At 46.3% G+C, this 134,719-nt stretch overlaps 1 protein-coding gene, 1 long non-coding RNA gene and 1 pseudogene across 11 annotated transcripts; 1 reads left to right on the top strand and 2 right to left on the bottom strand.

The window, feature by feature from the left end:
* Window positions 1-21,924: 21,924 nt before the first annotated feature.
* Window positions 21,925-28,494, bottom strand: LOC112662952 (E3 ubiquitin-protein ligase RNF152-like; annotated as a pseudogene).
* Window positions 28,104-118,918, bottom strand: SLC41A3 (solute carrier family 41 member 3). 10 transcript variants are annotated; one of them, XM_025447663.2, is made up of 12 exons: window positions 101,330-101,457; window positions 94,195-94,349; window positions 94,063-94,106; window positions 72,942-73,049; window positions 57,860-57,931; window positions 49,260-49,404; window positions 46,195-46,341; window positions 44,620-44,764; window positions 43,398-43,477; window positions 41,248-41,382; window positions 30,217-30,365; window positions 28,104-28,998 (listed from the first exon to the last, which is right to left on the bottom strand). In XM_025447663.2, exons 1-12 carry the CDS (start codon window positions 101,440-101,442, stop codon window positions 28,789-28,791), a joined length of 1,503 nt encoding a protein of 500 aa, XP_025303448.2. In that variant the 5' UTR covers window positions 101,443-101,457; the 3' UTR covers window positions 28,104-28,788. The 10 variants fall into 10 exon arrangements, with proteins under 10 accessions (XP_025303448.2, XP_025303364.1, XP_025303374.1 ...); XM_025447579.3 differs by lacking the exon at window positions 101,330-101,457 and adding an exon at window positions 118,826-118,918 and having other exon boundaries at window positions 94,063-94,349; XM_025447589.3 differs by lacking the exon at window positions 101,330-101,457 and adding an exon at window positions 118,772-118,898 and having other exon boundaries at window positions 94,063-94,349.
* Window positions 101,573-120,952, top strand: LOC125753159 (uncharacterized). The gene is made up of 3 exons (XR_007404288.1): window positions 101,573-102,012; window positions 108,759-108,972; window positions 120,301-120,952. It is a non-coding gene; the product is annotated as an uncharacterized LOC125753159 (long non-coding RNA).
* The last annotated feature ends 13,767 nt before the right edge of the window (window positions 120,953-134,719 follow it).

Here is a 134,719-nt window from a genome sequence, read left to right on the forward strand (position 1 = left end):
TAATCAAACATTCATACAATTGAATTCACAACATGCTACAACATGAATCGACCTTGAGAAATAAGATATTTTGGAGCTGCCAGCTGAGAAAATCCTATATTTTATGATTCCCCTGAAAGAACTCCACACAGCAGGCAATTTCTAGAGAAAGAAAGGGGAGGTTACAAGGGTTAAAGGCAGCGGGGTGGGGGCGAGAGGGCGGAGTTAGTTCTTCAAGGGTACAGAGGTATTTTTCGACTTGGTGAGAGTTTTGTGTGTAAATGGTAGTAATGGACACAAAGAACTCTGAATGTCATTATTACCACCGAGCGTGTACTTACACACGATGAGAAGCATAGACATTAGGTCAGTTACATCCCCCAAAACACAAGGAGTAATCCTATAGACTAGATGATGAATAGAGAAGCTGCCTTTGTGAACGCATAGAAGCCAGAGTAGTCCTATATTATGTGGAGAAGTGGAAATTTACCCTGGGCAGGGTGCTTCCCACGACCCTGTCACTGCAACAAGGTATGCACTTAGTGTTTGCCCTTCTTCACGTTGACTATTTCACACTGATTATGTCTCCTTAGCTAAAAAAGACATAGATTCTGTTTCCCACTTCTTTGCTGCTCCTCTCCTTTGCCTTCCGTCATCCACTAAGTAGGTGGGCCCAGGAGCAGCTCAGTCCTTCCTTGTTCACCAGTGAGTAACAAGCGCTGTAGCCCTGTGTCCACCTCAAGCAAAGCTCCTTGAGTAATTCCTGAGCAACACCAGCAATGCGCTGACAGGTATCTGTGCCTTCCCTGTCTTGCAGAGGGCCCACTGGAGGTTTCTCCTGATGGCGGGGCAGAGGAAGGGGCCCCATATCTCCCCAAGGTAAGATCAGCTTTCTTTTCCTGATGTAGAAATCTCTCTGTCTCTCTCTCTGTCCCTGTCTCTGTCTCTGTCTATCTCTCTCCTCTCTCTTCTCGGGTAGTTTTCAAATCAATGCAGATTGTAGGACATCACAATGTACACAAGCAATGCTATGTGCAATTCCCTGTTTGGGGCCATGTCGAGTGAAAGTCTATAATCACCTGACAGCTGAAACAAGAGGCAAGAGAAATGACAGCATCAGTTACAACATGTAGAGTAGAGAGCATTCTCATCCACAGAACCTTTTCTTCCTTGAAAAGGAATTTTGTACTTGCTGATCAGAATGGACTGGACAGGTCTGCCAGGCAATGGTCAAGCCTCTTCCCTTGGGTGTCCTCTTTAAATTGGGGGAGCCATCGACTCAAACACTATATATGATCTGGTTTCCTGGACTCATCTTCAAAGCAGTGTATAGAAGGATATGACCCTCCTAATGTCTTCTTTTCTCTCAATCACAGGTGGATGCAGGAGGAAAGGAGAGCTGTACGTATCCTAGACTCAGGGCATTTTCACACAGAATCTAGGTGATGAAGAAGGTGGGGCTGCCCTGGCTGCTTTGGAGAACCACCAGTTTCCGGGTTTCCACTGGGAGGGGGATAGGAGAATCACGAGAGCAACGGCCTCTCCTGGGAAGAACTAGAACCATGTTCTATAGACTCCAGAGGAAGTAGTTTTTTCAATGAGGTTTATGTGTATGAGGTTTGGAGGGAGTTATGCATGAGTCTCTGTAACATGACTGTGAGAGGTGTCTGTGTGTGCGTGTGGTTGTGTGTGTGCATATTCCTTCTGGAGCTCTTTCTCACTTAAACAACAAACTGCAAGTGTTGAAGTTGTAAAGAAGGAAAAAAAAAAACCCTCCAAGGCACACTTTGCCTACATTGGCCCATTCCTCCTTCACAGCATTTGTGTCTGGAGGATTCTTCAAAATTACTTCACCTCACTAGATATAGAGCAGAGATGAATGGCCCAAGCCATTCCCTTCCTATGTGGAAAGGTCACCATGTGAACCAACGCCTATGTCCCAATGTTGGTGCCCTGGGCTACTGACCTGCCCTTATCTCTCAGCCCCTGGGTCATCAGAGAGCAAGGGAGTTCCAGCATCAGAGTCCATGACTGACAGTACCGGAGGCTACAGAGGTCCCACAGAGTGCCCAAAAGTCAAACGAGGCCTCAGTGGCCCCAGAAAGCAGGGGAGTTAGAGGGTACTTCACAGCTGCTTGGGCATAACATTGGTGTGTACTGCACCTAGAAGGCCCGCAGACTTCTGGTCAGCCCACAGATTCTCAGAGGGGAGAGGTCCCATGCAAGACAGTGCAGGAAACAGCAATCATTGCTGGAGTCCTTGATCAGACACGGCTGAAGCAGAGAAGCAGCAGACAGATATTTCAGTGTGTTTGATGACATTTTCATTAGGCATACAAGCGCTCAACTCCTGCAATCACACACCCAGGGGACAGTGGAAAAGAGGAACTCAACGGAAAACTTGGTCCTTAGCTTGGTGCTTAACACCCTTGTTTCAGTCTCCTGCACAGTCAGGCCAGAGACTGCAAGCACTCGCTGTGTGGTTCTTCTCGGCAATGACCCTCCCACTGGCTCCATGGCCCATGCCAGTATAATTACACCCAGACTCCATGGACCCCCACAGACACACACACACACACAGACACACACACACACACACACACACACACACACACACACACTGCATAGGAAAGGAAGACTGGAGGGAAAATTCCACTTGACAGATAATTACTACATTCTATTCCTGATACCAAAACTACATGTTACGGTAACTAACTTGAATATAAAGAAAAGGAAAATGGCTATTTTTAAATGTTAGGATGTCCATATTTCAAATCTTCTGTATGTGATTTTCTTTAGGATGATTGATCAGTGAACAACTACAATGGGATATTAGCCCAGGGTTGCTTTCAGCCTCCGAAAATGTTACAGAAGACATAATCAGTACAGTAGCAGACTGTGGGCATCCTGGGGGAAGAACTGGTTTGCAAAGAAGAGAGTGGCAATTTAGCTGAACCTCAAAGATACAGGAGGCATCAGGGACTCTGTCGTTACAACATAGCATATATGTTAGGGTATATGCTCTTTTAGACTGACTTCTTCCCACCGAATAGGATTCCTCTCACAAGGAAGTGAAAGGTCCCATTTCTCCTTTCTTTGCTCCTGCCCTCTCTGCCTCCCTTTGTCCACCAAGGAGGAGGGCCCCGCAGCAGCTCAATGCGTACTGATCACCACCCATGTGCGCACTCCCACAATGTAACCACATCCAGCAAAGCTCCCAGACTACTTTCTGAGCACCATCTCTGCGGCCCTAACAGTGCCTATGTATCCCCCTAGTTCCCACTGAGGACCTGATAGCCGATCTTCCTCCTGCCACCGAAGAGGAAGAAGCCCCAAAAGTCTCTGAGGTAAACTCTTTTGTCTAAGACAGACATTTTTTACTTTTTCAATAGAATGAAGCTGTGATTCTGAGCCAGGACATCTCAGATGATGTATCTAATTCTCTCAGTGTGGAGAGTTTCAAGGGAGAGTGTGTTACCAACTGATACCTGGTACAATAGGGTATTTGATGGATGACAAGATCACGGACAAACGGTATGGTAGGGAGCATTTTCCTCAGCAGAAATGTCCGTCCTTGAAAGTGAGTTATTGGTTTCCTGATCAAAATGGACCCACCAGATCTTGTATGAAATGCCTAAGCTTCTTCAATGTCCTCTGTGTGTTACTCTGGGGTCAAAGACTCCGCCACTGTTTCATTTACTTTCCAAAAGAGAGCAAAAGACCTGCGTAAATGCTGTATAGAGCGCTCCTACATTTCTCTCTAATTGCAGGTGAATGCAGGCAGGAAGGAAAATGATCCTTTCTTTATCAAGATCCATTTTCCGTGTCAGAATATAAGGATGGAAGAAGGTGAGGACTTCTTGTATGCACAGCCACCTTAACACTAGGCTCAAGCTGAGTATGCATTTTGTGATGTATTGAGAGAAACAGTCCCCTAAGGAACATGTCCATGTTCTACACTTTCTGAGGTACTAGGTCTTTTAGGTGGTGTGGGTTGTGTGTGTGAGGGTTGGGGGTGGCTGTGTTTATCTCTGTGCTTTAACTTCCAATGCATGTGTGTGTGTGTGCATGTGTCTTTGTGGGTCTGTTTCCTCAGGACATATTTTCCAATAGCACAAGTCAAACTTCCCCCCCAAAAATGTCACCTTCACCACATTTACACTTCATATACCAGTGTTGCGTGCAATACCACATGCCTCCCTCTACACAGCGGTACCTTCAGTTTTGCTTAAAATTCTCTTTCCTCAGAAGGAGATCCTGCTGAGAGAATACCTCCAGCTCTTGCCTTCTATATGGAAACATAAAAGTAGCATTCCATACCCGCATCCCACTCCTGTGACTCTGGGCCTGGATCTGCAGTTGTCCCTCAGTTATGGGAGCATCAGTCATGTAACAAGTCCCTCATCCATTACATACCTGGAAATGCTTATCTATAAGGCCACACCGTGCCCCATATTTTAAGTGGCTTCAGTGGAAAAATAACCCAGGATACATAATATGCATTTAAGAACTCATTTTGGCATAGTCATTTGTGTGGAACACACACAGGAAGCACACATGCTCGTGGTCAGCCCACAGATCGTGAAAGGTATGGATGTAGGTTCCACCCTCCACCATGCAGGTCGACATCTGTCAGAGTTGGGGCAAATTCTCATGCATGATTGAAGCCTATGACAGCACCTCCCATTCCCTTCTCCCGACAGTGCTTGGCTATTAATCCTCTACTCTCTACTTCCATGACTGGACTACTAACATACTTTGTCGTCACCAAACACATGGTATTTGTGTTTCTGTGATTGGCTTATTACACTTACAATAATGCTCTCTAGCTTCGAGTCAGTAAGGATCTGAGAATCCACTAGAAAGATCCAGGAGATAGTTGATGACTGACCACACCCTCAATGAAGTAGGAGGAGTGGCTGGTCCCCTACTAACAACAATATTGCTAACGCTGTTTTTCCCTAGATTTGTGTGTGGAGAACCTTGAGGATTGAAGGAATGAGATGGGAAAATCTCCAGGTAGGAAACAATGCTGAGTAAACCAAATGGGAGAGATTCCCTGGGAGGAGTTGTGTTGGAACTGCTCATTTGGAGACTGAACAAGTTGCATATGAATCAGGAAAGAAAATGAGTTATGTGTAAGAATCAGATTCGTCTACTTTATAACATAAATAGTAGTGACATAATAGTGACATAATAGTAGAAAACATGAGTTCAGTGTGCGGGGTTTGTGAACATCTGTTCTCACTTTCTAAAAAGTACCTTTCCCTACACTTTCCCCTCTTTGCCAAAATCAAATGTCCAATCTCGGTTCTGTCTCGTTGAGATCACTTTGGAATCATGCATGAAAGAGTTAGGATCTTTCTTCTCATTGACCTATGGGGCACATAATCTGCAGGGACACAGGAACTCGCTCCCAGATACATGAGCCTGGAGACCTGTAGGCTGTGCCAGGTGATGGGTAAGAAGTAAACTCTATTAACTGACAGGACATGTCACATCACCTTCATGTCTCTGTCCTCACCCTGGCTCCTCCATCAAGAGCACTCACACAGCTGGATTCGTTAAAGACTGTTTGCTGTGGGGCTCTGCACGTGCTCCATTCTACTTTGGGCCTTGCCACCCTCAACACATGCTGTCATTTCCTCAAGCTTCTCCAGAACATCCATCCTCATCCTCTCTTTCCAATGTCCAGGGTAAACACTGGCACATAGTAGCATGTGTTCATGTGGCCATACTCTTCACATCTCCAAGGACCTCACTTAAAGACTAAGGTGTATTGGACAAGTTACTGTCCCGTAGTTTTCTCTCATTCTCTCTAAATCTTCACAAGATAATGGGATGGAAGTGTAGGTTGGAGGACAGAGGTCAAGTTCCTCAATACATAGGAGAAAGACCCAGGATGGGAAGGACTTGAGGAAGGGATAGATCATCTGGAATTCAGGGCACCTTAACTCTGGAGAAGTGGGGTCTAGGATATCACTGCCTATTGCTTTGCACTTTCCTTTCCCCCATTCACCCTGAAATCATTGCTGTGCTGTCCACCTGAACAAGTCTGTGCATTCAAAGGTTCCAAGGAATGAAGAAGTATGGTGCCTCTAATGTATTTGCTCCTTCATCCTTTTTCACTTCCTCTCTTTGTCCCCATAGATCCTCTGTATACCGCTTATCCATTTTCTCTTTCTAGGACTCTGGCCCTGTAGATCCTGGTATCATCCAGGCACTGGAAGCCTTGCCTCATCAGGGTCTAGGAAATCTCTGCAGCCACTCTCATCCCCTTCCTTAGCACTGCCCAGCACCTGACCCTGGGCCTGCACCACTGATTCATGGTGAGTGATCTGTCCTGAATGGCCCAGCAGGGAGCCAGGCTGTGAGTCAAAAAGCCAGCCTTTGGCTTTTTGTCTGGCTCTGCCCTAGACTCCCTGCACACGGTCTAGTTCTACCCTAGGTGACTCTGGTCATACTTGAAATCTTCCCTTCCTTTCAGCTGTCAAACCTTCTCCATTACAGGACCCAGGAGAAAGAGCAGAGGATGCAGTTTCTCAGCAGGAACACAAAGCCGTGTAAATGCGCAGTGCCTGCCACGAAAAGGGTAAGGGAAAGAAGTACACGTGTTGCTCATCACTCCCTCAACTTTCTTGGTGGGTCTGCAGCTTGATCAGCCAAAATGCCTAGGTAGCTGCTCTTGCCTAGGTTCAAAAAATAAGAGGATGGCCGACATCTATGCAGGCCACTGGAGGATGCCCTGAGCACATCCCCCAGGGACCCAGTAGCTACTCCCAGCATGCAGCAGAGCATGAAGTGAAATGTCCGCCAGCAGGCAGGGCTCTGGGTGCCTGAAGGTCACCATGGGCAGGCCTGGAGGAGGTGTTGTGCATTCTTTGCTCTCTGAAGAGCGCCCTTGATTCTGTTCTTCATCTCCCTCTGCAGGACACAGCCCTGCCTTTGTAACAGGCTCCAAGTCAGCAGAGAGCTTGCTCTGTTAATCACTAGTTGTGAAGAGGCATTTGGGGGTGGCACTGTGCTCCCCCTATTCGGGCATCTATTAAATGAGAGAAGGCACAGGGCATTCCAGTGCTCATGCAAGCACGACTGCTCACCTCTCGCAGATGTGCATCCCTCTGGCACATGGTAGGCCCTGGTATCAAGGTGGGGTAACGATGCAATCCCCATCTGGCTGGCAGCTTCCCATTTCCTTGGGTTTCTTGACCCTAATGGACCCTTCTGGGACATAGGGGCAAGCTTCATGGCAATAGTTTTCCACGTGACCTTGGAGCTTCCATAGATTCTGTCCCAGTTGGCAGACAAAGCCATCAGGGAAAGCAGAGCCCTGTGCTCCCACTCAGACATGTCTTGCAGCTCAGTGTGTATATTCTGCAAACTCATTCCCTATGTGCTACAGCAGCCTGGCGTACTGCTATGCCATGCACCACAGGCAGATGTGCCCAAGGTTCATCCAGAAAGAAACTCACTTGAGTGAGTTTGAGTGAGTTCACTTGAGTGCTCTCAGAGAGATTGGGCAAGTGACTGGCAAGCAACAGAAGCACCCTGCACCGACAGGGAGGCGGGCTCTTAGGGAAGGGCCCCGATGGCATCGCTAATATAGCCTTCATTCAGGCCCCAGGGGATGGATGCAGTTTCTCTTCCTTCGTGTCAGGCTTGGGTTCTGCAAAGAAACTTCCATCCCAAGAGTTCAGAAAACCAACCTAAGAGAAATCCTAGAACTCCTATAAAAGCTGTAGCAAACAAAGTGCCATAATCTTGTACAACAGCATGTCCTGTTTCTCACAGGTGCAGAGGAGGAACTTCTTGCCATCTCCCAGACCTCAGGGCTCCAGAGGCCCTCATCGTAATGGACTGATGGGCCTTTGGTCTCCCGCTGCAGCACTGCTGGTTTCCCGTTTCCCAGGGGTCTTCCCATGAGGCAGAAACACACCTGCAGGTACTGCTCAGGTGCACTTGACACTTGCAGGCCTCAGGAACTGAAGACTTTTGCACTTCCAACCAGCAGACAAGACTCAGGAGCCCTGGAGACAAGACAGAGGGATCCTCTGAGATTGCCACACCCTTTGAGTTGGGTTAAGAGTCAGTACTAATGAACTAGCAACTGAGGAGGAAGCAGAACCCCAGGTCTCACCCAGTGCATTTCGGGGAGTCTGGAGGCCGGTGAGTGTCACATCTCTAACTACAGCACTATACAGCCTTCCAGTTCTTTCCCCCTGCCTACTGCAAGGTCTGCTCCTCCTCCAGCTATCTCTCCAATCCCAGAAGGAATGCACAGTGTGAGAGGTGCAAGAAGATGCAGGACTACCACGGCTCCATGACCACCCTAGAGTCCAATTGAGGGGCAGCATCTGTGCATCCTCTGTTTCAGAGGGCACACAGCTCACCTGGCCTCCTCTCCTCTCTGTCAGAACCCCTTTCAGTCACCTGTTCACCATCACTGTCCCCAGCCCTGTCCATCTGGCTGACTGAGCCCTGCTCACTGCCACATGTCACTTTGGTCAGCCTGACCTACTGGGTCCTCAAAGCACTGCCCCTGGCCCCTCCACCTCACCAGGCAGGGAGTCTGCATGAGACTCCCAACTCCTGACCGGCCAGCTCCAGAAGCAGCTGCAGTCCCTGTCCCCCTCCATATAGGACTCCGGCCCATCCTGGATTACCCTCTACTGGGTTTAGTGGGCAGGCCCTCTGTAACACAAGGCCTCAGTTATAGCTGAAGCAGATGCCAGTTGTACCTCCCTGCTGCTCCCAGCACCTCTGAAATAGAGCCCCCACCTGGGATGTATAGATTTTCCTGTCTTCACTTGTCAGGGCTCCCTTCCCACTGGGGTCCTAGTGACCCTCCCCACCACAGCCTCCCCATCACTGCTGCTGCCATGTCCAGCCCCTCCTTGAGCATACCTGAAGGACTGTCGGTCCCCAGCCAGCCCCTCACCCTGAGGTTAACGCCATAGACACCACTCTGTGGAGATGCACTACTGCCCTTCAACTCACATCTCCTGGGCCCTGCCCTCTCAGAGCTCCTGACTTATAGCAGAGGGCCCAGGACAACTGTCTGCCAGTATGCCTTTACTGGTGGGTGTTACCAGGTGTCTACTCCTAGAGCCCTATCTCTGTGATGAACACAGCAAGAGCATCCTTGTAAAGAGGATGGCAATCTCAACTCAAGGATACATATGCTTGTGTAGAGGAAACAAGGTCAGAGGAATTTTAAAAATTTTAAATTTGATGTAGTTAACATATAATGTATTATTAGTTTCAGGGGCAGAATTCAGTGATCAATAGGTTGAATGGAAAGGCCAGTGCTCATCAAGTCACAATCCCTCTTTAATGCCCATCCCTCAATTACCCCATTCCCCACCTACTTCCTGTCCATCAACTTGTTTCCTAGAATTAAAAGTCTCCTATATTTGCTTTTGTCTCTGTTCTTTTTCATTCTGTCTTCCCTTCCCCTGTGTTCATATGGTTTTCTTCTTAAATGTCACATATAACACAGACCATATGGTAGTTGAGTTTTGCTAAGGGTATATTCTATGAGTTTAGTAGACTTCCAATGTGTCATCTGATATGTGTGGAGTGTAGACATCATTAATCCTGTCATTGCAACAAAAGAAATGCCGAAGAAGCTGAAAATCAACAAATCCTCCCAAAATCCATCAGAGAACTGAGATCTCAGGCCAAACTGTCCCCAGAAAAACTGGAGAGACAAGTGAACACAGAAAAATATCCACACATAGAGCCCTCCAGGCTTCTCTGTGGACCAGGGGACCCAACTCCAGCTCCCTCTGCTATTCTCTTACCTAATGGGAACAAAGTCTTGGAAGCACTTAAAGCCACTTCCCAGGGACACATGTTCGCTAAACCATGAGAGCTACTCATACCACTACACAAGGCTTCCCGTTCCAAACACATTTCTGCTGCATGAAAGGGCACCTGATAACTGGGTGATGGTCACTACAGAGGGTGCTTGATGGAAAGAACACTGGGTGTGATAATGTATTTTGGCAAATGGAATTTAAATAAAACATTCTCTTTTTTTCGTTCTATGAACTGGAATCATAGCAATTTGTTTTAACAGATGTCATAAAATCAGCATTACCATATATACAAAGGACAAGCCACCAGTTTGGCATACAAAAATGCCATATATTGAAATCGGGTTCATTGGAAAAATTCGGGACTTGCTAAGACACCATGTACAACAGAGAGAGCAAGCAAGAATGCTTTTTAGACATCCAGCTTTATAAACAGCAGCTTAATACCCCCCTTACAAAGTCAATTATTTGGCAACATTTGAACAATATTTTCTACACAGCCCAGCAGGTCATTTATCTGTAGGGCTATGTGGCCCTTTCAAAGAAAGGCTCCTAAAATAAAGCATCCACATAATTGTAAATGAAGCATGTTGAGGACTTGAGTTAGCCTGTAGAGCAGCATTAATCTAGCCATCGGACTGTAGTATTAGCTATCCAGAGGGCCGGGGAACCCACCAGTGGGGCTGGAAGAAATGGCAGGAACCCTGTTCAGCAGCTGCATGGCTTGTGTTGGGGAGGTTGCACCCACCCCAAGCTGAAACCAGCCTCCCCACCTGCAACTGTCAAGTGAGGCAAACAGGAATAAAGAGAATAGAAGAAATGACAACAACCAGGATGGAAAAACGAAATGTTCTGGAATGAGTCTTCCAATAGTATCGACCTACTCAGTCAGGAAACATCCACAGGCAGGGGCACTGCTCTCACCGCTAAGAGGGTGGTATTAGTTTGTAACCACTCAGCAACCAACTCTAGAGCGTCTAGTGTGCAGACAACGCCGGGGGCCCTCTTTGCATCCTCTCATCAGCTGAGCCCATTCCCTATGTCTTCAACGGAAACATCTGGAATGGAATTTTCCCCTTTGTAACTAGAAGACCACCCTTTCTCTATTTTGTCTACCTCCATCCTCGTCTCCTCTGGCAGTCACCAGATTGTTCTCTGTATCTATGAATCTGCTTCTGTTTTGTTTTTTAAATCCTACATGTACTGAAATCAATCATATGGTATTTATCTTTCTCTCAAGTATTACACTTAGCCTAATACCCTCTAGATACACCTATTTGTCACAACTGGCAAGGTTTCATTCTTTATAAATGTAATTTTCAAATGAATATATACAATATATATTTTACATCTTTTTATCCATTCAGCTATGATGGAAAACTGGATTGCCTCCATAATTGGCTGCTGTATTTATAGCTCCAATAATATTGAGTCTGCATATATCTTTTTGAATTAGTGCTTCTGTTTTTTTTTTATTTAAACTCAATTTGAGGGGATCCCTAGGTGGCTCAGAGGTTTAGCGCCTGCCTTTGGGCACAGGGTGCGATCCTGGAGTCCCGGGATCGAGTCCCGCGTTGGGCTCCCAGCATGGAGCTTGCTTCTCCCTCTGCCTATGTCTCTGCCTCTTTCTCTCTCTCTCTGTGTCTATCATGAATTAATAAATAAACAAAAATAAATAAAAATAAATTCCATTTGATTAATATATAATGTATTATTACTTTCAGAGGCAGGATTTAGTGATTCACCAGATGCACATAACACCCAGTGCTCATGACATCAAGTGCCCTCCTTAACGCCCATCACCCAGTTACCTCATCCACCCACCCATCTCCCCTCAAGTAATCCTCAGTTTGTTTCCTATAGAGTCTCTTACTGTTTGTCTCCCTCTCCATTTTCATCTGATTTTTTCTTCCCTTCCCCAATGTTCATGTGTTTTGTTTCTTAAATTCCACATATAAGTGGAAGAAAATAATTTGTCTTTCTCTGACTGACTTATTTCACTCATAATAATACCCTCCACTTTCATGCATGTAGTTACAAATGCCAAAATTTCATTTTCTGATGACTAATATTTATATATCTATAAATATAAATAATAATTTGTATATAATATGTATATCACATCTTTATCCTTTCATCTGTTGATGGACATCTAGGCTCTTTCCATATTTTTCCTGTTGTTGATAATGCTGCTATAACCCTTGGTGTGCATGTGCCCCTTCAAATTACTATGTTTATCCTTTGGATAAATACCTAGTACTGCGACCCATCAATTGCCCTGCTGGGGATTTACCCCAATGATACAGATGCAGTGAAACGCCAGGACACCTGCACCCCGATGTTTCTAGCAGCAATGTCCACAATAGCCAAACTGTGGAAGGAGCCTCGGTGTCCATCGAAAGATGAATGGATAAAGAAGATGTGGTTTATGTATACAATGGAATATTCCTCAGCCATTAGAGACGACAATTACCCACCATTTGCTTCAACATGGATGGAACTGGAGGGTATTATGCTGAGTGAAGTAAGTCAATCGGAGAAGGACAAACATATGTTCTCATTCATTTGGGGAATATAAATAATAATGAAAGGGAATAGAAGGGAAGGGAGAAGAAATAGGTAGGAAATATCTGAAAGGGAGACAGAACATAAAGACTCCTGACTCTGGCAAACGAACTAGGGGTGGCAAGTGATGCAGAGCATTTTCTCATGTGCATGTTGGCCATGTCTATGTCTTCCTCTGTGAGATTTCTCTTCATGTCTTTTGCCCATTTCATGATTGGATTGCTTGTTTCTCGGTGTTGAGTTTAATAAGTTCTTTATAGATCTTGGAAACTACCCCTTTATCTGATACGTCATTTGCAAATATCTTCTCCCATTCTGCAGGTTGTCTTTGAGTTTTGTTGACTGTATCCTTTGCTGTGCAAAAGCTTCTTATCTTGAAGAAGTCCTAATAGTTCATTTTTGCTTTTGTTTCTTTTGCCTTCATGTATGTATCTTGCAAGAAGTTGCTGTGGCCAAGTTCAAAATGGGTGTTGCCTGTGTTCTCCTCTAGGATTTTGATGGAATCTTGTCTCACATTTAGATCTTTCATCCAGTTTGAGTTTATCTTTGTGTATGGTGAAAGAGAGTGGTCTAGTTTCATTCTTCTGCATGTGGATGTCCAATTTTCCCAGCACCATTTATTGAAGAGACTGTCTTTCTTTCAGTGGATAGTCTTTCCTCCTTTATCAAATATTAGTTGACCATAAAGTTGAGGGTCCACTTCTGGATTCTCTATTCTGTTCCATTGATCTATGTGTCTGTTTTTGTGCCAGTACCACACTGTCTTGATGACCACAGCTTTGTAGTACAACCTGAAATCTGGCATTGTGATGCCCCCAGCTATGGTTTTCTTTTTTAAAATTTCCCTGGGAATTCGGGGTCTTTTCTGATTCCACACAAATCTTAAAATAATTTGTTCTAACTCTCTGAAGAAAGTCCATGGTATTTTGATAGGGATTGCATTAAACGTGTAAATTGCCCTGGGTAACATCGACATTTTCACAATATTAATTCTGCCAATCCATGAGCATGGAATAGTTTTCCATCTCTTTGTGTCTTCCTCAATTTCTTTAAGAAGTGTCTATAGTTTTTAGGGTATAGATCCTTTACCTCTTTCGTTAGGTTCATTCCTAGGTATCTTATGCTTTTGGGTGCAATTGTAAATGGGATTGACTCCTTAATTTCTCTCTCTTCACATAGAAAAAAAATTTCTCTTTCTTCAGTCTCATTGTTAGTGTATAGAAATGCCACTGATTTCTGGGCATTGATTTTGTATCCTGCCACACTACCAAATTGCTGTATGAGTTCTAGCAATCTTGGGGTGGAGGCTTTTGGGTTTTCTAGGTACAGTATCATGTCATTGACGAAGAGAGAGTGTTTGACTTCTTCTTTGCCAATTTGAATGCCTTTAATGTCTTTTTGTTGTCTGATTGCTGAGGCTAGGACTTCCAGTACTATGTTGAATAGCAGTGGTGAGAGTGGACATCCCTGTCTTGTTCCTGATCTTAGGGGAAAGGCTCCCAGTGCTTCCCCATTGAGAATATTTGCTGTGGGCTTTTCGTAGATGGCTTTTAAGATGTAGAGGAATGTTTCCTCTATCCCTACACTCTGAAGAGTCTTGATCAGGAATGGATGCTGTATTTTGTCAAATGCTTTCTCTGCATCTAATGAGAGGATCATATGGTTCTTGGTTTTTCTCTTGCTGATATGATGAATCACATTGATTGTTTTACAAGTGTTGAACCAGCCTTGTGTCCCGGGGATGAATCCTACTTGGTCATGGTGAGTAATTTTCTTAATGTACTGTTGGATCCTATTGGCTAGTATCTTGTTGAGAATTTTTGCATCCATGTTCATCAGGGATATTAGTCTGTAATTCTCCTTTTTGCTGGGGTCTTTGTCTGGTTTTGGAATTAAGGTGATGCTGGCCTCATAGAACGAATTTGGAAGTACTCCATCTCTTTCTGTTTTTCCAAACAGCTTTAGTAGAATAGGTATGGTTTCTTCTCTAAACGTTTGATAGAATTCCCCAGGGAAGCCATATGGCCCTGGACTTTTGTGTCTTGGGAGGTTTTTGATGACTGCTTCAATCTCCTCCCTGGTTTTTGGCCTGTTCAGGTTTTCTATGTCTTCCTGTTCCAGTTTTGGTAGTTTGTGGCTTTCCAGGAATGCGTCCATTTCTTCTAGATTGCCTAATTTATTGGCGTATAGGTGTTGATAATATGTTTTTAAAATCGTTTGTATTTCCTTGGTGTTGGTAGTGATCTCTCCTTTCTCATTCATGATTTTATTAATTTGAGTCTTCTCTCTCTCCTTTTTAATAAGGCTGGCTAATGGCTTATCTATCTTATTGACTCTTTCAAAGAACGAACTCCTGGTTTTGTTGATCTGTTCCATAGTTCTTCTGGTCTCAATGTCGTTGAGTTCTGCTCGAATCTTTATGAACTCTCTTCTTCTGCTGAATGTAGGATCTATTTGCTGTTTTTTCTCTAGCTCCTTTAGGTGTAAGGTTACCCTTTGTATTTGAGTTCTTTCCAGTTTTAGAATGGATGCTTGTATTGTGATGCATTTCTCCCTCAGGACTGCTTTTGCGGCAACGGTTATATCTTCATTCTCATTAGTTTCCATGAATCTTTTTAATTCTTCCTTAATTTCCTGGTTGACCCTTTCATCTTTTAGCAGTTGGGTCCTTAACCTCCACGTGTTTGAAGTCCTTCCAAACATCTTGTTGTGATTTAGTTCTAATTTCAAGGCATTATGGTCTGAGAATATGCAGGGGACGATCCCAATCTTTTGGTATCGGTTCAGACCCGATTTGTGACCCAGTATGTGGTCTATTCTGGAGAAAGTTCCATGTGCACTTGAGAAGAATGTGTATTCAGTTGAGTTTGGATGTAAAGTTCTGTAGATATCTGTGAAATCCATCTGGTCCACTGTATCATTTAAAGCTCTCCTTTCTTTGGAGATGTTGTGTTTAGAAGACCTATTGAGTATAGAAAGCGCTAGATTGAAGTCACCAAGTATAAGTGTATTATTATCTAAGTATGTCTTAATTTTGGTTATTAATTGATTGATATATTTGGCAGCTCCCACATTCGGGGCATATATACTGAGGATTGTTAAGTCCACTTGTTGGATAGATCCTTTATCCAGTCTGACACCCTGTGCCTTTTGATGGGGTCATTAAGCCCGTTCACCTTCAGAGTTACTATCAAAAGATATGAGTATAGTTTCATCATGATACCTATTCAGTCCTTGTTTTTGTGGATTGTTCCACTGAACTTCTTCTTAAAGGGGAATTTTAAGAGTCCCCCTTACTGTTTCTTGCAGAGCTGGTTTAGAGGTCACATATTCTTTCAGTTCCTGCCTGTCTTGGAAGCTCTGTATCTCTCCTTCCATTCTGAATGAGAGCCTTGCTGGATAAAGTATTCTTGGTTGCATGTTCTTCTCATTGAGGACCCCGAATATATCTTGCCAGCCCTTTCTGGCCTGCCAGGTCTCTGTGGGAGGTCTGCTCTTACCCCAATACTCCTCCCCATAAAAGTCAGGGATTTCTTGTCTCTTGCTGCTTTAAGGATCTTCTCTTTATGTTTGGAATTTGCAAGCTTAACTATTAAATGTCAAGTAGTTGAACGGTTTTTATTGATTTTAGGGGGGTATCTCTCTATTTCCTGGATCTGAATGCCTGTTTCCCTTCCCAGATTAGGAAAGTTTTCAGCTATGATTTGTTCAAATACATATTCTGGCCCTCTGTCCCTTTCGGCGTCCTTGGGAACCCCAATTAAATGTAGGTTTTTCTTCCTCAGGCTGTCGTTTATTTCCCTTAATCTATCCCCATAGTCTTTTAATTGTTTGTCTCTTTTTTCATCAGTTTCCCTCTTTGCCATCACCTTGTCTTCTATGTCACTCCCTCGTTCTTATACCTCGTTAACCCTCGTCATTAGGACTTCTAGTTTGGATTGCATCTCATTCAATTGATTTTTAATTTCTGCCTGATTGGATCTAAGTTCTGCAGTCATGAAGTCTCTTGAGTCCTTTATGCTTTTTTCTAGAGCCACCAGTAGCTATGTAAATAGTGCTTCTGAATTGGCTTTCTGACATTGAATTGTAATCCAGATGTAACTGTGTGGGAGAGAGGACTGTTCCTAATTCTTTTGAGGTGAGGTTTTCCTTCTAGTCATTTTGCTCAGTGCAGAGTGGCCCAAAACAAGTTGCATTGGGAAAAGGAGAAAAAGAGAGGAGAGAAAGAAGGAAAGAAAAGAAAAAAAAAGAAAAAAGAAAAAAGGAAGAAAATGAGAAAAAAAGAGAAGAAAAAAGAGTGGGGGAAGTGAACAGAAATAAAAAAAAAAACAAAAAACCCACGGGGAACAGAATTTTCTGATTCTGTATACTTTAAGTCCCTTGACTTCCCCTGGAACTTGTCCGTCTAGCTGGTCTTCTGGGGTGGTGCCTGTTGTGCTGATTTTCAGGTGTTAGCACTTGGGGGAGCTTCCCAGCCCCCTGCCTGGTGCAGGGCTCAGGGGGGGTTGTTTGCCCCGTGAGGCCCCAGGAGGAACAACCCCAGCGGCGGGGCCAGCTCTGGAGCCCTGGATCAGCTCCCTCAGTAACTCCCAAACTCTCTGTCTGCAGGGCCTGGAGGCTCCGGGGCGGGGCCACTGATCTGCTCAGCTTGGGCAGGAGCTTCCTCGCTGTCCTGGGCCCTCCCGGCCTCTGCCTGTCCCGGGGGGAGGCCGGATCCTGGGCTGTGTCCCCGCGCCCTGTGCTCCGGGGCCTGCGCTGTTGGATTCGCACTCCCTGCAGCGCAGCCCCCTCTGCGGAGCCGCCCCCGAGCCCCCCCGAGCTGCTCCCGCCCCGCAGCCCCCTCCACGGAGCCGCCCCCGACCCCCCCCAGCTGCTCCCGCCCTGCAGCCCCCTCCGCGGAGCCGCCCCCGAGTCCCCCCGAGTCCCCCGAGTCCCCCCGAGCTGCTCCCGCCCCGCAGCCCCCTCCGCGGAGCCGCCCCCGAGCCTCCCGAGCTGCTCCCGGGGCCACGCAGCCCCCTCCGCGGAGCCGCCGCCCGAGCCCCTCCGAGCTGCTCCGGGTCCCGCCGTGCGCGCTGCAGCCCTTAGGGAGCTCGGCGCACTGTCCCGGGGCGCAGGTGTCTGTTAGTGTCCCCGGAGCCCGAGGGCATCCCCGCCCTCCTGGGTCCTGCTCCACCTCCCTGCAGCCCCTTTCCGCCCGGGAAGGTTGGTGCAGCTCCTGCTTCTCCGGGACGGGGCTCTCCTGTCCTGGGGACACTCGCCCCAGCCTCAGCCCGGCTCCTCGTGGGGCCCCTCCCCCTTGGAGGCCTTTTGTTTCTTTATTTCTTTTTCCCCGTCTTCCTACCTTGATAGAAGCGCGAACTCTTCTCACCGTAGCATTCCAGCTGTTCTTCTCTTTAAATCTCAGGCAGAATTCGTAGATTTTCAGGATGGTTTGAAGGTTATCTAGGTAATTTGGTGGGGACAGGTGACTTGGGGACCCTACTCTTCCGCCATCTTGCCCCTCCTCCCCCAGGAATATATATATATGTATATATATATATTTTTTTTAAAGACACATTTATTCAGCGTCATGATCAGACTATTACATTTAGCAATCAACAGCATGGGTGCAAAAAAAATCTACATTAAAACCCTTTGTTGGAATGCTTTGCACTTTCCACAGAACAGAACTAAAATTAGAACAGAAATTTAGAACAGAAACTAAAATAACCTGTTATACAATTAGTCACAAATATAGTCCTGGAGTTTTTTGCCAATACATGAGTATTGTCTAAAAGATGTCTTCTTTGTAGCAGCTAGGCCCCGCCACCACTGTGCTTGGCTGAGTTCACAAATCTGTTGTAACCTGTAGCTTCCCTGTCACTTCTGCTAAGCTTTGTTTCCTGGCATTAATTAAAACCTTCTGCCACTGCCATAGGTGCTGCTGCTGCTGCTGCTGCTGCTGGAACCGCCATAGCCACCTTGGTTTCATGGTTTGGCAAAGTATTGGCCTCCAACATCATAGGGGCCAGAGCTTCTGCCTCCAAAACTTCCTCCTTTCATGGGTCCAAAATTTGAGGATTGATTGTTGTAATTGCCAAAATCGTTATAGCTTCCGCCACCTCCAAAGTTGCTTCCATCATTACCAAATCCATTATAGCCATCCCCACTGCCACCGTATCCACCACCATCTCGACCACTGAAGTTTCCTCCACAACCAAAGTTGTCATTCCCACCAAAACCACCTCCACGACCACCACCAACGTTTCCAGAACCACTTCGGCCTCTTTGGCTGGACGAAGCACTAGCCATCTCTTGCTTCGATAGGGCTTTCCTTACTTCACAGTTGTGGCCATTCACAGTATGGGATTTTTGAATGACAATCTTGTCTACAGAGTCGTGGTCGTCAAAGGTCACAAAAGCAAAACCTCTCTTTTTGCCACTGCCTTGGTCAGTCACTCAATCTCAATCACTTCAATTTTCCCATACTGTTCAAAATAATCTCTTAGATGATGTTCTTCAGTGTCTTATTTAATGCCACCAACAAAAATCCTTTTCACAGTTAAGTGGGCACCGGGTCTTTGAGAATCTTCTCGGGAGACAGCCCTCTTTGGTTCCACGACTCTTCCGGCCACCTCGAGCGGCCGGGCCTTCATGGCCCGTCCGCCTCCTCCACGGTGGCGTAGGTGAGAACCCAAAGCCTCTGGAGCACTTGGTGTTGGGCTCTCTCATTACCACACAGTCCATAAGCGTCCCCCATTGCTCAAAATGGGTCCTCAGACTCTCATCGGTTGTTTCGAAGCTCAGACCGCCGATGAAGAGCTTCCACAGCTGCTCGGGCTCTTTGGGAGACTCTGACTTAGACGTGACCACGGTGGGAGGGGAGACTTTAACGATGCTTACTCAGCGGCGTCCAGGGGCAGAAAGGAGTAATCTAACGGATGTATCTAGGAATATATATATATTTAAAGAAACAACCTACAGCAATAGCTGAGTCTGTAAAGAGTATTCATCACCCTCCAAAGGCTCACGGCCCGACAGAGATGTCAACAGGCATAAGAAGGAGCAAGAGAAACTATAATGCGGTTCTCATCTCCCTTTTGCTGCAGAATGTCAAGGGCCCACCTACCTCTGTGGGCCTCCACGGGCTCATGTACAGAATGAAGCCACCAGGGATTGCCTTCGGCTCTGACTCTCGGTGCTTTCAGTTGTGAATGTTTCACTCATGTGCAACTGTGAATTCCGGCGGAGTGTGTCACTGGACTTTTGTCGCAAAGGACAGATGAGTTGTTCGTGTTGTGAGGGAATGCCAGAAGTGGCCAGAGCAATGGGATGCCAGCTAACAGTGAAACAGCCAGTCTACAAAAATTCTATCTGCAGGCTCAGGTGTGACACGCACACACAAACACACGCGCACTTACACGTGTGCACAACAGCGCACCATAAGAGGCAATGTACAAGTAACTGGAGACAGAATCCATTTAAACAATATTTCTTATGTCAGTAAGACTCACACAGGAAATTCTGATCTTGCTATTACTGTTAGCTTAAATTGTAAAGTCAAGAATATCACAGAGCTGATTAATTTTGCACTGCTCAACTGCAGCTCTAGCATGGGATTGTCCTTCAGTTACGTGGACAATTTTACTCTACAGCTTGGCACTAAGAAACGCAGGGCTCTATGGCCACACACATCTGTCTGTAGCCAACCTATTTAACACACTGGACTCTAGGACATACTGCACTACAGGGCCAGTCATTTCATACTGTACATAAACAGATGCAGATATCATTCACAAAATTATCTCTGATATGGCCTGGCTGAAAATCCCAAGGGTAAAGTCTATTTGAAATGTAACATTCTTAATGCAACGTTTTGGTGGATTTTTTTTTCCTCCAAGAGGAATAGAAATGAGGTCAGACAACGCGTCACGGCAGCCTGGCCGATTTTGTGAAGTGGACGCTGACCCAATGGGATAGTAGGTTACGTAATAGAAGATAGTATTCAGTGAATATGACACCTAATTTATTAATACCAAATAAACCCTCGACTATTTGTTGTAGAATGCCCAATAGCTCACACAATGAAATGGCATTTTAACCTAATTTCTACTTTGAGCTTTCAAATACACTTGCTTCATGAATTCCATAAAAGAAATTAGAACTGTAAAAGTTCCCAGCTATTTCTGAATGCACACACATCCAGGCACAAGAATCTCTACCACTTATGCCAGCAGATCTTTCTTCACAACCATCTGTAGGCCACTACACATTTAAGAATATTTGAGAATTGAGGATGAACTGATCCACTTAAGTTGGGAATGTGAGTTGTTAGTTTACCTTGTCACTTTTCTCAGTAGAAACATTTTGAAGTACAAGAGATCTTCTCACTTATCCCAACAAGAGGAAACTAGAGTCCTAGACGGTTTAAGTCTCACAGCACGACATCTTTCACAAAGTAATCATGGACTGTCTATTAAAATGTCAGTCCGGGTTTGTCATGGGAGAACAACACTCATATCTACTAGGACACCTCCAAACCAGGAGAAAAGACAGAGTCTTCTGTTACTTTCCATTTGTGCCTCACAGATAACGGGACTTGAATACACGGAAGAGGAGCAAATGTTGGACGTGACGAGTGGGTGACACTTAACTGAGCGGGTACCGGTGCCCAAGAGGTGGCCACTGTGTCAGACCCTGGACCCATTTGGGCCCATGACGTCTTACTCCTGGGATTCTTCTGAAAAGATTCAAAACCTGAGGTAAGTCAAAGGACACATGCATGCATGCACACACAAATACACAATATTTACATTTAAAATTCTTATCTCATGAGATGGCTTGAGAACAATTGGCCTATAGGGTTCCTGTGGGATTAGGTATTTCTTGTTATTACTCAGTTTACTGCTCCCTCTTTGGGCTTTCAGTTTCATAAAAGGGTAGGAAGCTCTAATTACAAGGGAAGAAAAATGAAGGTACCTAACAAAACACAACACACCAGGAACACTTGTGCAAATGTTTTCTTCCAAAAAATGACCCTCCACTTCACTTACTTTAATTTGGGTGCCATTCAAAAGGTATAAAAAGCCTTAGCAACTAAAGGAGACTGGATTTCCATTAAAAAGGGGAAAGAAACCAGCACTGCATGTCCCTGCTGAATTTTTACCTGGATTCTCAGGACTAATTCTACTTGTATACAAAGCATCTTTGTTTTAAGCTACCACCTTTAGAGAAAATCACATCGTATGCATTTGCACGGTTTGACGTTTAAGTAGAAAACGTTTCTCTCGTAACATGATTTTGAACAATCAGAAATTACGGTGCATTTCCTAAATGCTTATGAGGATGCATGCAATCATCTTCGAAGCTGTTGCCACCAACACTCAGAATGATTTGCCTGGCACCCTGTGGAGACCTCTCCTCTGCCCTCCGGGATTGTCTTCCCTTAATCAAGGGGCAGCCCTGAGGCCAGCGCTGGCACCAAATGCTCAGCGTCGCCCCCCCACCTTCTCGCTGGGATCCCATTACCAACAGCTGCTCAAGTCCTAGTTGGCACCCACGAGAGACTTTGCCGCAGGCCCGCTCAGCCACAGGATACCACAGTGAAGCGCTTAGCAATGCAAGACGGGTTGTGCAGCGCGACGCCCAGGAGGAAGACCAGGACGCAGGCCACAGGATCACAGTGCACACCCGAGACCAGGTGGAGCTTTGCACCCCGCCGCCGCCGCCTCCTGGGGCGGTCCCCCCGACGCCCTTGCTGGGGCTGCTGTTCCCCAGGGATCGTCACCACCCTCCGTGACGGGCTTCTGCTGGCCCCGGGGCAGCAGGCGGCAGCCCACGTCTCTGGGCAGCAGCGCTCGCTCCTTGGAGATGGGCAAGGGCAGCATGTAGCACCCCTTCGCTGGGAAGTCTGATGAAGCCCGGGGTGTGCTGGGTCGCGTGCCGAATGGTGATGACCGCCAGGACCTCGGGGTCGTTGGGGAGCTGTGACACGGAGAAGCCCGGGGGCAGCTTGGTGATGCCCCAGCTCGTCCTCCTCTGCTGGAGGCCCACGGAGCAGCAGGTGTGTTTGCAGTGCAGCAGCTTGGGCCTTCGACTGGGGCTGGAGTCACTGAAGCAGATCTGACACGGCAGCGGACTCCCGGCGGGGGGTGTCCTTCGTGGCCCGGGGGCGGGGAGGCCCAGGCCCAGGCCCAGGCCCAGGCCCAGGCGGAGGAGCTTGCTGTCAGAGGCCGGCGCCCGCGGCCTCCTCCTTGTGGTCTTTCCTAGTGGCCAGGCGGCCCGGGAGCTCACAGGCCCAGGGCACACGCGGGTATGTTAGTTTGTCTCTCCTCGGCGGGCTCCGGCGCTCCCTGCAGAGGCGGCGGCGGCCTGGCCCGGTGGTCCCTGATGGAGGCTTGGCGGCGGCTCGGGAGGCGCCCCACCTGCCCGCCGCCCTGAGCGCTCCCGGTCGGAGCCCGCCGCCAGGAAATCAAGCATTCTTTTAAGATCTTCATCTGGGGATCCCTGGGTGGCGCAGAGGTGTGGCGCCTGCCTTTGGGCCAGGGCCTGGTCCCGGAGTCCCGGGATCCAGTCCCACGTCGGGCTCCTGGCATGGAGCCTACTTCTCCCTCTGCCTGTGTCTCTGCGTCTCTCTCTCTCTCTCTCTCTCTCTCTCTCTCCCTCTTTCTCTCATAAATATAGAAGTAAAAAAATCTTTAAGAAAAAAAGATCTTGATCTGTGAACTTGAGAGACCTGTCCCCTTGAGATGCCATCTATTTCCAGGAGTCACCTCCCTCGTCAATTTTAAGTTTAGATTTCTAGCTGAAGTGCAATTCCAAGAGTCTAAAGTCTCTTTTAACTGGGACATGTGGACCTAAAAGTCAAGTTCCTGAAGTTTGACTACTGTATGGGTAGTGAGGAGGACCGGGTATCGTCTCTACCAAGGGGGTTCAAGGCAGTCTTTCTTCTTAGACCTTCCAAATCAGAAGGATGGGAGAAAAGTGACTTTACTATGGAGAGTTGTAGGAATCCACTGAATCCACTTCAGTTTATATGTATATCACAAAACCTCAAAGACAGTACGTAGGACTAAAATCTGAAACAAGAGAAAAAGAAAAAAATAAAAAAGAAGTGATGGCCACTGTAAGCAGAGAGGTGGACTTTCTGGGGAAGGATCAAATGGCAACTGTAGACATTAAAATCATGCTAACCACACAGGAATTTAGTGAGCTCCTGAGCATGGAGCATTCAGTGAGCTTGCAGGTAGCGCCCCAGGACTTTCACAAACTTAAATATAACCCAAAACAGACCAATGAGAACAGTCAGGAACTGTGGAGAATGAGAAAGGATATAACATCTGTGTAGGGAAATACTACAAGGAGAAGAAAACACGGGACATAGAATTAAAAGAAATAAATACTTGAAGTACTAATGACAGAAAACTTGTCTTTCATGTACCTGAACTACAAACCCATACGTCTCAGAAAAGTCCAAGCAGGATATCTATCATGGGACCAACACTTTGCATGTGATATAACTTTGTGAAACATGAAGATAAGAAGAAAATGTTGACAGAAACTTCCCTGGAGCAAAACGAGAGTCATCAAAATTTCATTGGTTTCTCTTCAGCCAGACAGAGAAGCCAACCCAGAGTTGGAGGGACAGATTTTAAGTATGGAAAGAAAAACGCTGTCCATCTGAAGTTCTGCATTCATCAAATGACCTCTCCAAATTGCCCAGTGTCCAGAACTTCCGTGCTTTTTGTCCTTCTTTCTAATTATTGCTGGCACTTGAAGAGTTCTCTTCTCTCTCAGGCACTGGGGAAATTTCATAAAAATGACATTTTTTTCTTTTGGAGTTTGATTTGCCAACATATAGTATAACCCCCAGTACTCATCCCGTCAGGTACCCCCCACAGTGTGTGACACTCAGACACCCCATCCCCCCACCAACCTCCCCTTCCACTACCCCTTGTTCATTTCCCAGAGTTAGGAGTCTCTCGTGTTCTGTCTCCCTCACTGATATTTCCCCCTCATTTGCTCTCCCTTCCCCTTTATTCATTTTCAGTATTTTTATATTCCCCAAATGAATGCGACCATATAATGTTTGTCCTTCTCCCTCTGACTTACTTCACTCAGCATAATACCCTCCAGTTCCATCCACGTCAAAGCAAATGGTGGGGATTCATCACTTCTGATGGCTGAGTAATATTCCACTGTATACATAGACCACATCGTCTGTATCCATTCATTGCCGATGGACACCGAGGTTCCTTCCACTGTTTGGCTATTGTGGACATTGCTGCTATGAACATTGGGGTGCAGGTGTCCTGGCATATCCTCTACTCTCTACTTCCATGACTTGGACTATTTACATACCTTGTGGTCACACAAACACATGGTATTTGTGTTTCTGTGATTGGCTTATTACACTTACAATAATGCTCTCTAGCTTCGAGTCAGTAAGGGTCTGAGAATCCACTAGAAAGATCCAGGAGACAGTTGATGACTGAACACACCCTCAATGACAGTAGGAGGAGTGGTTGGGCCCCTCCCTAACAACAAGATTGCTAATGCCATGTTTCCCTAGATTTGGGTGTGGAGAACCTTGAGGACTGAAGGAATGAGATGGGAAAATCTCCAGGTAGGAAACAATGCTGAGTAAACCCAATGGGAGATTTTTCCTGGGGAAAGTTGGGTTAGAGCTGCACATTTGGAGACTGAGCAAGTTGCATAGGAAATCAGATAAGAAAATGAGGTATGTGTAGGAATCACATTTGTCCACTTTATAATTTCGTGACAAAATAGTAGAAAACAAGCCTTCAGTGTGCGGGGTTTGTGAACATCTGTTCTCACTTTCTAAAAAGTACCTTTCCCTACACTTTCCCCTCTTTGCCAAAATCAAATGTCCAATCTCGGTTCTGTCTGGTTGACATCACTTGGGAATCATGCATGTAAGAGTTAGGATCTTTCTTGTCATTGACCTCCAGGGCACATAATCTGTGGCGACACAAGAACTCGCTCCCAGATACCTGAGCCTGGAGACCTGTAGGCTGTGCCAGGTGGTGGGTGGGAAGTAAAGTCTGTAACTGACAGGACATGTCACATCATGTTCATGTCTCTGTCCTCACTTTGCCTCCTCCTCCAAGACCTCTCGTGCAGCTGGATTCATTAAAGACTATTTGCTGTGAGGCTCTGCACGTGCTCCATTCTAGTTTGGGCCTTGCCACCCTCCACACCTCACCTGAGTGTGATGTAGAAATGTATTTCCTTCTTAGTGCGACCTCTGCACACATGCTCTGGAAGTTCTCAGTGGATGGTAGGATTTCTTTTTGTTTGTTTGTTTGTTTTGTTAGTCTTTCTTTTAGTCTTTTTTTAATAATAAATTTATTTTTTATTGGTGTTCAATTTGCCAACATACAGAATAACACCCAGTGCTCATCCCGTCAAGTGCCCCCCTTAGTGCCCGTCACCCATTCACGCCCACCCCCTGCCCTCCTCCCCTTCCACCACCCCTAGTTCGTTTCCCAGAGTTAGGAGTCTTTATGTTCTGTCTCCCTTTCTGATATTTCCCACACATTTCTTCTCCCTTCCCTTCTATTCCCTTTCACTATTATTTATATTCCCCAAATGAATGAGAACATACACTGTTTGTCCTTCTCTGATTGACTCATTTCACTCAGCATAATACCCTCCAGTTCGGATGGTAGGATTTCTAGAGGGCTGTGTCAAGGGGCTGGTTGTTGGGGCTCCACCACAGACTTATTCTCATGGACCTGCTCACCTGCCACCTGACATTGATCAGGTCCAGGACAGAGACTCTGGGGAGCAATCCAGGGGTCTCTGCTCCCCTCCAATCCAGTAGCACAGCCACACAACCGTGGCCCTGCCTCCTATCAGGCCCCTGGTATCACCACACTCTGACATTTCCTCAAGCTTCTCCAGAACGTACATCCCCATCCTCTCTTTCCAACGTCTTGGGCAAACTCTGGTGCGTAGCATGTGTTCATGTGGCCCTACTGTTATGGATATTGGAATAGAACTGTAGGTACGAAGTCAGAGATCAACCTCCACAATACACAGGGGAAGAGACCCAGGCTGGGGAGGACCTAAGGAAGGGACAGATCATCTGGAATTCAGGATACCTCAACCCTGGAGAAGTGAGGTCTAGGATATCACCGCCAATAGTTCTGTACTTTACTTTCCCCCACCCACCCTGAAATCATTTCTGCGTTGTCGATTGGAAACGAGTCTGTGGATTCAGGGGGTTCCAAGGAATGAAAAAATATGGTGCCTGTAATGTATTTGCTCCTTCATCCTTTTTCACTTCCTCTCTTTGCTCTCCACAGGTTCCTCTTTACACCACTCATCCATTTTCTCTTTCTAGGACTCTGGCCCTGTAGATCCTGGTATCATCCAGGCACTGGAAGCCTTGCCTCATCAGGGTCTAGGAAATCTCTGCAGCCACTCTCACCCCCTTCCTTAGCACTGCCCAGCACCTGACCCTGGGCCTGCACCACTGATTCATGGTGAGTGATCTGTCCTGAATGGCCCAGCAGGGAGCCAGGCCTTAAGTCAAAAGCCAGCCAATCTGGCTCTGCCCTAGACTCCCTGCACACAGTCTAGTTCTACCCTACCCTGCACATGGTCTAGTTCTACCCTAGGTGACTCTGGTCATACTTGAAATCTTCCCTTCCTTTCAGCTGTCAAACCTTCTCCATTACAGGACCCAGGAGAAAGAGCAGAGGATGCAGTTTCTCAGCAGGAACACAAAGCCGTGTAAATGCGCAGTGCCTGCCACGAAAAGGGTAAGGGAAAGAAGTACACGTGTTGCTCATCACTCCCTCAACTTTCTTGGTGGGTCTGCAGCTTGATCAGCCAAAATGCCTAGGTAGCTGCTCTTGCCTAGGTTCAAAAAATAAGAGGATGGCCGACATCTATGCAGGCCACTGGAGGATGCCCTGAGCACATCCCCCAGGGACCCAGTAGCTACTCCCATCATGCAGCAGAGCATGAAGGGCTATGTCCGCCAGCAGCTGCTTCCCTTGGACGCAGGGCTCTGGGTGCCTGAAGGCCATCATGGGCAGGCCTGGACAAGGTGTTGTGCATTCTTTGCTTTCTGAAGGGCACCCTTGATGCTGTTCTTCATCTCCCTCTGCAGGACACAGCCCTGCCTTTGTAACAGGCTCCAAGTCAGCAGAGAGCTTGCTCTGTTAATCACTAGTTGTGAAGAGGCATTTGGGGGTGGTCCTGTGCTCCCCCTACCAGGCATCTGTTAAATGAGTGAAGACACAGGGCACTCCAGTGCTCCCACAAGCACGACTGCTCCCCTCTCCCAGATTTGCATTCCTCTGGCACATGGTAGGCCCTGGTATCAAGGTGGGAACATGATGGGATCCCCATTTTTGAGCAGAGGTTTTTCTTGGTTGAGTGTTCACTTGGTTTTACAGATATGTAACTGGTCAGTGTGTTGTTTACTTGGTGTTTTCATTGGGGGAAGTTGGGCTGGAGCTTCCTAGTCTCCCATTCTGCTGATATCACTCTCTCTCAGTTTTCTTTTAAATTTATTTTTTGTATTACCTTAGTTGTAGTAATCATTTCAGACTATTAACTCTAAGAAATGAACAAGGGGTAGTGGAAAGGGAGGTCGGCGGGGGGATGGGGTGACTGGTGACAGGCACGGAGGGAGGCACTTGACGGGATGAGCACTGGGGGTTATATGTTGGCAAGTCAAACTCCAGTAAAAAATATACAAAAAAAATAAAAGAGACAAAGGCCAAGTATAATATAATCTATGTTTTATTTTATACTTCCCTGATTGTTAAAATCTAAACAGAAGTTTTGCTTAAACATAAAAAGAAAAAGAGAAAACACATTGATAGGATTAAGTACTAGGAGCAGAAGGAGGGTGTGCAAGGAAGGCTGTCCTGGAAAGGGTTGCACATTTGCAGACACACCAGCAGAATGGCCCACAAAGCTTGGACCCAGTGAAGGCTGTGCTTAAGCCATAGGTCAGTCCTGAGGCTTGAGCATAGAAGGTGTCTCCTTCCTGCTCCTCCCCAATCCAAGCTGCATGGACACAGAACAGGGCCAGCATATCCCTTGAGTGCACTGGACAGGTCTCTTCCTTCAGCATCTTCAGGCCAGAGTCCCCTGCTCTCCACACATACATGTGCACTTATGTGCACTCACCAAGCACAGGGGTACACACTTATGTCCAGGAACATGCAGTCACATCGACACACAAACAAAGCTTCTGATTTCAGACCTCCCTCACCCTCACAGGCTCAGGTTCCAACTCCAGAGTCAAGATGTGCGTCAGTGTCATTAGCAGACTGACAAAGGGCCATTGCAGAGGCAGGATGTCAACCATCCTTCCTGAGGACCCAGCCAGGGAGAAACTGTATTCTGTACCCTTCTGGTGTGAAGGAAAATTCTACTGAGCAACTGGGGCTGCCTGAGTTCATTAGGGAGGTCCAGATGCCGCTTCTGAGATGCCATCCAGCTCTGCTTCACTCCTCAATAACCAGTTGATAAGAAAGCACAGAGTCAGGAGCCCAGTTCCTAGGAGGTCCCCCAGCCCTGTGAGATAGGGGATACAGTGGTTGTCTGGATCCAGGGCCTGGTGCCATGTCAGCCGAACCATCACTTCTGCCAGGTACAGCAGAATCGTCACCTGGCAAGCAAGACACACACAAAAAATGACAACTAAGTCAGAAAGCCAAGTGTCACTAAGAAACACTAGCAGATTTCAAAGGCAGAAACCAAGGTGACCATGTCAACTCCAGGGAGTTTCCTTCCTCCCACTTTTCTTGGGGTCAATGCCCAGCTCTGAGCTCATGCAGAGGCAGAAAGGCCACCTTCATCCATACTTGCCTAGCCTCCCTCTCTGTGGTCAGGCCCTGCTCGTGTCATCCTTAGGTGTTAGACCATCTCTGCCACACCAGCTCCTCTCACTGTCCTTGGAAACTCAAGACACAGACCTTACTGGGACTTTAATTTGGGTTTTCTGGAAGCCCTTGGATGAACAGCTTTGGACAGTAAGCCATTCCTGAAAGTGCTACTGGCTAGTCTGCACAGTCCTAGCATTTCATTTCAGGGCTCCTTGGTCCCCTGACCCAGGCTGACTCCAGCCCCTTCCCTGCTCAAGACAGTTTCTCACTGTACCCCAGCCTATCCTTCAGAGTCAGGGACATGCAGCCACTGCAAGTGTCCTAACTCAAGGAGATTTGAAAATGTCAGTCCCTGGTTCTAGCATTGCCCTCCTAGAATTGCCCATCAGTGCCCAGTTATCTCTGCGGACACCTTGGTCCCAGGAGAGACACTGGCCATCTAGTCTGGGCAGACAGCCTGCAGAGTACTACCCAGAGGCAGGCATCAGCTTGACCTCTTTCATCATGTCCTTATAACCATCCAACCCTGACTAAAGTCCACATATACCTTTTAGCAACACCCCAGCAGGGTCTCTGCCCACCCTATCTGTGATGGGTGATGTGCATGGCCCATTTCATCAGCTAGATCTCCTCAAACAACTTGCTTCATGACAACTGGCTGCAACTTCAGGATCATCCTCTGATCCTCTGGTAAGGTGTGTCCAGCATGCTATATGTAGTACTGAGTGTTCCTTGTCGGGAGTGTACCTTATGAAGTGTGCAGTATAGCATGTGTTGTATGTAATGTGCAGTGTGAAGTGTGCAATGCAGAATGTGGAGTGGCCTCTGTGTCTGGATCATGCCCTTGGGCTTGCATAAGTTGACTTCTTAGAAGATGGGGGCTGTACCCTGCCATGTCCAGGAACCCACCACCCGTACCCCTTCAGCATCTTTCCCAGGACAAGGAGATAAATCTAACTAACCACCGAATGCTGTTCTGATATTGCTATAGTTATCCTTACCTGGATTAGGCTTGCTAGCAGATAGAACACCACAAAGATCTTACTGTTTGGGACCAAATGGCCTTCCACCAAGTAGATGATGTAGAAGAAAATCAGATGGCCTGGAACCACCAGAAAGAGCAGGACTCGGGCTGATATGGAATTAATTTCTGGAAAAGACAAAACCAAGGATGTTGTATGACCTTTTGGACAGCAGAGGCCACCTTGGCATGTGACCGTCTCCCGGGAGGCATCCACATTCATTTATCTACTACATGAGTGTTTACTGAGCACCTACTACATGGCAAGCATGTTCTAGCAGATGGGGATACAATCCTGTCCCTTCCCTCATGGAACTGACATCTTAGGGAAGAAAAAACCCCCAAAAGTGAGTAGCAGAAACAAACAAGAAACATCATTTGAAATTGACCAGTTCTAAGGGGAAAATAAACCAGGGTAAGGTAGTAGAGAACAAAGTGTATATTAGTATGATGAATACTAGAGACTAGAAGCCCCCTAGAGAAGATGACATATAAGCTGACATATGAATCTGGAGGAGAGGACTCTGGGCAGAGGAAAGAGAACATGCAAGGGGCTTAAGGTGGAAGGGAGCTCTGGAATGTGGAAGAACAAAGGCTCAGCATGTGGAATTAGTAATCCATGGAAGGGTGGGACATTCATGGGGGGCCTCAGGCAGCCCCTTCCTCATGCTATACCTCTGGGATCTATTTGACACATTCTCTTTTGGCTTCAGCACTCAAAGAATTTGAGACTCTGCAAAAAGTATGACTTCTCTGCCCCAAACACTCACACTTTAAAAACTGTAACATGTGAATGCAACTGACTTCTCAAACAGAAATAGAGTTTCAATAAAAAGTCTCCACTTGTCTCTGAGTTAATATATTTCATCAAGCTAATAAGAAAGAGGAGGAATGATCATAAGGCTTAGAAGCTAAAAACACTACCATAAAATAATATGTAGAGAAAGGTGAGAATACTCAAGAGCTCCAAAACCTATTCATGATGAAAAAGTAGACAAGCTAAGAAGATTCTTTGGAAAAAAAGTAGAAGCAAAATAAATAACTGCTACTGGCAGCTGACACTAAAACTCAAGAAAATCTATAGAAACACTACGTAAATAAAAATTCAGTAAAAAAAAAAAAATGCTGCTATTACTGGCTGCCCTCCACGACCCAGATCTATGTGTTGTAAGCTAACCCTCAATGTGATTATATTTGGAAATGATTAGGTTATAAGGGCACAACATTCATGAATGCCATTAGTGCTTATAATCTTTTAAGAGAGACCTCAAAAGGCTTCTTCACTCCTTCCACCATGTTAACAACACAACAAAAAGACAACTGTCTAAGAATCAGAAAGCAGGCCATCACCAGACAGAATTTGTTAGTGCCTTGACCTTGAACTTACACCCACCAAGCTATAAAAAATAAGTTTCTTGTGTTTATGATAGACCCATTCTATACCTCCATTATAGCAGCCTGAACTAAGGTACAGAAATAATAGAGAAAAAGAAATAGATTTTCTATATATAAATGACAAATTAGAAAATGTAATAGGAATTTCCACTTTAAGACAAGATGGCTAGATATATTTCTTCCTATTCCTCTCATTAAATACAATTAAAACTCTTGAACATTATATATAAATCAAACATAAGATTTAAAAAGGGGGAGGGGGATGGGGAAAGATGGCAGAAGAGTAGGGCTCAGAAGTCACCTGTCCCCACCAAATTACCTAGATAACCTTCAAATCATCCTGAAAATCTACGAATTCGGCCTGAGATTTAAAGAGAGACCAGCTGGAATGCTACAGTGAGAAGAGTTCAAAAGAAATAAAAACAAAAGGCCTCCCAGGGGGAGGGGCCCCGCGAGGAGCCGGGCTGAGGCCGGGGCGAGTGTCCCCAGGACAGGAGAGCCCCGTCCCGGAGAAGCAGGAGCTGCACCAACATTCCCGGGTGGAAAGGGGCTCGCAGGGAGTTGGAGCAGGACCCAGGAGGGCGGGGATGCCCTCGGGCTCCCGGGGACACTAACAGACACCTGCGCCCCGGGAGAGCCGCCACGCCCCGAGGCCGAGCTCCTTGAAGGGCTGCAGCGCGCGGCTGGACCCGGAGCATCTCGGAAGCGGCTCAGACAGAGGCAGAGGCTCCGCACAGAGGTGGCTGCGGGGCCAGGAGCGCGAATCCAACAGCGCAGGCCCAGGAGCACAGGGCGCCAGGGACACAGCCCAGGATCTGGTGCTCCCTCTGGGATAGGCAGAAGCCAGGAGGGCACAGGACAGCAGGGACACTACTGCCCCAAGCAGAGCAGATCAGCGGCCCCGCCCCCGGAGCATCCAGGCCCTGCAGAGGGAGAGCTCCATAGTTACTGCAGGAGCTGAATCCAGGGCTCCAGAGCGGCTGCCACCACTGTTGTCGTTCCTCCTGGGGCCTCACAGGAAAAACAACCCCCACTGGAAAAACAACCCCCACTGAGCCTCACAGTGGCCTCACCGGATAAACAGGATAAACATCACTCACTGACGCCTGCACCAGGCAGGGGGATGAACATCTCCCCCAAGTGCTAACACCTGTAAATCTGCACAGCAGGCCCCGCCCCCAGAAGACCAGCTAGATGGACAGGGGAAAAACAATTATTGACCAAGCAATACTGGAAAGTTTCAGGGTAAGTCGAGGGATTTACAGTATACAAAATCAGAGGATACTCCCATTGTTTTTTTGTTTTGTTTTCTTTTTGTTTTATTTTTTAATTTGTTTGCTCCCCCCCCCTTTTTTCTCTTCCTTTTTTTTCTTTCCTTCTTTCTCTTCTCTCCTTTTCTCCTTTCCCCAACACAACTTGTTCATGGCCACTATGCACTGAGCAAAATGACTAGAAGGAAAACCTCACCTCAAAAGAAAGAATCAGAAACAGTCCTCTCTCCCCCAGAGTTACAAAACCTGGATCACAATTCAATGTCAGAAAGCCAATTCAGAAGCACTATTATAAAGCTACTGGTGACTCTAGAAAAAAGCATAAAGGACTCAAGATAATTCATGACTGCAGAATTAAGATCTAATCAGGCAGAAATTAAAAATCAATTAAATGAGGTGCAATCCAAACTAGAGGTCCTAAGACGAGGGTTAACGAGGTGGAAGAACAAGTGAGTGACATAGAAGACAAGGTGATGGCAAAGAGGGAAACTGAGGAAAAAAGAGACAATTAAAACATCCTGAGGATAGATTAAGGGAAAAAAGTGACAGCCTAAGGAAGAAAAATCTACATTTAATTGGGGTTCCCGAGGGCGCAGAAAGGGCCAGAGGGCCAGAATATGTATTTGAACAAATCATAGCTGAAAACTTTCCTAATCTGGGAAGGGAAACAGGTATTCGGATCCAGGAAATAGAGAGATTCCCCCCCTAAAATCAATAAAAACTACTCAAAACCTCGACATTTAATAGTGAAGCTTGCAATTCCAAAGATAAAGAGAATATCCTTAAAGCAGCAAGAGACAAGAAATCCCTAACTTATATGGTGAGAAAGATCAGATTAAGAGCAGACCTCTCTACAGAGACCTGGCAGGCCCGAAAGGGAGAAAAACATGCAGCCAAGAATACTTTATCCAGCAAGGCTCTCATTTAGAATAGAAGGAGAGATAAAGAGCTTCCAAGACAGGCAGAAACTGAAAGAATATGTGACCACCAAGCCAGCTCTGCAAGAAATCTTAAGGGGGACTCTTAAAATTCCTCTTTAAGAAGAAGTCCAATGGAACAATCCACAAAAAAAGGGACTGAATAGGTATCATGATGACACTAAATTCATATCTTTCAAAAGTAACTCTGAACAGTGAATGGGCTTAATGACCCCATCAAAAGGTGCAAGGTTTCAGACTGGATAAAAAAGCAGGACCCATCTATTTGCTGTCTACAAGAGACTCATTTTAGACATAAGGACACCTACAGCCTGAAAATAAAAGATTGGAGAAACATATACCATTCAAATAGCCCTCAAAAGAAAGCAGGGGTAGCCATCCTTATATCAGATAAATTAAACTTTATCCCGAAGACTGTAGTGAGAGATGAAGACGGACAATATATCATACTTCAAGGATCTATCCAACAAGAAGGCTTAACAATCATGAATATTTATGCCCCAAATGTGGGAGCTGCCAAGAATATCAATCAATTAATAACAAAAGTTAAGACATACTTAGAATATAATACACTTATACTTGGTGACTTTAATGTAGAGCTTTCTACACTCGATAGGTCTTCTAAGCACAACATCTCCAAAGAAACCAGAGCTTTAAATGAAACACTGGACCAGATGGATTTCACAGATATCTACACAACTTTACGTCCAAACGCAACTGAATACACATTCTTCTCAAGTGCACATGGAACTTTCTCCAGAATAGACCACATACAGGGACACAAATCTGGTCTGAACCAATATCAAAAGATTGGGATCGCCCCCTGCGTATTCTCAGACCATAATGCCTTGGAATTAGAACTAAATCACAACAAGATGTGTGGAAGGACTTCAAACACGTGGAGGTTAAGGACCATCCTGCAAAAAGATGAAAGGGCCAACCAGGAAATGAAGGAATTTTAAAGATTCATGGAAATTAATGAGAATGAAGATACAACCATTCAAAATCTTTGGGATACAGCAAAAGCAGTCCTGAGGGGAAAATACATCTCAATACAAGCATCCATCTGAAAACTGGAAAGAACTCAAATACAAAAGCTAAACTTACACCTAAAGGAGCAAGAGAAAAAACAGCAAATAGATCCTACACCCAGCAGAAGAGAGTTACTAAAGATTCAAGCAGAACTCAATGAAATCGAAACCAGAAGAACTGAGGAACAGATGAACAAAACCAGGAGTTGGTTCTTTGAAAGAATTAATAAGAGAGATAAACCATCAGCCAGCCTTATTAAAAAGAGGAGAGAGAAGACTCAAATTAATAAAATCATGAATGAGAAAGGGGAGATCATTACCAACACCAAGGAAATCAAAACGATTTTAAAAACATATTATGAACAGCTATACACCAATAAATTAGGCAATCTAGAAGAAATGGACGCATTCCTGGAAAGCCACAAACTACCAAAACTGGAACAGGAAGAAATAAAAAACCTGAACAGGCCAATAACTAGGGAGGAGATTGAAGCAGTCATCAAAAACGTCCCAAGACACAAAAGTCCAGGGCCAGATGGCTTCCCTGGGAAATTCTATAAAACGTTAAAGAAGAAACCATACCTATTCTACTAAAGCTGTTCAGAAAGATAGAAAGAGATGGAGTACTTCCAAACTGGTTCTATGAGGCCAGCATCACCTTAATTCCAAAACCAGACAAAAACCCCACCAAAAAGGAGAATTATAGACCAATATCCCTGATGAACATGGATGCAAAAATTCTCAACAAGATACTAGCCATTAGGATCCAACAATACATTAAGAAGATTATTCACCATGACCAAGTGGGATTTATCCCCAGGATGCAAGGCTGGTTCAACACTTGTAAAACAATCAATGTGATTCATCATATCAGCAAGAGAAAAACCAAGAACCATATGATCCTCTCATTAGATGCAGAGAAAGCATTTGACAAAATACAGCATCCATTCCTGATCAAGACTCTTCAGAGTGTAGGGATAGAGGGAACATTCCTCAACATCTTAAAAGCCATCTACAAAAAACCCACAGCAAATATCATTCTCAATGGGGAAGCACTGGGAGCCTTTCCCCTAAGATCAGGAACAAGACAGGGATGTCCACTCTCACCAGTGCTATTCAACATAGTATTGGAAGTCCTAGCCTCAGCAATCAGACAACAAAAAGACATTAAAGGCATTCAAATTGGCAAGGAAGAAGTCAAACTCTCCCTCTTTGCCGATGACAACAGACAACAAAAATCATAATAGGCATTCAAATTGGCAAAGAAGTCAAACTCTCCCTCTTCCCCTATGACTTGATACACTACATAGAAAACTCAAAAGACTCCACCCCAAGATTGCTAGAACTCATACAGGAATTTGGTAGTGTGGCCGGATACAAAATCAATGCCCAGAAGTCAGTGACATTTCTTGTTTTTTTTTTTTTTTTAAGTTTTTATTTTTTTATCTTCTTTCAAATAATACATTTATTTTTTATTGGTGTTCAATTTGCCAACATACAGAATAACACCCAGTGCTCATCCGGTCAAGTGCCCACCTCAGTGCCCGCCACCCACTCACCACCATCCCCCGCCCTCCTCCCCTTCCACCACCCCTAGTTCGTTTCCCAGAGTTAGGAGTCTCTCATGTTCTGTCTCCCTTTCCGATTTTCCCACACATTTCTTCTCCCTTCTCCTCTTTTCCCTTTCACTATTATTTATATTCCCCAAATGAATGAGACCATATAATGTTTTGCCTTCTCTGATTGACTTACTTCACTCAACATAATACCCTCCAGTTCCACCCACGTCGAAAAAAATGTGGGTATTTGTCATTTCTAATGGCTGAGTAATATTCCATTGTATACATAAACCACATCTTCTTTATCCATTCATCATTCAATGGACACCGAGGCTCCTTCCACCATTTGGCTATTGTGGCCATTGCTGCTAGAAACATCGGGGTGCAGGTGTCCCAGCATTTCATTGCATCTGTATCTTTGGGGTAAATCCCCAGCAGTGTAATTGCTAGGTCGTAGGGCAGGTCTATTTTTAACTCTTTGTAGAACCTCCACACACTTTTCAAAGTGGCTGCACCAGTTCACATTCTCCGTGGCATTTGTATACATTAACAATGAGACTGAAGAAAGAGAAATTAAGGAGTCAATCCCATTTACAATGGCACCCAAAAGCATAAGATACCTAGGAATAAACCTAACCACAGAGGTAAAGGATCTATACCCTAAAAACTATGGAACCTTTTTGAAAGAAACTGAGGAAGACACAAAGAGATGGAAAAATATTCCATGCTCATGGATTGGAAGAATTAATATTGTGAAAATGTCAATGTTACCCAGGGCAATTTCCTGGTTAATGCAATACCTATCAAAATACTATGGACTGTTAGAGAATTAGAACAAATTATTTTAAGATTTGTGTGGAATCAGTAAAGACCCCGAAGAGCCAGGGGAATTTAAAAAAAAAAAAACATAGCTGGGGGCATCACAATGCCAGATTTCAGGTTGTACTACAAAGCTGTGATCATCAAGACAGTGTGGTACTGGCACAAAAACAGACACACAGAACAATGGAACAGAATAGAGAATCCAGAAGTGGACCCTCAACTTTATGGTCAACTAATATTTGATAAAGGAGGAAAGACTATCCACTGGAAGAAAGACAGTCTCTTCAATAGATGGTGCTGGGAAAATTGGACATCCACATGCAGAAGAATGAATCTAGACTACTCTCTTTCACCATACACAAAGATAAACTCAAAATGGATGAAAGATCTAAATGTGAGACAAGATGCCACCAAAATGCTAGAGAGAACACAGGCAACACCCTATTTGAACTTGGCCACAGTAACTTCTTACAAGATACATCCATGAAGGCAAAAGAAACAAAAGCAAAAATGAACTATTGGGACTTCATCAAGATAAGAAGCTTTTGCACAGCAAAGGATACAGTCAACAAAACTCAAAGACAACCTACAGAATGGGAGAAGATATTTGCAAATGACGTATCAGATAAAGGGCTAGTTTCCAAGATCTATAAAGAACTTATTAAACTCAACACCAAAGAAACAAACAATCCAATCATGAAATGGGCAAAACACATGAAGAGAAATCTCACAGTGGAAGACATAGACATGGCCTACATGCACATGAGAAAATGCTCTGCACCACTTGACATCAGGGAAATACAAATCAAAACCACAATGAGATACCACCTCACACCAGTGAGAATGGGGAAAATTAACAAGGCAGGAAACCACAAATGTTGGAGAGGATGCGGAGAAAAGGGAACCCTCTTGCTCTGTTGGTGGGAATGTGAAATGGTGCAGCCACTCTGGAAAACTGTGTGGAGGTTCCTCAAAGAGTTAAAAATAGACCTGCCCTATGACCCAGCACTTGCACTGTTGGGAATTTACCCAAAAGATACAGATGCAGTGAAACGCCGGGATACCTGCACCCGATGTTTCTAGCAGCAATGTCCACAATAGCCAAACTGTGGAAGGAGCCTTGGTCCCTATCGAAAGATGAATGGATAAAGACGATGTGGTTTATGTATACAATGGAATATCATTCAGCCATTAGAAACGACAAATACCCACCATTTGCTTCGAGATGGATGGAACTGGAGGGTATTATGCTATGTGGAGTAAGTCAATCGGAGAAGGACAAACATTATATGGTCTCATTCATTTGGGAACTATAAATAGTAGTGAAAGGCAATTAAGGGGAAAGGAGAAAAAATAAGTGGGAAATATCAGTAAGGGAGAGAGAACATGGAAGACTCCTAACTCTGGGAAACAAACTACGGGTTGTTGAAGGCGAGGAGGGCAGGAGGTGGGGGTGACTGCGTGGCGGGCACTGAGGTGGGCACTTGACAGGATGAGCACTGGGTGTTATTCTGTATGTTGGCAAATTGAACACCAGTATAATATAAATTTATTATTAAAAAATAAAATAAAAAGTGGAGAGGAAAGATGATCTGACCAGAGGCCTAGGGACATGACCAACAACACAGAGAGGAGTTCTCTGAGTTGTTTTGGTGTTTGGAGGAAGTTTTGCTTCATATATCCCAGACCAGATGCTGGAGAAGTCAGCAACCCAGAAATTTCAATGGCCACAGACCAAAAAAAAAAAAAAAAAAAAAAAAAAAAAAAAAAAAAAAAAAATCAATAAAAGCCTGCTTCGTCTAACCAAAGAGCCAAAAGAGGGACAGCCAAGCACAACACAAAACTTAGACAACAACTGCTCTATTCCAGTCAAACATCACAGGAAAAATGACAGCCCCACTTCCATCAGCAAAGATCCAAGAGGGAGCCTTGACTTCTAGGTGGAATACGGCACTCATCATTTCCAGTTGAGGTGTGATAGAGAAGGCTTAGTGGAAAGTAAGTGGTACTCTGCTTGGTGGTAATGAGACCCCCACCCCATCTTGTATGTGAAGGCCATGTGGGCAGCAATAACAAGGCATCTCTCTCCTTTTCCGTCAGGGTGGTGTCAGACCACCAGCAATGAGGTGCTTCTCTTCCCTCAGTGTGTGAATGGAGATGGTATGGATGGTGGGGGTGGTAGAAATCTGGGATTCTACCCAAACCACTCCCCAGCAGTAAGGAAGCAATGGATTCCATTTCCTTCAGTGGTGCAGTGTCAGGAGAGGGAACTGAAAAAGACTTCGATGAGACCCAGAGTTTTGTAACCTATACCTTGAATGCCTGGGATTCACTCTGAAATCCCTTTTTATAAAAGAAATAAAATTTCAATGTGATGAGAAAGACAACCAACAGAAACTAAGAATGAGATGGTGCAGATGGAATTATCTAAAAGCATTTTTAATGGATCCATTATAAAAGTGCTTCAACCAGCATTACAAATATACTTGAAACAAATGATGAAAATAGAAAGTTTTGGTAAAAAACAAAACAAAACAAAGTCTCCAGAAAGAAACAAGATTCAAGGAAGACCCATGTGGAAACTTTATAACTGAAAAAGTACAATAGCCAAAAAACCCAAAACAAATCAATGAAAGGATGAATAGCAGAGTTAGAGAGGGAAGAGGAAAGAATCTGTGAACTTCAAGAAAAAACATGGAAATTAGCCAGTCTGAACAAGAGAGAGTAAATTCGTTGGGGTAAAATCGAACAGAGCTTCAGGGGCTTGTGGGACTGTAACAAAAGATCCCCCATTCATGTCATCAGGATATCAGAGGAAAAGAAGAGAGTGGGGCTGAAAGCATATTTGAAAAAAAAAATCATGGCTCTAAATTTCCCAAATTTGCCAAAAGATAAATCCATGTATTCAAGGAGCTGAGTGAACTCCAAATATAGTAAACCCTAAGAAATCCACACCAATGTGCATCATAACTCAAAGAAGCAAGGAAAAGCCTTGAAATAAACAAAAGATAAATGTCACCCTGTGTATACAATAAAAACAATTTGAATGACAGCAATTTCTCATCAGAACCAGAGAAGTCAGAAGAAAGTGGTACATTTTTCAAGTGCTGAAAAGAACCATCAACCCTGAATTTTACATCCAGCAAAAATATCCTTCTAGGATGTGCCAGCAAACTTATCCTAAAAGAATGGCTAGTATTTGAAACAGAAAGGAAATGATAAAAGAAAATGCAATGGGAGAAAAGATCCAATTTTTAAAAGTAATCAAAAGAAAAAAGACCTGTGATGGTTTCCAGTGGTTCTCAGAATAGAATCCAGTCTCCCTTCCTCAAGCTTCACGGCCCTAAAATAATTAACTCCTCTTTCCCTCTCTGGTCTCAGCTTCCTCCATCCTCTCCCCTGCTCATTATGCTCAGGCCTCACTGGCCTTTCACTTCTTCAGACTTACCAAGCTCCTTCCTGCTTCTTCCTGCTTCCTTTGCTCATGCCGTTCCCCTGCCCCCACCCCCACCTCAAGCACTCCTGCATGCATCCCCCCCACCCTCCCCTCACACCATCCCCTGCCCCCTATGGTCTTCAGAGAGGAACTTTCTAAACCCAAATCTCAGTATCTCCTGAAATTCCTTTCAATGCACCCTGTGCTTCTGTATTTTAAAAGATACCACAATTTGTAGTTAAAGGTCCCTTTTGTTGGTGTGTTTATCTGCTCTTCTGGACTATGCATATCCCTGTGGGCAAGAATCATGTTTCTCTGACTCATCACTGCACCTAGGACCTGCCAGACCTTCAGTAAATACTTGAATGAATCAGTAAGTCAACTACAGGCAGGGTGGAGAGTCAAGTCTCTGGGAGGAAGAGCTGCGTCCTTGAAGATGATCTGCGCTGAGGTCGGTACTGGTCTTAGGCATCTGTTATTACAGACCAGAGTCCAGTGACAGCAAATTTTACTTGTTTAAAGAAGTGGCTGTGTGGCCTCTGGAACACACCAGACCCACCTGAGGTACAGAACGTGGAGCATGGGTTAGGCCAAAACTGTTTCATCCAGAGGGGTAGGACACCAGGCGTGCTCCACATGTGCAGGTATGTGGAGATCCGGCTGGTCTGGATGGCCACCAGATTGCCACCAACACCTGGGAGGAGGAAAAGAATGTTGTTTCTCTTCCCTTATTTTAAGTCTATGTCCTCCAGAAAGCCTTCCTTGACTGATTCAGCACTGTATCTCTTCTTCATCCCTACCACTTGGTCACAGATCTTGTTTGGCCCCAAGCAAGGGTAAACTGGACTTTGTGAGTGAGGTATCAAGGTGATAACTGCATCTCCTTGACAGCTACCTCTTATGGTGAAGGAAGTATGACCAGCAAAGTAGGTTTTTAACATGTATATGTTGGGCAAAGGGATGAGTGTGAAGGGGGAGGGAGGATGGAGGACAGTGACGGGAAGGTCTATGGAAGGTATCTTGATATGCCACTCAAGGAACCAGATTACAGACTGGAACATCTGAGATCATGAAGGGATATTTTTTACCCTAAGGTGGGAAGGAGACAGAAAAGAAAGTGGGGGACAGCAGCAAGGAAGAGGAGAAAACGGATGCAACAGGTCTGGGGCTTATTGCTGAGGCCCCTGCTTCCACAGTGAGCAGACTGTGCCCACTCTGACAGGACCACGGGGCCCAGGTGACAGAAGCCATGCCAAGGAACCTCTTTAGGGCCAGGATTTGGGGCTGGCCGAGAATGGGTCCAACCCATAGCTATCTCTTTTAGAGGGTGGGCGGACTGCCCCCATTCTATTTCTTCAGCCCCCTGGGGAACAACCCCTCACTGGGCTAGATATGCCCCAGTGGGCTCCAGAGGGAGAAACCAACTGCCCTGGGTACAAAAAATGGTCTACAGGCAGAGCACAGTTGCAGATCTATCTGCTAGACCCTCATGATTTTCAAAAAAATAAAAAAACTTTTAAGAAGTAACTCACATTAATTGCTAGCTTCTCCTAACAAGTCAGGTCAGGCCACTCCAGACCTCCATTCTTGCCAAGCAGCTACTGGCTGGAGCTGAGCAGGCCCCACTCTGTCCACACCAGGAACACGTGCCGCAGTGTGACCTGTTCCCTGCTACTCCTTACCACCCGGTTACTGTCACACCTGCTGAGCGCATTCAAACTACTCATGTGACCCCAGAGGCATCTCACTTGGTGACATCCATGGAAGTCTTTCCAGGTTTTAAACACTGGGGCCTTATCTGGCTACTGCTGCCCTGTAGGTGGCCAGCCCCTTGTGCTGGGAGAAAACCTGCTGGGTGGCCCACTGACACGCAAGGAATAATCACCAGGGCTCCCACAGAAGTAAAGAGGAGGAGTGCTCAAGGGTCTTTGAAGCCTGTTTCTGCAGTCCCAGAGCACCAGGGCCCGGGACCAAGCAAAGTGTGCAGTAAGTCATCATGTTTGGTTCCTCTCCCAACCAGCTGGTCCCATTTACAGATCCTTATCAGAAGCTGGACATGAACCAAGCTTTGGTTAAAAGAGAGGTCCTCACCACAAATGCCCACAGAGTCTAAGCCTAGAACGTGAATCAGTGAAGGGTCAGGTGAAAGACTATGGGAAATGGAGGTGATTCAGGCAAAGCCATCAGCACAAGTCGTCTCTCAGGGGGAGCGGATTCTCACCTCACCCAGAGCATAAATTCATTATTGTCATAGCCTTACTTTTTAAGGAGAAGACTGAAGTCCACATTTTTATGTACAACTGTCTGAGTTTTGAATATCATCAATGAATCTAAGTTTAAAAACATATAAAGCCAAACCATGTCACCCCAGTTCTGAAGGCACCTGCAGTCCGCAGGAGCCAGTAAACCCTGACTAAGACACTGTGTGCTTTCAAGGTGGGGGATTTAGCTCCATGGGAAGCTCAAGTCTCTGCGGTGACTATGAAGAAAAGGGTGTGGGCTGGCGGACAGTAGGCAGGGCTTTCTCCTCGGGGGTCTCCTTCCACCTGAGACAAGCCAACCCAGCAGCCACTGCCCAGCAGAAGCATGGCCATGGCTGTTTCCAGACTCGGCCTCTGAGGGTGTGGGGCCAGATCTCTGAAGGGGCTGCTGTGCAGGTCCCACCACCCCGGCCCAGGGGCCCCAGGTGATGCTGCTGCCAGGACCTACCACAGATGATGGGAGTAAATATGGCCATGCCCTGGTACTGCTGTTTAGAAATAGTCTTGTTCAAGATGAGACCTCCAAAACTGGGGAGAAGGTAGAGGACAAATGGTTAGTTTACCCTTGTAGGTGACCCGCTTCACCCCTATACAGGATGTTTCATCAGCATTGCCCTCTCAGCTTAGTGAATACTTTCCTGACTCCTCCACAAAATCTGTTATAGTTAAGCTAGTTTCCCCAGGGTCCCCTGCACTATGCACACTTGCTGGTCCACCTCTGTTCTGAGCCTCTGCTGTTCCAGAAGGCCCATCAGATAATGTCAGCCCATTAAAAAAGTATGACAAACTCTGTTCCAAGGCCACCTAGCTGGCTGGGCTCTCCCACGTGACAGCGCCTGAACCGCCACTGAAATGCTTGTTTCCTGAGCAGAAAATGGAATCTGCAGGAGCATCCTCATGCTCCTTGTTCTCAAGGATGCCACAAGACCTCACTCCCACCAGCCCCTGTAGCTTAGCAAAGGCTGCCCTGCCCCTCCAGCCCTGGACTGGTTAAATTGGTCCATAAAAGGATCCCAGGAGCTTTCTGGAAGCAACAACATCTAGACCATAACAGTGTCTCCCTGAGATTTACAGTTAGAGAGCACCTCAGAAAAGACTGGGGTGACCCCCATCCAGGTCTACTAACAGAAAGGGCTCTGGAGGATGGAGTTTGAGGGTGGAAGACCTGAACTCAGCTGAAGGGCTCAGGACCACTCATCCCTCAGCCCCCCAGGTCCCGCCAGCTCTGCTGTACAAATGGTGTCCACAGAGCTGTTGCCTTGGAGCCTGCAGCCTTGCAGGGGTGAGGGACTCCCTGCAACCTAGCAGGGATTGAGGCCAGTGAGAGCTCTGGCATCCCATGAGGGGAGACCCAGGGTTCTGTGGCACCATGAGGGGACCATGGCGGCAGTGCACTCAGCTGATATTCCCAGGTTCAGCTCTTCCTGGCTCTCCGGTGCTCCTGAAATTGTAAATAAGACTGCCTCTCAGAATAAGGAAGGCTTAAGGTTCTTGGTGAGAGGGAAAGAGGTGAAGAACAAAGAGGTATGACTCAACTGGCACCATGATCATGGAGGAAGTGAGTGCCACCCTGGCTCCAGCTCTGCAGCTCTTAGGCTACTCTCCTTGTCCACAGGGCTGGGGGTGGCACGGGAAGGGAGAAGGTGGTGGCAGCCCTCACTCACACTCACCTGCTGATGACCATCGCTAAGATGATTGGGAACCACCCGAACTTCAGGATCTTCATGATGGGTGGGTTCTGCTTGGCAATGAGGACCCACATGGGGATCAGGGCCATGAAGCCAATACAGACCAGCGGTGTTAGATATCGATTTTCTGTGGGGAGAGAGGGGATGTGTGCCAGGGCACATGAGCATGGCCTGCTGGGCCATAGCCTAGGCTGCAAAGATGAGGGGTAGGCTGAGAGCTAAGGGTGCTAGAGGTCTGAGGAGACACTTTTGTCCCTGGCAGCTTAAGGTAGACCACCTAACATCTCTCAAAGAATTTTTTACCATCTTATTAAAGCAACTTGGAGAAGCTCCTCTTTGTCCTCACTTCTCTTTTTTGCTATTTTCTTGACATAAGTACCCTCTTCCATCTCCTCCCACCCCAACCTTATTATTATTATTAATGGTGCATTGGTGGAATTGTGACATGGGTGAGTTGTGTGCTCAGCACTTCCCAAGCACAAACTCATTTCATGTTCTCAGCTACTCCTCAGATGGGCATATGTGAGACTACAGTGCAAAGAGGTGGCCCACCGGGATTCAAGCCAACACACAGAAATCAGGACTGAAGCCAGAGTTAATTAATGATGCCAGTCCTGCTGCTGGCTGAGGCCAGCCCAAGGTGACCTTCTTGGCAACCAAGAGTCTCCTAGGGCCCAGAACATGGCCAGCTTTGCAGCTACTCATGCCCTCTGTCCTTTTTCTCAAGCTGGAGTGAGCCATGAAAATGGACTGATGCCACCTGCCCCCTGGCACTCAGGGTTGTGACCATGTTCAGAATCCACACTTAACTAGATCCAAACAATTATGGGTGGCCAGCTTAGGGGGCAAGTGACCACTGTGATGCTCAGAGGGGAGTAGTCATCAGCTGTGCAAACCTAGCCGGTGAGAACCATCTGGCAAGAGGCATGCTGCCTATCTACACGGCCCAGGGTGTGAGCAAAGCTCGGTGCTCCCAGGGCAGACCTGGGGAGACCCGTGGCAGAATCAGGCCCTTGGCCTCGAGGGCTTGTCATATAAGATGTGTCAGTGCCTCCCTCGGCTGCTGACCAGGACACTGGGCTACCTTTGGAGGAGCCGTGGGCCTCTCCTGCCTCACATGGGTACAGAGAGCACAGGCTGCTGCCGCTGCCCATGGCTGTGACATTCGTCCTTGGGAGTCCCTTCCTGGGCTTTGTATGGGTCCAGTGTGAATTGCCTTCCCATGGAACTCTGTTAACCTATGAGGATGCGCTGAAATGGCCAGGCCAGCCTCCAGCCCTCCCTGGCCTCCTCTGGCACCCTTGACCTAAGGCGGAGACTGATAACCTATGTGCCAACCTGAATGGTTGGGAGAGCTTCAGGTACCTGCTGGAGAACACCTCAAACTTGTTGAATGACCTCAGGCTTTGCCTCTGGAAAAGTAGGATTTCTGATCCTACGGCAGACCCCAGAGTTTCCTTTCTGTGTGACGGCTTCCTGATTTGAATGCTGCAAGCTGGGTGCGGACGTTGGACCCAGCTTTGCCTATGGGCCCCTCCTCTCTGGGGCACTCCTTACCTCTGTGTTTATAGAAGAAGCTGCTAACAAAAGCCAGAATGGACAATGTGATGAGGTCCCCCAGGCTGGCAGCAATAGGTGTGGCAATGTTGTCTGGGTTGACTCCGAACTTCCGAGCGCCAATCACTATACAGACCATCAGCATTCCTGCAGAGAAGAAACACAGGAAACTCAAAGCACAGGATGAGAAGGTGGTCAGGGGGCTGCTCGGTAACTCACGTCTAACCACGCAGATCTGGCCTGGAGCCATGCTGCCCTGACACTCCGCTTGACCGCTACACTGGAGCCTGAGAAGGCTGTGCGGGGGCGGGAAGGGGGGGCGGGTAAGACCCCGTGACTTGTGGCTGTAATGTCAAGGAGCAGCCTGAGAGCTTTGATGATACACTCAAACCCATGGGGGAGATAGCAGGAAGGTGATTCCTGGGCTCCCAAAAAACCTAGAATTAGAGACATGAAGTTCACAGCCCTTCACTACAGGAAAAATGACTTTGAAACTGCTCTGAGCAGTGGAGCCCCGGGGGCAGAGCATCGCCTCCTGTGTCCCTTGGCATCCCTGGAGAAACAGGTGCCTCAGTGGGATTGGCCACAGGAGACGTTTGTTAGGAGCAAAGTCTGTGAGAGGGAGTACTGGCAGGGGCAGAGAGTGCTGAGAGAGCCATGGGGTGGCATGTAGGTGGCCCAGGGTAGGAAGAGAGGGAAGGATGTAGAAGCACATGCAGACTGCAGTGCAGTGCCCACAGTGGGGCCGCATCTCTGGGGAACAGGAGCCCGGCAAGGTGCAGGCAACAGGTGGTCTCTGCCGGGGAAGGTGGCTGGATTTTCAGGTTTCGTGCTGGAGACCCCCAGGGTCTTACTTCCCATCCCAACCCTGTGTCCTGAGGTGAGTGTCATGTACCATCTTCTAGCCCTCAGCCACTGCCTAGGACTTAATCCACTGGGTCTTTAAGAAGGTACTTTGTATCTTGGCTATTGTTGCTTTAACACTTTACCCGGGATTCTGTAACTCTAAATATAATTATCACCTCAATGCCATACTAACGCTGCCACCACTGGCTTCAGTCTGTGCCTTATTTTGTGACCAGGTCATAGCTACTTTATCTCTTTTGAAATGTCAGTTCTAAGTGAAGTTGAGTCTGTGCAGCTGATGGTCTGGTGACAGTCCCATGGGACTACATAGACACCACGAGATTGAGAGCACTTCCCACCACCTGGCTTTACAGCACAGTCATGCTAAGGTCCCACTATGAGCCACCAGCAATGTTTTGGAATGTCTACACATCTCTGGATCATGAGGCTGAGCTGCACTTCGGTTTCCTCATCTATAAAATGGGAGCTAGAAATGGCATTCTCACAGGGTCCCACAGGAACAGGAGTGCCCTCCTGAATCATCTGATTGTGTTGTTTTCAGAGGAGACTTCCTGTCAAAGATCTCCTGGGCTCTAATTCTCCAGAAGGTATGGCGCACTCATCCTGTTCTTTCCTTGGCCAGACTGGTACACGAACCTGACCAGGAGCACACATCCTACCCAGGGAAGCAGAGTTTGTGGATCTCTTCCTGGGTTTCTGCCCTCCTACCCTCCCTCCTGATTATATATATACATTAACAGAGGAAGGAAGAGAGGCCGCCAAATAACCTGCCACATTATCTTACAGAACACTGAGCTCAAAGGTGTTTTGTGAGCAGTCAGCTGGGGGACAGAAGAGCAAATGCAAATCCAATTTACATTTTCACTTATTCTTTCCTGCACTTGCACACGGTTTGCAAGAGATGGTCAGACATGCAGTCCAGAAGAGAACCAGAATTAAGTCTATTCACTCAGCAAACATTTAAGAGCTGGTAATATGCCTATTTTAGGTACTGAAAATAACCATCAGGCTCTGTACTCATACAGTAAATGTTTGTCGGGTGGAAGAACAGACAGTGCCCAATAAATGAATAAGCATTTGAAGTACACAAACAGGACATGAAAAGAAAGCATAACTGTCAATGGGGACAGGGGAGGGAGGCTTCCCTAGATTTCTGATCAGCGAGGGCTCAGAAAGGAGATACTTGGCACTTTGCTGAAATTATCTATGTGCTCATGTACAGATGTCTCACTCTGCATCAGAATATAAACATCGCAACATGGTGCAGTCACTCAACAGAGCATCCCTAGCACTGCAGCGGTGCCTGGCATGCAGTAGACACTCAGTAAGTGCTGAGTAATGAGTGACTAGGTGACATTCTATGGTAACTGCCCAGTCACTGTGGTTGCCACTGACATGCATGAGCTCCCTGAAGACAGGGTTTTATCTGTCAATGCTTGTGTCTTCCTGCCTTCTGCAAACATGTAGGAAGATCTGATGTGTGGCAGGCAGTGTGATCAGGGCAGAATAGGAGAAGCAGGGCCCCTCTCTGAGGAGCTGACATTTTAGCTAGCAGGTGAGACAGCAAATGAATGGAAAAAGTGGATAATTACAGATTTTCACAAGTGCTATAAAGGTAAATAGGTACATGGTGCAGAAGAGCATGGTGGCAACTGGGGGAAGGGTAGAGGGCAGAATTTGTTCAAAGGTAGTCAGAAAAGACATCTCTGCAGAGATGACATTGAAGTTAAAATCTGAGCCTTGCTCCTCACCCTGACTACAGCCTCCAGAGCCTGCCACAGGCCCATATGCAAAGCCATGCTCAAGAAAAGTTTACAGACTGACTGAATGAATGAATAAGTGAATGGATGGAAGGATGGGTGGATGGATGAATGAGGAGATGAATGTGTCTAATGAGTGAAGTCCAGTTTTTTAAACAAGCAGAGGGAAGAGAAGTGGAGTCAGCAGCTCACTCGGCACACACACCCTGCCTAGGAGCGGACTCATCATCCTCCCTGCCCACCTTTAATTTAACAGGGGTCTTAGAAACCCAACAGGCTCTCCTCCTTACCCTGGCAGGACAGGTGAGGCTTCATCATCGGCACTCCCATCTTTCACATCTCAAGGAATTGAAACAAAGAGCTGAGAGCAGAACACTGAGGAATGGGGCAGGGAGAGATCCAGGAGAGGGTGGTCACTGGGGCGGGGGCACAGCTCACCAAGGGCGAACGCGGCGAGGAAGGCAGTGATGACGCTGCTGGCACACAACAACTCCACCTTTGCAAAGTCTAACTCCTCCCTAGACACAGCACCCAGCAGCAGGGCAGCCACAGCAGCCAGGAGCCCCACAACTGTGGCCTGCACCTGTCAGGGCAGAAATCAGAAACATGAAGGAAGGTGCCTCTGACCACCATTGCTTCTCTCTGCCTTTCACTCCGCCTCCTCTCTGACCTGGAGATGTCAGTATGCCACTCATCACTACCTCCCTTCCCTTGCCCTAAAATCTGCCAGTGGCCCCTCCAACCTGGGAAAGACAAAGACTGACACCTTGCTTCAATCCAACTCCCTTGAAAACTACTGTTTTCCTATTCTGCAGCTAGTTCAGTGCTATCTTCCATCAGGAAATCTTAATCCTTTCCTCAGCCCTTGGCCAAGGGCCCCAAGTCTCTTGCTCATGGCTCCTCTCACTGCTCTGGGCAAAAAGTGCTCTGTAATCTCCAGCTACCCAGACAACCAACCTCCCCTACAAGGTGAAAACATTCCACGACCCACAGTTACACCTTGGGAGTCTCTGTGCACACTTTCCATCTCTCTCCCTGACTTTCCTTCCTAGGCACCTGCCCTGTGTGCTAGTATTCCCCTTTCTCTACATTCTCCTCAATCCTAGCTGCAGTTCCCATCTCATCTCATCTCAGTGGAGACACAGCACTGCCACTTACTCAAGCCAGTACTGTGAGGTGCAGGTCGGAATATCAGATACTGGCATCTGTTATCAGTACAGCTGACCCTTGAACAACATAGGCATTAGGGGCACTGACATGCTGTGCAGTTGAAACCTGTGTATAACTTGTGACTCCCCCAAAACTTAACTACTCATAGCCTACTATTGACCAGAAGCCTTACCATAACATAAAGTCAATTAACACATATTTTGTGTGTTATGTGTTTTACATACTGTATTCTTACACTAAAGTAAGCTAGAGAAGAGAAAATTAAGAAAATCATAAGGAATCATACATCTATGGTACTATATTTATTGAAACAAATCTGTACAGAAACAGACCTGCACGGTTCAAACCTGTGTCAACCAAGGGTCAACTGTAATTCAAATGTCTCAATGGAAACATGCTGTGTTATTAAAGAAGGTTGAATAAACAGGGAACTCTACCATATATGTGGATGAAAAATGTTCCCCAAGTTAGCCTATGTAATTCCCATCAAAGTCCCAACAAGACTTTTCATGGCACTTAACAACTCATCTTAAAATTCACAAAGATGAGTAGATGTACAAGAACAGCCAAGACAATTTGAAAAAAAGAAAAATATAAAGAGGAAGTTAGGGCATATTCATTATCAAGACATAGTTTTGGGAGGCGGGGCAAGATGGCGGAAGAGTAGGGTCCCCAAGTCACCTGTCCCCTAGCTAACTTTCAAATGATCCTGAAAACCTATGAATTCAGCCTGAGATTTAAAGAGAGAACAGCTGGAATGTTACAGTGAGAAGAGTTCACGCTTCTATCAAGGTAGGAAGACAGAAAAAACTAAATAAATAAAAAAGCATCCAAGGGGGAGGGGCCCCACGAGGACCCGGGCTAAGGCTGCCCGGCCAGTGCCCCCAGGACAGGAAAGCCCAGGCCCGGAGAAGCAGGAGCTTTACGAACCTTACCGGACAGAAAGGTGCTCACAGGGAGCTGGGGCAGGACCCCAGGAGGGGCAGGGTTGCCCGCAGGCTCCCAGGGGCACGAACAGAGGATCTGCGCCCCGGGGAGAGCGCACAGACCCCACCCCTGAGCTCCCTTACGGGCTGCAGCGCACGCCGCCCCGGGGGTCCCAGCAGCAGCTGGGGGTGGGGCGACTACGGTGGCGGCTCCACGCGGGGGAGCTGCGCGGCCCTGGGAGCGTGATTCTAGCAGCGCAAGCCCCGGAGCCCAGGGCGCCGGGGACACAGCCCAAGATCTGGCGCTCCCCCCGGGATGGGCAGAGGCTGGGAGGGCCCAGGACAGCGAGGACGCTCCTGCCCCCGAGCTGTGCAGATCGGCGCCCCCCTCTCCCCCGAGAGCATCCAGGTCCCTGCGGAGTGAGAGCTCTGGTAGTTACTGCGGGAGCTGACTCCAGGGCAGGAGAGCTGGCCGCCAGCACTGTTGTTGCTCCTCCTGGTGTCACCATTTATACCTGGGACTGAGCAGGGGCCTCACAGGATAAACAACTCCCACTGAGCTGTGCACCTGGCACGGGGCTGGGCAGCTCCCCCAGGTGCCCACACCTGAGAATCAGCAACAGGCCCCTCCCCAGAAGACCAGCTGGAAGGACTGGGGAAAAGCAAGTTATTGACCAAGCAGCACTGGAAAGTTCCAGGGGAAGTTGAGGGATTTACAGTATATAGAATCAGAGGATACTCCCCCTCGTTTTTTGTTTTCTGTTTGCTTCCCCACCCCTTTTTTATTTTTTTTTCTTCTTCTTTTTCTTTTCTTCTTCTTCTTCTCTCTTTTTCTCCTTTTTCCAGTACAACTTGTTTTTGGCTACTCTGCACTGAGCAAAATTACTAGAAGGAAAACCTCACCTCAAAAGAAAGAACCAGAAACAGTCCTCTCTCCCCCAGTGTTACAAAATCTGGATTACAATTCAATATCAGAAAGCCAATTCAGAAGCACAATTATAGAGCTACTGGTGGCTCTAGAAAAAAGCATAAAGGATTCAAGAGACTTCATGATGGCAGAATTTAGATCTAATCAGGCAGAAATTAAAAATCAATTAAATGAGATACAATCCAAACTAGAGGTCCTAAGACGAGGGTTAACGAGTTAGAAGAACGAGTCAGTGACATAGAAGACAATTTGATGGCAAGGAGGGAAACTGAGGGAAAAAGAGAAAAACAATTAAAAGATCATGAGGATAGGTTAAGGGAAATATATGACAGCCTCAGAAAGAAAAATCTACATTTAATTGGGGTTCCCGAGGACACCGAAAGGGACAGAGGTCCAGAATATGTATTTGTATGTATTTCATAGCTGAAAACTTTCCTAATCTGGGAATGGAAACAGGCATTCAGATCCAGGAAATAGAGAGATTCCCCCCTAAAATAAATAAACACCGCTCAACACCTCAACATTTAATAGTGAAGCTTGCAAATTCCAAAGATAAAGAGAAGATCCTTAAAGCAGCAAGAGACAAGAAATCTCTAATATTTATGGGGACAAATATTAGATTAACAGCAGATGTCTCCACAGAGACCTGGCAGGCCAGAAAGGGCTGGCAGGATATATTCAGGGTCCTAAATGAGAAGAACATGCAGCCAAGAATACTTTATCCAGCAAGGCTCTCATTCAGAATAGAAGGAGAGATACGGAGCTTCCAAGATATGCAAAAACTGAAAGAATATGTGACCACCAAGCCAGCTCTGCAAGAAATACTAAGGGGGATGCTGTATTAGAATGAGGAAGTCAAAGGGAACAATCCATAAAAACAGGGACTGAATAGATATCATGATGACCGTAAATTCATATCTTTCAATAGTAACTCTGAACGTGAATGGGCTTAATGACCCCATCAAAAGGTGCAGGGTTTCAGACTGGATAAAAAAGCAGGACCCATCTATTTGCTGTCTACAAGAGTTTAATTTTAGACATAAGGACACCTACAGCCTGAAAATAAAGGGTTGGAGAACCATTTACCATTCAAATGGTCCTCAAAAGAAAGCAGGGGTAGCCATCCTTATATCAGATGAATTAAAGTTTATCCCGAAGATGGTAGTAAGAGATGAAGAAGGACACTATATCATACTTCAAGAATCTATCCAAAAGAGGACCTGAAAATCATGAATATTTATGCCCCGAATGTGGGAGCTGCCAAGTATATCAATTAATAACCAAACTTAAGACACACTTAAGATAATAATACACTTATAGTTGGTGACTTGAATGTAGTGCTTTCTACAATCGACAGATCTTCTACACACAACATCTCCAAAGAAACAAGTTTTTTTTAATAATAAATTTATTTTTTATTGGTGTTCAATTTACCAACATACAGAATAACACCCAGTGCTCATCCCATCAAGTGCCCCCCGCAGTGCCCGTCACCCATTCACAAACCCCCCCCCCCCCGCCCTCTTCCCCTTCCATCAACCCCTAGTTCGTTTTCCAGAGTTAGGAGTCTTTATGTTCTGTCTTAAATGATACACTGGAATAGATGGATTTCAAGATATTTACAGAACTTTACATCTAAATGCAACTGAATACACATTCTTCTCAAGTGCACATGGAACTTGCTCCAGAATAGACCACATACTGGGTCACAAATCAGGTCTTAACCAGTACCAAAAGATTGGGATCATCCACTGAATATTTTTAGATCATAATGCTTTGAAATTAGAACTAAATCACAAGAAGAAGTTTGGAAGGATTTCAAACATGTGGAGGTTAAGGACCATCCTGCTATAAGATGAAAGGGTCAACCAGGAAATCAGGGAAAAATTAAAAGGATTCATGGAAACTAAAGAGAATGAAGATACAACCGTTCAAAATATTTGGGATACAGCAAAAGAGGTCCTGAGGGGGAAATACATCGCAATACAAACATCCGTCCAAAAACTGGAAAGAATTCAAATACAAAAGCTAAACTTGCACCTAAAGGAGCTAGGGAAAAAACAGCAAATAGATCCTACACCTAGCAGAAGAAGAGAGTTCATAAAGATTCGAGCAGAACTCAACGAAATCAAGACCAGAAGAACTGTGGAACAGACCAACAGAACCAGGAGTTGGTTCTTTGAAAGAATTAATAAGATACATAAACCATCAGCCAGCCTTATTAAAAAGAGGAGAGAGAAGACTCAAATTAATAAAATCATGAATGAGAAAGGAGAGATCACCACCAACACTAACGAAATACAAACGATTTTAAAAACATATTATGAACAGCTATACACCAATAAATTAGGCAATCTAGAAGAAATGGACACATTCCTGGAAAGCCACAAACTACCAAAACTGGAACAGGAAGAAATAGAAAACCTGAACAGGCCAATAACCAGGGAGGAGATTGAAGCAGTCATCAAAAACCTCCCAAGACACAAAAGTCCAGGGCCAGATGGCTTCCCTGGGGAATTCTATCAAACGTTTAGAGAAGAAACCATACCTATTCTCCTAAAGCTGTTTGGAAAGATAGAAAGAGATGGAGTACTTCCAAACTGGTTCTATGAGGCCAGCATCACCTTCATTCCAAAACCAGACAAAGACCCCACCAAAAAGGAGAATTCTAGACCAATATCCCTGATGAAAATGGATGCAAAAATTCTCAACAAAATACTAGCGAATAAGATCCAACAATACATTAAGAAGATTATTCACCATGACCAAGTGGGATTTATCCCCGGGATGCAATAAAAAATAAATTTATTATTAAAAAAATTTTTTTAAATGAACATCAATCAAAAATATATGGGAAAATGGTTCTCCTATACATAGATGGTAAAACTGATATAGGAATTTGTGGGGGGGTGGTAAGTCTGGCTACAATTTATCCATATACTTTATGTTCTAGCACCTTCCCAGGAAAACATTCACATATGTGAATAAAGAACCAGGTAATAGTGATAATGATGACTGGAGCTGATATTTACTAAGTGCTTACTATCTGCTAGTCTAAGTGATTTTCCATTCATTAAGTCACTTTAAAAGCACAAGTTATGGAATTATATGTACAGTGCAATACATTATATGTACAGTGCAATACATTTTATGCTTAAAAACACAGAAAGTTGTATCATGTATTGTCTATGGGCACATACTTATATCAGCAAATGCAGAAAGCCGTTCAGAAGAATACTTTTAATGCTGGTGAGGTTATGGAGAAACTAATAATTGAAATATTAATACTGTTGCTATTACTTGCTATTAAGAATTCAAATATTTCATAATCCTTTTTTGAAAAATCCAGAACTTTAAATTGTTCAAACCTTGTGAACTTGTGGGAAGAGCTCTTAAGAAGTACATGCAAAAAGAGAACAATTTCATTGCAGTATAATTTGTCGAGTAGAAGCCTACAAACATTTGCAGGTGCATCCTCATGGTGACAATCAAATGAAGTGGAACAGGGCTGAGTTTGGACAGTTTGCATTGGCCCTTCCAGACCAGCTCTGCGTGGGCCCTACAAGTTGTTAAATATTGTGGGTATATTTGTTTTTTTTAAGAGTTTTTTTAAAATTTATTTATTCATGAGAGACAGAGAGAGAGGCAGGCAGAGACATAGGCAGAGGGAGAAGCAGGCTCCATGCAGGGAGCCAGATGTGAGACTCGATCCTGGTTCTCCAGGATCACATGCTGGGCCGAAGGCAGATGCTCAACTGCTGAGCCACCCAGGAGTCCCTGTGGGTATATTTGTGATAGAATACAGTTATTAAAAGCTCAATTATGAAACTTATTGTACCACTTATGATTCAGTGTTAAGCTTTTCTAAAAATGGAAGAGAAAAAATTATATCCATGCATGATCAGGACAATATCCAAGCCAGTGCCTGGCCCAGAGTGGGACTTAATGAATGCTAAGAATCAATCAGGGGATCCCTGGGTGGCTCAGTGGTTTGGTACCTGCCTTTGGCCCGGGGCGTGATCCTGGGGTCCTGGGATTGAGTCCCGCATTGAGCTCCCAGCATGGAGTCTGTTTCTCCCTCTGCCTGTGTCTCTGCCTCTCTCTCTCCCTCTCTATCATAAATAGATAAATAAATCTTTTTTTTTTAAAAAAAGCATCAATCATGCAGAAATGTGCACACCTATGGACCAGGATTCGATGACTGAGGGGTTTGTTACCTGCCCCTTTCCAGACCCTCTGTTAAGGGTATCAGGAGCATCTCATTTAGTCTCCAAAGTTCTTTAGCCACAGGCCATGGGCCTGGCCCACATGACTCAGCTCAAGTGGAGAAGGCAGACATCTAAACACAGAATTGCAACCAGGGCCACCCCAGCAGCATGTGCAAGGCCCCAAAGAGTACCCAGTGTCGAGCTGGACCTGAGACCCAACTGGAGCTTCACTGCCGGGAGAACAGAAGAGAAAGGACAGTCCAAGGAGAGACAACCACATATGCAAAGGAACATGAGGCTGTAGGACAGGACCAGACCAGGAGCATCTCTGAAAACAACCAGCAACAGAACTTTAGGAGAAGGATTCTTGATGAGGTTTAGGATTTAGAAAAGGTCACTCAGGTGGCCATCCAGAGGAGGACTGGAGAGGAAGAAGCCTGGGACAGAACAGTGAAGAGGTTTTCAGTCAGTGAGGCCAGAGACCAAGAGGCCAAGGTGAGGAGGAAAAGCAAGGCTGATTCAAGCACAACTCAGAGGCAGACTCCTCAGCAAGTGGACATAAGGATGAAGAGCAGAGAGATTCTGAGGGCAACTTGGTCTCTAGCCTGGTTAATGGGCCCAGCAACCATGATTGTGAGACTACCACAAGCTGGCCAGGTGCGACAGCCCTCCACAATTAACATTTCACAATGGCCCATCTTATACATAAGATGAGGTGACTTGCCCAAGGGCCACCAGCTGGTCAACCTCCAAAATGAGCTTTCAACCAACAAACTCTTTAGGGTTGGGAACTTCACTAGAGAGGAGTGTGAGAAGATGAGGTGATGAGGCCAGATCTGGCTAAGCTGTTTCAGGGATGCTTCTGGGACAGGTAGATGGAGATGCCCAGTGGGCAGCTAGAAATAGGGACTCTGGAACTCAGGTGAATGATAGAGACATACAGCTAAGCAAATCTTGTGTGTCCTGCACAAGGCCACCCAGTTGATAAATGACAGCCTTAACTCCAGGCCCATCTGATCTGAGTCTGGGTTGTTTTAGTGGCCAAATAATCCCATAGGATCTGGATGAAGCCACTTATTCTCCTGCCTTGAACCAACCTCTTCTCAGTTTCCCCATGCCCCAGACTTCCTGACTCTGTAATACTCTGAGATTCCGAGGATGAGAATTTAGCCCAATGAGGGTCTGCTAGAAGGAGGTACAAGTCTGACTGAGCATGAAACATTTAAGGGACAAAGGCATAGAGGAAGGGGGGTAAAGTATCCTGCAAAGGCTAAAAGGAACAGGCTGAGAGGCAGGATGGTGACCTAGGAGGACCCTCCAGGCAGGAAGAATCACAGATGCTCTAGAAAAAGTAAGTAGGATCATGTGTATGAGGTGAGCAGAAGGTATGCCAATTAGGATGTCAGTGACCTTGGCAAGCACAACTTGAGTCAAAATAGGGGGAAGAGAGAGCTGTTAGCTCCATCCAGGCTATGAGAAAGAGGAGTGAGCAAGTACAGGTAAATCTTTCAATAAGCCAGTCTTAAAAGACAGGTGGGGGTGGTCGCTAGAGAGACCTTAGGTTCCTAGAAGCAGCATCTACTTTCAGGTAGACATGCTGGTGCCCTGTAGTTGAGCTGAGCCTCCAGGTGCTGTATGAGTGTGGTCTGGTAGGTGCAGGGTGGACAGGTAGCCCATTCCCGAAGTTCAGTCCAGAATGCAGGGATAAGCACTTACTTAGTTGTCACCTTTCCTATCTGGAGCAGGCCTGGCAGATTCAAAAGCAGGGAGGAGGAGATTCATCAATTGGACAAAGGAGAGAGTCACCTGAATAAGGGCGAGGTTACTGCTGATCACTCTGTGCTGCTCCTGGGGATCATCAATTTGTCCAGTGTTGGCCTAAGATGGAGAGAAAATGACAAAGGGTAAGACTGGCCAGGCACAAAGCCAGGCCAAGCCTTCCTGGAAAAGGCAGTCTCTCAGGAGAGAAATCAGCAAATATCATTTCATTGACATTAGAACAAGTTATTCTGGCCAGCTTTCAAAACTGGGGGTGGGAAACATAAGGACAGAAGTCCTTTTAAGAATAAGATGGTGTCACAGACCATCTCTCCCATGCTCAAGTACACATGACATTCCAGGGCCACCTGACTCTCAAGCTCATCCACAGACAGCAAGGAGAAGACTCCTGCTAGGAAGCCAGCTTGTGCCGTCAGCCAGGTCTTTGGCCACGTTCTCCCCAACACCCACAATTCCCTTCTTCCCCCCCTCCAGCAAGTCACATCTCAGATGACCACTAATCACCCCAACATGACCCCTGCAAATCATCCCATTTAAGAAATGCTTAAATATTTCTTCTCTCAGGATAAAAAAACAAGATCAGAAATATGATTTCTTCCTTTGAAAATGGTAGTCAGCTCCTAACTTCATAGCACTTGCCAGCAAAATTTGGGACATAGATAAATATATTTTCCTAGCTCCTTTGTACTGAGTTCATGAAGTTCCTGAACTCCAAGGGAAAAATGGAATTACTTTTCATGAACAAATAAGGGGATACTTTTGTTTTTGGCATGATGGACTCCTCAGATGCACCAAGGAACACCTATGGAGTCCCAGGCGACTCTTCCTTCACAAATAGACAGGTACCCACCTCAGGGGTGCTCACAGGGACAAGGGACCAAGGTGGAGCAGAACACAGCCACAGAGCTGCCCTGTGCCAAACAGCAGGCTTGTTTCCATTCTCTGCTCCCCACTGTACTAGGTGCTTACTGGACTCCGTATGCCTGTTTGTTGTTTCCTATCAGTCAGCCAACTCCAACTCTAGTTCTCTTCAGTTAAGGGGTGCTACTGGCCCATGACCCCTGAGTATGAATCAGAAAGGCATTCCTTCTCAAGATGTGATATTTCCAAGTCGAGGCTAAACAGGAAAGAGAGTGTTACTAAGAGGTGCAGGAGGAGGAGGGGAGGGCTGGGGAGCTAGCAGACCTCATAGAGATGAGGAAGGAAGAGCAGTAGAGGGAAGGAAGCCGTGAGAAGAGGTAGAATGTTAAGTAATAGGATTTTGGAGCATGTGTAAGTATTTCAAGACCAGGCACGGGGCCTGGGCAGCTGAAGTGGAATGGAGGTGAACATCACTGGAGAGGAAGCTGTCCAAAAATTGGGAGGCTTGGGTTTGGGGTGAGTTATCTATGTGGATGCTGAGATAGTCCAGGATGCTGGTGGGATTTGGTGTGAACATCGTTAGATGGTCCATTTTCTAGGACTGTGGAGGAACTTATTAAGCCAGTAAGAGGCAGAGAAGGAAGCAGGGCAAGATAGTGAAGACCAGGCCAGTAGGATAAACCACAGGGAGGAGACCCAGGGGCCAGGTCTCAATCAAGGAGATGGACACAGCTCTACCCTGGAATGGCAGTCCCAGAGATGTTAGGGTAAGAGTTGGAGCAACAAAGCCAGTCTAGGGGCACCTGGGTGGCTCAGCAGTTGAGCATCTGCCTTTGACTCAAGTCATAATCCGGGGGTCCTAGGATTGAGTCCTGCATCAGGCTCCCTGCGGGGAGCCTGCTTCTCCCTCTGCCTGTGTCTGCCTCTGTCTCTCATGAATAAAAAAATAAAATCTTTAAAACAAACAAACAAAAACAAACAAACAAAGCCAGCCTAAGCACAGGCTTGGTAACTTTTTGCTAAGAATGCAAAGAGAAAATCAGTGAAAGTTGGGGCATCTATTAGAGTGACCAACTTAGATTCACCTCAGCAGAAGAGGTTGGGGAGGCCCTTCCCAAATGTGCATTTAGATCACATACACTTGAACATTTTAAAACGCCTTTTAATGTCTAACAGGCATAGGTTTCTATGTGAAATCCTATGGGATCCTATCAAAGTTTTAGGTTTTCTAAAGTTTTCCTTACTGGCTGCATCAAACAGGCTGTTTTCATAGATTCAGACTGTGATGATGAAAGGTACCCTCCAGGTACTTCCCTGGGTCTGGATTGTGCCTGGAAGGCTGACACATAGAGCTGCATATACAAGCTCCCTTGCCTTGCTGTTTCTGGTTGGTTCTGACCAATGGGAGTCATGGAAAGGCCCCAGCAGGACAGCAAAGGTGAGAATGGGGTAGGTGTATCTCTGTGTACTTCCCGCTGCCCCGTGGCTGTGTTCCTTCACACAGACCTTCAGCTCCAGCCAAATGGCCCTCTCCTACAACTGACAGGTTGTAGGTTCAGCTCTCCAGGGTTCTGAGAACCATCCCCACTCCCACCTATCCTCTTGCCCCTTTAGGCCTAGACTAATCATCACTTCCTGTTGTTGCCAGTCCTGGGTGCTTTACTGCACCTTGATGGCTTCCCATAACCCTGTCCAGAACTTGGTCAATAAACTGTTCATTGAACTCTGCCTCAAATCCCATCAGTATGTTCCACCTCTAGTGGTCCTTTTGTTTTATTTTGCTCTATTCTTCTTTTTTCCTTTATTTTCTGGCCTCTGAACTCTTCGGAGTTCTCTAGGGTGTATTTTACATAGGACGTGGTTAATATTTTTGACTCAGCCCGCTCATACAGTCACTCTACACTGGACAAAATGACTAGAAGGAAGAATTCACCACAAAAGAGCAAACCAGAAGCAATACTCTCTGTCACAGAGTTACTGAATGGGGATTCAAATACAATGTCAGAAATTCAATTCAGAAGTACGACTATAAAGTTACTGGTGGCATAAAGGACTCTAGAGACTCTGTTACTGCAGAACTGAAACCTAATCAGGCTTAAAGATAGTTTAACTGAGATTCAATCCAAACTGGATGCTTTAACTGCTAGGGTTAATTAGGTGGAAGAGTGAGTGACATAGAAGACAATTTGATGGCAAGTAAGGAAGCTGAGGAAAAAGATAAAAACAATTAAGAGCCCATGAGGAAAGCCTTAGGGAAATAAATGATAGCTTGAGAAGGAAAACTATACATCTAATTTGGATTCCAGAAGAGGCTGAGAGAGAGAGAGAGAGAGAGAGAGAGAACCACAAAGTATATTTGAATAAGTCATAGCTGAGAACCTCCCTAATATGGGGAAGGAAACAGATATTCAGACCCAACAGATAGAGGACCCCCCAAAAAATCAATTAAAAATGTTCAACACCTCACCTCGACACTTAATAGTGAAACTTGCAAATTTCAAAGATAAAGAGAAAATTCTTAAACTCAACAGCAAAGAAAAAAACAGTCCAATCATGAAATGGGCAAAAGACATGAACAGAAATTTCACCAAAGAAGACATACACGTGGCCAACAAACACATGAGAAAACGCTCTGCATCACTGGCCATCAGGAAATACAAATCAAAACCACAATGAGATACCACCTCACACCAGTGAGAATGGGGAAAATTAACAAGACAGGAAACAACAAATGTTGGAGAGGATGTGGAGAAAGGGGAACCCTCTTGCACTGTTGGTGGGAATGTGAACTGGTGCAGCCACCCTGGAAAACTGTGTGGAGGTTCTTCAAAGAGGTAAAACTAGAACTGCCCTATGACCCAGCAATTGCACTGCTGGGGATTTTCCTGTCCCCTTTTTTGGAGTATCTTTACTCCAAAGATACAGATGCAGTGAAATGCCAGTTCACCTGCTCTCCAATATTCATAGCAGCAATGTCCACAATAGCCAAACTGTGGAAGGAGCCTCGGTGTCCATCGACAGATGAATGGATAAGGAAGATGTGGTCTATATATACAATGGAATATTACTCAGCCATTAGAAATGACAAATACCCACCATTTGCTTCAATGTGGATGGAACTGGAGGGTATTATGCTTGGTGAAGTAAGTGAATCGGAGAAGGACAATCATCATATGGTTTCACTCATACAGGGAATATAAAAAAGTAGTGAAAGGGATTATAGGGGAAAGGAAAGAAAATGAGTGAGAAAAAGCAGAGAGGGTGAAAAAACATGAGAGACTCCTAACTCTGGGAAACGACAAGGGGTAGTGGAAAGGGAGGTGTGTGGCGGTTGGGGTGACTGGTGACGGGCACTGAGGGGGGCACTTGACGGGATGAGCACTGGATGTTATACTATATGTTGGCAAATCGAACTCCAATAAAAAATATAGATAGATAGATAGATAGATAGATAGAAAGAAAGAAAGAGAAAGACACACACAAAAAGAAAGAAAAATACACAAAAAGAAAGAAAGAAAAATATACACAGAAAGAAAAAGAAAGAAAGAGAGAAAGAAAGAAAGAGAAAGAAAGAAAGAAAGAAAGAAAGAAAGAAAAAGAAGAAAGAAAGAAAGAAAGAAAAAAGAAAGAAAGAAAGAAAGAAAGAAAGAAAGAAAGAAAGAAAGGGAATAGAAAAAGGAGAAAATGAAATCAGGATTTGGTTCTTTGGAAAGATCTACAAAATTCACAAATCTTTAACTACACTGACTAGGAAAAAGAAAAGACTCAAAACTAGAAATGAAAGATGGACATTATTATCAATCTCTATCAAAATCACAATGGTATTTTTTTGCAAAAGAGAATAATCCATTTAAAAATGCATATAAGGAGCAGCCCCAGTGGCTTAGTGGTTTAGCGCTGCCTTCAGCCCAGGGTGTGATCCTGGAGACCCAGGATCAAGTCCCACATCGGGCTCGCTGCATGGAGCCTGCTTCTCCCTCTGCCTCTGTCTCTGCCCCCCCTCTTCGTGTGTGTGTGTGTCTCTCATGAATAAATAAATAAAATCTTTTTAAAAAATGCATATGAGGGGCACCTGGGTGGCTCAGTGGTTGAGCATTTCCCTTTGGCTCAGGTCATGATCCGGGGGTACTGGGATCGAGTCCCACATCAGGTTCCCCGCAGGGAGCCTGCTTCTCCCTCTGCCTATGTCTCTGCCTCTTTCTCTGTGTCTCTCATGAATAAAGAAATAAAATCATAAGAAAAAATTCATATGAAATTTCAAGGAACCCCAAATAACCAAAATAATCACAAAAAAAGGAAAGAAAAAGTGGGAGGTTTTACATGCCATGATTTTAAAACGTATTACAAAGTTACAGTAATCAAAACAGTGTGGCACTAACATAAAAACAGACATGTAGATCAATGGAATAGACTAGAGAGCCTAGTAATAAACCTTCACATATATGGTTGAAAGATATTCAACAAGGATGCCACAAGTATTCCATGGGGAAAAGACAAACTTTTCACCAAATCATGCTGGAGAAAATTGCATATCCACATGGAAAAGAATCAAGTGGGACCCCAATATCACACCTAGAAATGAACTCAAAATGGATCAAAGGCCTACACATAAGAGTTGAAACTACAAAAGCCTTCTATGAAAACATAGGAGAAAAGCTTTATGACATTAGATCTGGCAATGACTTCTTGGATATGATAACAAAAGCACAGAAAATAAAAGTAAAAATAAACAAACTGGACTACATCAAAATTAAAAACTTCTCTGCATCAAAGGATACCATCAACAGGGTACAAGGGCAACCTACAGAATGCATGAAAATATCTGCAAATCACAGATCTGATAAGGGATTAATATCCAGAATATATAAAGAACAAACTACAACAACAACCCAATTAAAAATATGCAAAGGACTTGAATAGACATTACTCCAACACAGAATGGCTAAAAAGCACATGAAAAGATGCTCAACATAACTAATTTACCAGGGAAATGTATATCAGAAATACAATAGGTACCACCTCACACCCATTAGGATGATCACTATCAAAGAAACAGAAAGTAACAAGTGCTGGAAATAATGTGGGGAATTTGGAACTCCTGTGCACCATTGTTGGTAGTCTAAAATTGTGCAACCCCTACATAAATTAGTATTGTGGTTCCTCAAAAAATTAAAAATAGAATTACCACATGATCTAGAAATTGTACCTCGAAGGAATTGAATGCAAGGATGTTAAGATATAGCTACATACGCATTTTCATAGCAATATTATTTGCAATACCCAAATGGTGGAAACAACTCTAGTGTGTACTAAAGAATGAATGGATAAACAAACAGTGCTCTATACACACAACGGAATATGAGAGTTAATAAGAAAGTAAATTCTGACATGCTAAAATATCAGTAAACTTGATCACACTCTGCTAAGTGAAATAATACAGTCACAAAAGTACAAAGACTGGAGAGGAGGGGCAAGATGGCTGAAGAGTAGGGTCCCCGAGTCACCTGTCCCCACCAAATTACCTAGATAACCTTCACATCATCCTGAAAATCTACGAATTCGGCCTGAGATTTAAAGAGAGAAGAGCTGAAATGCTACAGTGAGAAGAGTTCGCGCTTCTATCAAGGTAGGAAGACGGGGAAAAAGAAATAAAGAAACAAAAGGCCTCCGGGGGTGGGGGGGCCCCACGAGGAGCCGGGCTGAGGCCGGGGCGAGTGTCCCCAGGACAGGAGAGCCCTGGCCCGGAGAAGCAGGAGCTGCACCGACCTTCCCGGGCGGAAAGGGGCTGCAGGGAGGTGGAGCAGGACCCAGGAGGGCGGGGATGCCCTCGGGCTCCGGGGACACTAACAGACACCTGCGCCCCGGGGGAGTGCACCACACCCCGCAGCCGAGCTCCCTAAAGGGCTGCAGCGCGTGCACCGGGGAACCCGGGAGAAGCTCGGAGGGGCGGGCTGAGGCTCCCCGCATAGGGGGCTGCGCGGCCCCGGGGAGCAGCTCGGGGCGGCTCCGGCAGAGGCTATACTCGGAGAGGGCTGCACGGCCGGGAGCGCGATTCCAACAGCGCAGGCCCCGGAGCATAGGGCGCCGGACACAGCCCAGGATCCGGCCTCCACCAGGGACAGGCAGAGGCCGGGAGGGCCCAGGACTGCAAGGACCCTTCAACCTCCGAGCGGCCCCGAGCTGAGGAGATCAGCAGCTCCGCCCCGGAGCATCCAGGCCCCTGTAGACTGAGAGCTCCATAGTTACTGAGGGAGCTGATCCAGGGCTCCAGAGCTGGCCGCCGCCACTGTTCTTGTTCCTCCTGGGGCCTCACAGGATAAACCCCCACTGAGCCTCACAGTGGCCTCACCAGATACATACCTTAAACATCTTTCACTGAGCCCTGCACCAGGCAGGGGGCTGAGCACCTTCCCCAAGTGCTAACACCTGAAAATCAGCACAGCAGGCCCCTCCCCCAGAAGGGGAAAAACAAATTATTGACCAAGCAACACTGGAAAGTTCCAGGGGAAGTCAGAGATTGACAGTATACAGAATCAGAGGATACGCCCCCTTGTCTTTTGTTTTTTTGATTTGTTTGCTTCCCCCCGCCCTTTTTTTTCTTTTTTCTTCTCTTCTCTTTTTTTACTCCTTTTTTTCTTTCTTTTTTTTCTTTTTTCTTTTCTTCTTTCTCTTCTCTCTTTTTCTCCTTTTCCCAATACAACGTGTTTTTGGCCATTCTGCACTGAGCAAAATGACTAGAAGGAAAACCTCACCTCAAAAGAAAGAATCAGCAACAGTCCTCTCTCCCCCAGAGTTAAAAAATTTGGATTACAATTCAATGTCAGAAAGCCATTTCAGAAGCACAATTATAAAGCTACTGGTGGCTCTAGAAAAAAGCATAAAGGACTCAAGAGACTTCATGATGGCATAATTTAGATCTAATCAGGCAGAAATTAAAAATCGATTGAATGAGATGCAATCCAAACTAGAGGTCCTAAGACAAGGGTTAACGAGGTAGAAGAACGAATGAGTGACATAGAAGACAAGTTCATAGCAAAGAGGGAAACTGAGGAAAAAAGAGACAAACAAAAGATCATGAGGATAGATTAATGGGAAAAAAATGTCAGCCTGGGGAAGAAAAATCTACGTTTAATTGGGGTTCCTGAGGGCACCGAAAGGGACAGTGGTCCAGAATATGTATTGGAACAAATCATAGCTGAAAACATTCCTAATCTAGGAATGGAAACAGGCATTAAGATCCAGGAAATAGAGATTCCCCCCCTAAAATAAATAAAAACTGCTCAACACCTCGACATTTAATAGTTAAGCTTGCAAATTCCAAAGATAAAGAGAAGATCCTTAAAGCAGCAAGAGATAAGAAATCTCCACTTTTATGGGGACAAATATTGGATTAACAGCAGACCTCTCCACAGAGACCTGGCAGGCCAGAAAGGGCTGGCAGGATATATTCAGGGTCCTAAATGAGAAGAACATGCAACCAAGAACACTTTATCCAGCAAGGCTCTCATTCAAAATGGAAGGAGAAATAAAGAGCTTCCAAGACAGGCAGGAACTGAAAGAAAGAATATGTGACCTCCAAACCAGCTTTGCAAGAAATTTTAAGGGGGACTCTTAAAATTTCTCTTTAAGAAGAAGTCCAATGGAACAATCCACAAAAACAAGGACTGAATAGATATCATGATGACACTAAACTCATATCTTTCAATAGTAACTCTGAACGTGAATGGACTTAATGACCCCATCAAAAGTCGCAGGGTTTCAGACTGGATAAAAAGGCAGGACCCATCTATGTGCTGTCTACAAGAGACTCATTTTAGACAGAAGGACACCTACAGCCTGAAAATAAAAGGTTGGAGAACCATTTACAATTCAAACGGTCCTCAAAAGAAAGCAGGGGTAGCCATCCTTATATCAGATAAACTAAAATTTACCCCGAAGACTGTAGTGAGAGATGAAGAGGGACACTATATCATACTTAAAGGATCTATTCAACAAGAGGACTTAAAATCCTCAGTATATATGCCCCGAATGTGGGAGCTGCCAAATATGTCAATCAATTAATAACCAAAGTTAAGACATACTTAGATAATAAGACACTTATACTTGGTGACTTCAATCTAGCACTTTCTACACTCGATAGGTCTTCTAAACACAACATCTCCAAAGAAACGAGAGCTTTAAATGATACACTGGACCAGATGGACTTCACAGATATCTACAGAACTTTACATCCAAATTCAACTGAATACACATTCTTCTCAAGTGCACATGGAACTTTCTCCAGAATAGACCACATACTGGGTCACAAATCGGGTCTGAACCGATACCAAAAGATTGGGATCGTCCTCTGCATATTCTCAGACCATAATGCCTTGAAATTAGAACTAAATCACAAGAAGTTTGGAAGGACTTCAAACACATGGAGGTTAAGGACCATCTTGCTAAAAGATGAAAGGGTCAACCAGGAAATTAAGGAAGAATTAAAAGATTCATGGAAACTAATGAGAATGAAGATACAACCGTTCAAAATCTTTGGGATGCAGCAAAAGCAGGTCTAAGGGGGAAATACATCACAATACAAGCATCCATTCAAAAACTGTAAAGAACTCAAATACAAAAGTTAATCTTACACATAAAGGAGCTAGAGAAAAAACAGCAGATGGACCCCACGCCCAGCAGAATAAGAGAGTTAATTAAAATTCAAGCAGAATTCAATGAAATCGAGACCAGAAGAAGTGTGGAACAGATCAACAAAACCAGGAGTTGGTTCTTTGATAGAATTAATAAGATAGATAACCCATTAGCCAGCCTTATTAAAAAGAAGAGAGAGAAGACTCAAATTAATAAAATCATGAATGACAAAGGAGAGATCACTACCAACACCAAGGAAATACAAACGATTTTAAAAACATACTATGAACAGCTATGCGCCAATAAATTAGGCAATCTAGAAAAAATGGACACATTCCTGGAAAGCCACAAACTACCAAAACTGGAACAGGAAGAAATAGAAAACCTGAACAGGCCAATAACCAGGGAGGAGATTGAAGCAGTCATCAAAAACCTCCCAAGACACAAGAGTCCAGAGCCAGATGGCTTCCCAGGGGAATTCTATCAAACGTTTAAAGAAGAAATCATACCTATTCTACTAAAGCTATTCAGAAAGATAGAAAGAGATGGAGTACTTCCAAATTCATCCTATGAGGCCAGCATCACCTTCATTCCAAAACCAGACAAAGACCCCACCAAAAAGGAGAATTACAGACCAATATCCCTGATGAACATGGATGCAAAAATTCTCAACAAGATACTAGCCAATAGGATCCAACAGTAACATTAAGAAAATTATTCACCATGACCAAGTAGGATTTATTCCCGGGACACAAGGCTGGTTCAACACTAGTAAAACAATCAATGTGATTCATCATATCAGCAAGAGAAAAACCAAGAACCATATGATCCTCTCATTAGATGCAGAGAAAGCATTTGACAAAATACAGCATCCATTCCTGATCAAAACTCTTCAGAGTGTAGGGATAGAGGGAACTTTCCTTGACATCTTAAAAGCCATCTACAAAAAGCCCACAGCAAATATCATTCTCAACGGGGAAGCACTGGGAGCCTTTCCCCTAAGATCAGGAACAAGACAGGGATGTCCACTCTCACCACTGCTATTCAACATGGTATTGGAAGTCCTAGCCTCAGCAATCAGACAACAAAAAGACATTAAAGGCATTCAAATTGGCAAAGAACAAGTCAAACTCTCCCTCTTCACCAATGACATGATACTGTACCTAGAAAACCCAAAAGCCTCCACCCCAAGATTGCTAGAACTCATACAACAATTTGGTAGCGTGGCAGGATACAAAATCAATGCCCAGAAGTCAGTGGCATTTCTATACACTAACAATGAGACTGAAGAAAGAGAAATTAAGGAGTCAATCCCATTTACAATTGCACCCAAAAGCATAAGATACCTAGGAATAAACCTTACCAAAGAGGTAAAGGATCTATACCCTAAAAACTACAGAACACTTCTGAAAGAAATTGAGAAAGACACAAAGAGATGGAAAAATATTCCATGCTCATGGATTGGCAGAATTAATATTGTGAAAATGTCAATGTTACCCAGGGCAATGTACACGTTTAATGCAATCCCTATCAAAATACCATGGACTTTCTTCAGAGAGTTAGAACAAATTATTTTAAGATTTGTGTGGAATCAGAAAAGACCCCGAATAGCCAAGGGAATTTTAAAAAAGAAAACCATATCTGGGGGCATCACACTGCCAGATTTCAGATTGTACTACAATGCTGTGGTCATCTAGACAGTGTGGTACTGGCACAAAAACAGACACATAGATCAATGGAACAGAATAGAGAACCCAGAAATGGACCCTGAACTTTATGGTCAACTAATATTCGACAAAGGAGGAAGGACTCTCCACTGGAAAAAAGGCAGTCTCTTCAATAAATGGTGCTGGGAAAATTGGACATCCACATGCAGAAGAATGAAACTAGACCACTCTCCTTCACCATACACAAAGATAAACTCAAAATGGATGAAAGATCTAAATGTGAGACAAGATTGCATCAAAATCCTAGAGGAGAACACAGGCAACACCCTTTTTGAACTTGGCCACAGTAACTTCTTGCAAGATACACCGATGAAGGCAAGAGAAACAAAAGCAAAAATGAACTATTGTGATTTCATCAAGATAGGAAGCTTTTGCACAGCAAAGGATACAGTCAACAAATCTAAAAGACAACCTGCAGAATGGGAGAAGATATTTGCAAATGACGTATCAGATAAAGGGCTAGTTTCCAAGATCTATAAAGAACTTCTTAAACTCAACACCAAAGAAAGAAACAATCCAATCATGAAATGGGCAAAAGACATGAACAGAAATCTCACAGAGGAAGACATAGACATGGCCAACACGCACATGAGAAAATGCTCTGCATGACTTGACATCAGGGAAATACAAATCAAAACCACAATGAGGTACCACCTCACACCAGTGAGAATGGGGAAAATTAACAAGGCAGGAAACCACAAATGTTGGAGAGGATGTGGAGAAAAGGGAACCCTCTTGCACTGTTGGTGGGAATGTGAAATGGTGCAGCCACTCTGGAAACTGTGTGGAGGTTCCTCAAAGAGTTAAAAATAGATCCGCCCTACGACCCTGCTGGGGATTTACCCCAAAGATTCAGATGCAATGAAACGCCAGGACACCTGCACCCCGATGTTTCTAGTAGCAATGTCCACAATAGCCAAACTGTGGAAGGAGCCTCGGTGTCCATCGAAAGATGAATGGATAAAGAAGATGTGGTCTATGTATACAATGGAATATTCCTCAGCCATTAGAAACGACAAACACCCACCATTTGCTTCAATGTGGATGGAACTGGAGGGTATTATGCTGAGTGAAATAAGTCAGTCAGAGAAGGACAAACATTATATGTTCTCATTCATTTGGGGAATATAAAAAATAGTGAAAGGGACTAGAAGGGAAGGGAGAAGAAATGTGTGGGAAATATCAGAAAGGGAGACAGAACATGAAAGACTCCTAACTCTGGGAACCTAGGGGTAGTGGAAGGGGAGGTGGGCCCGGGGTGGGGGTGACTGGGTGATGGGCACTGAGGTGGGCACTTGGCGGGATGAGCACTGGGTGTTATTCTATATGTTGGCAAATTGAACACCAATAAAAAATAAATTTATTTAAAAAATCGGAAAAAAATAAAACTAAATAAAATGCGGAAATCAGTATTCTTTCTCTTTTCCTTTTAATATTTCCTTGGCTATTCTCACTCACATATGTATCTAGATCATCTTTAAAATAATATTGTCAATTTTAAAATAATATTGTTCTCCTAATTCCCTCTGGCATACTGATAGCAACAGCAGTAATTTTATAAACTAAAACAAGGAAAATTGGTAACTTTACAGCATTGACTTTTCCCATTCAGGAACTTGATCTCTCTCTCTCTCCAAATTTATATTTCCCTTGTAAAGTATTGCTGTTTTATTTGTATAAGTCCTGAACATTTCTGAGGCTTCAGTCTGAAGATGTTTTAAAATTAGTTAATGGCTTGAAAGATACCTCTTTTCTAACTGTATTTTATAAATGATTATTTCTAGTGTATACAGGAATACACAGATACACATTTATGTATGTCAATACATATATTTTTAAACTTTCATTCAGATATTTTGAAACCAGATCACTTTATTGAGCTTATTAGTTTAATAGTTTTGTAGTTGATTTGCTTAGATTTTTCCAAAATGGCAAAATCTATAGAAAATAATGAGTTTTTTTCCTCCTTGTCAATATTGGAGGCTCTTACTTCTTTATTTATTACATTACCTAAAACATCCAGAACAATATAGGTTCTGGAACAGAAATATGAAACAATGTAAATAAAACAAAGTAAATATAAAACAATATAAAAAATTCCTGTACTTCAAGTTGCACTAAGAATATTTTTTTAAAATCATGAATGCTCATTGAAAACAAAACTTATCTAAGGAGAGTGGAGCTGGATCACAGTTGCCAGGACAGAGTGGCAGGAGAGGCTGGACAGAGTATGTCAGGAGACATCTCCTGAGGAGAAGGAAATGTTCTAGATCTCGACTGGGGTGGTACTTACACAGGGACACAGATCTGTCAAAAGCCAATGACCTGTACACTTAATATTTGTGAGTTTCTATTTTATTAATTTATACCTAATATAGCAAATTAAACAAAAATAAAGAATGGGTGTGGAGTACCTTCAAAGGTTCTACTGCGATGATAATGGTATTCTCCTTGGACAGACGCCTGTAATGAATTATACTACCAGTTGTCTTTGCCCTCCCTGTTTGATGTATTTTAAACAAATTACAACTAAGATTTGATCATTGTAGAGAATGTTTAACATGTAGGGAAGCATCATGAAATAAAAATGTTATACTTTAACTGAAGAGATGGCAATCAATACTTCTTCCCTCTCAAACACTTCCCAACGTAATCACACATGTATGTGTCTGCATCATGTTATCTGCTACTTAAAACATTTCAATGTCCTATGAGGCTAGAAATGATCCAGCCCTATGCATTAATTCCCTATTACTATTGTAACAAATTATCACAAATTTCATGGTTTGAAACAACAAATGCATTCTCCTATAGTTCTGGAGGCACAGAGTCTGAAATGAGCCTTCTGGGGCAAACATCAAGGTGTCAACAGGGCCTCACTCCCCTGGAAGCTCTAGGGAGGAATCTGTTTCTTTCCCTCCCTAGCAGGTAGCACTACATTTCCTGGCTCTTCCTCTGTCTTCAAATCCAGTGGCCTAGCATATTCTCTGACTTGGCATCCCTCACATGACTTTTTCTTCTGAAACTCCCCTGTCTTCCTCTCCCTTGTGATGACACTGGAGCCCACCTGGATAACCCGGGGTCATCTCCCAGGCCAAGGTCCTTCACTTAACCACACCTGCAAAGACCCTGTCCACATGAGAATGGACACATGGCACAGGCCCCATGGATGAGGGTGTGGTTCCTCAGGGGCCACTGTCCAGCTGACTGCCCCTCACCCACCTCTCAGGCAGCCTCTGCCCCTTGCCTGCACTATTCCAGCTCTATCGCTCATCTTTCCTTCTCTTGTGTATACCACACCTCCTCTTGCCACAGGTACCATGCACATACTGGATGTGAGATGGGCTTCATAGAAGGGGAGAGACCATTCTACATAATGGAAGAAGACTTTCAGTTCCCAGGGTAGCCACAAGAGGTGAAGGAGTGACCACGAGAGGAAGAGTGTGAAACACAGACCCCTCTGCTGATGAAACATTAAAGAAGCCATTCTAGAGAAAAAAAATCCTCTAACCGAGGTGGGCAGTGTGGTGATCCAAATCCTCCATCTCCTCTCCCAAACCCTCCAGTAAGCCTGTGCTGCTCATTACAGCTTGTATGTGTGTGTGTGGAGCTGGGCTCAGGGACACAGAGCAGCCCCTGAAACCAGGTTAAATCAGTGGCACACAGGGCTGGGTCCAGCCCTTGTCAGCAGTTTAGCTGGGCCATGGAAAAACAGGATGGCAGGCCAGGAGGAGTGACCAGATGGAGCATCATGATAGAACAAACCTTCATGATACTGGTGTTTCCAGAAAGTACAGCCCACCTGCTAACGAGCTACAAGGCAAGACTGGGAGGTGCCCAGTGGCCAACCCCAGGGGACAGGTGGCCTAGACGCTCAGGTGTCTACTTACAGCTGTGGAGAGTCGCGATGCCAGTGTCATTTCCAGGTTCCCCTTCAGGCCCACCAGAGGTGGCACCAACGTCAACAGGTCTTTAACCTCCACAAACACGGGCCAGTGCTGGTGAGCAAAGAAATAAGATCAATCCGAATACACATGTTGGCACATCTTCCAAATTTCTTCAAAGAAGTTGTGGCAAGTTCCTTTGCATTTGTCAGACCAAATAGTTTCTTAAATGGGTTTAAATTAAACACAGAATAAAAAAGCCATGTAATTTTCTTAATACTATTCAGTGAAGAGCACCAGTGGGCCTCAGGAGAGCCCCTTTCTTTCTCTGGCCTTCAGCAGCTGGGAAAACCGGAGGCCAAGCTGGGTCCAAGGCTGCCTTGCAAACATGTGTGTCTGGTGTGGCCCATGTGTTTGCAGCAACAGAAATGAGTCATAGGCAAGGAGGTGCTCCTACTGTCTGTTGGAAGCCTCCCGGTCTCCCAGAAGCATCCGGCCCCAGTGCCCTGTGCAACTGTCCTATCAGTGCACCATATCCTATCCAGACAGGTCAGTTTGCCATCCAGTTCCTGGTGCAGGCCTCCCTGCCTGGGCCCTGGCCTCCCCTGAGGCTGGCATCCTCTACCCCAAGCCTCCTCCCACCTCTAGCAAGCTGGCCTGCTCTGAAGCACTCTCTGTTGGGCCAACACACAAGACCAACTCAGGAGTAAAAATAACCCCCCTCTCTCAGCATCCCCTGCCACAGAAGCCTCACCAATAACCAAAAGACTGTCTGTACTACGCGTACAGCCTGAGCAGAGCAGACAGGTCCCCTCCCCACCTGTCCAGCGCCCTGTCCCCATGACCATGGCCACTTGATCTTCCTCACTCCTTGCAAATGCCCCCTCATTCATCTGTATCTCTGCACACAGAGTTCCCTTTGCTTGGAACGTTTGCTACCTCTCACATCATCCTAGAAACTGTTATATTGTCCTTTAAGGTCCAACTCCATTGTCTTGTTGAACACAGATTCTCTGAACCCTCTGGGAAGAATGAATTGTTTCCTCTTTCTTGGCTCACTGCTTCTGCTCCCTTATACTCCTTTGTGGGATGATCCAATGAGCACCTGCCTCACCCGCGAGGCTACAAATGCCAGGAAGGCAGGGACAGGTTTGTTTCTACTCACTGCGACACCCCCAAGGCCCAAGAGCAGCTGGCACAGAATTCAACACAATATGCTGAGTGAGTAAATGAGGAACCAGATGAATGAATGAATTCACCTAACCTACTCTGCGCTGCAAAGCAGGCATCCTGTCTGAATCCTCTCTGACTCTAACAGTTAAAACCACAGTCATTGCCTCTGGGTGCATGCTCACTCACATAACCCCGATAAAGTCTGAAGGACACACATGACCTGATAACAGAGGCTTCCTCCAGGAAAAAATGGAGACTGAGGGCTTAACTTCAACTGCAATATTTATTTTATAAAAAAGAGAAACATTTGTACTTTCCTTGTGTAACAGAAAAATAATTTTTTGAAAAATAAAAATGAACTGCTACTCTGGCCACTTACTGGGTCTCAATCCCTGGGCCCCACTAGAGACTGAACCCAGACCCTATAAACAGAGACCCCTGGCCCCAAGTCTAGAGGTCAAGCCAGCACCTGCACCGTGGCCTTGGGGCCAGCCCACTGTGCCAGGGGCGGCCATACAGCGCATTTGCCAGGTGGTCGTGCTTGATGCAGACTCACACACCCCAAGGCCCCAGCATGCAGAGCCTGGGTGCAGCTGGGGCAGGTCACCCTCCTGTGCTGTGGCCTCCTCTGGGGAGCGGCACTGGCAAGGCCGCCTCCTGCACCACTGAGCGGCTGCGAGCAGGGTGGTTGTGGTGCACAGGCAGGAGCCACACAAACTTGAGTGCCCTTGAATTTCACCGCCCGGAAGTCACTGCATGTTTGCAAAGTGGGGAGAAGGAATGAGCAGTGTCTTCCGGGGCTGTTTTCTGTTTCTCTCAGCTGCTGGGCCTCCTGATGCTGGATGGCTCAAGGCCTGAAATTGCAATCTTCCCCCAGTCTGCTCTGGGCCCGAGCCTAAGACACCCCTTCTTGTGCACGCTCGACACACAGGCCCAGAGAGGTGTTCCGCCCTCCAGCTGGACTTCTTCCTAGACTGGCCTTCTGTGCCACCTTTACTGTTGGCCACGCATCATCCCAAGCCCATCTTCCCCTCACATGCCACCACATCTTCTAGACTCTACCAAGATCCTTCAACTGATTGATCAATAGTTTCCCAGGCCATAGCAAGTAAGGGAAATGCAAGGTGGTTGGAGGGGGTCGAACCCATGCTCCACAAGGAGGTCATGGAAGGTCAAAAAAGAAGAGACCCAGAGCAGAGCCTTTCTCCCCAGGATCCACAGAAGGGTCTTAGGGAAGGGGTGAGACTACTGGAGCAGCTCAAGGGATGAAGCTCTGAGGTGGGAGAGATGGGTATCTAGGCTGCAAGCCCAAATGAATGCTGACAGCAAGCTGCCCCAGCCCCAGGACGGAGGAGCACCATCTGCTGAGCTGTGCAAGCAGAGGCCACCCAGGAGGCATCATGAGCCTAATCCAGAGGCCAAGGGACAGGTGGGTGTTGAGTATCCCTTTCCACCTCAGAGACAGGTGCACAGGGAATGCTGAGTGGTCATCGGGAAGGAGATACGGGACAGCAAGCTGCCCCAGCCCCAGGACGGAGGAGCACCATCTGCTGAGCTGTGCAAGCAGAGGCCACCCAGGAGGCATCATGAGCCTAATCCAGAGGCCAAGGGACAGGTGGGTGTTGAGTATCCCTTTCCACCTCAGAGACAGGTGCACAGGGAATGCTGAGTGGTCATCGGGAAGGAGATACGGGTTTAACTGAGGAAGGCACACACTAGCTGGGATGTCCCCAGGGCCTCCAAAATGAAATTTAAATTTAATTCCACTGACTAAAAAGCATATCATATAGTATGATGCCATACTTTCTTAACAGATACACACCACAATGTTGATAGAGATCATGGGCACCCTCACTTCTTCACTTACATTTATTGCCTAGTTTTTCTGGAATCACAAACTAATTCTATAAAGATGTTTAGGCAAACAGAGCCAACCCTCGATGATTCAGACAGCATCACCTGAGCCAATCCCAGGGCATAAGCAGACCAGAAGAAGTGAAGTATATGCTCACTTGGAGGCCTCCCCACAAATGCCTCCACGCAACAGAGATCACCACATCCCCATGCTTGCCTGGACCCCAGCCCAGGCTCCAGACCTTGTCCCCCTCCCATGAAGAGCCCCATAGAGATGGGGGTAGCTGGAGGGAACAGTGCCCACCCTCACAACCCTATGATGCAGGTGCATTCGTTAACCCCATCTATAGCTGGGGAAGCTGATGAGGGGGAGGCTAACGAATTTTCTCAGGGAGTGAGCAAATGGCAGAGGATCTGAACCTCCCCAAGGCTATTGGAGGAACCTGCAGCAGGCACCATTGCGGGACTCCTGGACATCAGGCCAGGCTCAGGGCTGCAGCCCCACTCAGGGCCTCTGCTGTCCCCTGGCCAGTCCTATCCGTGATGCCCAGGGAGCCTGGTTCTCCTCACCCTCCACCCAGGGCCCTGAGCTGGCCCTCATATACCCAGTACGCACTTGGATGGTGTTCATCACCAGGCCGGCTGTCAACATGCCCAAGCCGGAGAGTAGAATGGGCACCACAATCTGGCAAATGATAGTGAAGATGGTCTCAGGGAAGACTCCATGGGGGGACCGGGTGAGTTCACAGCTGAAGCCTCGCAGCTTCTGGCCCTGGAAGCGAAACTCCAGATTCAGCTGGGTGACCACCATGGTCAGGCTGCGACCACATCTGCAGGAGCAAGATGTCCAAGTCTATCCTCTGTCCTCTTTGCCCACACCAGGGTACGTTTCCTAAGAGGTCCACACAGGTAACATTGCCAGTGCTCTGAGCTGGCAGAAGGCTCCCCGACTGCCCCTCAGCCAAGGGCGAGAGCAAGCAAGGAACAAAGGCCAGTGTGACTCAGAGCTTCAGTCGGGGCCTTGGCGAGCTCCTGCTTTCTGTCCACTCCCTCAGATCAGGTTCCGCTCAGAGTGGTTGCCATGTCAGCCGGGACCTCCCTCAGCTGGATGGTTGTGAGGAGGCTCAAAGTCTCTCTCAGTGACCTTGATAGCATCCAGCCATCCAGCCCACACTGACTTGGGCTGGACCCAGGGAGATAGAGCTGCAGGAGGCCTGGCCTTGGTGAGGGCCACAAAGAATCCTGCCCGCCTCTGTACATGCAACCCAGGCTGCTTCTACGCTTGGCAGAGAAGGGCCTGGAGAAATCTCCATAAAGGACACACTCCTACCGCCCCCTGAGGAGTTTCATTCTTTAAGGTCGAGAGGGCTGGAGGCACCCAAGAAAGAAGCCATGTCCTACAATCCCCATGACTTCAGAGTCCAAAGGCTCATGACCATAGGAAGATATATTCACAGAGTAAATGCAGCCCTGTTCTTTACCAAGGGCCCAGAAGGCTTATAAACATGCTTCAAAAGGGACCCCACCATTCTCATCCACTACAAAGGTCAGACCAGCCCTAATTCTCCGCTGGCTCCCCAACCCAGAGAACTAGCTGGGATGTCACCTCTGCTGCCAGGGATTCGACTGTTGAGTGTGCCCTGTGCATTCATTCCACAGGTACCAGGGACGAATTGTCAGGCCTGAGGGCTGGCTGGAACAAGGATCATGGCCACAGCCAAACGAGGACTGAGGTCAGAAACACACTCACCTACTGACCCCAGGGGACTTCACCTGGACCAGGCCCTGATCTAGGGCTCAACTTCTGCTCCTGTTCCTCTTGGGCAACTCAGGTGGCTACCCTCTGTTGAACAGTCTAACCCACACTCAGGTCCCATCCCCTTAGCCTGGAGTTCATGGTCCTCACCAATCTAGATCCTCCTGACTTCCCCAACCCTACCCACCTCCTCACCAACTACAGCCAAACTTGTCCAACAATTATCTCCCTCAAATGCCAGATACTGCTCCTCTCTGCACCTGTCCTTACACAATTCATCTACTCATTCATTCAACAGATACTTTTAAGCCCTTTCTTGGAGCCAGATAATGAGCTCTAACCATCTTGGACTTTCCTCCCATCAAGAGTTGGAGTTTCTGTCTCCTCCCCTTTGATTTGTGACTGCAAATAGACCAAATAGACCAGTAGAACACAGCAGAAGAGACACCATGCCAGTCCGATTCTTGAGAAACTGAGTCTCTACTTCCCATCTCCTGAGATGCTCATGCTTGAAACCTAAACACCATGCTGTGAGGAACCCAAGTGGTCACACAGAGAGGCCACCTACAACTGAGATTCCAAGTGACAGCCAGCAGCAACTTTCACGTCCTGTGACTGAACTAGACTGCAATGTGCACAATGCGTAGCAAGTCAACCAAGCAGATTCTGTGACTGAGAAGACATCCATTCTCACAGAGCCCTATCCAAACTGTAGATTCATGATCCAACTGGCTTTTAAAAAGCCACTAAATTTGAGTGTGGGTATACTGTGTAGCAATAGGTCACGGGGACATCTCGGGAGCCTCATCCCCACTCTTTACTTTTCTCATCTCAGATAAACTAACAACTTCCAAGCCTCCCCTGAACTTTCAGGCTCCATGTAACCCCCATGTAACTCGATCAATCTTCCATGATCATTCTTTCCAACCCCTCTCCCAAGCCTCCTGCCTCAATGAATGGTTCTGCCAGAAACCCAAACCCCACTCCAATCACACATGCCCCAACCATCTCAACCCCACATCTAATCTGCCTGTCCCCTTGTCTCTCCCATGTGTATCCCCTCCTCTCCAGCACATGAACACCACCTTCACCAGGGTCCTTTCTACTTCCTAACCCATCTTCCATCAGAAGTAATACATGTTCTTCACATTAACATTTTATATTACATCTCCAAGTCACCTGCTTTCCCAAATATTCTTAAGAGCTATCAATTCATTACCTGAGAAGCTGATATTCTTTGGTCAGACATTCAAGGTTCTTCACAATTGGGGAGGAGGGAAGCATCCATTTAAGCCCTCTCTTTATAGAACATGGTCACAAACCACACTCCCTAGAAGGAACTTCCTGTGGACATTCATGTGGGCTGTGCCTATGTTCACACTGCTCCTTCTATAGGTTCCACACACTGCTCAGGCCAAACTCCCTCCAAACCTTATGGCCAAGTGAGATGCCTTACCATATTTGAGGCCATCCCAGTTTCCTGGCCAGAGCCCAACATCTCCACCAGAATTCCCAAAGCTCTTTTTCTGAAGACCTCTGAGGACAAGTCTACATTTCCCGGATGCAGCATGAAATGCACACACATTGACTCTCCCTTCCTGGAGTGCGCTCCTCTTGCTATAGAGTCTGGCTGACACACAGCCACAAACTTCAGAGCAACGGAAAGTATTCATAATTTATTCCACAATGAGTACTGGGGGCCTTATGTTTGCCAGACTCTTGGTCTAAGTGTCATGGTACATCTGTTAGCTGAAAGACACATGCTTAGAGCCTTTTAGTGTGGCAGCTAATCATAAAAATAAAAATGTAATTATGACCTGCAGTAAATGCTCTGAAGGAAACCCAAGGAATAGGAGCAGAGGTGAGGACAGCCAACCACACACGGCACCAAGATCTGCAAATGAATGAATGAACGAATGAAAGATCTTCATTCTCTTATATAGCCATCTGTGCTTCCCAATGTCCATTCATGTTAAAGCATTTCATGTTCAGTCTATCACCAGAATTGCAAAATATCTCTAGGATGTTCACCAGGAAGAACAACCTTCTGTTTTTGCAAATGAGAAGTCAAACGCCCTGAGAGGGTTTGCCCAAGATCACACTCCATCAGGATCAGAGGCAAGACTAAGCTCTGACATGGGGTGCAGACTGCTTCCACCTCTCCCTGTGGTTGGCTCCTTGCTCTTCTCTCATCTGCTGCTCCCCACCATCTGTGGTATGGGTCGATGTGTTCAAACAAGAGTCTGAACCAGTAGAAGACAGAGAGAAATGGTGTATTTCTTTTCTTTAAAATTCAGTTAATTAACATACACTATATTATTGGTTTCAAAGGTAGAAGTCAGTGATTCATCAGTCTCATACAACACCCAGTGCTCATTCCATCACTGCCCTCCTTAATGCCTATCACCTAGTTACCCCATCCTCCACATACCACCCCTCCAGCTACCCTCAGTTTGTTTCCTATGGTTAAGAGTCTCTTATGATTTGTCTCCTTCTCTGAGTTTGTCTCATTTTATTTTTCCCTGTCTTCCTCTATGTTCATCTGTTTTATTTATTAAATTCTACATATGAAGGAGGGGCAAGATGGCGGAAGAGTAGGGTCGCCAAGTCACCTGTCCCCACCAAATTACCTAGATAACTTTCACATCATCCTGAAAACCTATGAATTCGGCCTGAGAATTAAAGAGAGAACAAAAATGCCACAGTGAGAAGAGTTCACGCTTTTATCAAAGTAGGAAGACGGGGGGTGGGGTGGGGGGGTAGATAAAGAAATAAAAAGCATCCAAGGGGGAGGGGCCCCGTGAGGAGCCGGGCTAAGGCCCCCCCGGCAACTGCCCGCAGGACAGGAAAGCCCAGTCCCAGAGAAGCAGGACCTTCACCCATCTTCCCAGACCGAAAGGCGCTCCCAGGGAGTTGGAGCAGGACCCCAGGAGGGGCAGGGATGCCCTCAGGATCCCAGAGGCACTAACAGAGGACCTGCGCCCCAGGCGGAGAGCGCGCCACACCCCACAGCCGAGCTCCCTAAAGGGCTGCAGCAAGTGTCCAGCAAGGCGGGGAGCAGCTCAGGTGGCAGCTCCGGCGGCGGCTCTGTGCAGAGGGGGCTGCAGCCGAGAGCGCGATTCCAGTGGTGCAGGCCGCAGAGCCCAGGGCGCCGGGGGACACAGCCAGGGATCCAGCTCTCCCCTCGGGATGGGCAGAGGCTGGGAGGGCCCAGGACAGCGAGGACGCTCCTGCCCCCGCGCTGTGCAGATCGGCGCCCTCCCCCCTGGAACATCCAGGTCCCTACAGACTGAGAGCTCCGGTAGTTACTGCAGGAGCTGAATCCAGGGCTGGAGAGCTGACTGCCGCCACTGTTGTTCTTCCCGGGGCTTCACAGGATAAACAACCCCCACTGAGCCTCACAGTGGCCTCACAGGATAAACAGGATAAACATTACTCACTGAGCACTGCACCAGGCAGGGGGCTGAGCAGCTCTCCCAAGTGCTCACACCTGAGAATCAGCACAGTAGGCCCCTCCCCCAGAAGACCAGCTAAACGGACAGGGGAAAAGCAAGTTATTGACCAAGCAGAACTGGAAAGTTCCAGGGGACGTCGAGAGATTTACAGTATAGAGAATCAGAGGATACTCCCCCTTGTTTTTTGATTTCTGTTTGCTTCCCTCCCGTTTTTTCTTTTTCTTATCTTCTTCTTCTATTTTTTTCTTTTTCTTTTCTTTTTTCTCTTCTTTTTCTCCTTTTCCCAGTACAACTTATTTTGGCCACTCTGCACTGGGCAAAATGACTAGAAGGAAAAACTCACCTCAAAGGAAAGAATCAGAAACAGTCCTCTCTCCCACAGAGTTACAAAATTTGGATTACAATTCAATGTCAGAAAGCCAATTCAGAAGCACTATTACACAGCTACTAGTGGCTCTAGAAAAAAAGCATAAAGGACTCAAGAGACTTCATTACTGCAGAATTTAGATATAATGAGGCAGAAATTAAAAATCAATTAAATGAGATGCAATCCAAACTCGAGGTCCTAACTATGAGGGTTAATGAGGTAGAACGAGTGAGTAACCTAGAAGGCAAGTTGATGGCAAAAGGGAAACTGAGGGAAAAAAGAAAAAACAATTAAAAGATCATGATAAGTTAAGGGAAATAAGTGGCAGCCTCAAAAGGAAAAATCCATGTTTAATTGGGATTCCCGAGGGTGCCAAAAGAGACAGAGGTCCAGAATATGTATTTGTATGTATTTCATAGCTGAAAAATTTCCTAATCTGGGAAGGGAAACAGGCATTCAGATCCAGGAAATAGAGATTCCCCACCCCAAAATCAATAAAAACTGCTCAACACCTCAAAATTTAATAGTGAAGCTTACAAATTCCAAAGACAAAGAGAAGGTACCTAAAGTACCTGGAGACAAGAAATCTCTAAATTTATGGGGGAAAATATTGGATTAACAGCAAACCTCTCCACAGAGACCTGGCAGGCCAGAAAGGGCTGGCAAGATATATTCAGGGTCCTACATGAGAAGAACCTGAAGCCAAGAATCCTTTATCCAGCAAGGATCTCATTCAGAATAGGAGAGATAAAGAGCTTCCAAGATAGGCAGAAACTGAAAGAATATGTGACCACCAAACCAGTTCTCCAAGAAATACTAAGGGGGATTCTGTAATAGAGGAAGTCCAAGGGAACAATCCACAAAAACAGGGACTGAATAGGTATCATGATGACACTAAATTCATATCTTTTAATAGCAACTCTGAACGTGAATGGGCTTAAATGGCCCCATCAAAAGGCGCAGGGTGTCAGACTGGATAAAAAAGCAGGACCCATTTATTTTCTGTCTACAAGAGACTCATTTTAGACAGAAGGACACCTACACCCTGAAAATAAAATAAAAGGTTGGAGAAACATATACCATTCAAATAGCCCTCAAAAGAAAGCAGGGGTAGCCATCCTTATATCATATAACCTAAACTTTATCCCGAAGATGGTAGTAAGAGATGAAGAGGGGCACTATATCATACTTCAAGAATCTAGCCAACAAGTGGACTTAACAATCATGAATATTTATGCCCCGAATGTGGGAGCTTCAAGTATATCAATCAGTTAATAACCAAAGTTAAGACATACTTAAGATAATAAGACATTTATACTTGGTGACTTCAATGTAGCGCTTTCTACAATCGACAGATCTTCTAAGCACAACATCTCCAAAGAACAAGAGTTTTTTTTTAATTTTTTTTTATTTATGATAGTCACACGGAGAGAAGGATGGAGGGGGAGAGAAATAGGCAGAGGGAGAAGCAGGCTCCATGCACCGGGAGCCCGATGTGAGATTCGATCCCAGGTCTCAAGGATCGCGCCCTGGGCCAAAGGCAGGTGCTAAACCGCTGCGCCACCCAGGGATCCCAGAACAAGAGTTTTAAATGATACACTGGACCAGATGGATTTCACAAATATCTACAGAACTTTAATCCAAACGCAACTGAATACACATTCTTCTCAACTGCACATGGAACTTGCTCCATGATAGACCACATACTGGGTCACAAATGAGGGCTTAACTGATACAAAAAGACTGGGATCATACACTGCATATTTTTAGACCATAATGCTTTGAAATTAGAACTAAATCACAAGAAGAAGTTTGGAAGGATTTCAAACACGTGGATGTTAAGGACCATCCTGCTAAAAGATGAAAGGGTCAACCAGGAAATCAGGTAAAAATTAAAAAGATTCATGGAAACTAAAGAGAATGAAGATACAACCATTCAAAATCATTGGGATACAGCAAAAGCAGTCCTAGGGGGAAATACATCGCAATAAAAACATCCATCCAAAAACTGGAAAGAACTCAAATACAAAAGCTAACCTTGCACCTAAAGGAGCTAGAGAAAAAACAGCAAATCGATCCTACACCCAGCAGAAGAAAAGAGTTCATAAAGATTCGAGCAGAACTCAACGAAATCGAGACCAGAAGAACTGTGGAACAGATCAACAAAACCAGGAGTTGGTTCTTTGAAAGATTAATGAGAGATAAACCATTAGCCAGCCTTATTAAAAAGAAGAGAGAAAAGACTCAACTTAATAAAATCATGAATGAGAAAGGAGAGATCACCACCAATACCAAGGAAATACAAATGATCTTAAAAACTTATTATGAGCAGCTTTATGCCAATAAATTAGGCAATCTAGAAGAAATGGATGCATTTCTGGAAAACCACAAAATACGAAAACTGGAACAGGAAGAAATAGAAAACCTAAACAGGCCAATAACCAGGGAGGAGATTGAAGCAGTCATCAAAAACCTCCCAAGACACAAAAGTCCAGGGCCAGATGGCTTCCCAGGGGAATTCTATCAAACATTTAAAGAAGAAACCATACCAATTCTACTAAAGCTATTCAGAAAGGTAGAAAGAGATGAAATACTTCCAAACTCATTCTATGAGGCCAGCACCACCTTAATTCCAAAACCAGACAAAGACCCCACCAAAAAGAATTCTAGACCAATATCCCTGATGAACATGGATGCAAAAATTCTCAACAAGGTACTAGCCAATAGGATCCAAAAATACATTAAGAAGATTATTCACCATGACCAAGTGGGATTTATCCCCGGGATGCAAGGCTGGTTCAACATTTGTAAAGCAATCAATGTGATTCATCATATCAGCAAGAGAAAAAACAAGAACCATATGATCCTCTCAATAGATGCAAAGAAAGCATTTGACAAAATACAGCATCCATTCCTGATCAAAACTCTTCAGAGTGTAGGGAGGGAGGGAACATTCCTCAGCATCCTAAAAGCCATCTAAGAAAAGCCCACAGCAAATATCATTCTCAATGGGGAAGCACTGGGAGCCTTTCCCCTAAGATCAGGAACAAGACAGGGATGTCCACTCTCACCACTGCTATTCAACATAGTACTGGAAGTCCTAGCCTCAGCAATCAGACAACAAAAAGACATTAAAGGCATTCAAATTGGCAAGGAAGAAGTCAAACTCTCCCTCTTTGCCGATGACATGATAATCTACATAGAAAACTCAAAAGACTCCACCCCAATATTGCTAGAACTCATACAGCATATTGGCAGTGTGGCAGGATACAAAATCAATGCCCAGAAGTCAGTGGCATTTCTATACACTAACAATGAGACTGAAGAAAGAGAAATTAAGGAGTCAATCCCATTTACAATAGCACCCAAAAGCTTAAGATACCTAGGAATAAACCTAAGCACAGAGGTAAAGGATCTATACGCTAAACACTACACAACACTTCTGAAAGAAATTGAGGAAGACACAAAGAGATGGACAAATATTCCATGCTCATGGACTGGCAGAATTAATATTGTGAAAATGTCAATGTTACCCAGGGCAACTTACATGTTTAATGCAATCCCTATCAAAATACCATGGACTTTCTTCAGAGAGTTGGAACAAATTATCTTAAGATTTGTGTAGAATCAGAAAAGACCCTGAATAGCCAGGGGAATTTTAAAAAAGAAAACCATAGCTGGGGGCATCACAATGCCAGATTTCAGGTTGTACTACAAAGCTGTGGTCATCAAGACAGTGTGGTACTGGCACAAAAACAGACACATAGATCAATGGAACAGAATAGAGAACCCAGAAATGGACCTTGAACTTTATGGTCAACTAATATTCGATAAAGGAGGAAAGACTATCCATTGGAAGAAAGACAGTCTCTTCAATAGATGGTGCTGGGAAAATTGGACATCCACATGCAGAAGAATGAAACTAGACCACTCTCTTTCACCATACACAAAGATAAACTCAAACTGGACGAAAGATCTAAATGCGAGACAAGATGCCATCAAAATCCTAGAGGAGAACACAGGCAACACCCTTTTTGAACTTGGCCACAGCAACTTCTTGCAAGATTCATCCATGAAGGCAAGGGAAACAAAAGCAAAAATGAACTATTGGGACTTCATCAAGATAAGAAGCTTTTTCACAGCAAAGGATACAGTCAACAAAACTCAAAGACAACCTGCAGAATGGGAGAAGATATTTGCAAATGACGTATCAGATAAAGGGCTAGTTTCCAAGATCTATGAAGAACTTCTTAAACTCAACACCAAAGAAACAAACAATCCAATCATGAAATGGGCAAAAGACATGAACAGAAATCTCACAGAGGAAGACATAGACATGGCCAACATGCACATGAGAAAATGCTCTGCATCACTTGCCATCAGGGAAATACAAATCAAAACCACAATGAGATACCACCTCACACCAGTGAGAATGGGGAAAATTAACAAGGCAGGAAACCACAAATGTTGGAGAGGATGTGGAGAAAAGGGAACCCTCTTGCACTGTTGGTGGGAATGTGAACTGGTGCAGCCACTGTGGAAAACTGTGTGGAGGTTCCTCAAAGAGTTAAAAATAGACCTGCCCTACGACCCAGCAATTGCACTGCTGTGGATTTACCCCAAAGATCCAGAGGCAATGAAACGCCGGGACACCTGCACCCCAATGTTTCTAGCAGCAATGTCCACAATAGCCAAACTGTGGAAGGAGCCTCGGTGTCCATCGAAAGTTGAATGGATAAAGAAGCTGTGGTCTATGTATACAATGGAATATCACTCAGCCATTAGAAATGACAAATACCCAGCATTTGTTTTGACATGGATGGAACTGGAGGGTATTATGCTGAGTGAAGTAAGTCAATCAGGAGGATAAGCATTATATGGTCTCATTCATTTGGGGAATATAAATAATAGTGAAAGGGGAAAGGAGGAAAAATAAGTGGGAAATATCAGAAAGGGAGACAGAACATGGAAGACTCCCAACTCTGGGAAACGAACTAGGGGTGGTGGAAGGGGAGGTGGGCAGGGGATGGGGGTGACTGGGTGGCGGGCACTGAGGGGGCACTTGTCGGGATGAGCACTGGGTGTTATTCTGCATGTTGGCAAATTGAACACCAATAAATAATAAATTTATTATGAAAAAAATAAAGACTCCTAACTCTGGGAAACAAACTAAGGGTGGTGGAAGGGGAGGTGGGCGGGGGGTGGGGGAGACTGGGTGATGGGCACTGAGGTGAGCACTTGATGGGATGAGCACTGGGTGTTATTCTATATGTTGACAAATTGAACACCAATAAAAAATAAATTTATAAAAAAATCCTCCTTATCAAGGAGATCAGGCATAGTCCCCACTTATCTCCCAGTAGGGTGTATTAGTTCCTGCCAGCCCACAGAATTAGTCAAACAAGCCAACCACACCTTCCCATGGGAACCAAGGGCACTTCATCCTATTGTTACTACAAAGCCTGCCTCCTCAATCTCCTGGCAGTTCACTCTGTTCCCCGGTGCTACCTTGTGTGTCCCTGGGTGGTAGGCAGTGTCCTCCTCCCCCAGGCTGTGAATGCATGTGACTGATAAACTCTGTGATTTCCTCTGTTCAGTGCTGGCTTGTCATGTGTTTGGCCATCTCCATAATGCTAGGGTGGGAACCAATACCTGGCATCGTGAATAGGACAGCCCAAGTCTGGTCAGCTTTTTCCAGCTGCTCTCTGCTGACCAACCAGCTCCTGTCATGGCCAGCGCTGCCTGGGCTGGGGCTGCTAACTGCCAGCCAGCTTGTGTATTAGCCTGCTCCATGTTCCACTGCCATCTCCTTTCATTCCCAAGAACTATTGTCAACTGGCCATATCCTCAGCAGGAGGTGCGGTCAGGGGCAGTCTGTGTTTGGCAAATGCTCTATGATACTCGGGGCACCTAGTCTGACTTATAAATTAAATTGCCAAAATGGGATCCCATGAAACAACCCCTTCTGCTGAACTCAAATAGTTAACATAGTCCAACATAAACTAACATAGGGTCTTTAAGGATTGAAATTAATCATATAAGACCTACTTGGTAAAGGGTTGATGATTGCTACTGTTTCTCCTTTTTAAAAATCCAATTTGGCCTGTTCTTTAACGTGGAAAGAATATACAGTGCTTTCAAGCGAACCACAGCCTCAGTGCTCTGGTTCCATTCCTTGAGGCCCCATCTAATATTACTGAGATTACTGACTCCACCCAATCAGCAACCAGTATTTTGCTACTAGAGATCTGGCTAATATGTTCTACTCAGTGTCTATTTCAACAACCTCTTAGGTGCAGTTGACCTTCAACTCCAAATGGGCACCGTAGACTTTTCCAGGCTACTCACTACCTCACCAAGAGTGTGCACACTCTCAACTATTCGCACCTTTATCTAAGAGCACAGATCTGACATTACATTCTGATGTCCTCCTCCAAAGAGACTCACATGACACATTCATTAAGGACATCCAGATACTCAGAAAGGAGCTCACAAAAAGAGGATGGGCCATTACTCTACATGTAGGGCAAAGCTGGCCATCTTGGCAAATTCATGAAAATTATTTTGGTCAACCAAGGGCAACTCCATTCATGATACTATCAGAAAACAGCTACTGAACTCTCAGCACATACACAGTTAATACAAGACCAACATCTTTTAGTGCTTTTTGGATTCCAGAGGCAACAGTCCTCATCTACACATTTTCCTTATGCCCGATTATGCTGTCACTTGCAAAGAAGCCTGCCTTGAATGGACATCTCCAACAAAAAGCTCTAGAATCTGTCCCAATTAAAATCAACAGGCATTCCCATGTGCCCTCAAATACTCCTTCACTGATAGAGCGTTAGCAACCTCCTCGTATGCTTCCTGGAGTCTCTGGACCACATATCCATAATGGACATACAGTGCCCAAGGCCCTCAGATGCAAGAAAATATCCTCTTTGTCTACACTATATACCAACAAAGTAACAACTGCTGCCCACATCCTGGGCTCTCCTGGAAAGAGAGGTTCCTATAGATACTGGCGTGTGACCCTCCACATCCAGCTGTCCATTGAGCCTTGGGAGGCATAGCTACTGAGGTCTCCTCAATGTAGGAGAGAGTCAAGCTTGAGGCCGCTGGCTTATCCCATCTGCAGGGGAAGGTCTCCTGTTCTTCCTCAGTCCCTTGCTGGATGCCACCATACCAGAAGAGGTCACCCCTCCCCAGTCCCCTTGGCTATGTAGGGAGCCCCCATGACATCAACTGAGTGAACTGCAATGGAGTTTGTCTACTTTATGGATGGTATGAGCACCATGCTACAGGGTGGAGCTCATGTGGAATATTTATGTCCCTAATAAAGGACACAACCCACCCAACAGTCAGCAAAAGAAGCCAAGCTTTAGGCTGCCATTTAGCACTGGATGCCCTGGTCAGCAAATGGCTCCATCAGCACCTCTTACAAACTCTTGGGCCACTGTCTTAGAGTTGTTCCTTTTAGGATAAGGAACTCAGGGCACTCTTGCCTCAGAGACACCCCAAATATAAATCAAAATCACAGATGTCCCCACATGCAGTAAGGCCACAATGCAAGGCCTCCCTGGGACACCACTTGTCCTCCTTGGTGTTCCAACATTACAGATCATGGCCAGACCCTCATTTTGCTTCTCAGGATACATAATGCTGGCCCTACAGGAAGGACTCAATAAATAAAATCCCACCTCCCCTGGAGACCACAAGCAGCCAGTGGAACTGAAAGGCACACACTGGTCTCCTCAAACAACTCCTATTTAAGCTACAAGGTGTCAAATGAGCCTCCAGTGGGGCCAGGGAGCTGATTAATCTGGCTTTGGTTTAAATCTGGATTCACGCTCCTGGGGACACACACTCCATGCACCCCCAACACAGGCCCCTCCACTGCATTTATTAGCTGCAATGGGGAAGCCCTATAAGTTCACCATGGGGCCCTCAGCCCTCAGGTCAAGAGACTTCTTCACTTGGGCGGGAGGCAGTGTGCCTGTTCCCTAGAAGTCCCAGTCACCACCAAGGCTTAAGTTAGTGTGAAGGCATCACTGGCTCAATGTGGTGTGAGGCCTCAAACTAGCAGTATTAGGTGCTGCTGTGAATGGGGGCAAAGCAGGAGGGCTCTAAGTAGCCTAAACCCCAAGTTCCACCCTGATGTGCCCACAGCCCTTCTTACCACAGCACCTTCTTATCCCTGACTAGTGGGCTCCATCTATTTCCCTGCCAGCCCGTGAATAAGCCAGTCACACCCTCCTGCAGAAACAGGGGCTCCTCCACCTTCTTGAGATCACAGAGTGCCTCCCACAGCCCCTGCAGGCTCATGCTGCTCCCAAGGAGTCCCTTGTGCGGGCCCTACACAGCATCTGCTATCCCCTCTCAGGCTAGGGGGACATGTGATGAAAAACCTGCTGTATTTCTCAACAGTCCAGGGCTGGGCACCCTGGGTTCAGTCATCCCCATAACCCTAGGATGGGAATACTCCCTCACCAAGGGAAGGCAACAGGCTGGCCTCATCCCCTGTGGCACTCAATCCAGGCTTCAATCCCTTACCTCACAGAACTCTCCACATCCTCACTTCTCCCTCCTGCCAGCCCCCTGCCCTCCTCCCTGTCTAGGCTGCTCCATATCTCTGCTAAGGCATGATCCGTCTCAGACCCTCCCTCCTCTCTACCCTGACCCTACTTCCATGGGGCCCAAGGTTCCTGACCACTCTACAGACCAGCACTATGTCTGTGGACCACCAGTTTGAACTTCTGCTATGTGTAGTGCAGACTCATCACAAAGAATGGGGTTCTTTCTTCTTCATGTGAACACATTCCCAAACCTTGTAATATATGGGCACCTAGGGGCTGGAGGGCTGGATGAGAGGCAGCTTGTTTCTACAAAAGACACGGGCTCAGAGCCTTAAAAGAAAGAGTATTAATCTCACTACATTAAAGCAATATGCAGGGCGAAAAAGCCACCAAAAGCAAAGTCAAAAGACAGATAGAAAAATGAGAAACATATTTATAATCCATATCGCAATTAAAGGGCCAATTGCCCTATATATAAAGAGCCCTTAGGTATCAATAAGAAAAAGGACAACCACTCCATAAAAATATGGGCAAAGAATAGAAGCAAATGCCCAGAGATATTCAACTTTACTCATTAATCTAAGAAATGCAAATTACACTGCAAGGGGCCTCGAGAATGGCCCAGTGCCTACACGCCATGTAATCTCCTCTTGAACACAGGCTGAGTTCAGTGACTTGCTTGTAGCCAAAAGAAGAAAGATGTGCTTCTGTGGGGAGGTTACAAAAGGCAGGCTTTTGTGTCTTGCTAGCAGACGCTGCTTCCTTCTCAGACTGCACGCTTTGATGAAGTAGCCATGCTGGACACGTCCAGTGGGGAAAGTACTGAAGGTGGCCTCTGGGCAACAGCCAGTGAGGAACTCAGTCCAACAACTCACCAGGAGCTGAATCCCTCCCACAGCCATGTGAGCACTCCAGGAAGATGCCTCCGCCGTGGCCCAACACCTGGACTATGGCCTCCTGAGAGGCCTGGCAGCAGAAAACCCAGCTAACCAGGGTTCGTGGCCCACAGCACCCACGAGATGATAAGTGAATGCCATTTCAAGCTGCTAACTTTGGTGATAACATGTTACATCCAGATGGAAACTAATAGAGTGTACAATGAAATGCAATTTTCCATCTACCTGATTATTCAAGATCAATGGATCTGATAATAAAAACTGTGTTGCCAAGTGCTGGGAATCAGGCATTTTCCTTTGGTGCTGGAGGGAGTAGAACTGTCCCCACCCCCAGGGCAAGTGATTTGAAGATATCTGTCAAAGTGCAGGCACTTTGTAGCCACAAGCACTTCTACTGGCAATAATTCATCCAACTCACTTACTCAGGAGCCTGTTAAATGTCAAGAAGATTTATTGTAGCTTTTGTGAGAGGAATATTATTTGAAGTTGTCAGGAGCTGCATCGTGCCCCCTCCCCTAAACTGAAGTTCTAACCACCCCCATACTTCACAATATGACTGTATGTGGTGCCAACAAATTGAGCTTTTTAAAAAAAAATTTTTACTTATTTATTCATTCATGAGAGAGAGAGAGAGGCAGAGACACAGGCAGAGGGAGAAGCAGGCTCCATGTAGGGAGCCCGACGTGGGACTCGATCCTGGGTTAGCTGGATCACACACTCTGGGCTGAAGGTGGTGCTAAACCACTGAGCCACCCGGGCTGCCCCAAATTGGGCTTTAAAGAGGTATTAAATTGTAATGAGGTCATAAGCAGAGGCCTCAATCCAATCTGACCAATATCCTCACAAGAAAAGGACATTTGAACACAGACAGCACAGAGGGAAGGCCACACGAGGGCACAGGGAGAAGATGGCCAGCAGCAGCCAAGGGCAGGGGCCTCAGGAGAAACCAACCCAAGGACAGACACCTGGATTTGGCATTTCCAGCTCCAGAACCATGAGAAAATAAGTCTCTCTCATTTAAGCCATTTTTAATGGTTGTTCAGTGTTCCATTATAAAAATACACCAGAATTTATTTAGCCATTTCTGTCCAGATGTGCTTTTAAATTTAATATAATAGTGTGCTAAGGCTGCCGTCACAAAGTGGCTTAAATGTTCTGCTCATGGCTATGCGACCTCTCCCAATGTAATTTATAAACTTGTGTGTGGCGCACATTTCCTAAACCACTGTGGGAGACCATATACACATGTATGTATACATACACACGTGTGAGGTGTGTGTGTGTGTGTGTGTGTGTGTGTGTGTGTGAGGGACATGTGCTCAGTGATGTCATACTGACAGGAACATGTAATAAAAGAGGCTTTTTGAGAATTTCAGGTGTAGAGCACAGACTGCATGGAGCAGGACCTGAAGGAAGGAGGGTGGTGAGGAGGCAGGGGAGGAGATGGGAGTGGGGTGGGGAGGAATCAACCGGTTATGGGCACCAGGTCACCAGGAGAGGGGGCTGAGGGATCTGGAGGTCACAGGGACACCAAACATGGGGAATGGGGCTGAATCAGACTGGGATGGGGACTCCAGTTTAGGAGAGCCATCCTGGGGCCTGACAAGGTCCAGGTGGATCCTGGAAATGGAGCTGGTGGTCACAGGTGTGATGTCATGAGGAACTGGACAGCTGGGTGCTGGAAGGGTCTCTGAGAACCTCAGACTAGGGTGCGGCCAGGCAGGTGATGGAGTGGAGTGGGATGATGTGATAAGAGGGAGTGTGGGGATAGTGGCATCTAAAGGAGGCAGCAACCACTGCCTATGGCCATGAGACAATGTGGGTTCAACATAGTTACCAAATTTTCAAGAGGAAACAGAAATTCAGACTTATATATGAAATCTGATATTAGCATTGCTTAAAAAAAAAAAAAAAAGGTAAACCACCAGCCTTGGGGCGCCCAGGTGGCTCAGTCAGTGGGTGTCTGTCTTCAGCTCAGACCAGGATCCCAGAGTCCTGGATCAAGTCCCGCATTGGGCTCCTCGATCAGCAGGGAGCCTGCTTTTCCCTCTGCCTGCCGCTCCCCTTTGCTTGTGTGCTCACTCTCTGACAAATAAATAAAATCTTAAAAAAAATAAGAAATAAACCACCAGCCTTACAGCTAAGTGGCAGAACTGGGACTCAAATCAGTGAGGGGCAGGGCCTAAGTTGACACCCTCCCCACCCCCGCACAGAGTCCCTAGAGCCTTGAGTGAAGCATGGCTGGGAGCTGTCACGTGTGTCAGTCCTGCTTCCTCCAGCCTGCCCCACTCTATGATCTTTGTTCTCTGTTGCTTGCTGAGTGATAGGACAGATCTGGCCAGTCATGACTTAGAATATTCTTAGGTATTATGTTTTCCAGGGAGGGGTTCTGAAGATCTCCCTGATGGAAGGCTGAGGCTTTAATGGTAGAACAGGAAAGGCATGGTACTTTGGTAACTTTTTTGTCTGATGGGTTCTCATTAGGTGGCATTCTGGTAGGGCTGCAAATCAAGGGGCCCTGCCTCCCCTCAATAAATGATGACACTGTGAGTCCAGCTAGCCAAGCAGAGAATGTCCTCCCTCAGGGAATAGTGACTGGAACAGGAGTAGACATCAGGATCAATTTTTAGAGATTGACAAAGTGGTCTCTCTTTATTCTAAGAACACATGTACTAAGGATTAACTGCCAAGGGCCATCCTCCCCTCTAGGTAAGGAATCTCACCTGAAAATAAAACACAGCTAAATGACAGAAAAAAGGCCAGCATCCTGATATCATCTAAGCACCTGGATCATGCAATGCCTGAAATCCAACCCCTTGGCTATTTCGACTATATGAGCTTATAAATTGTCTTTTTAAAGCTTAACCTGGGTTAAATTTAGTCTCTGTCACCAGGAACTACAAGAATCTTGCCCAATTTGTAACAAAATGGTATTTGCGAAGAGAAGGCCCTGCCCCTTGTCTCTCAAGCTAGACTCAACATGCTTACTCTTCAGGTATGAAGTTCAACAATGCCCCAAACAGCACCATTACCATTTAGTTCCCTCTTACCTGGAAATAGTTCAGAAGTACGCCAGCCCCAGAGAGTCCCAGTCCTGCAAACAGGAAAGGCACTATCACCTGAAGGCCAATGGACAAGGCAGTCTCCCTGCTAAGCTCAGACCCCGGTGGTTTCAGGACTACCACATGGCTCTCTGATACACTCAGAGGTCCATCTTCTGAGGCTGCAGAGAGTCTTCCAGGACTGAGGGTATGTGGCAGAACCAGCTCCTCTGGCCTCCGCTGTCGAGTCTCTGTCCCATCCATGTGAGCAGAGCTGAGTCCCGGGCAGCCTTAACCTGGGAGACACAAGGTAACAGAGGCTGTCAGTAGAGCGCCTGACCATAGGGCTGATGTCCTTGGGCCCTCCTGCCCAGCAGACGGCTCACCCAGGGACTGCTCCAATGGTCTCCTGCAACCCCTATTTAAACAGCTTTTTATTTAATTGGCACATGTTTGAGGAAAAAAACACTTTCTAGAAGAGAGCACTAAATATTTACAAATTACACTTAGCAAAACTGGTGGCATAGGGAGCTCTGAGAATTCTCTTCTCCATAAAAGAACAAGAAAGCCAGTAAAAACTATCAGGATCCACTTGTTCAGAACTCTGGAAATTAATCAAAGGCTTGCAGCAGTGCAAGGAAGAAAGAAATGCTGAGTCCTCAGCAGGAACAGCAACATGGGTGCCTGTGATAAGGTAACTGTGCCTCAGTCCCACCCCTGCTCTCTGGCTCTGCAGCAGTCTTGAGAACCAACAGCCCAGGGAGAACAGAATGAGCTCCAGCTCTTTCAAAGCCTCATTCTCAAAAAAAAAAAAAAAAAAAAAAAAAAAAAAAAGGTCATTATTTGACCTAGCAGGTGGAATTGCCATGTACAGACTGGAGGTATCTCACCCAACTTACAATTCATTCAGGAGAAAATGCCTTCTGCCTGGGGAACATTGGTTGAAGCAATCAGAGGTACTACACAGCTGGCTGAGGCAATGGGTGGCAGCTGGGGCCCATAATAGCTAACCAAAAAGCCTAAAAGGAAAAGCTGGGGAACGAGCTGTCTTTGTAAATTCTAAACAGTTGCTAAATATTGCAGGGAATCTAGCTGGTCACTCACATTCAGCTGGGCATCTGCTCAGGAAATAGCTGAGGAGGCCCGAAGCTCTGACCTCCAGCTCATCTGGAGGCTCTGCAGGAGCAGGAGGGGGGCGGCATTGCCGGCGCCTGACGTGTGCCGAGCCCCCCAGGCAAAGACGGTGAGATTCCTGGGGTCCACACACATCATTCCAGGAGATCTCCTGTCACGCCTTACCTGACCACCAGCAGAGGTACAACACAGAATGCAAAGCAAGAATGCAATGCTGAAGAATTCAGCAAAGTCACTAAAGACAACAACCCCAGCAAGCAGCAATAACAAGAAACCCTGAGAAGAGGGGAGCATCTGATTTCCAGAGTTGTCACATTCCAGAATTTTAAATGTCCAGTTTTCAACAAAAAATATGGGACCTCCTAACTCTGGGAAACGAACCAGGGGTGGTGGAAGGGGAGGTGGGCGGGGGGTGGGGGTCACTGGGTGGCGGGCACTGAAAGGGCACTTGACGGGATGAGTACTGGGTGTTATTCTGTATGTTGACAAATTGAACACCAATAAAAAATAAATTTAAAAAAATATGAGACCTGCAAGGAATCATGACACGGTGAGCTATGCACAGGGATAAAAAGCAATTAATAAAATATATCATGAGGAAGCCCAGACATTGGACTAACTAGGCAAGAACTTTAAATAGCTATTTTTTAAAAAATAAAAAATAAATCAACTTTTTATTTTATTTTTTTAAATGTATTTATTTATTTTATGATAGTCACACACAGAGAGAGAGAGAGGCAGAGACACAGGCAGAGGGAGAAGCAGGCTCCATGCACCGGGAGCCCGACGTGGGATTCGATCCCGGGTCTCCAGGATCGCGCCCTGGGCCAAAGGCAGGCGCCAAACCGCTGCGCCACCCAGGGATCCCTAAATCAACTTTTTAAATATGTTCAAAGAACTTAGGTAACTATGCATGAAGAACTAGAAAAGTATGAAAATGAAGTCTAACCAAATAAGGACTATCAATAAAGAGATAAAAACTACTTTTAAAAGAACCAAATAGAAATTCTGGAGTCGTAAAATAAAATAACCAAAATGTAAAATTCCCTTGAGGAGTGCGCCAGTTGACCTGGGCGGGAGAGTAAGGAACCACTGAACTGAAAGATAAATCAGCAGATATTATCCAACCCGAAGAACAGAAAGAAAACGAGATGAAGAAAAATGAACCAGTCCTCAGTGGGCTACGGGACACCATCAAAGCATCCAGCGTAACAGGAGGCTCAGAAAGGGATGAGAGATCAGAATATCTGAAGACATAACAGGCAAAACCTTTCCAGATATGGTCAGAAAGATTTCCATATTCAAGAAGCTCAACAAATTCCAAGTAAAGTAAATTTAGAGATCCACACAAAGACACACTATCCTCAAACAATGACAAAGAATCTTAAAGGCAGGGAGAAGCCCCCCTTCATGCACCAGAGCTCCTCAAGAAGATTAACAGCTTAATTCTCATCAGAAACCACCAAGGAAGAAATGGGTAGGAAATATCAGAAAGGGAGACAGAACATAAAGACTCCTAACTCTCGGGAATCCTGGGTGGCGCAGCGGCTTGGCGCCTGCCTTTGGCCCAGGGCGCGATCCTGGAGACCCAGGATCGAATCCCACGTCGGGCTCCCGGTGCATGGAGCCTGCTTCTCCCTCTGCCTGTGTCTCTGCCTCTCTCTCTCTCTCTGTGTAACTATCATAAATAAATAAAAATTAAAAAAAAAGACTCCTAACTCTGGCAAACGAACTAGGGGTGGTGGAAGGGGAGGAGGACAGGGGGGTGGGGGTGAATGGGTGTCAGGCACTGAGGGGGGCACTTGATGGGATGAGCACTGGGTGATATTCTGTATGTTGGCAAATTGAACACCAATAAAAAATTTATTAAAAAAAAAAAGAAACCACCAAGGCCAGAGGCAACAGGATGACATATTCCAAGTGCTTAAAGAATGAGACCACCAATCGAGAGCTCTGTAAGGAGCAAACAAAGGTAGCCTTCAAAAATGAAGGACAAATTGAGAGATTCCCAGAGGAACAAAGACCAAGAGAATTTGACACTAGCACACCTGTCTACGGGGAACACCAAAGAAAGTCCTTCAGGCTTCAACTGACAGGACCCAGATAGCAGTTCTTATCCACAAAAAGAAATCCAGAGTGTGAGCAAAGGTAACTACATAGAGAAATAAAACAAACAAAAAAACAGTATAAATGTATTTTTGTTCGTAGCTCTTTTTTCTCTTATCCAATCCAAAGACAGCTGCGTAATTCAGCGATTATATTGGTGTAAACATGTATTTTCTGTTCTCTTGAATCATACATTTTGAAGGGGCAAATTTTATGGTATGTGATTTGTAGCTCAATAAAAAATATTCGTGAATTATTTATGGAAAATAAGGTCAAGAAGCAGAAGGCCACCAGCTTCCCGAAGTGTCTGAGCCCCTGTCCAATAACAGCCCCTGCTCTTTATCACAGAGGCCCAGTGTCCAAGCTCCTCGGTTTTTGTTTCATTCCTTCCTTAGTGTTACCAACTGCGAGTGCAGTCCTCAACATAGTGTTCTGCTCACTTTACGATTTAGATTAGCAAAGTCACACTCCATCCATCCGTGTCTGATTTGTTTAGCCCGACGTTAAGTTTCTCACGTTCATCTTTGTGTATGGTGTAAGAAAATGGTCTAGTTTCATTCTTCTGCATGTGGATGTCCAATTTTCCCAGCACCATTTATTGAAGAGACTGTCCTTTTTCCAGTGGATAGTCTTTCCTGCTTTGTCGAATATTAGTTGACCATAGAGTTCAGGGTCCACTTCTGGGTTCTCTATTCTGTTCCATTGATCTATGAGTCTGTTTTTGTGCCAGTACCACACTGTCTTGATGACCACAGCTTTGTAGTACAACCTGAAATCTGGCATTGTGATGCCCCCAGCTCTGGTTTTCTTTTTTAATATTCCCCTGGCTATTCGGGGTCTTTTCTGATTCTATACAAATCTTAAGATGATCAGCCAGACTGTAGGACCATCTCTTTTCACTGCTACATAGAATGTGACATGCCATGATCCCCCCTGTTCTACTCTTGAAGGACATCCTTTCCAAAATAAAAATCACTTGATTTTTTTTTAAGATTTTATTTATTCAGAGAGACAGAGAGAGAGAGAGAGAGAGAGAGAGGCAGAGACACAGGCAGAAGGAGAAGCAGGCTCCATGCAGGGAGCCGGACGTGGGACTTGATCCCGGGACTCCAGGATCACGCCCTGGGCCGAAGGCAGGCGCTCAACCGCTGAGCCACCCAGGCAACCCACTTGATTGATTTTTAATACACAAGTAATGTGTTCAAAAGAAATACAATTTAGAAAACACAAAAAGGTATAAATATGGAAGTTTAAATCATCAACATTTTTTAAAAGATTTTATTTATTTGGTAGGAAGTATGGGGGGGTGCGGGGGGAGAAACAGCACCCCCCCCCACCGCAGGCTGAACAGAGTGCCGGTTGCAGGGCTCCATCTCAGGACCCTGAGATCATGACCTGAGCTCACAGCAGATGCCTCACTGCCTGAGCCACTGTGGTGCCCCAAGTCATCAACAATTTTACTGCCCCCAAATAAGTAATGCTAAATCTAGTATATACCCTTCCAGTGTACACAAACACACACACACTATTTTTTTTAATGTTCTAGATCCCAGGCTGTTTTATTTAATAAAATGTATATACCTGTCCACCTCTAGTTTTAGCATAATTTTTATGGCTTCTTATGTCATCCTTGACAGTGCACCCAGGTGTTGGTAAAACTTTCTTTTCCACAGGATTTATAGACTGAAGAAGAGCAGAGAGAAGAACCCAGCACAGACAAGTTGCTACATGTTTTAACTTGTATCCACAAGCTGCCCAAGGCCACCAGCCCCATTTCCTCATTGGCAGGGGGGCCACGGGTGCACTGTGCACAGCAGGTTTATTGAGTCAGCAGAGACGCTGGGCCTGTGAGCACAGACTGAATGAGCAATGGGTAAGCAGGGCACAGGGGAAGCCTCACACCTTTTAGGGACACCTCTGAAGGTAGGAACAATCCCCACACACAAGCCTATAGAACTTGGGCCAAGGCAGGCTTTGCTCGGCTCAAAAAGGCAATAAACCACACACACACAGAAAAGAAAAAAAAAGGTAATGGGAATTACTTATTCCTGCATGACTCCACTGTCCTAAAGGCTTTGTAGCAGCGCCAGCAGTAGGATAGGAAATGTCTGCTCCTCTTGCCACACCAGGGCAGTGCCACCCTAGCCTCCACCCTGGTCCTGCCCCCACAGGAGCCACCCTTACCTGGCTGGTCCAGGCGCAGGTCATTCGTTAGAACTGAGACCCACACCCCACCTTCCCAGTGGCTTTCCTGTCCTAGACCCTCTAAGCCTGAACCTTAGACCCTTGAGACAAACCAACCACTCTCTTTAAATGCATCACATGCTGTGCAGAAATGCTGGTAAACTGAGTCAGGCCCACTAGGGAGGCCTGGCCATTGCGGCAAAGTGGGTCATGGTAGAGAGATGAGTCCCAGACCCACCATCACTGGGAGCACATGCAGAGCTGTCAGCTTGGGCTCAGGTCCCCATTCTGCTGTTCTATGCAGCTCCCCTGGAACCCACAGGGTTGAAGGACAATCAGAACAGGGCTGGGGGGCTCTGGGTCCCTGAAGTGCCAGATCCACAATCTCTTCAAACAAATAATAGACACAGCTACCCATGACCCATGCGGTGGGCCTCCATACCCGGTACCCCCACCAGGAAGGTCTATTACTGCCTGCATCACATGGCAGAGGAAACAGGATAAAGGGGGCGAGGAGTCCCAAAGCCCACCTCAGCCTCTCAAGGACTTGCACTCACCAGGGTCTCCTCTCTCCTGCCTTTTCAGTTTCTCCCCCTCTACCTCTGTGGGATCATCTGATGAAAATAGGTCCTTGTTCTAGAATCTTCTCGAACATGCTCTCTTGACCTCATGCCCACCCTCTAGCTTGCACACTATTTCTCTCCTCCCTCCCAGGACACAACGAAACAGACACATCCTCACTGTCTCTGTGTCCTTGTCTCTGTGCTCAATACCCATCTGGCTCCTTCCTGCACACGTGGCCCTTGCCAAGGCCAGCGGTCACCTACATGATGCCAAACAGTTTCCCCAGACCTTAGTGTGGCATGAGACACTCTCAGGGACTTGAGACCTGCCACCCAGGCCTCCCCACATCCTGGCCCCAGCAGTGTGCCCTCCACCCCCTCCTGCCTGTGACTTTAACTCCTGCTCCTTTCATCCCTCCTGATAAAGTCTGCTGACCCTCAAGAACAATGCCCTGCTCTCAGTTCTGAAACTGGCTGGACTGGGACTGCCCCCTTTCTGCTCGGTCTAGGGAAATTTGGACCAATACCTTCCTGCTAAAGTCCGTAGAGCATTCCACCCTCCTTCTCCAAACTAGAATGCTCTTTTGGAGAATAAATACAGTGTTACTGGTGCTGGGGCTGTGTTTCTCCTGAGGATCCCTGAGGCTCCTTTGTTGTGTGTGCCTCACATGAAGAGTTCGATGGCCAAGGTGTCCATGTCAAAGACATCCACGAACCCAGCTGTATGACACAACTCCTAATAAACCAACCGAACAGCCAGGCCCCCGCACCCACGGAGCCCCATGTCAGCAAGTCCTGGCTAACCTGATCGCTGACTGCCTGAGGGATCCCACTTCTCCCTTCCCTCATTCTAATTCTTGCTCTTAGGTTTTAAGTCAACCAATCAACAGTGAACCCATGAAACCCTAGTCATCCCACCCTAGCAAAGCAGAGCCCTGTGTCCTCACACCCTCCCTCTCTCCCTAAAAGCATACTGTGTGGCACACAAACATGCCGTGTCCCTTCCAGGACCTGCGAGCAATAAAGCTCGTTCTTCCAAGTTCCCTGATGTTTTTTGCTAAGATGCTCCCTGTGATGACAAAACCACAAGGGCCAGTCCAGCCTCAACAATGGGGAACTGGCTGGGGGTTCATCACAAGTGGTACAGGCCCACAGGTCTCTCTGGCCTGTACAGCATCACCGTGGGAAGGCTGAGATGGACATCACACCCTTCTCCTTCTAGCTTTGGGCTGCCAGATTTAGCAGATGAAATGGGACACATTTATGCTGAAGAGTGATTCATTGTTTACCTGAAATTCTGGGTCTTTCCTGGTGGCCCTTCCCAGGTTTCCATGCATGCCTCATTTTGTCCTATCCACTGTTGTCCTACTGTCTCTTTTCCTGGTGTGGCTTCTGCCCCCATTCCAGCGCTGACACTCCAGATGCTCCTCACTTCTGTGCACAGGCCGGGTCTGGACCTCCTCCAGAACCAGGCCTACAGTAACAATGATGTGCTGCCGCTACCTCCTGAACACACGACTCTAGCTCAGGCGGGATCCAGACGCGGAAAGCCAACTCCCCACTCGGTGATTGGAGAGGCGTCTCAGGCACCTGAGGCCTAACACAGATCTCTCAATTTCCCCATCCTGCTTCTCAATCTCCTCCTTCCCTTGAAAGGCACCACAGCCCCCCAGCCAGCCAAGACAGGGCTGTGGATATAAACAGGGATGGCTTGAGGGACACGAGGCATAGATATAATCCTTTGGATTTTGTACAAATCTAGATTTTCCCCAATGGATGCATGCTATTTAAAAAAAAAATTGAGTGGAGAGGAGGGGAAAGATGGCGAAAGAGTAGGGTCCCCAAATCACCTGTCCCCACCAAATTACCTAGATAATCTTCACATCATCCTGAAAATCTACGAATTCGGCCTGAGATTTAAAGAGAGAACAGCCGGAATGCTACAGTGAGAAGAGTTCGCGCTTCTATCAAGGTAGGAAGACGGGGAAAAAGAAATAAAGAAACGAAAGGCCTCCAAGGGGGAGGGGCCCCACGAGGAGCTGGGCTGAGGCCGGGGCGAGTGTCCCCAGGACAGGAGAGCCCCGTCCCGGAGGAGCAGGAGCTGCACCAACCTTCCCGGGCGGAAAGGGGCTGCAGGGAGGTGGAGCAGGACCCAGGAGGGCGGGGATGCCCTCGGGCTCCCCGGGACAGTAACAGACACCTGCGCCCCGGGAGATGCGCCGAGCTCCCTAAGGGCTGCAGCGCGCACGGCGGGACCCGGAGCAGCTGGGGGGGGGCTTGGGGGCGGCTCCGCGGAGGGGGCTGCGGGGCGGGAGCAGCTCGGGGGGACTCGGGGGGACTCGGGGACGGCTCCGCGGAGGGAGCTGCGGGGCGGGAGCAGCTGGGGGGGCTCGGGGGCGGCTCCGCGGAGGGGGCTGCGGGGCGGGAGCAGCTCGGGGGGCTCGGGGGCGGCTCCGCGGAGGGGGCTGCGGGGCGGGAGCAGCTCGGGGGGCTCGGGGGCGGCTCCGCGGAGGGGGCTGCGGGGCGGGAGCAGCTCGGGGGGCTCGGGGGCGGCTCCGTGGAGGGGGCTGCGGGGCGGGAGCAGCTCGGGGGGCTCGGGGGCGGCTCCGCGGAGGGGGCTGCGGGGCGGGAGCAGCTCGGGGGGCTCGGGGGCGGCTCCGCGGAGGGGGCTGCGGGGCGGGAGCAGCTCGGGGGGCTCGGGGGCGGCTCCGTGGAGGGGGCTGCGGGGCGGGAGCAGCTCGGGGGGCTCGGGGGCGGCTCCGCGGAGGGGGCTGCGGGGCGGGAGCGCGAATCACAACGGCACAGGCCCGGGAGCCCAGGGCGCCAGGACACACCCCAGGATCCGGCCTCCCCCGGGATAGGCAGAGGCCGGGAGGGCTCAGGACAGCAAGGACAATCCTGCCCCGAGCTGAGCAGATCAGCGGCCCCGCCCGGAGCCTCCAGGCCCTGCAGACAGAGAGCTCCGTGGTTCCTGCGGGAGCTGACTCCAGGGCTCCAGAGCTGGCCCCGCCACTGCGGTTGTTCCTCCTGGGGCCTCACGGGGTAAACAACCTCCCCTGAGCCCTGCACCAGGCAGGGGCACAGCAGCTCCCCCAACTAACACCTGAAAATCAACACAACAGGTCCCTCCCCCAGAAGACCAGCTAGACGGACAAGTTCCAGGGGAAGTCAAGGGACTTAAAGTACACAGAATCAGAAGATACTCCCCCGTGTTTTTGTTTTTGCATTTTGATTTCTGTTTGCTTCCCCCACCCTTTTTTCCCCTTTCTTTCTTTTTCTTCTTTTTTTTTCTTCCTTTTTTTTCTTTATCTCTTTTCTTTCCTTCTTTCTCTCTCTTTTTCTCCTTTTCCCAATACTACTTGTTTTTGGCCACTCTTCACTGAGCAAAATGACTAGAAGGAAAGCCTCACCTCAAAAGAAAGAATCAGAAACAGTCCTCTCTCCCACAGAGTTACAAAATCTGGATTACAATTCAATGTCAGAAAGCCAATTCTGAAGCACTATTATAAAGCTACTGGTGGCTCTAGAAAAAAGCACAAAGGACTCAAGAGACTTCATGACTGCAGAATTAAGATCTAATCAGGCAGAAATTAAAAATCAATTAAATGAGGTGCAATCTAAACTACAGGTCCTTAGACGAGGGTTAACGAGGTGGAAGAACGAGTGAATGACATAGAAGACAAGTTGATGGCAAAGAGGGAAGTTGAGGAAAAAAGAGACAAACAATTAAAAGACCATGAAGATAGATTAAGGGAAATAAACGACAGCCTGAGGAAGAAAAACCTACGTTTAATTGGGGTTCCAGAGGGCGCCGAAAGGGACAGAGGGCCAGAATATGTATTTGAACAAATCAAAGTTGAAAACTTTCCTAATCTGGGAAGGGAAACAGGCATTCAGATCCAGGAAATAGAGAGATTCCCCCCCCCCCCTAAAATCAATAAAAACCGTTCAACACCTCAACGTTTGATAGTTAACCTTGCAAATTCCAAAGATAAAGAGAAGATCCTTAAAGCACCAAGAGACAAGAAATCCCTTACTTTTATGGGGAGGAGTATTAGGGTAACAGCAGACCTCCCCACAGAGACCTGGCAGGCCAGAAAGGGCTGGCAAGATATATTCAGGGTCCTAAATGAGAAGAACATGCAACCAAGAATACTTTATCCAGCAAGGCTCTCATTCAAAATGGAAGGAGAGATAAAGAGCTTCCAAGACAGGCAGGAACTGAAAGAATATGTGACCACCAAACCAGCTCTGCAAGAAATTTTAAGGGGGACTCTTAAAATTCCCCTTTAAGAAGAAGTCCAGTGGAACAATCCACAAACAAGGACTGAATAGATATCATGATGACACTAAACTCATATCTTTCAATAGTAACTCTGAACGTGAATGGGCTTAATGACCCCATCAAAAGGCGCAGGGTTTCAGACTGGATAAAAAAGCAGGACCCATCTATTTGCTGTCTACAAGAGACTCGTTTTAGACAGAAGGACACCTACAGCCTGAAAATAAAAGGTTGGAGAACCATTTACAATTCAAACAGTCCTCAAAAGAAAGCAGGGGTAGCCATCCTTATATCAGATAAACTAAACTTTATCCTGAAGACTGTAGTGAGAGATGAAGAGGGACACTATATCATACTTAAAGGATCTATCCAACAAGAGGACTTAACAATCCTCAATATTTATGCCCCGAATGTGGGACCTCCCAAATATTTAAATCAATTAATAACTAAAGTGAAGAAATACTTAGGTAATAAAACACTTATACTTGGTGACTTCAATCTAGCGCTTTCTACACTTGATAGGTCTTCTAAACACAACATCTCCAAAGAAACGAGAGCTTTAAATGACACACTGGACCAGATGGATTTCACAGATATCTACAGAACTTTACATCCAAACTCAACTGAATACACATTCTTCTCAAGTGCACATGGAACTTTCTCCAGAATAGACACATACTGGGTCACAAATCGAGTCTGAATCGATACCAAAAGATTGGGAACATCCCCTGCATATTCGCAGACCATAATGCCTTGAAATTAGAACTAAATCACAACAAGATGTTTGGAAGGACGACAAACACGTGGAGGTTAAGGACCATCCTGCTAAAAGATGAAAGGGTCAACCAGGAAATTAAGGAAGAATTAAAAAGATTCATGGAAACTAATAAGAATGAAGATACAACCATTCAAAATCTTTGGGATGTAGCAAAAGCAGTCCTGAGGGGGAAATACATCGCAATACAAGCATCCGTTCAAAAACTGTAAAGAACTCAAATACAAAAGCTAACCTTACACATAAAGGAGCTAGAGAAAAAACAGCAAATAGATCCTACACCCAGTAGAAGAAGAGAGTTAACAAAGATTCGAGCAGAACTCAACTAAATCGAGACCAGAAGAACTGTGGAACAGATCAACAAAACCGGGAGTTGGTTCTTTGATAGAATTAATAAGATAGGTAAACCATTAGCCAGCCTTATTAAAAAGAAGAGAGAGAAGACTCAAATTAATAAAATCATGAATGAGAAAGGAGAGATCACTACCAACACCAAGGAAATACAATGATTTTAAAAACATATTATGAACAGCTATATGCCAATAAATTAGGCAATCTAGAAGAAATGGACGCATTCCTGGAAAGCCACAAACTACCAAAACTGAAACTGGAAGAAATAGAAAACCTGAGCCAGCCAATAACCAGGGAGGAAATTGAAGCAGTCATCCAAAACCTCCCAAGACACAAAAGTCCAGCGCCAGATGGCTTCCCAGGGGAATTCGATCAAATGTTTAAAGAAGAAACCATACCTATCCTACTAAAGCTGTTTGGAAAGATAGAAAGAGATGGAGTACTTCCAAATTCATTCTATGAGGCCAGCATCACCTTAATTCCAAAACCAGACAACGACCCCACCAAAAAGGAGAATTACAGACCAATATCCCTGATGAACGTGGATGCAAAAATTCTCAACAAGATACTAGCCAATAGGTTCCAACAATACATTAAGAAAATTATTCACCATGACCAAGTAGGATTTATCCCCGGGACACAAGGCTAGTTCAACACTCGTAAAACAATCAATGTGATTCATCATATCAGCAAGAGAAAAACCAAGAACCATATGATCCTCTCATTAGATGCAGAGAAAGCTTTTGACAAAATACAGCATCCATTCCTGATCAAAACTCTTCAGAGCTTAGGGATAGAGGGAACATCCCTCAACATCCTAAAAGCCATCTACGAAAAGCCCACAGCAAATATCATTCTCAATGGGGAAGCACTGAGAACCTTTCCTCTAAGAACAGGAACAAGACAGGGATGTCCACTCTCACCACTGCTATTCAACATAGTACTGGAAGTCCTAGCCTCAGCAATCAGACAACAAAAAGACATTAAAGGCATTCAAATTGGCAAAGAACAAGTCAAACTCTCCCTCTTCACTGATGACAGGATACTCTACATAGAAAACCCAAAAGCCTCTACCCCAAGATTGCTAGAACTCATACAGCAATTTGGCAGTGTGGCAGGATACAAAACCAATGCCCAGAAATCAGTGACATTTCTATACACTAACAATGAGACTGAAGAAAGAGAAATTAAGGAGTCAATCCCATTTACAATTGCACCCAAAAGCATAAGATACCTAGGAATAAACCTAACCACAGAGGTAAAGGATCTATACCCTAAAAACTATAGAACACTTCTGAAAGAAATTGAGGAAGACACAAAGAGATGGGATAATATTCCATGCTCACGGATTGGCAGAATTAATATTGTGAAAATGTCAATGTTACCCAGGGCAATTTACACACTTAATGCAATCCCTATCAAAATACCATGGACTTTCTTCAGAGAATTAGAACAAATTATCTTAAGATTTGTGTGGAATCAGAAAAGACCCCGAATAGCCAGGGGAATTTTAAAAAAGAAAACTATAGCTGGGGGCATCACAATGCCAGATTTCAGGTTGTACTACGAAGCTGTGGTCATCAAGACACTGTGGTACTGGCACAAAAACAGACACATAGATCAATGGAACAGAATAGAGAATCCAGAAGTGGACCCTGAACTTTATGGTCAACTAATATTCGATAAAGGAGGAAAGACTATCCATTGGAAGAAAGACAGTCTCTTCAATAGATGGTGCTGGGAAAATTGGACATCCACATGTGAAGAATGAAACTAGACCACTCTCCTTCACCATACACAAAGATAAACTCAAAATGGATGAAAGATCTAAATGTGAGACAAGATTCCATCAAAATCCTAGAGGAGAACACAGGCAACACCCTTTTTGAACTCGGCCACAGTAACTTCTTGCAAGATACATCCATGAAGGCAAAAGAAACAAAAGCAAAAATGAACTATTGGGACTTCATCAAGATAAGAAGCTTTTGCACAGCAAAGGATACAGTCAACAAAACTCAAAGACAACCTACAGAATGGGAGAGGATATTTGCAAATGACATATCAGATAAAGGGCTAGTTTCCAAAATCTATAAAGAACTTCTTAAACTCAACACCAAAGAAACAAACAATCCAATCATGAAATGGGCAAAAGACATGAAGAGAAATCTCACAGAGGAAGACATAGACATGGCCAACATGCACATGAGAAAATGCTCTGCATCACTTGCCATCAGGGAAATACAAATCAAAACCACAATGAGATACCACCTCACACCAGTGAGAATGGGGAAAATTAACAAGGCAGGAAACCACAAATGTTGGAGAGGATGCGGAGAAAAGGGAACCCTTCTTACACTGTTGGTGGGAATGTGAACTGGTGCAGCCACTCTGGAAACTGTGTGGAGGTTCCTCAAAGAGTTAAAAATAGACCTGCCCTACGACCCAGCAATTGCACTGTTGGGGATTTACCCCAAAGATACAGATGCAATGAAACGCCGGGACACCTGCACCCCGATGTTTGTAGCAGCAATGTCCACAATAGCCAAATTGTGGAAGGAGCCTCAGTGTCCATCGAAAGATGAATGGATAAAGAAGATGTGGTTTATGTATACAATGGAATATTCCTCAGCCATTAGAAACGACAAATACTCACCATTTGCTTCGACATGGATGGAACTGGAGGGTATTATGCTGAGTGAAGTAAGTCAATCGGAGAAGGACAAACATTATATGTTCTCATTCCTTTGGGGAATATAAAAAATAGTGAAAGGGAATAGAAGGGAAGGGAGAAGAAATGTGCGGGAATATCAGAAAGGGAGTCAGAAGATAAAGACTCCTTACTCTGGGAAATGAACTAGGGGTGGTGGAAGGGTGGGGGGGAGGGGATTTTTGGGTGACGGGCACTGAGGGGGGCACTTGACGGGATGAGCACTGGGTGTTATTCTGTATGTTGGCAAATTGAACACCAATAAAAAAGAAATTTAGTATATAAAAATTGAGTGAAAGATACAGAGTTCCATATACCTCCACCCCAACATCCCACAGGAGAGAGGAGCATGTTTTACTGAACTTACACCAACACATTATAATCACCCTGAGTCGAGTTCACTCTTGTGCTGTACACTCAATAGGTTTGGACAAATGTATAATGACATGTATCCATCATAATAACATACAGAGTAGTTTCACTGCCCCAAAAACTCTCTGTGCTCCACCTATTCATCCTTCTCTCCCCCTCAGTACATGAATGATTCATCATCCTTCAACAAATAACGTTTTGTTCTTTCCTTCTATGCTGGGCATTTTCCAGGTACTGAGAATACACTGAAAAGCAAGACAGATAAAGGTCCTACTCTCAGTTGGGAGGAGCAAGATGGCGGAAGAGTAGGGTCTCCAAATCACCTGTCTCCACCAAACTACCTAGAAAACCTTCAAATTATCCTGAAAATCTATGAATTCGGCCTGAGATTTAAAGAGAGACCAGCTGGAATGCTACAGTGAGAAGAGTTCGCGCATCTATCAAGGTAGGAAGACGGGGAAAAAGAAATAAAGGAACAAAGGCCTCCAAGGGGGAGGGGCCCAGGAGGAGCCAGGCTGAGGCCGGGGCGAGTGTCCCCAGGACAGGGGAGCCCCGTCCCGGAGGAGCAGGAGCTGCACCGACCTTCCCAGGCGGAAAGAGGCTCCAGGGAGGTGGAGCAGGACCCGGGAGGGCGAGGATGCCCTCGGGCTCCCGGGGACAGTAACAGCAACTGCGCGCCCAGGAGAGTGCGCCGAGCTCCCTAAGGGCTGCAGCGCGGGCGGCGGGACCCGGCGGGACCCGGAGCAGCTGAAGGGGCTCGGGCGGCGGCTCCGCGGAGGGGGCTGCGCGGCCCCGGGAGCAGCTCGGAGGGGCTCGGGCAGAGGAAGAGGCTCCGTGCAGAGGGGCCTGCGCGGTTCCAGGAGCAGCTCGGAGGGGCTCGGGCGGCGGCTCCGCGGAGGGGGTTGCGCGGCCCGGGAGCGCGAATCCACCAGCGCAGGCTCCGGAGCACAGGGCGCCGGGACACAGCCCAGGATCCCGCCTCCCCCGGGACAGGCAGAGGCCGGGAGGGCCCAGGACAGCAAGGACGCTCCTGCCCCAGCTGAGCAGATCAGCGGCCCCGCCCCGGAGCCTCCAGGCCCTGAAGACGGAGTTCCTGCCGGAGCTGAATCCAGGTTTCCAGAGCTGCCCCGCCACTGGGGCTGTTCCTCCTGCGGCCTCACGGGGTAAACAACCCCCACCGAGCCCTGCACCAGGCAGGGGCACAGCAGCTCCCCCAACTGCTAACACCTGAGAATCAGCACAACAGGCCCCTCCCCCAGAACACCAGCTAGACTGACAAGTTCCAGGAGAAGCCAAGGGACTTAACACAGAATCAGAAGATACTCCCCGGTGGTTCTTTTTTTGTTTGTTTTTGTTTTTGTTTTTGTTTTGTTTTGCTTTTTGATTTGTTTCCTTCCCCCACCCCCTTTTTTCTCCTTTCTTTTTCTTTCTCTTTTTCTTCTTTTTTTTTTTCGTTTTTTTTTCTTTTTCTTCCCTTTTTTTTTCTCTTTCTCTTTTCTTTCCTTCTTTCTCTCCTCTCTTTTTCTCTTTTTCCCAATACAACTTGCTTTTGGCCACTCTGCACTGAGCAAAATGACTAGAAGGAAAACCTCACCTCAAAAGAAAGAATCAGAAACAGTCCTCTCTCCCACAGAGTTACAAAATCTGGATTACAATTCAATGTCAGAAAGCCAATTCAGAAGCACTATTATACAGCTACTGGTGGCTCTAGAAAAAAGTATAAAGGACTCAAGAGACTTCATGACTGCAGAATTTAGAGCTAATCAGGCAGAAATTAAAAATCAATTGAATGAGATGCAATCCAAACTAGAAGTCCTAACGACGAGGGTTAACGAGGTGGAAGAACGAGTGAGTGACCTAGAAGACAAGTTGATAGCAAAGAGGGAAACTGAGGAAAAAAGAGACAAACAATTAAAAGACCATGAAGATAGATTAAGGGAAATAAACGACAGCCTGAGGAAGAAAAACCTACGTTTAATTGGGGTTCCCAAGGGCGCCGAAAGGGACAGAGGGCCAGAATATGTATTTGAACAAATTCTAGCTGAAAACTTTCCTTTTTTTTTTTTTTTTTTTTTTTTTTTTTTTTTTTTTTTTTTAGCTGAAAACTTTCCTAATCTGGGAAGGGAAACAGGCATTCAGATCCAGGAAATAGAGAGATCCCCCCCTAAAATCAATAAAAACCGTTCAACACCTCGACATTTAATTGTGAAGCTTGCAAATTCCAAAGATAAAGAGAAGATCCTTAAAGCAGCAAGAGACAAGAAATCCCTGACTTTTATGGGGAGGAGTATTAGGGTAACAGCAGACCTCTCCACAGAGACCTGGCAGGCCAGAAAGGGCTGGCAGGATATATTCAGGGTCCTAAATGAGAAGAACATGCAACCAAGAATACTTTATCCAGCAAGGCTCTCATTCAAAATGGAAGGAGAGATAAAGAGCTTCCAAGACAGGCAGCAACTAAAAGAATATGTGACCTCCAAACCAGCTCTGCAAGAAATTTTAAGGGGGCCTCTTAAAATTCCCCTTTAAGAAGAAGTTCAGTGGAACAGTCCACAAAAACAAAGACTGAATAGATATCATGATGACACTAAACTCATATCTCTCAATAGTAACTCTGAATGTGAACGGGCTTAATGACCCCATCAAAAGGCGCAGGGTTTCAGACTGGATAAAAAAGCAGGACCCATCTATTTGCTGTCTACAAGAGACTCATTTTAGACAGAAGGACACCTACAGCCTGAAAATAAAAGGTTGGAGAACCATTTACCATTCGAATGGTCCTCAAAAGAAAGCAGGGGTAGCCATCCTTATATCAGATAAACTAAAATTTACCCCAAAGACTGTAGTGAGAGATGAAGAGGGACACTATATCATACTTAAAGGATCTATCCAACAAGAGGACTTAACAATCCTCAATATATATGCTCCGAATGTGGGAGCTGCCAAATATATAAATCAATTATTAACCAAAGTGAAGAAATACTTAGATAATAATACACTTATACTTGGTGACTTCAATCTAGCTCTTTCTATACTCGATAGGTCTTCTAAGCACAACATCTCCAAAGAAACGAGAGCTTTAAATGATACACTGGACCAGATGGATTTCACAGATATCTACAGAACTTTACATCCAAACTCAACTGAATACACATTCTTCTCAAGCGCACATGGAACTTTCTCCAGAATAGACCACATATTGGGTCACAAATCGGGTCTGAACCGATACCAAAAGATTGGGATTGTCCCCTGCATATTCTCGGACCATAATGCCTTGAAATTAGAACTAAATCACAACAAGAAGTTTGGAAGGACCTCAAACACATGGAGGTTAAGGACCATCCTGCTAAAAGATAAAAGGGTCAACCAGGAAATTAAGGAAGAATTAAAAAGATTCATGGAAACTAATGAGAATGAAGATACAACCGTTCAAAATCTTTGGGATGCAGCAAAAGCAGTCCTAAGGGGGAAATACATCGCAATACAAGCATCCATTCAAAAACTGGAAAGAACTCAAATACAAAAGCTAACCTTACACATAAAGGAGCTAGAGAAAAAACAGCAAATAGATCCTACACCCAAGAGAAGAAGGGAGTTAATAAAGATTCGAGCAGAACTCAACGAAATCGAGACCAGAAGAACTGTGGAACAGATCAACAGAACCAGGAGTTGGTTCTTTGAAAGAATTAATAAGATAGATAAACCATTAGCCAACCTTATTAAAAAGAAGAGAGAGAAGACTCAAATTAATAAAATCATGAATGAGAAAGGAGAGATCACTACCAACACCAAGGAAATACAAACGATTTTAAAAACATATTATGAACAGCTATACGCCAATAAATTAGGCAATCTAGAAGAAATGGACGCATTCCTGGAAAGCCACAAACTACCAAAACTGGAACAGGAAGAAATAGAAAACCTGAACAGGCCAATAACCAGGGAGGAAATTGAAGCAGTCATCAAAAACCTCCCAAGACACAAGAGTCCAGGGCCAGATGGCTTCCCAGGAGAATTTTATCAAACGTTTAAAGAAGAAATCATACCTATTCTCCTAAAGCTGTTTGGAAAGATAGAAAGAGATGGAGTGCTTCCAAATTCGTTCTATGAAGCCAGCATCACCTTAATTCCAAAGCCAGACAAAGACCCCGCCAAAAAGGAGAATTACAGACCAATATCCCTGATGAACATGGATGCAAAAATTCTCAACAAGATACTGGCCAATAGGATCCAACAGTACATTAAGAAAATTATTCACCATGACCAAGTAGGATTTATCCCTGGGACACAAGGCTGGTTCAACACCCGTAAAACAATCAATGTGATTCATCATATCAGCAAGAGAAAAACCAAGAACCATATGATCCTCTCATTGGATGCAGAGAAAGCATTTGACAAAATACAGCATCCATTCCTGATCAAAACTCTTCAGAGTGTAGGGATAGAGGGAACATTCCTCGACATCTTAAAAGCCATCTATGAAAAGCCCACAGCAAATATCATTCTCAATGGGGAAGCACTGGGAGCCTTTCCCCTAAGATCAGGAACAAGACAGGGATGTCCACTCTCACCACTGCTGTTCAACATAGTACTGGAAGTCCTAGCCTCAGCAATCAGACAACAAAAAGACATTAAAGGCATTCAAATTGGCAAAGAAGAAGTCAAACTCTCCCTCTTCGCCGATGACATGATACTCTACATAGAAAACCCAAAAGTCTCCACCCCAAGATTGCTAGAACTCATACAGCAATTCGGTAGCGTGGCAGGATACAAAATCAATGCCCAGAAGTCAGTGGCATTTCTATACACTAACAATGAGACTGAAGAAAGAGAAATTAAGGAGTCAATCCCATTTACAATTGCACCCAAAAGCATAAGATACCTAGGAATAAACCTCACCAAAGAAGTAAAGGATCTATACCCTCAAAACTATAGAACACTTCTGAAAGAAATTGAGGAAGACACAAAGAGATGGAAAAATATTCCATGCTCATGGATTGGCAGAATTAATATTGTGAAAATGTCAATGTTACCCAGGGCAATATACACGTTTAATGCAATCCCTATCAAAATACCATGGACTTTCTTCAGAGAGTTAGAACAAATTATTTTAAGATTTGTGTGGAATCAGAAAAGACCCCGAATAGCCAGGGGAATTTTAAAAAAGAAAACCATATCTGGGGGCATCACAATGCCAGATTTCAGGTTGTACTACAAAGCTGTGGTCATCAAGACAGTGTGGTACTGGCACAAAAACAGACACATAGATCAGTGGAACAGAATAGAGAATCCAGAAGTGGACCCTGAACTTTATGGGCAACTAATATTCGATAAAGGAGGAAAGACTATCCATTGGAAGAAAGACAGTCTCTTCAATAAATGGTGCTGGGAAAATTGGACATCCACATGCAGAAGAATGAAACTAGACCACTCTCTTTCACCATACACAAAGATAAACTCAAAATGGATGAAAGATCTAAATGTGAGACAAGATTCCATCAAAATCCTAGAGAAGAACACAGACAACACCCTTTTTGAACTCGGCCATAGTAACTTCTTGCAAGATACATCCACGAAGGCAAAAGAAACAAAAGCAAAAATGAACTATTGGGACTTCATCAAGATAAGAAGCTTTTTCACAGCAAAGGATACAGTCAACAAAACTCAAAGACAACCTACAGAATGGGAGAAGATATTTGCAAATGACATATCAGACAAAGGGCTAGTTTCCAAGATCTATAAAGAACTTATTAAACTCAACACCAAAGAAACAAACAATCCAATCATGAAATGGGCAAAAGACATGAACAGAAATCTCACAGAGGAAGACATAGACATGGCCAACATGCATATGAGAAAATGCTCTGCATCACTTGCCATCAGGGAAATACAAATCAAAACCACAATGAGATACCACCTCACACCAGTGAGAATGGGGAAAATTAACAAGGCAGGAAACAACAAATGTTGGAGAGGATGCGGAGAAAAGGGAACCCTCATACACTGTTGGTGGGAATGTGAACTGGTGCAGCCACTCTGGAAAACTGTGTGGAGGTTCCTCAAAGAGTTAAAAATAGACCTGCCCTACGACCCAGCAATTGCACTGTTGGGGATTTACCCCAAAGATACAAATGCAATGAAACGCCGGGACACCTGCACCCCGATGTTTATAGCAGCAATGGCCACGATAGCCAAACTGTGGAAGGAGCCTCGGTGTCCAACGAAAGATGAATGGATAAAGAAGATGTGGTTTATGTATACAATGGAATATTACTCAGCTATTAGAAATGACAAATACCCACCATTTGCTTCAACGTGGATGGAACTGGAGGGTATTATGCTGAGTGAAGTAAGTCAGTCGGAGAAGGACAAACATCATATGTTCTCATTCATTTGGGGAATATAAATAATAGTGAAAGGGAAAATAAGGGAAGGGAGAAGAAATGTGTGGGAAATATCAGAAAGGGAGACAGAACGTAAAGACTGCTAACTCTGGGAAACGAACTAGGGGTGGTAGAAGGGGAGGAGGGCGGGGGGTGGGAGTGAATGGGTGACGGGCACTGGGTGTTATTCTGTATGTTAGTAAATTGAACACCAATAAAAAAAAATAAAATAAAATAAATAAAATAAAAAATAAATAAATAAATAAATGCTAATTAAAAAAAAAAAAAAAAAAAAGGTCCTACTCTCAGGAAATTTGTATTCTAGAGGCCGAGATAGAAATAAACAGGAGAACAAATAAATAAATGAGGCAAATTAAATACAGTGAACTGTCAGGGATTATTCCAGGAAAGTGTAGGGTTGGGAACAGATGGAGGATCAAGGAAGGCCCTAGAAGAAGGTGTGACATTTTACTAAACCTCCACTGATAAATAAATACATGCATACATATATATAACAATGCCAACTGCACAGGGGCTCCTGGTTGGCTCAGCTGGAAAAGCATGCAACTCTTGATCTTGGGGTTGTGAGTTCGAGCCCCATGTTGGGTATAGCGATTACTGAAAAATAAATAAAACTTAAAAGAAATGCCAACTGTGCAAAGGTCTAGGGAAAGAGCCCTGCAAGCAGAGACAGAAGCAAGTATAAAGGCACTAAAGTAGGGCAAATGTGGCACTTCCAAGGAAGGAACAGCAGAGAGGCCAACAAGTGTGGGGTACCTGGATGAAATAGGATGGCAGGATTTGAGCCCAGGGCTGCCAGTCCTGTAGGGTCTTACGGGCAAAGCAAGTTCATGTTTCTTCCTCAGAGTGATTTTTTTATGTTGAAAACATAAAAACCAATGGCAACCCTATTGGTTGCCCCACTAAAAGGAATCAGGGCCCATGAGTGACCCAAAATGACCCCCATAAAGGATAACTGACAATGGACCAGCTCTGTGACTTCAGCTACATTCCATCTGCCCTCTGGGGGCAAGAGAGTTGAGGATTGCCAATGTGGGAGAAAATCTTAGCTGCCCATGACCCTATGTCCTTCAAGAATAGCTGGGTACTTAGCATCAAAACTCTAAAAGTCAACGTGAGCTCCAGCCTTAAAAAAGGATCTACCTTCTGGCTCTGACACTTCTAAAAGCAGTCCAAAGCAACAATTCCCCTTAGTCTGGGGATACCTCCATGCACCTCTGACACTCAGATTTTCATCTCCCGTACTCAGAGACAGAGCCCTTGGAGGACAATAAATCCCCTAACTTGAGGCAGAAGAAAAATCAAGATGGCTCCGGAACATTCTGTGGTTGCCAGAAAATAAGAGATTTTCAAAGGCGTCAGACGAAGGACTATTAAATGACAAAGGAACGAAATGTAAACAGACCACCACAGTCAATCAGCAACAACTTCAGCATTTAATAATAATAAATATAGTACAACTGCCACTTCACAAGTTGAATCTGCAAAGGGCCACAAGTTCATGATATCAAAACACAAAAGGTAAATTAATACAAAACATATAAAACCAATAAAGAATAAAATGAAACAGCAGACAAAACCAGTCACGAATTAGAGTCAACAAAGGATGAAATATAGCCTACTAGAGAATCCTTCCTTCATTAACTTTAATGAACTGGGCCCTGTGTCGGCTTGATCACGACTGAATCACTTCACCAAGAGGAGACACATCCTTGACCCCTCGCGTGTAAACAGGAAGGAGTGGCCAAGGCAGACAGTGCTGGAAAGAGCAGAAATCCCCCAGCACCCTTGCTCACAGGATAACCAGGCAGCAGGAAAGCTCACCCGCTAGAGGGCACAGATGACCAGACAAGATAACTAATTAAAAAGAGGGCCAAAAGTATTTACAAAAACTAGGTAATTAGAGAAACGTGTAACCCGAAGATTCTTTCTCTCCTCCCAAAGGGAGAAAAACCCTCTGGATGACCCACTCACCATGTTCAGATTCAAGTGGAACACAAATGGATTTCTAAATATGCCAAGAAACCAGGCTGGCACAGGAGGCACTGCCGGGAGCTGTGCTAAACTGAAGGCTATCCCGACTGCTGAGAAAGAGGCTATGTCTCAAGGCGCGAGGCAGAGCTACGCGGACCGCACAGAGCAGCTCCAAGAGAAACTCGCGTGAGGCAAACACGCTGAGGAAGGCCCTCTAAAATCATCTAACGTGCATCCGAGGCCCAGTGTGGTGGGCACCCAGCAGGCATTCCCACCTGCTCTGTGCCCCTTACATGTGGGGACACCGTGACCCACCCACAGCGACCTCACGTTCCCATGGATGGTGGTCAAAGGCACTCAGCTGCCTCGAGAACTGGGAGCATTGCAGAAGCAGGATGTGTTCAAATGTGGATCAACAGCAACGAGTACAGTGGGACACACCAGGTCCTGGAGCACAGGCCTGCTGCTGAGGGAGGCTCCCGTCGGGAGTGTGGGCTGTGGACACAGGCAAAGCCTCTCCTGCAGCCCACGGAGAAGGGTGAGGCTGCGGGGAGATGGCACTGGCTCCAGGGCAGGGGTTCCCACCCAGCCTGTCCCACAGAGGATGCGATATGGACGCAGTGCTCCAGGACAGCCCCCACCACAGGCAACTACCCGGCCAAGGTGTCAGAGTGTGGAGCGAGAGCCCTGCAGGGCCCGAGTGCTTGGGGCCCCTTCCTCGGGCACAGGCCATGAGAGTGGCTGGGCAGGGGGACCGAGCCCACCTGGCTGCCAGTCACATGAGTCTATAAAGGTCACTGACCTTCCAGATGCCTCTCAGGGGTCCGTCCCATCGGTTGTATGCATCCCAGTGAGTCAAGGAGAAGCTGACCTTGAATCCAAGGCCTTCTGGGCACTCCAGAGCACGTCAGGTCTGAGACCTGGTCACCAGTACCTCATACACGCTAGTGCTCACTGCAAGCCAGGAGGCAGGGCCACTCCTAACTACTCACTGAACAATCATTTCCACTCAGCAGCCCGCTCCCTGGCTGTGAGGTCGAAGTGCCTCTGGGCTTCACGGGGGACGGGCTTCAGTGGAAGCACCCTGGGGCCTACCTGAGGGTCTGAAATCCAGCTCTTTCCTTTCCTAGATGCGGGTCCTTGGAAAAGTTCGATTTCTGTTAAATGGGGACCACAGCGCCGACTTCAGAGTTGTGAAGATTAAGCGTAATAATGCCTTTGTATCACAAGACACCTGGCCCGTCCCACCCTCAGTCCAAACCCCTCAAAGTCCGAAAGTTTCAGACCAGTGTTTCTCAGACTACAGCTGCATCAAAAGCACTTGTAGTACCGCCCCTCCCCTCGGTAGTTTCTGGGGGAGAGGGAGCAGCGGGCGTACCTGAACAAGACCTGCGCACTCCTCACGGCCTGGACGCCCCCCTGCCACCCGCAAGGGCGTGGCACCCCTCCCCCCCCACCCCCCCGGCCCTGGGTTTGCCTCTGTGGGTCTCAGGTGCCTCGTCCAGCGCTGCCCCTGCCTTGGTCCTTACCTGGCTACCTCCTCAGGCGCCGCCTCCGCCCTGGGTCCCCCGGGACCACTTTTTCTTCCCCTTCCCGGTTTTACCTTACATCACCGTACCTCCCGGCCCCGGGCCTCCCCTCTAAAACCCCGGCTCTCGGTTTCCCAGGTCCTCCGCGTTCCCCAAGCCCCGAGCCTCCCCGGGGTGCCCAGCCGGGCCCCGCGATCCCCCGGAGCGGTCCTTCCTCTCCGGCGCCTCCCCCACCCCGGGCTCCACCCGGCGCTTCGCGTGGACCTCTCCTGAGTGCCACCCCCGCCACCCCGCCCGCCCTCGGAACTCCCCCCCTTGGACCCCACCCCCGGTTTACCCCGGACTTCGCGCGCCTCTGTCCCCGCCCGCATCGGGCGCAGGGCCGGCTTACCGGATCCCTCCCGGCGGGGCGCGGGGCGCGGGGGAAAGGGGGAAAGGGGGAGGCAGGGCTTGTGTAGCCTCCCCTCCGGGCGGGGCGGCGCGGGGGGCGGGGCGGGCGCGCGGGGGGAAAGGGGGAGGCGGGGCTTGTGTAGCCTCCCCTCCGGGCGGGGCGGGGCGGGGCGGGCGCGCGGGGGAAAGGGGGAAGCAGGGCTTGTGTAGCCTCCCCTCCGGGCGGGGCGGCGCGGGGCGGGGCGCGGGGGGCGGGGCGGGGCGGGCGCGCGGGGGAAAGGGGGAAGCAGGGCTTGTGTAGCCTCCCCTCCCGGCGGGGCGGCGCGGGGCGGGGCGGGGCGGGAGCGCGGGGGGGGGGAAGGGGGAAGCAGGGCTTGTGTAGCCTCCCCTCCCGGCGGGGCGGTGCGGGGGGCGGGGCGGGGGGCGGTGCGGGGGGCGGGGCGGGGCGGGGCGGGCGCGCGGGGGAAAGGGGGAGGCAGGGCTTGTGTAGCCTCCCCTCCGGGCGGGGCGGGGCGGGGGGCGGGGCGGGGCGGGGCGGGGCGGGCGCGCGGGGGGAAAGGGGGAAGCAGGGCTTGTGTAGCCTCCCCTCCGGGCGGGGCGGGGCGGGGCGGGGCGGGGCGGGCGCGCGGGGGAAAGGGGGAAGCAGGGCTTGTGTAGCCTCCCCTCCGGGCGGGGCGGCGCGGGGCGGGGCGGGGCGGGAGCGCGGTGGGGGGGAAGCAGGGCTTGTGTAGCCTCCCCTCCCGGCGGGGCGGTGCGGGGGGCGGGGCGGGGGGCGGTGCGGGGGGCGGGGCGGGGCGGGGCGGGCGCGCGGGGGAAAGGGGGAGGCAGGGCTTGTGTAGCCTCCCCTCCGGGCGGGGCGGGGCGGGGGGCGGGGCGGGGCGGGGCGGGGCGGGCGCGCGGGGGGAAAGGGGGAAGCAGGGCTTGTGTAGCCTCCCCTCCGGGCGGGGCGGGGCGGGGCGGGGCGGGGCGGGCGCGCGGGGGAAAGGGGGAAGCAGGGCTTGTGTAGCCTCCCCTCCGGGCGGGGCGGCGCGGGGCGGGGCGCGGGGGGCGGGGCGGGGCGGGCGCGCGGGGGAAAGGGGGAAGCAGGGCTTGTGTAGCCTCCCCTCCGGGCGGGGCGGCGCGGGGCGGGGCGGGGCGGGAGCGCGGTGGGGGGGAAGCAGGGCTTGTGTAGCCTCCCCTCCCGGCGGGGCGGTGCGGGGGGCGGGGCGGGGGGCGGTGCGGGGGGCGGGGCGGGGCGGGGCGGGCGCGCGGGGGAAAGGGGGAGGCAGGGCTTGTGTAGCCTCCCCTCCCGGCGGGGCGGGGCGGGGCGGGGCGGGGCGGGCCCCCAGTGGGACAGTCGCGCCGGCCCGTCCAGAGCGCGGAGGGCAGGGCGGTGCAGAGCCCCGCCCCGGGCCGCAGAGCGCGGAAGCAGGAGTCACCCGCAGGTCGGGCTCCCCCAGGCTGAGCGCGCTGAGCTCCCCTCGTCGTGTGTTGCAGGGAATCATCCGAGGCTTGGTTTCCAAAGAAGAAAACCGACTCTCGGGCTGTGAAACATCCCGGAGGAAAGGGGGCTGGAGGATCCCGCCTTTAGAGGAAGTGTGCAGACTGTGCACACTGGCCATTCCCAAGGAATGGATGCTTCGCCGGCAGCCCCTGCCCCACTAAGTCTCCAGGAACAGCGTTTTCTTCTTGCGGTGACCTCTTTATTGTAGAAATGTTCACACATGCAAAAGTATGGCAGTAAACTGATCCCACACACCCGTGGTCAGCTTCCATCATGGTCTGCCTCCTGCCTTTTTGTTCCCGTCTATATCCCTCCCCACACACATCTTCCCTGCCCCCCCACCAGAGTAACTTTAAGACATTCCAGCAAACATATTTCACCTTTAAACACTTGAGTATGTTTATCTAATCTATCAATGTTTGTTTTTTCAAACATCCCCATAATATCGCACCTAACAAAAAAAAAAAAAAAGCAATACCCAGTCTGGTTCTACTTTCCCAGATGACTCAAAGATGTCTTGACTGCCGGCCTCTTCTAACCAAGATCTAAAGAGGGATGAGAGATTGTGGAGGGAGAAAGCCCCAGGTAAAGTTCACCCTCATGGTTTGAGCCAGAACATGAGTCCAACCACAGGATAGTCCAAAACAGGGGTGGAAATGCATTGACAAGTGAAAAGCTAAATATTTAACAAGATTTAGTACTACATTATATTACTTCAGCAAAGACAACTCTGTGTATAAGGAGGGCCTCTGGATATAGGCCATCTTGCCCAATCCCTGGTTTGTATGGCCTACACACCTCTGTACACAGCTAGGCTTCAGGGCCCAGCCATCCCCTGACACCTCCTGCCCTCCCCACCGAAAGAGGGATCAAGTCCACCAGCAGCCAGGCCAGTAACCCTACCCTAACCTTTCCAGATCAAGCTCCCAACTCCCCAGGATCTGGGAATTCTGAGTGACTCTAAGCCCACTTCCAGAATGTATACCCACCCAGATCAGTGCCTAGAGAAGGAACAGGCTGGGGGCACACCTGTATCTTTACATAGGAGTCCGAGGATTCTACACTTGAACCCAGCCTCCCGAATTGCTATGGAGCTACATTTGTCAAGGCCAGACAAGAAAAACAATTCAACTCTACAGCCATGTTTTATATGCCTATGTCGTTAAACATATGGTTTGTGTGCCCCCATCGGTAATCTTGCTCTGGGCTCTGTAACTTTTGAGATGGGCTTATCTTGTTTCAGTATAGCTATGGGTACAGGAAACATTTTATTTCCTACTTAACTCTAATGCGAGAAAAATAAAACAACAAAAGTGTCTTGATGAATGGCAACTAACAGTTGAACTCAGTTGTAAAGAAACCACAGGGAGAATGTAGCATTCTTGCAAAGGGCGCAGCCTCAGCTAAGCTCCAAAGGACAATTGCCATGCTAGGACCCAAGGACCCATTCCTTACGGCCTTGGTACATGGCAGGTGGTGTGCACCAGGTCCTAGCTCGTGCCTCATTCTCTTCTCATTTACAGCATTTATAAGTGCCCAGAGTACTGCCTCAGGAGTCTGCAGGCCTATCTGAATTTTAAGCAGAGAGTAGCTTTTGCACAGAGCTACTATGCCAAAACGTAGTCCTGGGATGGAAATTTAAGATATATAGACCTCACTACTTACAAAATGACATTTGTAAATAATAAAGTTTTATACAATGTTAGAGGATATTGTGGACTGAATTATGTTGGTTCCCTCCACCCCCAAATTTGTATAGTAAAGCCCTAATCCTCAATGTGACTTCTTGGATATAGGGCCTCTAGGAATACAATAAAGGTTAAATGAGGTCTTATGGGCAGCACTTTGACCAGATAGGACTGGTATCCCAACAACTAGGGGAAGAAACTCAAGAACTGGCTCGCTCTCTCTCTCACTCCCTCCCTCTCTGTGCCCACAGAGAAGAGGCCATGTGAAGACCCAGCAATATGGTGGCCATCTACAAGCCAGGAAGAGGATCTCACCAGAAACCAATCCTGTTGGCATCTTTAGCTTGGACTTCAAGCTCCAGACCTCTGAGAAATCAATTTCTATGGGTTAGGCCACTGGGTCTGTAACACTTTGTTGTGCGGCCTGAGCTGGATAATTGCAAGGGATCAATGACTTCACAAGCTGTGCTTAGGAACAGGATGAACCTCAGTTTTCTCATCTGTGAAGTGGTGTTAATATTAGTGCCTACCTCGGAGAGTTGAGGACGGAAGGAAGCTGTCAACATAAGGCCCTCAGCACAGTGCCTCGCCTGTGGTGAGGGCTTCACATGTTTCCTGCTACCGTGTTTTTACTATTGAAGCTCTGACAGGACACACCACAAGCAGGGGCTGATTCCAGGCATATGGCTGGACCATTGCAGGAGGCTTGGGGCACAAGTTGGGCCTTACCCTGCCCACAGCTTTTCTTATGTCTGTCCCAGCTTCCTGCTGTACCTCTGCCACCACAGCACCCATCCTTCATTCCCAGCCAGGCCTTGTCTTCCCCAGATGGCCTTCAGCTTGGTGGCAGCAGCCCCAGTTCAAGGCCTGCCCTGGCCCCCACCCTGCCCCTCCAGGGTCCATGTGATGGGCTAGCCAAGCCCTGACCCTGACTACCCCTCCGCCCAGAGCAGAGGGGTGTGCCCCGCCCCACAGGTTGACCCCATAAAATGAATTTGAAGTTTAAGGCCCTGACTGCCATCCCACAACAAGCCTGCCTGCCCCTGGGCCATCCCTGCAGAGACCACACCTTGCAGCCGGGTCAGCCTCCTGTCCAGTCCTGTCCTTGTAAAGTTGCCCCTGCGATGGCTCCCTGAGCCTCTGCTCGGTTTGTCCTCCCCTGAGAAAGTCAAGCGCATGCCCCTTAGCCTCCTTCCTCCCAACCCCGCAATGCCTCTTAACTATGTAATTGTGCTATATTATCTCTTAGACTATGTATTACTTCTTAGACTATAAGGAGAATCTGTCCATCTCTGAACATATCCACTAGTATATATTAGACACTTGCTTTAAGTTACCTCCCTCCCAGCCCCCAGAAGTGACCTTGCAATGAGAACCCAAGTGCAAGTAGTTTATCTGGGAGGTGATCCCAGGGAGGTGGGGAGGTGAGGCAGGGAAAGGAGGGCAGTCAATAAAGTTTCATTACCAAGCAAGTTACCACTGAGGGCAACTCAGTCCTGTCTGGACCTCTGGGAACCTCAGACATACCCCTCCTGCAGGGGATCCAAATCCTAGCTTCTGCCAAGTTTTATGGGTTTAGAGGCTACTTCCAGGGCACAATAGAGTGCTGGCCCCTCAGGCCTGATGAACTGTCAGACAAGGTGGGCCAGGTGGCTCCCACAGGCAGGGAAAGCCCTCTTAGGCATCACTGCTGGCCCACATGAGGAAGTCAGGCAGGTGTGCCCAGGGATGGAGGGGAACCTAAGTGGGACATCTGCAGCACTGGAAAGACATTTACTGGTTGAGGAAAATGAAAAGGTGCAATGATGGAGAACAGAAGTCTGATTCCCAGCCACTCACTCTGAATGCAGATGGCTGTCTGCCCATCAGTGCTAACCCTTGGAGCAAGCCCATGAGGGGAATGTCACCTGCCTTTTTATGGATGAGGAAACTGAGGTCCCAAAGAGCTATTCCACTTGCTCAAGGTCACAGCCTTGAGAGACAGAGCCAGGATTCACACTCTGTTCTGACTGAATCTGAAGATGACTAGACTACCGCTCTCAAACAAAAAAACAAGTGAATGAATGCATGAACAAATGCGTGCTTATAAGGGAGATGCTCTGGTTCATCTAATGTCCCAGTTCAAAGATGACTGCTCAGTGGATTAGCTGCTTTTTGATATTAAATTTATAATATCAGATTTGCACAGGAAACAGTAAAGTTCCAAGGAATGAAATTTGGTCTGTGATGATGATGAAGATATTTCCAGATCACTTGGGGCCTTCCCCTCACGGTTCCCTGCTTGGCATGCTGAGTAACCCAGGGCTGGCTTAGTGTGCACCACCCCTGCCTGTCCACCCACACCCAAGGGCCATTCTGTGCTTCACTCACATGTGGAGAAGTGGGCCATTGTTCTTGTTTGTCCTGCCAAATCAGTGACCCCATTCCAGAGCTCTGCAGGGAACTAATGGAGATTTAGTGACAGCAGGAAGAACCACACAGGTCTCGAAGTGGCTCGGGAATGCAGTAGTTCTCTCTGCCCTGGGCCCAGACCACCGCCGTTGCACCGACAGCGACCAGGAAGGAAGACAGCGCCACTGCACGGAACCCTCTTGCAATTTGCAAAAGCACAAACATGAACAAGTGTTCATGCTGTAATGGAAATAGTACCTTGCACTTTACTAGGACATTCCAACACATGCTCACATGCACGATGTCATAGAATCATTGTGACAGACTGGAGGCAGGAGGCTTGCCCACCAGGGAGTGTCCGGCAGCACTGCATTTACAATGCAAGGGGTGCTCATGTCTCTGTTAGAAAACATCCTTACAGCAGACCTGCGGCTTCTCCACCCCCCAAATTACTTAACAGCCAGGGATGGACTTGTTGCCTTTGCTGAGAATCATGCAAGGGGACTTACAGTACTGGGTAGGGGCATGGACTCGGGGTTGGCCTCCGTGAAGCTGCCGGTTCTCCCTCCAGGTGGAAGTGTCGGGAGCAACTAGGCCAACATTCTGGATCCTGCAGGCCAGGAGATGCGAGAGGGAACAGCCCCCCAGAGGAGGATAGCACACGCAGCTGCTGCCACGTCAGGGCTCATAAGACCGTGAGACACAACATCCAGGCTGCTGGGAAGATGCCTCAAGGCCCCAGGTCTTAGAAGGAAGGCCTAAGGTCACTGAGCCCGCCACTAAAAATAGTCCCACAAGTTCTGCTGACTTCACTATAAAAAGGAACTGGCAAAGGGTCATCCACTCACCAAATATGAGAGCCTGAGGAAAGCCTACCTCCTCCTCACCTGGGAGATGCAGACCATTTGCTCTCTAAGGCCCAAGAAGCCTGGGCCCCCTCCATGCCTGGAGGCTAGCAGTGTATCAAAAAGATGAAGGAATGTCAAAACCAGGATTACAAAATTTGTGGTGTGTTTTAAATATTAATATGGAACACGTTAATGCTGAAAAATATAATGTAACATAATTGAGCTAGGATTAAGGCATGGTAGGATTTATCAAAATTCTAAATTGTAGAGTATGTAGTACAAGGACACAGATATACTTGTATAATGTGCATCTTCTTCTGGCTGCCAAGTGACATATCAGCCCTGAGCCCCCTTATGTGCCATCGTTATTAAAAAGTCTATGTTGGGGTGCCTGGGTGGCTCAGTCAGTTAAGCACCTGCCTTTGCCTTTGGTCATGATCCCAGGATCTTGGGGTGGAGCCCTGCATTGGTCTCCCTGCTCAGCAGGGAGCCTGCCTCTCACTCCCCTCAACCCCTACTCATGCACTCTCACTCTCTATCTCAAATAAGTAAACTCTTTAAAAAAAATAAAAAGTTTATGGGAGAGTTAGTTTGGGGAGATGAGTAGGTTCTGGAGATGGATAGTGCTGACGGTCATACAACAATGTAAATATGCTTGATGCCACTGAACTGCATGCTTCAAAGTGGTTAATATGCCGGGGCCCTAGGTGGTACAGTCTGTTAAGCATTGGATTCTTGCTCTCAGCTCAGATCCTGATCTCAGGCTCATGAGGTCGAGCCCCATTGGGCTCCATGCTCAATGCAGAATCTGCTTCCATCCCTCTCCCTCCCTGCTGCCCCTGTGTACTCTGTCTCTCTCAAATGAATAAATAAATCTTTACAAAAGAAGTATTGAGATGGTAAATTTTATGTTATGTGTATTTTGCCACAACTTTTTATTTTAATTAATTAATTAATTTATTTATTTATTTACTTGAATTCAATTTGCCTACATATAGCATAACACCCAGTGTACATCTACCCAAGTGCCCCCATCATGGCCCATCACCCAGTCACCCCAACGCCCCACCCACTTCCCCTTCCACTACCCCTTGTTTATTTCCCACAGTTAGGTGTCTCTCATGTTTTGTCACCCTCACTGATACTTTCATTCATTTTCTCTCCTTTCCACTTATTCCCTTTCACTAATGTTTATATTGCCCAAATGAACGAGACCATAGAATGTTTGTCCTTTTCTGATCGACATACTTCACTCACCATAATACCCTCCAGATCCATCCACGTTGAAGCAAATAGTCAATATTTGTCATTTCTAATGGCTGAGTAATATTCCACTGTATACATAGACCACATCTTTTTTTTTAATAATAAATTTATTTTTTATTGGTATTCAATTTGCCAACATACAGAATAACACCCAGTGCTCATCCCGTCAAGTGCCCCCCTCAGTGCCCATCAACCATTCACCCCCACCCCCACCCTCCGCCCTTCCACCACCCCTAGTTCGTTTCCCAGAGTTAGGAGTCTTTATGTTCTGTCTCCCTTTCTGATATTTCCTACCCACTTCTTCTCCCTTCCCTTCTATTCCCTTTCACTATTATTTATATTCCCCAAAGGAATGAGACCATATAATGTTTGTCCTTCTCCGATTGACTTACTTCACTCAGCATAATACCCTCCAGTTCCATCCATCTCGAAGCAAATGGTGGGTAATTGTCATTTCTAATGGCTGAGGAATATTCCATTGTATACATAAACCACATCTTCTTTATCCATTCATCTTTCGATGGACACCGAGGCTCCTTCCACAGTTTGGCTATCGTGGACATTGCTGCTAGAAACATCCTGGTGCAGGTGTCCCGGCGTTTCACTGCATCTGAATCATTGGGGTAAATCCCCGACAGTGCAAGTGCTGGGTCTTAGGGCAGGTCTATTTTTAACTCTTTGAGGAACCTCCACACAGTTTTCCAGAGTGGCTGCACCAGTTCACATTCCCACCAACAGTGTAAGAGGGTTCCCTTTTCTCTGCATCCTCTCCAACATTTGTGGTTTCCTGCCTTGTTAATTTGCCCCATTCTCACTGGTGTGAGGTGGTATCTCATTGTGGTTTTGATTTGTATTTCCCTGATGGCCAAGGTGGGGAGCATTTTCTCATGTGCTTGTTGGCCATGTCTATGTCTTCCTCTGTGAGATTTCTGTTCATGTCTTTTGCCCATTTCATGATTGGATTGTTTGTTTCTTTGCTGTTGACTTTAATAAGTTCTTTATAGATTTTGGAAACTAGCCCTTTATCTGATACGTCATTTGCAAATATCTTCTCCCATTCTGTAGGTTGTCTTTGAGTTTTGTTGACTGTATCCTTTGCTGTGCAAAAGCTTCTTATCTTGATGAAGTCCCAATAGTTCATTTTTGCTTTTGTTTCTTTTGCCTTCGTGGATGAATCTTGTAAGAAGTTACTGTGGCCGAGTTCAAAAAGGGTGTTGCCTGTGTTCTCCTCTAGGATTTTGATGCAATCTTGTCTCACATTTAGATCTTTCATCCATTTTGAGTTTATCTTTGTGTATGGTGAAGGAGAGTGGTCTAGTTTCATTCTTCTGCATGTGGATGTCCAATTTTCCCAGCACCATTTATTGAAGAGATCTCTTTCTTCCAGTGGATCGTCTTTCCTCCTTTATCGAATATTAGTTGACCATAAAGTTGAGGGTCCACTTCTGGATTCTCTATTCTGTTCCATTGATCTATGTGTCTGTTTTTGTTCCAGTACCACACTGTCTTGATGACCACAGCTTTGTAGTACAACCTGAAATCTGGCATTGTGATGCCCCCAGCTATGGTTTTCTTTTTTAAAATTCCCCTGGCTATTTGAGGTCTTTTCTGATTCCACACAAATCTTAAAATAATTTGTTCTAAGTCTCTGAAGAGAGTCCATGGTATTTTGATAGGGATGGCATTAAACGTGTACATTGCCCTGGGTAACATTGACATTTTCACAATATTAATTCTGCCAATCCATGAGCATGGAATATTTTTCTATCTCTTTGTGTCTTCCTCAATTTCTTTCAGAAGCGTTCTATAGTTTTTAGGGTATATATCCTCTGACTCTTTGGTTAGGTTTATTCCTAGGTATCTTATGCTTTTGGATGCAATTGTAAATGGGATTGACACCTTAATTTGTCTTTCTTCAGTCTCATTGTTAGTGTATAGAAATGCCACTGACTTCTGGGCATTGATTTGTATCCTGCCACACTGCCAAATTGCTGTTTGAGTTCTAGCAATCTTGGGGTGGAGGCTTTTGGGTTTTCTAGGTACAGTATCATGTCATCTGTGAAGAGGGAGAGTTTGACTTGTTCTTTGCCAATTTGAATGCCTTTAATGTCTTTTTGTTGTCTGATTCCTGAGGCTAGGACTTCCAGTACTATGTTGAATAGCAGTGGTGAGAGTGGACATCCCTGTCTTGATCCTGATCTTAGAGGAAAGGCTCCCAATGTTTCCCCTTTGGGAATGATATATGCTGTGGGCTTTTCGTAGATGGCTTTTAGGATGTTGAGGAATGTTCCCTCTATCCCTCCACTCTGAAGAGTTTTGATCAGGAATGGATGCTGTATTTTGTCAAATGCTTTCTCTGCCTCTATTGAGAGGATCATACGGTTCTTGGTTTTTCTCTTGCTGATATAATGAATCACATTGTTTGCTTTACGAGTGTTGAACCAGCCTTGCATCCAGGGGATAAATCCCACTTGATCATGGTGAATAATCTTCTTAATGTATTGTTGGATCCTATTGGCTAGTATCTTGTTGAGAATTTTTGCATCCATGTTTATCAGGGATATTGGTCTAGAATTCTCCTTTTTGCTGGGGTCTTTGTCCGGTTTTGGAATTAAGGTGATGCTGGCCTCATAGAACCAGTTTGGAAGTACTCCATCTCTTTCTATCTTTCTGAATAGCTTTAGTAGAATAGGTATGGTTTCTTCTTTAAACGTTTGATAGAATTCCCCTGGGAAGCCATCTGGCCCTGGACTTTTGTGTCTTGGGAGGTTTTTGATGACTGCTTCAATCTCCTCCCTGGTTTTTGGCCGGCTCAGGTTTTCTATTTCTTCCTGTTCCAGCTTTGGTAGTTTGTGGTTTTCCAGAAATGCGTCCATTTCTTCTAGATCGCCTAATTTATTGGCGTATAGCTGTTCATAATATGTTTTTAAAATCGTTTGTATTTCCTTGGTGTTGGTAGTGATCTCTCCTTTCTCATTCACGATTTTATTAATTTAAGTCTTTTCTCTCTTTTTTTTTTTAAATAAGGCTGGCTAATGGGTTATCTATTTTATTAATTCTTTCAAAGAACCAACTCCTGGTTTTGTTGATCTGTTCCACAATTCTTCTGGTCTCGATTTCATTGAGTTCTGCTTGAATCTTTATTAACTCTCTTCTTCTGCTGGGTGTAGGATCTATTTGCTCTTTTTTCTCCAGCTCCTTTAGGTGCAAGGTTAGCTTTTGTATTTGACTGGGTGATGGGCACTGAGGGGGGCACTTGATGGGATGAGCACTGGGTGTTTCTATATGTTGGCAAATTGAACACCAATAAAAAATAAATTTACACATTTAAAAAAAGGAAAGTTCTCAGCTATGATTTGTTCAAAAAGATATTCTGGACCTCTGTCCCTTTTGGCGCCCTCGGGAACCCCAATTAAATGTAGTTTTTTCCTTCTGAAGCTGTCATTTATTTCCCTTAACCTATCCTCATGATCTTTTAATTGTTTTTCTCTTTTTTTCCTCAGTTTCCCTCCTTGCCATCAAGTTGTTTTCTATGTAACTCACTCATTTCTACCTCATTAACCCTCGTCGTTAGGACCTCTAGTTTGGATTGCATCTCATTTAATTGATTTTTAATTTTGCCTGATTAGATCTAAATTTTGCAGTCATGAAGTCTCTTGGATCCTTTATGCTTTCTTTGTGCTTCTGAATTGGCTTTCTGACATTGAATTGTAATCCAAATTTTGTAACTCTGTGGGAGAGAGGACTGTTTCTGATTCTTTCTTTTTAGGTGAGTTTTTCCTTGTAGTCATTTTGCTCAGTGCAGAGTAGCCAAAACAAGTTGTACTGGAAAAAGGAGAGAAAGAGAGAAGAGAAAAAAAGAAAAAGAAAGAAAAAAAGAAGAAAAAAAGAAAAGTTGGTGGGAAGCAAACAGAAAACAAAAAACAAGGGGGAGTATCCTCTGATTCTATATGCTGTAAATCCCTCAACTTCCCCTGGAATTTTCCAGTGCTGCTTGGTCAATAACCCTGTCCTTCCAGCTGGTCTTCTAGGGGAGGGGCCTGCTGTGCTGATTCTCAGGTGTGTGCACCTGGGGGAGCTGCCCAGCCCCCTGTCAAGTGCAGGGCTCAGTGGGAGTTGTTTATCCTGTGAAGCCCCTGCTCAGTCCCAGGCACAAGGTGACACCAGTAGGAACAACAACAGTGGCGGCTGCCAGCTCTTCAGCCCTGGAGTCAGCTCCCGCAGTAACTACCGGAGCTCTCAGTCTGCAGGTGCCTGGATGCTCCAGGGGCGGGGGGCGCCGATCTGCACAGCTCGGGGGCAGGAGCGTCCTCGCTGTCCTGGGCCCTCCCAGCCTCTGCCCATCCCGGGGGGAGAGCTGGATCTTGGGCTGTGTCCCCGGCGCCCTGGGCTCCGGGGCCTGCGCTGCTGGAATCGCGCTCCCGGGGCTGCGCAGCCGCCTCCGCGTGGAGCCGCCACCTGAGCCGCACCCCCAGCTGCTCCCGGGTCCCCACCAGGCGCGGGCTGCAGCCCTTTAGTGAGCTCGGCTGCGGAGTGTGGCAAGCTCTCCCCCGGGGCGCAGATCCTCTGTTCGTGCCCCTGGGAGCCTGCGGGCAACCCTGCCCCTCCTGGGGTCCTGCCCCAGCTCCCTGTGAGCACCTTTCTGTCCGGTAAGGTTCGTAAAGCTCCTGCTTCTCCGGGCCTGGGCTTTCCTGTCCTGGGGGCACTGGCCGGGCAGCCTTAGCCCGGGTCCTCGTGGGGCCCCTCCCCCTTGGATGCTTTTTTATTTATTTGGTTTTTTCTGTCTTCCTACCTTGATAGAAGCGTGAACTCTTCTCACTGTAACATTCCAGCTGTTCTCTCTTTAAATCTCAGGCCGAATTCGTAGGTTTTCAGGATGATTTGAAAGTTATCTAGGCAATTTGGTGGGGCAGGTGACTTGGGGACCCTACTCTTCCAACATCTTGCCCTGCCTTCCCCGCAACTTTTTAAAAAGTCAGTGCTTGGAGACTTCCACAAATGGTCAAAGACAAAGGCACAGGGGTCTCCTTGGTCAGATCCTGATCTGCAATCCCTGTGAGTAAAATACGCATTAAGGTTGTTGCCGAGAGCCTGGGTGGAACCCCAGCTCTCCCAACACCAATACAGGGAAGCATTTATGATTTACTTTAAAATGCCTTTCCTTTATTTCTCAGTTATAGTAAAGTGAGGGCAAAATAATAATTTTATTGAGGTCACATGTATAGATTGGAAATACGATCTGTCCATCTTGGGGGATATGAAAAGGTGATAGAAAATATTTGTCATAGAAATAAAGATAGTGGAACAAGCAGGATTGAGAATCATTAATTCAAGTCTTCCCCCACCATTTGATATTTTGGTTGCTCTAAAATATATGTAATAGAGTTTTATTATGTATTAGGGCCAGGGGAACACCCATGTATTGCTGTAGCCCTCAGAATAAACTATGTCAACAAGCAACCCCACCGTTTATGACAACAAAGGTCGCTTTCTTGCTTCTGCCATAAATCCACTGAAGTCCCTTGGAGCTCCAAGAAGACAGACCAGCACCCTCTCCTATGTTGCTGGTCACCATCTCAGCTTGGAGAAGGGTCTCAGTCCAGACACTAATTGATCTGGCCCAGAGTGACAGTATACTTCCCCTCACACTTCATTGGCCAGAATTAGTCTCGTGGTTCCATCTCCTCAGAAGAGGACCAGGAAGTGCAGTTCTCCCTGTGTCTGGAAGGCAAGGAAAACTTGATATGGGCAAAGAGTGCTGATGCCTCCCTCCAGCCACTCTTATTAATTAGTTCCTTATGATTCCTTTTCAGAAATGTGATTGCTGATTCGAACAAAAGTCTCCTTGCCTTTGCAATATTTGTATTTATTCCCTGCTATACTGCATTGCCCAAAACTCGTTATGCAAGTAAGAGGCAGTGATGCTATCAAGCAATGATGTTCTTCATCTGAATGAAAATATATCTACTGATTCAGCCTTAACAATGAGCAGGGGAAGGGCTCCTCTTTCGAGCTGAGTTTCATCCTCTCTTAGGCATCGATGTGATGATCGCCCCTTCTTTCTCAGGCATGATAACATTTTTCTGTCTCCAGTGGAACGTTCCCATGGTTGCACAGCATGTTACACCCCACTTTTCCCACCCCTTTCATATAAACACTCTGAAAGAGCTATATGTACCTGCTTTCCCAGCACCTCCTCTCATTCTCCCTGGGCTTTTGCCCTGAGTCCTCATCCAAAACAGTGTACCCCAAGGTTAACAATAACCTCCTTGTTGACAGAACCAGGGGTCAGTCTTCAGTTCTCATCCTACACAGCATTTGACACCATCAATTAATGGCTCCTCCTCCTTAAAGACCCTTTCCAAGCTTGGTGTCCAGAATATCACCTACTCGATTCTCGTCCTACATTACTGGCCACTACTCATTCACCTTTACTGGCTCCTCCCCATCTCCTCAGACTCAAAACACTGGCAATGCCCCCAGGACATGTCCTTAGTCTGCACTTCTCTATTTATACATATGCCCCAGCTGAGCTAATCCAGGGTCATGTCCTATTTAAGGACCTTCAATGGCAATGATGCCCTAATCCACATCTTCAACCAGGACCACTCCCCTTAATTTCACTTGTGTAATCTGTCTCCTTGGCATCTCTAGTGCAGATGCTTAATAGGCATTTCAAATTTCACACATCCAAAACCAGCTCACTAAACCTTCCTTCCCAACTTGCTTCTATGTCCTTTGCATCTCACTAAATGGCACTTACAGGCTTCAGTAGTGCAAACCAAACATCTTGACATTATTCTCAACTCTTCATTCACACTCCCCTACTCAATCTATCAGCAAATATTATTAGTTCTACTTTCAAAAATTGTCCAAAAAAAGTCAATCCCCCTTACTTCCACCACTACCTTCTCTTGTCATTTAAACTAGAGGAGTAGCCTTCTAATGGTGTTCTTGCTTCTACATATGTCCCTTAGAGTCTGATTGCCACACTTAAACATTGATTCAGATACTACATTTCTTAAAATCATCTCTATCAGTTAGCTTTGGCTGCATAAAAAACCACCCCAAAACTGCATGACTAGAAACAACATTCATTTATTTATCTCATGATTCTGTGGGCCAATAATTTGGATTGAGCCCAGTTGAGTGGCCTATCTGCTGGTCTCCTCTGGGGCTTATGCACATGCCTGTAGTCAGCTGCTGACCATCTAGGTAGCTATGCCTCTGGGGCCCATCAGTGCTGAGCCACATGTCTCTTAACCTCCACCAGGCTGGCTCAAGCTTGTTTACAGGGTAGGAGGTGCTTCCAAGCAGAGGGAGTGACATCTTCATGTCTTCTTGAGGCCAAGCCTTGGATCTGGTGCAACGTCACATCTGTTACATCTTACTGGTCAAAGAAAGTCACAAGGCCAACCAAATTCAAGAGATGGAGAAATAAACTCCATTTCTTGATGGAAATAGCGTCACATATTGAACAATGTCCTATGTCTTTCCATTCCCTTCAGATCTCTACTCAAATCCCACCTAATCAGAAGGATCTTTCCCGAATATCTATATAAATAGTACCTCTCCCATTCCACTCTCGCCCAAAGATAGCATTCCCAATTCCCTCACTGCTGTATTTTTATCCAAATACTTACCACTACAGGATATATACTAGACTTATTTACTGTTGGTTTCCTGTTTTTCATCTACCAGAATTTGCTAGGGCAGAAACTTCCTCTTGGAAAGTATCTGGCACATAGTAGGTACTCAATATCTAATTGTGGAATAAAGAAATGGATAGATATCTGAATCAGGTATTGATTCAATCTGATGATAATAATAGTAACAGAATCTGCTGACACTGAGCACTGACATCACAGATAAACATGCTGAACACATCAGGTTCATTGTCTTTTTTAAATTATTATTCATTGTCTTCTAACTCTTGCAATTACCCTGGGAAGTAAGGACTACGAAGATTGCACTCTATAGATGTGAAAAACCAAGGATCAGGGAGGAAGTTATATACTTATCCAATGTCACAGAGTTATTAAGTGACAGAGTGAATATTTGAATGCAGGTACATGGAAATGCCCTTTCATGGTCAGTGGAGGTGATTCTGTTTTTCTTTAAATCATCCTTGTGTTCCAAGGATGCACACAATTTGGCCATAATGAATTATTCTCCACATATAGACTGATTCAATTTATGAGCATGTCACCACAGATTTT

This window comes from Canis lupus, chromosome 20 (genome assembly GCF_003254725.2).
Source record: "Canis lupus dingo isolate Sandy chromosome 20, ASM325472v2, whole genome shotgun sequence".
Classification (NCBI taxonomy): Eukaryota; Metazoa; Chordata; class Mammalia; order Carnivora; family Canidae; genus Canis; species Canis lupus.

What these genes read in the sequence shown, in the direction of transcription:
- SLC41A3 (XM_025447663.2), bottom strand. Translation starts at nt 101,442, where the DNA reads ATGGGGGCAGAAGCCACACCAGGAAAAGAGACAGTAGGACAACAGTGG. An exon ending in CCTCGCCGCGTTCGCCCTTG is followed by an intron (nt 46,342 to 49,259) that starts GTGAGCTGTGCC and finishes TCTTCTCTGCAG; the next exon opens with GAATGCTGATGGTCTGTATA. An exon ending in ATTTACTCCCATCATCTGTG is followed by an intron (nt 41,383 to 43,397) that starts GTAGGTCCTGGC and finishes TCCTCCTCCCAG; the next exon opens with GTGTTGGTGGCAATCTGGTG.